This window comes from Sinohyriopsis cumingii, chromosome 18 (genome assembly GCF_028554795.1).
Source record: "Sinohyriopsis cumingii isolate HCF-2022 chromosome 18, ASM2855479v2, whole genome shotgun sequence".
Taxonomy (NCBI): Eukaryota; Metazoa; Mollusca; class Bivalvia; order Unionida; family Unionidae; genus Sinohyriopsis; species Sinohyriopsis cumingii.
The window spans coordinates 16,082,959-16,209,030 of record NC_142978.1 but is presented as its reverse complement, the minus strand read 5'-3'; the positions used below and the strand labels follow the sequence as shown (position 1 = coordinate 16,209,030).

Sequence of the window (126,072 nt, the reverse complement as noted above, 5' to 3'; positions counted from 1 at the left end):
ACTGAGAAGAAATAAGACAATACGAGTCCCCTTGAGACAAGAGAATAGCAATTTAATCAATGACATAAACTAATAGTGTCAGATTCAATTCAAGCAAATTTACGTTACAGAATTTCAGTAGTAGTGTTCTGTTATTGATTCATTTCATCATGATAACGAGAGTGGTGAAACGAGCACAATGTACACGCCTGATTTGCATCACCTAGCGTTGCTTCCCGTCTTCGTCTCGTGTATCCCACGTCTTCCCACCTTCACGTGTATACTTTTTGATCCTTCTATCCTAAACGCTCGATCTCTTATCCGGATTTCCGTCTTTCGGCCTGTCCCAGACTGTTCCAGAGAGCTGTTTCCCTGAGTGACAAGATTACCATCCAGTCTCTATTTGTATCACCTTCTATATGTATATAAAACTCTCTCACTTTCGTTACTCAGAACGCATAAGATAGCTATCTAAACACTGCATAAATTCTGACGTAAGGTGACCTTAACGGTTAATGACCCTTACAAATTTGGACTGTATTTTGAGTAAGGTACAATCTTTATCTCTAGTTACAAATGACCCCTGTAATGTCCATCTAAGTTTGACCTAATTCGCTAGGTCATCACCTTCGCTTCACAGCAACTGACCCTAAATTAACATGTGAGCGGTACATACAACAAACATTCCCGTACCTCTCTGCATACGCTACCACATGACTCCTTAGTCATCCAACCTAGTCATTTTCACTCAATAAGATACATGTTATCATGTTATCGATTACTATAGCATAAGACTCATTTACTTCTAGCTCACGACAATCCCTAACCTACAAGATTCTTTAAGCATTAAAAAAATCATATATAAATATGCAATTATCGTTAACTCACGATAATCAGTATCGTCTTAACAGACAAAGAAAATTAATTCATATAACCCTTTGAAATCCCACACATCTGAAAACTTAGATCGCATGCAATAATTTAATTATATCAATGAACTGGTAACTATAACATTAAAGATATAAATTGCATAAACAACTCTGCATATCAACATATTTCCATTAAATCGAATAAACGATGTATATTATGGATCCTAGGCATATCGAACACATTTGATTAAAACAAAACAAACAAAATATAAAGTTGCATGAAAAATCAAAATTGCGTACCTTAATGCTGTTCTTTCCAAGACAATGTATCTCCTAGCAGTAAAGGCCTGTATTTGCCTAAAAGACAGCCACCTGGTCTCCTTACTTGTCGTAACGAGAAAGAACTACTCTTTAGTTTTCCCCGGAGTCAAACGAGTCTTGCTCCTCTTGCAGGAAAATCTCGGACTGAGGAAATTCGCCCAAAGTCGTTACTCTAAATTTAACATTTCTTCCAGCGTGTACGCCTTAAGTTGAACTGACCAATCGACATCAGCCGTGCCTAATTTTTTCCCCAAGATAATTATCTCTTCCGTCAGATTTTGACAGCTTAGCGAATCTGAGAAATACGACATATATCAACATCCTTTTATTAAATGACTATTCGACATGACGTTCCCATTAAGCGGATATGGTCGTTGTCTTAATGTTTACTTTTCCAGGACGGCATTGCGATGCCCGGGTCATTTCCAAATTAACCATATATGCTGGTCTCTCCTTCTCCCACGAAATTTAACTACTGGCATGGGAAATTGTCGCAGTGACCCTTCACATAAAACCTTGCTGGCTTGACTGTACTAAAATTTTAATGCAAAATGTATTCAATTTTAAGATTCAATACTTATTCAAAATTCGACACATTACACCATGTCTGTTTTCGACTCCTCTCATTCATATATTCTGGTTTTGCTGAAATGTCCGAGAGGTTATTTTCTGAGATAACACACAGTCGTGTTAACCCGAATGGGCAACTACAATATTGCAATTTGGAGTTGTCCCGGCGCTCCTGCTGACAAGGTTGTGTTGTCGAAATTAATATTGTGGATGTCTGTGATAACTCCATCAATGAGAAGAGATACGCGTTTGATATCATATATTAGGTTTGGAGGCACGTCAACGCTGTCGTTTCTCGCGTCAACTCGTATAGACTCGATGAGAAACGCCTTTTAGGGACAGTTAAGATAGCAAATAAGCACCCAAGAGGGTATCGGGGCATCGAGACAAAAGTAGGTGGCATTTCAAATTACAAATTGTTTGACTCACGGAAAAGCCCTTTGTACGATGATATTTGAGAAGTGAAGAGTGTCTGAAGTTTCTCTGCTGTTAAAAGGCTATCATGAAGCCGCTGAAGAAATTCTCTTGAACTTCTAAAACAACAAAGTTCCACGTACATATCACAATCTGCGGTCGTGCATGGGCCGGCATCAAACTATCGTCACCAGTCTGCAGAATTGCCATAAAGACTTCATTACGTTGTACCCGATTTATTGCTTTTCGCTGCAACGCCTTCAACTGTTCAAGCAATGTGTGGCAGATATGCACATTATTATGCGTAAAACTGCGCCTTATGTCAGTTACAGATGCATTGCTGTAATCCTGTCCGAAAAGCTTATTTTGTTTGAGGGACAGGTGGCCAAACGATTCACAATGACGCGCTTGTGGGAAACGAGTATCTGTTTTCTCAAACTCATAATTAAACAGCGCAATTAAAAGTATTGTCATATCAGGAAGATTTGGTTGGTCGTAACAAACACCAGCTTGCAAAAATAAAAAGTGCGATAAAAGGATATATATTAAAAAAATCGATTGCGGGCTCACATTGAGGCTTTCTTCGCCACTACAACCTGTAGGCAATATTTAACTTTATCAAAGTCGGAGGTAGCACAAATGCAAAAGAGCGGAGAAACTATATCAATTACTCGCGGGCTTTCCAGCGCTGCTGGCGGCTGAGGTCACCTCGGAACTCATTGGGTCTCATATTAATACAAGATCATGGCATCTTGGTTGGCTGGCACCAATGTCACATATGTCGATACAGTGCCCGGATTGAATCAGCCAGGAATAGCATGACCTCGACTGATATTCACCAAAAAGTGTACTTGTCCGTGTAACAGTTTTTCGGGGAAAACGAAAACTGTTTGAGACACGCAGCAAGGGCGTAATCAGTGTAGTTTTATTAACGTAGTGGCAAACCCCGTCATGAACAATCACCAGAAACATAACTATTACCCAGGAAGATATTTTGTATTGCTTGGCAGTTATACAAGTGATCAAAAAAGCTTGGTTGGAAGTGTGTGTGCATGTTGCAAGACAAGCATATGGGGCAACTAATCTCCACAGTGACAATATTAATAGCAGAATAGTGCTGGTTATTGTTGTTGTTGTGGGGTTTAACGCCATTTTTCAGCACACGATAGGCTATACATGGCGGCCAGTATTAATGGTGGAGGAAGAACCCGGGAAAACCCCAGAAAGAACCACCTACCCACGAGAAGCTACTGGCAAGTTTTCTCACATACCCACGAATAGTGATGGATACTCAAAACTATCAACTCGGAAAAAATGTAATCGAAGAGGAACCGCTGCGGACTGAAATCAGCCAGAAAGTCGAAGAAATCGAAATCACGGCGTGCGTGCTTGTGCGTGTGTGTGTGTGTTGTCGTCGCTGATAAAAATCCTCGGTGGGGAAAGGGACATGTTGAACCGGAAACAGCCATCCGGTCTCAAACATCAATTACACTTGTAAATTTGTTAAACATAATGAGCACATTTTACTTTCTAGACCACATTATAATCTCTTGATAGACCATTTAGTAGGGCACAAAATAACTTGACAATTATGTTTCTGTAATATGGTAAAGGGGAGATAAATCTTTGAATGTTCTTGGTTTTCCACGAGCTACTTCCCGTTTTCACGCAACTTTACCATGTATTTCCTTTCTAGCTTCGTTTCAAAACTAAGGGAAAAAATTAGAAATGTACAATACATAATATACTAAAAAAAAGGTATTTAACTGTCTCCTTTGATTAAAATCCCAGATTAGTGTAATCCAAAGAGTCGGTGCGTTTAGTGAAAACAGTTTATCGACAATTAGTTACTCGACAAATTATCGTGTTTTGATGCACTTTGAAATAAATTTATATATGTTTAAAGGTCATTTATGGAGAGACGATCTTCAAAAGGTTAACCTTTCTTTCTTTTTTTTAGAACATCATGGGTCAATTAAATATAAGTTTCTATTATAAACTTTACTCCAAATGAATCTATAAAAATTTCCGTTAAAATTTTAATGACAAGATAGATTGTCGAAAGTAATTGACTGCATGAGTTTTCTAGATCAGGGCTCCGTTTACTGCTTTGTGACATCATTCTAGAACTAGTTCTCCAACCATTTTAATGATGCATTTTATTGACTGAACTGTTATTTCAATTACATGAATATTTATTTTAATTGCAGTTCTATAATGTATACTAGCTGACAATTAATTATGTTTCCATGGATAAATAAAGTATATTATTATTATAATTATTATTAGAAGTAGTCAAGAAGTACTATGAAACACATCTCAAAGCATATTGCCAGCAATGAAAATCATCACAAATCCTTCTAAAATTTGAAGACAAAGGATTTAGACATACCTTTTGGGAATTCGTCAAATGAAAATGAAAAGAAGAAGAAGAAGAAGAAGAAGAAGAGAGAGAGAGAGAGAGAGAGAGAGAGAGAGAGATTTTAAAGCAGCTATAACAATTTTGCAGCCATATCGCTACGATATCTGCAGTGTGGCAGTTTATTGTGATGTCTAGCACTGGGGCATCATGCTGCAGACATGTAGCACGATGTCCCACCCAGTCACATTATCCTGACACCAGGGTGACCAGTCCTAACACTAACCTTAATGCTGAGAGCCAAGCGAGGCAGCTGCTTGCACCATTTTTATAAGTCTTTGGAACAACTCAGCCAGGCTTCGAACCCGCGACCTCCCGCATCCGATGCGGACGCTCTAACCACTACGCCACCGGAGTGGTTAGAAGAAAGAGAAATATAGAACACCCCTGTTATACCCTCAAGGGGTACAGAAAATGTAAACTGCAAATATATCTTCACTAAAGGTAAATTTCAGTGTGTATACAACCTATATACAAATTCCTTCAACTGTAAATATTTTATTTCATTATCATCCAACGATAGAACCGAAAAACATTTTGACACACTGATTTACAGACGGTTGTGAGATCATCGATACCAAAAGGCACTGTTGACGTGTGTAGCAATGAATTTTTTCCAATCCACAAATAAGAGTCAGATCTGAAAAGTATATAAATAGTAAAAATGTAGATCTGTAATTATTGCTTTTCAAAATGATGTGATGCGTTCGCTGATACAGTATTAGTAAACGAAGGTAGTGAATTTTCCTTAGAGTGACTATACGTTTCAGCAGAATCTCAGTCTTCATTATTGAGCATAATGAACGTTATAATATCCACTCTGAAAGAATGAATGGATTTATTTAACCTTTTTGTTGATTTCCAGAAGTTATTGACTAACTACTCAAAAATGCATCGCTCTTTGCTATACATTTATATTGTGAAAATCGATTTTCATTTTAGAGAAAGATAACAAAGTTGAAACTTTTTATGTGGAAAAAAGACATGGTTGCTCAGGAAGGAGAGAGAGAGAGAGAGAGAGAGAGAGAGAAATACAACTAAACGTGTTACTCAACGCGCTCCGTGGGGCCCCGAGTGGCCGAGTGGTCTAAAGCGCTCACCGTTCCGGATCACTGCCATCTCACCTCTGTCTGCGTGGGTTCGAGTCCAAGGCTCGGCTAGCGTGGGTATGTGGGAAAGCCTGCAAGTAGCTTCTCGTGGGTCGGTGGTTCTTCCCGGGGTTTTCCAGGGTTCTTCCTCCACCAGTTATACTGGCCGCCATGTATAGCCTATCTTGTGCTGAAAAATGGCGTTAAACCCTATAACAACAACAACAACGCGCTCCGGTTTAAATACAGTATTACACGTTTTTCACGTGCTCTCTTGACAGTATCTTCCGAATTTCTTTTAAAACTCTTTTTGCCGTCATTGGTTTCGTTCGCTAATTAGAGAATGGTGATCGATGTTTTTAGATTCGCCTTTGGTGAACTGTGGTTTGTCGGTTTATTTGACTATCAACCTTATTTATTCTGCTTAATTGAACTAGCTCCATTTTCAGCACATAATAGGTTAAACATGGCGTCCAGTCTATCTGGTGGATGAAAATTCAAGTAGAACCCCAGCAAAAACCAACGACCTACGGTAAACCACTGGCAAGCTTAGACACATGCCCACATTTGCCGAGCCCGATATAAGAGTTCAGAACCCACACAGAGTAAGATGATCAATAAGGCAAGCGCCTTAGATCACAGGGGCTCGATGCAAAGAAAATTATAAGTAGCCGTCAATGAATCGAGGGCTGAGGGGTCTAACCTGTAACAATATGCATAGCCCCTGTGCCTTAGACCACTCTGCCAGTATGGGCCCCAATATGGAGTTTGTGTGCAATGAAACAACATATGTCATTGACACTTATCAAGACAAAACCAGCCAATATTTAACACAAATGCAAGAAATATAGAAGAACACGAGGACAAACACACGTACACGTGTCAAATGATGTTGGTCTAGGAATCACATGAATGACGGGCTTGGTGCAAAAGCTGGTTGATATACAGCAACGTTTTAAAACACGACGAGACAGTGACATCTGTCATTAGTTGGCTGAGTAATACTGGCATGATAAGCAAGCCAACAAGTGACAGTCAAATCGGTCATGAGGAATTTAACCCGATACCTGTTTAGTATAACAAGGAGTGTTAGAATGCATTCAGGAAGACAATAAACAATACGAAAGTGAATAGACGGATCCAATAAGATACAAAATGCCACCAGGAGGATAATACACAATACAAAGAGTGAATAGACGGATCCAATAAAATACAAAATGCCACCAGGAGGATAGCACACAATACAAAGAGTGAATATACAGATGAGTTTCAGAAGAAACTTTTCTAGAGGAGAGAAGCTCTTTAAACGGTAACTTTTGAGCAGTGACGTCACTATGGGGGTTGCGGACTGCACCGGGTGACACCATCAGAGGGGATGACACAAAGATGACTGTATTTTTTCTTTTTGAATTTTTGTGTTAGAAGAAAGTCCATGGGGGTGACACCAACCCTAGTGACGCCCCTGCTTTGAAGAAGCTTGCAGCACGCAGTCTTTGATAATAACGTCTGTAACAAAGTAAATACAAAGCGCATTATGGTGTATAACAATTTAAAATCTATAACTGTTATCTGTTTTAATTTAGGCTACAGATCACATGAGAAAGAAATATAGTTTTACCAGTCCAGCTGATAATAAATGATCAAGCAACCAAATAATTGCAAAGAAAAGATTTTGTTGTTGGCTTTTGCAATATTTTCAGGCAACTCAAAAACAATCTTTTTTTTACATCAACAGCATAACTAAAATAATGACTATTTTAATCCCAGATGGTTCTTATTTTAATCCCAGATGGTTCATATTGTCACAGAATTAGGCAAAGAAATAACTTTTTGTCTTAAAACAATTCGACTATTTCTCGTAGTACATGCGTACATGGCTATATAGGGTGACTGTGTTTTTCCAGGTAAGCGACTGTATTAACATATACCTAGCCACAGAGATTACTTGTGACAGGTATCATGACTAACATGATATGCACGGGTATTCTACCCTGACTTGTACTCACTCTCCTATGGATTTAAGTAAGACCAATTTCTGGATCACGTCAAGGACTATACACTCTCCATTGTTCTCCAGCCATAGGGCTGATTCTGACTATGTTCGTAGCTGACTGTGTTTGTAGCTGACTGTTATGGTAGCTGACTGTGTTTGTAGCTGACCGTGTTTGTAGCTGACTGTGTTTGAAGCTGATTCTAACTGTTCGTAGCTGACTGTGTTTGTAGTTGACTGTTATGGTAGCTGACCGTGTTTGTAGCTGTGATTGTGTCTATGAAATGTGATTGTCAATGTGACTGTGAATATGACTAGAGCGGTCTGAAGCTGTCCGAAGCCGTCTAAAGTTGCTTAGAGCTATCTGGAGTTTCCAGAACAATTAATGCTACGTACTGTCGATACGTATGTATGTACGTATGTCTGTGCCACGGACGTAGACGTAGCAAAAATGAGAAAAAGTGCTGTATGCTGTCTGTACGTGTAACGTATGACTGTACTCATGGAGGATTCATAAAAGGTGCGAGCGGTCGATAAGAGTGTGGACCAACCCAAGGAATCGTGCGACTGTACAAGGGGTCTAGCAGCATACGTTTGGATCAATTGTTGTTCCATTGCATTTTTTTTTTTGTTTATATTCATAAGATTATTTTGAATCTTAGTTGTGTTAAGATTATTTTGAATCTTAATAGAATTTATGTTCGAGATTATGTGAATCTCTTATTGTGTAAAATACTGTTTGAGGTGTATGTGCAGTCCATGAGGGTTCTTGGATCTGTACTTCATTTTGATTTAATATTTTTTTGCTTATTTTCGATGTGTGAATGTTGTGTAGAGTAATTTGAGTAAATCGTATGTTGAGAGCGTGAGAGAATCATTGTATTTTTACATCATATATTTATCTTTATTAATTCATTCATAAATTTCCATCTTTCTCACATTGTGTTTGTCTTGTTCATTTAGTCCAAAAACCCACTCGGTTGCAATTCTGCAACAGGAAATTGTACAAGAGTAAAGGTCAAACAAGTTATGACAGCAAATAATAGCTATCAAGTGCTTGAAACGGTTCAAAAGTTTTCGTCATTCTAAGCAATATATACAGTGTACATACAATATATATTAGCTTACAGGTCGAGACCAATCGCAAACAAAATATACCCTGATCTACAGTCGCATAATGTCTATGTTGTTTGTTCTACTAATTACTCACAACAAACTGCACTGAGCCAAATCTACAGGTGCATGTTGACCTGGGTCTGTGCAGTTTGCAGTTGGACTGGACTTATAAGCAAGTATACAGGGAACCAATTACAATTCAAAATTGTTCTAATTGCCAGAGATCTATATTGACATTTACTGACTGATATTAATTGTTTGCCTTTGTTTGAATGTATCCATACTTCCTGGTTCAAAATGGTAATACGAGAAATTATTCTAATGGCTATTCTGCATGTGTACATGAGTCATTACTTGTTAGAAATGTTTTCATGGTGAATTTCATACAATGTTAATGGTAATTTCATAAAATGTTAATGGTAATTTCAAGCGATTACAAAGAGATGTCATAAACAGATTGAATATTAGCAATAAAAATGAAAGCAGAACAATAGTTCATTTTCACGGTATGGCTGTAACACATTTATTCCGCGTAAAGTAAATGGGAGTTATACCCTCAAGAGAATTTAACTCTAATTTTAACTTTATATCTGTAGAGAATGCTAAGGAGATATTTGTAAAAGTAGGCCAATCAATAAACAAGGAAATAAAACTTCATTGTATTAGAAATTTTAGGTGATGCAGTATATCAGTCTGATGAATCAGTTCCTAGAAATACGTGGCAGTGCAGAAATTGGGTAGGCAGGTAGACATTGAAGAAAAATAATTTTTAAAAAATATTAAAATATAGAGTAGAGGTAGATAACAAAAATCAACCGTTGAATAAAGTGGTAGCGAATAAACAAACGAATATCATGAGTTGCAAAAACATATGGACAGTAATATAAAACAAATATTTTAGATGCTCGTGACTTGTTTAGAAAGATTTCATGCACTCTGTTATGCCGTATAACCTTGCAAAACTGTAAGAGAAAGGTCAGGTGAACGACCAAATATTCAATAATATTTGCATGGAGAAAATAAATAAAACTCTGGAAGAAAATAATACTTTGATATCCAGAAAGGAACAATTAAAACAACCAAGAGACTGAAACGCTAATTAATGATTAATGCAACAGTAATGCTTATTAGAACAAGAGAATTGTAACACTGAAGAATGACATGACTGAAATAGCCAAAAAGGACAGACAAAAACAAAAACTGAAACAAAAATAAACTGATAGGACAGTGTAATCAGAATTATGAAAGCGAAATATTTATCACTGACATAAACGACAAAAATAAAATGAGTTAAAATGTCATATTTTATCCGCTCTTTAAGATTAGTTGACTGCTGGAATAAAATAATGTAAGAACAAATATAACAGACTATGCTGACAGAAAACTAGTTCTTGACTATGAGAACGATGAATTATGATACTGCCATTATATCACCATAGAAACGAACAGTGTTTTCTTTACCGACACGGGACCTACAGCCAACATTCAATGATGCATTTGAAACACCCTCGCAACTTGATTATATGTAGTGTTGCAAAATATGGAAGGACGAAGTTTGTACTAGATTTCATTGAGACATGATATAGGAACTACTTTAACTATGCTGTTATCGCTGTCCAACCTTCATCTATAACAAGCTTTAAGCAGAAGTTTTAAACAAATATCAATTTAAGATAGCATTATCCATCATAATAAATATGCGTGAGAAATGTTGCGTTTTCTGTGATCTTTCACCCCCCAAAAGACGTACATAGAAAATGAGTGACCAGTGGTTTTGAGAGAAGAGATAGATGTACAGATGAAACAAACAATATAAATACAATTTTAATTGGATTGGAAAGTCCCTTTGAGTACAAGGTGGTAGAGTCACCATATGGAAGTGTATTATTGTATTGAGTACAAGGTGGTAGAGTTACCATATGGAAGTATATTATTGTATTGAGTACAAGGTGGTAGAGTTACCATATGGAAGTATATTATTGTATTGGGTACAAGGTGGTAGAGTTACCATATGGAAGTATATTACTGTATTGGGTACAAAGTTACCATACTGAAGTGTATTGATCTTTCTGAGTACAAGGATGTATAATTACCATATTGAAGAGTATTCATATTATTGGGTACATGGTGGTAGAATTGCCATATAGAAGAGTATTCATGTTATTGGGTACAAGGTGGTAGAATTGCCATATGGAAGAGTATTCATGTTATTGGGTACATGGTGGTAGAATTGCCATATGGAAGAGTATTTATGTTATTGGGTACATGGTGGTAGAATTGCCATATGGAAGAGTATTCATGTTATTGGGTACATGGTGGTAGAATTGCCATATGGAAGCGTATTTATGTTATTGGGTACAAGGTGTGGAAGAGTATTATGGTCTTTGAGTACAAGGTGGTAGAGTTACCATATGGAAGTGTGTTTATGTTATTGGGTACATGGTGGTAGAATTGCCATATGGAAGAGTATTCATGTTATTGGGTACATGGTGGTAGAATTGCCATATGGAAGAGTATTCATGTTATTGGGTACATGGTGGTAGAATTGCCATATGGAAGAGTATTCATGTTATTGGGTACATGGTGGTAGAATTGCCATATGGAAGAGTATTCATGTTATTGGGTACATGGTGGTAGAATTGCCATATGGAAGAGTATTTATGTTATTGGGTACATGGTGGTAGAATTGCCATATGGAAGAGTATTTATGTTATTGGGTACAAGGTGGTAGAATTGCCATATGGAAGAGTATTCATGTTATTGGGTACATGGTGGTAGAATTGCCATATGGAAGAGTATTTATGTTATTGGGTACAAGGTGTGGAAGAGTATTATGGTCTTTGAGTACAAGGTGGTAGAGTTACCATATGGAAGTGTGTTTATGTTATTGAGTACAAGGAGGTAGAAATACCATATGGAAGATTATTTTTGTTATTGGGTACAAGGTGGTAGAATTACAATATGGAAGAGCATTTATGTTAAATGAAGGTAGTAGAGAACCGCTCCGGTGGCCTAGCGGTTAGAGTGTCCGCCTCGGATGCGGAAGGTCGCGGGTTTGAACCCTTGCCGAGTCATACCAAAGACCTATAAAAATGGTGATAGCAGCTGTCTCGCTTGACGCTCAGCATTAAGAGGTTAGTGTTAGGACTGGTCGGCTTGGTGTTAGGATGCTGTGACTGGGTGTGACATGATGCTACATGTCTGCAGAATGATGTCCATGTGTTAGACATCACTATCAACTGCCACACTCCGGACATCGTAGCGATTTGACTGAACAATTGTTAAAGCTACGTTAAAAATCCAAATCACACACACACAGAGTCCTTAGTCAATAAATATTTAAAGGATAATATGATACATGATAGCAACTGGACCAGTACAGTTAGAACTATTCTTAATTAGCAACTGGACCAGTACAGTTAGAACTGTTCTTAATTAGCAACTGGACCAGTACAGTTAGAACTATTCTTAATTAGCAACTGGACCAGTACAGTTAGAACTGTCCTTAATTAGCAACTGGACCAGTACAGTTAGAACTATTCTTAATTAGCAACTAGACAAGTACAGTCAGAACTATTCTTAATTAGCAACTGGACCAGTACAGTTAGAACTGTTCTTAATTAGCAACTGGACCATTACAGTTAGAACTATTCTTAATTAGCAACTGGACCATTACAGTTAGAACTATTCTTAATTGGCAACTGGACCAGTACAGTTAGAACTATTCTTAATTGGTAACTGGACCAGTACAGTCAGAACTATTCTTAATTAGCAACTGGACCAGTACAGTTAGAACTATTCTTAATTGGCAACTGGACCAGTACAGTTAGAACTATTCTTAATTAGCAACTGGACAAGTACAGTCAGAACTATTCTTAATTAGCAACTGGACCAGTACAGTTAGAACTATTCTTAATTAGCAACTGGACATGTACAGTCAGAACTGTTCTTAATTAGCAACTGGACCAGTACAGATAGAACTGTTCTTAATTAGCAACTGAACCATTACAGTCAGAACTATTCTTAATCAGCGACTGGACCAGTGCAGTTAGAACTATTCTTAATTGCTTTTTATTCTTGTTTTATAATCAATCTCCGTTTCACCAGGACAAACTAAGCCGTGGACTCAGCAGGATCATGGAGAATAAATACACTATCTGGTTGAAGGAAAATTTATTCACTTGTGGTAAACTTAATGTCTATAGGACAACGAAGGGGAAAAAATCTTTTAGAGCTACCTTTTGTGTTCAAATGATACCATTACTAGAGGTCATTATTAAAATAAAATTTGTGTCTGTGTTCTCTGCCGTGGCCATATGAGGAGACTGGTGCAGTAAAACCGATATCAGTATTAATTAAAATTTTGTGTAATTTCGTGACAAAGCGGTAGAGTACAAATTTCATTTATTTACCCAATGCAACGTATAAGATGATCTACAGCCATTTACTTAAAGAGATTCGATCGGATTTAGAATTTATTAGTTGTTAAGAGCTCTTCCGAGATGAAAATTATACTATAATTAATTGAAATCCTAGCTAACTAGAATTAATTCTAGTCGAAAACTGCTTTTAGATATTTTGACGGTGATAATACCCAACATACCGTTGTTTTTGTTAGCTATGTCTATGGTGTTAGGAAAATGCATTTGATGTTGAAGCGAAGTTATGATTTATGTGCTTCATATATCACTGGAATTTTTAATTGTTTAATAACACTCTGTGCTGTGGCGTATACTTTTTCCAATCATATTTTACATACTGTCTCAGTTTTTGTTGACCTAATCATATGATTAAACATACTTGCATCTTGTCAATATATACCTTATTGTATAAGACACACAGATAAATAAATATCGACAGAGAATATATAAAATAGCAACTGTTACATACAACTGTTACATACAATCACAAACTACAAACAAAAACAACACACTATTTGACAAGACAGGGAAAGGAAGTTGTTGTTGTTGTTGTTGTGGGGTTTAACGCCATTTTTCAGCACACGATAGGCTATACATGGCGGCCAGTATTAATGGTGGAGGAAGAACCCGAGAAAACCCCGGAAAGAACCACCGACCCACGAGAAGCTACTGGCAAGCTTTCTCACATACCCACATTGGCTGAATCCTAGACTCGAACTGCCGCAGACAGAGGTGAGATGGCAGTGATCCGTAACGAAGAGCGCTTTAGACCACTCGGCCACTCGGGGCCCCGGGAAAGGAAGTGTTGATAGACGCACTTCTATTATTTTGGACATAAAGAAACGAAGTGCTTATAGACACACAAAATAATATGATTGGCAATTGAACATGTATCTCTTTTGTTAAGGTAGCCCTGAAAAAGGGGCTGATTTTGTGGACGGGGAGTTATCGCAATCTTTTATCTCCTAAGATAGTGTCCCCGTCTGGCGGCAGGCTTTCCCACAGGATAAGGCGTGCTTCTTCGGAGAGAGAATGAGAACTCTTTCGTGTCTACACGGCAGTCGACAAATCCTGTCTGGTTATTGCTGCTGTTCTCTTTGCTTCTGAAGTCTGTACTTCTCCGTCCATTCTTCTTTCTCCTTTTTGATTTCCTCCCTGAAGAGCCCTTCTATCAGGTCTTTGATCACTTTCAACATTCTGACATTCTCTACCTCTTCAGGCTTCAGTATCAGCTTTTCCTGACACGATGTAAATTCACATAAGCTTCGTTCAGCTTGGCTAGTCTTGAAAACATATTCATAGGAGGATAAGTCAACAATGGATGGTCATACTGGCTGACTGACTGTTTGAATTATAGTCGTTTTCGTCCTTCCGGACATGTACGAATGGTTAATGAATACACAGTGTGCTAATTGATTGTTCCTGGGGGACGGAAAGAGAGCCACATCCCCCAGGCATTTTTGTGTTCAGAGAACACTTGTTCATTTTAGCCATCAGATTGTAGGACTAGTAGAGTCTCTAACAACCTGAATGTAAGGCTATTACATGAGGGGGAATAGTACCACGCACACTCATGTTTTCAAAGTTGGATTCAGCTGCGATTGAACTCACCAGATCTCAACCTAAGCAGTATGTAACGTCCGCTACGATTGGTCGACAGCGATGACGTCACATTAGGACACCTGTTGTTGTTTTTGTGTGCGTGTGTGTATGTGTTTTTTTTTGTTTTTTTTTTTTCTTTTGACAGGTGGAAATAGTCCCACATCCTGTCAATGGTACGATGTCCGAGCTAGTTCAGGAGGAAACGGTGCTGGGCAAGTCAGCCATGAATGTTGTATAATCCCAAAAACGCCAGCCCATACTTATTTCAAATCGAGTCCAGTTATGTAATGGACAAAGAAAAACCAATAATGTGTAAGCCACCTGTGCAATTATTCAAATCAACTGAATCCACAAAAAAATGATCCATTCTAAAGTTGGAATTTAGTGTACAAAGTGTATATCAATCAATCAATCAATTCTCTCTGCGCCGTCTGGTGCTTGAGGCGACAGCAAGGGAGCACCATTTTGGTCTGTCGGCTGCTGTTATGGGGGCTGTCTGCAGGGTGAGGCCTCTGGTCTTGAGTTCTCGCTCCACGGTTCAGTGCCGGGTCTCTTTGGGTCTGCCACGGTTCCTTTTCCCGTGTGGAGTCCATCTCAGTGCCACCCTTGGTTGTGAGTCAGGGGGCATTCTGCAGACGTGGCCGAGCCATCTCCATCGACGAGTTGCAATGGTCTCAGCGATGGTGCTTGCGCCCGCTCTGTGCCGGAGTTCCTCGTTCGAGATCATGTTTGGCCAGAAGATCCTCATGATCCGTCGCAGGTACTTGGTCTGGAAGACTTCGAGCTTGCGTTGTATACAAAGTATACATACGATATACTAATTAAATGCCAATCAGTAAAGTCGAAATGACTTATGAATAGTTTGTATCACGCATAAAAAATATGACAGAATACATTTTTGATGGTGGTACCAAAACAGGTCAAATTAGAATTTGGAAATAGAGATATTATGAAAAACGGTTTTCAGCCAATGAAAACCGTTTACATTTAGGCAATGTAACAATCTTTATTTTCGGTGGTGTTCTTCTGAGACTGCTATTGTGGAACAGGCATCGTCGGAAAGTTGGTAGCTGCACCGGTCTATGTGGGCTTCGACAGGATGTTATCAAGGTGGCGCCACTGCACTTACGTCTCCCTTTTTAGCAGCCTGCCACGTGTGCGCCTTCCCCGTTACACTCCCATGGTGCCTTACATTCATCAGTTTAGCTAGAGTTGTCCTTCACCTTTCAGCAAGCATGGTTCTGGTGGTGCGACTTTAACACTGGCTGCCCTTCTTTCTGAGTGCTGCCTCGTGTTGTCTGCTTCCTTCCGTCACTCTTTGTGAATTCTTATCAGCGGCTAGTAGTAATGGGTCATACAGCCAGCAGAATTATTCTTCATTAATCAATTCTGAATTTCTGTGCTTGGACACATTCTTTTGTTCTGTGTTCCTAAAAGCACGTTTTTCCTGTCTTTGACCTTGAGAGCCCTCCTGGTAAGCCGGCCCTGCTCGCTCTGTCCACTGCCTCTACTCGAATAGAAATAGGGTTGGTAGACATCGTGGTCAACGACAAAGAAAACGTGACAGGGAGAATTAGAGTAGTCGAGTAGCGTAGTTTTCCGAAGTACGTACGCGTCCTAACGGCACAGCACAGTCTCTAGCACTCTGATGACACCAACTGTCTTCTGTTGTTTTTTTTTCTTCCAACCTTTCTCTTTTGTGGTAGGTTTTGAATCGAATTTATGCCAACTTCCAAGTCACAGAAGATAGAAAAATACAAAGATATTCCAAAGAAAGACTCATAGATAGATTAGTGACTCCAAAAAGAACATTATCTTGTATGGGTACAACACATTTATTCAATTACATACACGAGCTCTACTACCTGTACTTTGGTCTAAGCATTATTCGTATGATACATAACACTTGACATGTAACAAACATATTTACAAGTTATGAACATATTCATCTGTATATCCCAATGCAAAGTACTTTACATATTTCTCATTACTCAACACGTTTAATTTTATAAACTCCCAAATCCCATTTACACCATGGTCTCTCTATACTTCAGAGCCCTTATACAAATCATATATATCATCCCTATATTCCTCACGTTTATCATTGTGAAGTCTTTACATATTTCCTTTCCATGTACTACTTTTAGCCACATGTAAAGCCATAACCTTTCGCTGTCTTTTCTCTTCCACCTTTCAATTTAAAACCCTTTAGAATCACCCAACTTCACATTACAAACGGTACTGTTAAACTCTGATACAGTTACTGAATGAACCTCAAATTCTAACTTCTGTTTCTTCACAAAACAAATACTTAGCCTCATTATGCTTCTACTTCATTACGCGCACGTTGAAGTATTTCTTCAACGAACATATCTACAAACTTCTCCAGTAAATTCAATAGGATACCTGGAGAGAATATCATGCTGTTGTTGAGCTGTCATATCTGTTCTTGACAAGTACAGCAACGGGTTCCAAAAGAAAGTTCCAACAAATTTAAATCGAATATATTTGTTCACTTTATCTACCTTTCTCCTATGCAACTCTTGGCCAAGATCATCTTTATTCACTAGATTGGACTTCGCCTCTCCCATTGACTTGTAGATATGATCTTGTAATTCCATTGGTAAGCTTTTGATATCACTAGTTATATTCCTATCACGTAATGGAACTTTCACTCCAATCCAGTCCAGTCCATGATAATTCCAAGGAAGCTAACCGGGCAATTACCAAAAAAAGCCTAAAAACTCTCACTCAGATATATCCCAAGTCTTACATGGTACGTTGTAAAAACTGATTTTTAGTGTCACGTTGAGTAGCAGATGGGACATCCGTGAAATAAGTACCCGTTAAACGCGTACACTATCTGAGGGTTTTCTAAGTCCCAAGCATCCATCGAATACGGTCCGATGATCTTTTCGCCTCCTCCGTTGCGAGAGTGCTGGATCAATTTGTCTTCCTTGTCTCACAAGTAATGTAACCAGCTTAGGGCTTTGACCGAGTATCGACGTTTGACAAAGTTCGTCGTTTGAGGGCGTCTTCAGATGTAGTTGGTAATATTCAGGGCTGACAAAAGTGCGTTGACAAGCAGGGCAATGCACTCGTTCTTCAAGACAGGGTTTAGAAGCCAAATATCCTGGGCATTTCGATCCACAATGTTTGTGTTGCTCTCGATTGTTATAGCCATAGTCACATTTCTCAGTAACAACTACATCCTAGGAATCCGGTGATACTGGTAATGGCATCGAAATGTTCATCGTGATGATAGACGTGAATGTATTTTCCGTCTTTGAAATCTTTGCCTCGAAACAACAGAGGTATACGCAATTTTTGAGGATGCATTTTCAAGGTGTAGCGTGGAGCCAAGACGTCTTGCAATTTTTGCATTTCAGGAATACCACAGGGTGTGTCATTGGATAGCCCCGCTTGCTGTAACATGAGTTCTGCTTCTCTTCACTTTTTGGCTCGGTCAGAATGTCGAATAGTTTTCCAGTCTTTGTTCCATTCTGCCGTGTCACTCTTGTCGGCATACGCTTGTCCCACCACGATGGCACGGGCGAAATACATCTGGTCTTGAAGATTGTTAATTTCAACGAGGCTCTTTTTGGTGCTGCGAAGGCCGTCCACCAATAACACCTTTTTGCATCCGGTCTCTTGAGGAACAGAAACGTGGGTCATGAACAGTGTCGCTTTTCGATTGGTGATGTGAAACTTGTCGTTGAATTGTTACACGTGTTGAATTTTGACGATGGCTTTGGATGGTGTAAATTCTGATATTCTGCTAAACTCGATCCAAACGAGGGACTTCAAACTGTCGTGACGAATGGAATGTCTCAAGCGATCGTCTTCTTTGGCTGCATATTTTCGTTTCAGTGTGGTTAACAAAGCATCCCATACATCGGCGATGAACTCTTCTGCCTGCGGTACTTCGGACTTGAAATCTTTAAACCCTCCCCGTGTACGTGTAGGCCGTTGTTCTAAATTTTCTAGAGGACCGCTTTTCCGTCTCTCGAACGTGGAAGTACTTTTCGAGTGATACTGGTGGACTTTGGTTGGGTGTAGACTCTCTGGGCCTGGACTCCGTCTCACTCATGTCATCTTCAAAATCGCTGCAATGAATCTGAGCCTGGACTTCAGCTACTGTGCGAGGCGATAAATCACGTTTCTGCCTTTAATTTCTTCTCCTTTCTCCACGAAATGATGCGATCGTTTCATCTTGACTGCACAAAGTCAAATGACTACATTTCAAACGCCCAGTACAGTGACGTCACTGAAGCTAGAAATTTTAAGGCTATAAATGTAGACTTGGGGTTTTCCATAGGAATTTCCACAAGCATTCGCTATAAAGAGATACTAGGTGTAACTATAAATAGTGGGGTTTTCATTATCATAGGAATTTCCACAGGTTGTAGCTATATATAGATGGTGAGTTTTTCCAAAAGAATTTCCCACAAGTTGTAGCTTAAAAATAAATACAAGGTTTCTCCAAAGAAATTTCCTACCAGTGGTAACTATAGATACTAGCGTTTTTCCACATAGCATTTTTGGTAGTGTAAGAGATAGTCTATTTTATGAGGTTGTATCGCCTTCTCCAACATTTTAAGCTAACACAGCACGTTTGGGTAGTGAGTATGATATAATGGATTGTATAGTGGGTGTAATGGATAATATTTTTGTGGTGTAAGAGAGATATTTTTTTAGATTTCATCTCCTTCTCTTACATTCTAAGCGAATACATAAAGATTGAAGTGCATTTTGGTGTATTTGTTTGTATGCGTTCGCGTACGTTTGTGTGGATAGTATATTTGGGGTTTGTATGGGTGCAAGTATGTTTGTGTGGATAGCAGATATTGTGTTTGTTTTTCTCCTTCCCGTGTGTAGATAGTATATTTGGATTTGTTCTTTCTTTTCTTCTCATGTGTGCATAGTATATATTGTGTTTGTTTTTTCCTCTTCCCTCTGTGTGAATAGTATATTTGGGGTTTCCTTTATCTTCTTCCCTCTGTGGATTGTGTGGGTGTTAATAAGCATTCATGTATGTTTGTATGGATAGCAAATTTTGGGGTTTGTATGCATGCACACGTTTGTGTGGATAGTAGAGTGTGTGTTTGTATGCATGCACATACGTTTCTGTGGATAGTAGATATTAGAATTTTTATAGCAAATATTTGCAGTATTTTTTATAGTTGATAGTGGGTTTTTTACCCTTCCCTTCTGTGTGGATAGTAGTGTGTTTGTATGCATGTGCATATATTTGCATGGATAGTATACTGGGGGTTTGTATGAAAATAGAAGAAACCCAAATGCCCGTTTTAAGGACCACTCCTATGTCATGAAAAGATTTGCTTTCTTGCCTAAATATTTTTTAGTCAGTTGTATAGTTGTTTGTGTGATAGACTGATGTTCATCAACATATGTCTATGTGTTATATATGTCTATGTCTCTACTGTATTTGTCTCTACCTAGGGTAGTGCGTATTCATGTCAGCCACTTTCAACATTGTTCAATTCCAGTTTGAGGCTATAGTGCTGGGACCGTTTTTTAACATAGAAGTCTACGGTAGGCTCAAGTACCCCACTTGTATAAAAACTCTGTTGTTGTTTTACATGTACACTGAGCAGAGGAAATAATGTGAAATCGATGTTTTGTTCATAATTTGTCCATCCAAGATGCAGATTAAATATATAGTTTTTAATCCTTCAGTTCAAAGCTTATCCAACCTGTTGCTTCATCTATAAAAACATGTTCTCATTCAAATAGCTGTTACACGAATGAACTTTATTTTAAAAAATGCCACCAACTCCACTTGTTTTCTTCTTTAGCAGTCATTTCTTTCTTCGAAATCATATTTTATATGGTTACCAATTATCACCAATCATCATATGTATTTTACATTTAGATAAAATTTAGATAAAATTTCTTATTTGAAAATAAACATGAAACCTGTGGAGAGATTCAACTAATTCTGGTACACTTTATCTATTCAATGCATGTAGGAAAACCTGCAAACAGCCATTGCTATCTCACTGCAAATTTTAACTTATTTCTTCCACAGCATATTCTTTTGAAATCTAGAAGTTTTATCTCCCTTGATATCATTGCCCAAGTATTGTGCGTTGTTTGTTTCCAGGGAGACGAACTAGGCATTTATTTTCATGGTATAATATGCTCAACTGGTTCCTATCTGTTAAACAACTCTTTCCATTTTAGGAGCAAATACCTTGCACCTTTCATGTTTTTTCTACTTTGTATGTCATCATCATATAAATTGTATTCGTAAATCTTAGATTGTAAATGTCATCACTACATATTATTTACCTGATTACAAAGATTGGTAAAATTTGTAATGTATCCCTTTTCCAAAGTTGCACTTTATTTTAAAATTATGTATCAAAATGAACAAGTTGTCAGTCAAATAACCTAATAGGCTTATCTGTACTTTGGTCTGTTTACTCTTTGACCAGAATTATGTCTGTTAATCTATGACTAGTCACTGTATCTGTGTTAGTTTTGGCAAAATATCCTCCCATTATCTGGTGGGGTTGTATTAAAATCAAAACCTTAGGTTATGGGTTGTAAAACTCTTTCATGGCCAAGCCACAAGTTCAAATATATGATTTTTGGGTACCACAAGAAGAATATTTCCCTTTTATTCTATACCAAGCTGGCTAGTAGATTAAACCTCAATCTTCAGTAAACAATCCACCCTCAGAAAGTTTGGATAATTCACTTCCCTTTCAAGGTGATCATACAAATATCAGTGTCTTAAGAGAGTGGCATGATTGGTTTGACCATTGCTGCAGTAAATTACATCACTGAAAATTTGTATGGAATTTCATCATATCTAATTCTTGCTGAAGAAATCTGAGAATATACCACTCACATCTCCATGAGGTTATTTCCCCATACCTCCTAAATGATGAACCCATTGTGATGCATTACTGAATCAGACTTTGTGGTCATATCTGTGTGTGTGTATGTGTTTGTGATTTGGATTTTTTTAACTTACCTTTAACAATTTTTCAGTCATATCAATATGATGTATGCAGTGTGACAGTTTATTGTGATGTCTAGCACTGAGGAATCACGCCAAAGATATGTGATGTCTAGCACTGGGGCATCATGTTGCAGACATGAAGCATGATGTCCCACCCAGTTACATTATCCTAACACCAGGCCGACCAGTCCTAACACTAACCTCTTAATGATGAGTGCCTAGCGAGGCATATGTTTGCACCATTTTTATAAGTCTTTGGTATGACTCAGCCAGGTTTGAAACTGTGACCTCCCACATCTAAGGCAGACACTCGAACCACAGGAGCATTCCAATTTATTAAAAGACTATAATGCACGTTACTATTATCTGTAATGTAAACTATATTTGGTAAAAGTGAATGGACACTGCCACAGGCACAGAGGACAGAAATTCAACTGAGAATAACTTTAATTTACATACAATGGTTATAGTCAAAACCTTGGAACCTGTGTTCAATTACTATATGTATGTACAGTGATCCCCTCTTGAATAACCCCCCTGACCAGTGGCCACCCACTTTTTACAGCCAGAATTCCAAATCAACAAGTTTGTGTTCAAAAGTACCCCTCAAGAACGAACACCCCTCTAACACGACCAGCAGCTAACGTCTTATAAGGCTACATTGTCGGATGCAAAAGGGATGGCCGTATAAGATGGGTACCACTATATAGAGTTCAACAATACCTCAGCTTAAAAAAATTCCAATATTTCAAACTTTAAGATAAAAGGCAATTATCTCATTGATAAGGTTGTAAAAAAACACATAGGTTAAATCTCCATGTACATATACCCTGCCAAATAAAAGTAAATATTTTCCCATACATGGTAAAAGACAAAACATGCCAATTTGTGATCTGTGGAAATAAACCAGACAAAGAAATAAAATTTGACACAATTTTTATTTAAAAACATTGGAATTATAAGGATCTATATACTGCCTGACCTTATGAATATTCACACATGGTCACACAAATATTTACAGGATTGTCAGCTAGCAATCAACTAAAATGTATGCAGGTTAATGTGCATATTGCCAGCGTATTTTCACGCAACTTGCAGAAAGTAGACATATTATGTGGAACCATAAAAAAAAGAAACTGCAATTTTGCCAAATTCTTAGTTATGACTTGTTAGATTGTTCTAATGTCAGCTGCATGGATATTTATGGTCTCCAAATTGTATGAAAATTTCCAAACATCCAAAGTAGCAGTATTCCTGTGTTTTCGTTCATAGATCCTTAAAATCCAAGAAACAATTAAAAATTTTAAGTATCATAAATAGCTTTTCTGCCTAAAATTGTGATTTCCTATGAGTGGCTAACGTCATTCATTAGTTGCTTTCTCCAAATAGGCAATTAAGTCGGCACGCTCAGATTCTTTCTTCAAGCCAGCGAAGACCATCTTTGTTCCTGGGATGTATTTCTTGGGGTTCTCAAGGTAAACCCACAATGTGTCCTTGCCCCAAGTGATTCCTGAAATGCCAAATTGTATGCTAAGAAACAAAAAAAGGAATTAAAATTCTTATCTGACACCCCCATTTGATGTACAGAATTTGTTTCTTGGCCCTCTACCCACCCTGAATATTTATTTATGGTGTGTAGTAGACAAACAAGTTTTGTTTAAATCGGGAAAATTATGTCCAGACCTCTGGACCCCAAAATCAAATGCAATTTTCAATGGTCACACCATCAAATGAATGGGTGATTCACTCAAATCACCCCAAACCCCATGATACTACTAAAAGTGTAAAAAAAATTCAATTTCACATCAAGTGGTAATTGATTTATCATTCAAAGATTCAAGAGATGCCCTTCATCAAATTTAATGCAGCTATGAAGCTGATAAAAATAACAGGGTGCAGAAAAGTGGAGAAAGACAAATCAAAATCCAAAATGACTTTTTTCCCTCAGGCAGCCTAGACTCTCAAACAGCCAACACTTACAGACCATTGGAAAAGAGTGACAGAAAACCTAAAAAGTATACCAAATTTCATCCCTTAATCTCAAACAGCTTTACAGTCATAAAGCAGCACTTAACACTAGACAAAACAATTTTTTTTTTAGTCATGACTTTGACCTTGACAATATGACCCCAAGACACCTGTTAAAAATAATGTAGCAGTACAAAAAGTTTGATTATTTAATCTCATGGTTTTCAAGTTAGAGAGCAGAAATGAAAGTGTAACCATCAGACATTAACACAAATCTCTGAAGGGGACAATATATGGTTTACTCTAAACAGGTCTGCCAAACGACTAAGGAAAGACAACCCTGTCTTTGCTCTCAAAATCAAACTGTATCCTTTGCTCCAGCAAATGTCTGCACAAACTAACTAATATATTATCCATAAAATCACATAGCAACTAATGTATTATCCATAAAATCACAACTTATGTATTATCCATAAAATTACAACTAATGCATTATCCATAAAATTACAACTAATGTATTATCCATAAATCACAAAGCAACTAATGCATTATCCATAAAATCACAAAGCAACTAATGCATTATCCATAAAATCACAACTAATGCATTATCCATAAAATCACAACTAATGTATTATCCATAAAATCACAACTAATGTATTATCCATAAAATCAGAACTAATGCATTATCCATAAAATCACAACTAATGCATTATCCATAAAATCACAACTAATGCATTATCCATAAAATCGCAACTTATGTATTATCCATAAAATCGCAACTTATGTATTATCCATAAAATCACAACTTATGTATTATCCATAAAATCACAACTTATGTATTATCCATAAAATCACAACTAATGCATTATCCATAAAATTACAACTAATGTATTATCCATAAAATTACAACTAATGTATTATCCATAAAATCACAACTAATGCATTATCCATAAAATCACAAAGCAACTAATGCATTATCCATAAAATTACAACTAATGTATTATCCATAAAATTACAACTAATGCATTCAAGGATGGTCCTGGCGTTTAAAAAGCTGTCGCAAAAAAAATCGCCAACCTCAATATTTTGTCGCCAATTTTCAAAAAGTGTCGCCAAAACAAGTAGTGTACATTTTTCCAAGTGTTAATTTAGTCTATTAATGTAACAGGCAATGAAAATTACAAAAGATGGGTTAGTTAATACTTTAAGCATTAACAAAATGTTACAAAGTGTTACATGAAGATCCGTCGCGATTTTAGGGCTGCCCACTTGTTGAATGCAGTTTCAAAGTCTAATTTTTCACATCTGTACATGCTGATTCTCATTAAATTCTCGAGAGATGAGATGCAGAGCTTATTTCTGATGTCAGTTTTTATGAGGTTCATCATACGGGATCCACGTTCACAGTCTACAGTGCTGACAGGTGACACTAGTAGTCTCTCAGCAGCCCCACCCCACCCACATAGCTAGCTTCACAAAGCTTGTAGCGAATTGCTTCCTAACTCCCAAGAATGATCACTGAATGCTGTATAAATTTTCTCGACAAGAAAAATAGGATCTCCATTCCCACGAATGGAATGTACACAAGTCAAAACCTGGCAATACTGGACCGTATATATAAGCATAAATTCACACCCAATTTAGGGATTCTTTCACTCCTGTATTTTGAGAAATAAATAATTATTATTATTTAAGCAAAACTGGTTTTTTTTGTTTTGTTTTTTTTGCTATTTCTTGTTGCGGAGTTTAAGTTTCTGCAGCCGTAACACGGGACTGATGGCAAAAGGAAAAGATCAATGAGTAAAATGCTGCACTGGCGACAGATGTAATTGTGATTGAGATTTTTTCCATTTGCTTTGTATTTATACACAGTAGTCGGTACTTCAAAGGTTATCAGTTTTCTATGAAGGTTCAGCAAAACTATTGTATTGGTATATGTATAAAAAAAAACAGAAGGATTAGCCATACAATTAATTGTATCTGTTCTATTCGCGTCTTCAGAAGTCGGTCAGTTGTAGGTATAGTGCGGTAGCATGATTGACTGTATCGCAGCATACAGTCCTCAGCCCAGATGTCAGCATAAGCAGATTATGATGTAACAATGCACTGTAAAGATGGGGTTGTCAATAAGAACAAAGGATCGTTTGTTTAACAGATTGATTCCAATGCATTGCTTAGTCAAGTTTGTGGCTTCCTTTCGTTCTGCCTTTTAATTTATCCAGTCCAAATCCATGATTGTATGTACAAATTAAATAACCAAAAAGTATGTCGCCAAAAAAATCGCCAGATGGGATATTTTTGTCGCCAATAAGGAAAAAAAATCGCAATTTGCGACATTGGCGAAGCCCAGGGCGATCCCTGTGCATTATCCATAAAATCACAAAGCAACTAATGCATTATCCATAAAATCACAAAGCAACTAATGCATTATCCATAAAATCACAAAGCAACTAATGCATTATCCATAAAATCACAACTAATGTATTATCCATAAAATTACAACTAATGCATTATCCATAAAATCACAAAGCAACTAATGCATTATCCATAAAATCACAAAGCAACTAATGTATTATCCATAAAATCACAAAGCAACTAATGCATTATCCATAAAATCACAAAGCAACTAATGTATTATCCATAAAATCACAACTAATGTATTATCCATAAAATTACATATCTTGCCAGCTGCAGTCTCTAAACAACAATGAAACTTATGTACAACTTAACACTGTCTGGCATTGCTATGCCTTGCCTTTATTAACATTACTTAAGTTTGGTTAAAAATGTACAGTACATTCCCAACATTTGTATGGCACTTCCATGTCTTCCTATATTAGCAATTATTGGCACATAAAAAATGTAAGCTATATTCCTTTCATCTAGGTCTTTTGTTTATAAGCATATTTCAGGTAGGTTAAAAATATACAGTACATCCCTTACATTGTCTGGCATTTCCCTGCTTTGCTGTTATAAACATGCAAAACAAAAATTGATAACCTAAACATAAAGGTCCAAGTTAGACAGATAACTCGCCTGCTTACTGCCTAAAAGCCAAATGCAGTTAGCTAAGAAATCTGAGTCAGGAAGATGCTTTCTGTTGAAATTTCTTCCAATCTTGATCATTGCATGTTATTAAAACAAATATTTCATGGTTTCTCAATTTTTTTCTTTCTTCATCTACATCTCATACCGTTGTCTGCATAATTTGTCCAATATTGAAAGACCTCTATGCCAATACACTGTCAAAGTTGGTCAAATTATGTTCAGCTTTTTGGTTTGCTTTTTAGACAAAGCTGTGTAGACATTTTCCAACATTTTGGTCAAATTTTGATTCAATCTCTATTCCCTAAAATTTGTGGCCATTTGACTAAAGATTGGCATCATTTTTATAAAATTTTAAAACTGCCAGTATGCTGTCAAAATTTTTCTCATAATTTCTGTGAAGACTTTGATTAAAAGTTTTTCTATTTTTAGTAATGGTGGATCTACATTTGTTGTATATAATTGATCACACAAAGCTGAAATCCCTTTAAGCCTGGACTCTCTCAAATTTTATAGTTCTATTCGTCATCAGTCTTGAAGAAGTCAGATAAAAGTTTTTCTATTGTTTCAGTAATGATACTGAATGCATAGGTATGCTGCGACCTTTATTACATTTCTATCTCCTGTTATGTGTATTCCATCTTCCATCTCTTACACAATGCAACTATAACCCACCAATGCAAGAAGATGCATTTTAAGAAAACTTCAGCAATATGGATACTGTGACCAGTTTTTCCTGCCTTCTATAACATTAGTAACAAGCAGGTAAAGAAGAGAAATGGTTCAAAACCTATTAAGATGAAATATGAAATATTGACTGACAGAACATCTGTAATACCTAATAAACTCATGAAAACAACAAAAGCTGTATCTTTTTGCGATAGTTAGGTACTACAGTAGTACCTTTCACTTTTGTGACAGAGGCTACAGTAGTACATTTTTCTGTTTATAACAGTGACAGGCTATGGTATTACTGTTCACTTTATGTGACAGCATGGTTACCATATTACCTTTCTGTTTTTGTTACTGTATGGGACTACAATTTACCGTAATCTTTTGAGACAGCAAGAGGACTTTGTTTTACCTTTGTCTTTGTTTGCTGTAGTATAGCTGAAACCCTCAGCCTGACCAGTCTTTCTGCCAAACAGACCATGCAGAACGGGACCTGTCTTGTGTTTACCAACAGGAGGTTTTTCTACCATGTGACACTGGGCACATTTCTGGACAAAAATTTTCTTCCCCTTCTCAGGATCACCTTTTGGAATATCTCCCCTGTAAAAATTAATTATAAAAATTACATTTTCAGCAAATGGACCCATTCTGAAGCTTCCTGTGAAGTTCCAAAGATCATCAATAATGGGTTTATTTTGTATATTTTTTATTCACCAAGGCAAATTATACTTTACACCTATGGAGATATATTTAACCTGTTAACTTGTATACAAAGTGTGAAAGAATTATTTTTCAAAGGTTTTGTAGGACATACATACATTTTAGACAGTTTGGGACCTGCACAGATACCATCATGTCTAGATGCATGCAGTTCTTTTGCCACATATTGCTAGAGCACCTCATGATCACAACCTGGCATTAAAGCTGAATCAGGAAAACCAAAGTATTCAGTGGGAAAACAGACAAGCACCAGGCTCTAAATGGTGGAGTTGCACCTTGTAGTTGAAGCTTAGAATGCATACCAGATAGCAAAAGGGACAAGATCACATCTACAGCAAGACTGCCTTGGGCGGCTGGCTAATTATGTTGACAACACTTGACATGGAATAAACCCAAAAGCAAGTATCCGATTATGGCTATATAATCCATATTTAACAAGCTGTCTTTGAAACCACTGATTGGAAAAGAGATTAATAACTTTTTATATACAAAACTGCAACATTCACTGCTAGTTTTTTACCATATCAAAAGACTTGGTAGAAATAAGCAGGAATATACATACAAGGTATTTCTGAACTGTAACAAACTTGTTTCTTAAGAAACAGCAAATCTTGGACATTGTTTTAAAACCATGATGAAGCGCTGACGTAGTTTTTCTTCTGCCATGAGAAGCTAATACAGTTGGTCTTATCAGAATGAACATCTGAACTAATTAGGCACAACCATTTCAAACTTAGGGGATATCTGACACTGCAATCAACTGTCCTACAAAATAATATAAGCCAAGCAAGACAAGAGGAGACTTAAAAGTAGATTAAATGATGATTTTATTGAGGAAATATTTACATACTGGACTAAAATGGCTGGACATAAAACAAATCCTCATTCCCCTTGAAAACGGTATGTAAGTATCAAAGTTTACTATGTTTAATAAATGAATCAAAGAATAACATGATCAGATCATTTAGACTATAATCTGTGTAATAGCATCAATGTGGACAGACAACTCCATCATGTGTTCTTGGAAAGTTGTCCATATCCAACTGACTATGCACGGAAAAGTACACATTTTTCAGGCAGTAAGATATCAATCATCCACTCCATTATAAATAGCAAGGCTGATGTCCCACACATAGGGCCAAACTGTTCTTTTTACGTAAATCACTGTTGATTCTAGACAAGAACAATGCTGCCTTATTTGGAAAGCATTGTATTTTTCCATACAGACAGCATTGTGCATGTCAGGATGTTCCTGCAAGCTTGCATTATGGAATATAACTGTTAAGGTCAGAAGTAATATGCTTCAATGAATCCTGTCTTGTCCAGTTAGCTTTCCTCATTAAACAACCCAGCTGCAATGCAAAGGTACATTATGTAATGGAAAAACCATCATGCATTCAAACTTTGGGATGGTGCTTTAGGAGCCTGGAGTCTCTGATCAATAATAAACAAATACTAGAACTTAGAAGTAAGAGGATTTATCATTCAATCATTAAACTGAGGGTCGCCACTAAATTGGTCAGTGAAGAGAAAATCAAATGCATCAAAAAGGTGAATGATCAGCAGAAACATGTTATTCTAATCACTTTTGTCCATTAGTTTGAGCCAAGAAATACATCTAGATATAGGAAGAATCAGACTTTTTCACTGATGCAATGACTGTAAAATTTAATTTTGAAAGAACAAAAGAAATATTCTCCTTAACACAACATCAAATTTCACCTTTTTTAAAGTTCTTCCATAGGTAATAAAATACCAGGTAAAATCCCCCACTGTTCCTTTTCATCTAAAATTATGGCCATACGGACCCTCTTGCTTATCAAAAGCAAGTCAGACACAGAAATGTCTTACATACAAATCAATATGCAATGCTAATTCTTCAGTGAATTCAGTCTCAAAATATTTATGTTTTGAAGAAGTATTGTTTACATAACAAATTTTGACCATATTCACTTCATTTGTATTTGTATACACCCATATTCAGGTGGAAGGTCATTATTTAGACACCCCGAGAGGTGCATATGGCAAAATCGATGTTAAAGTATGTAGACATTATTGGATGAAATGAACCTGAAGTGTGTGATCCAGTACAATCCAGATTGAATTTCACATGCTGTGATGTCACAATGAAAGCTACACATATTGATAAACAAATATGTACTACCATCGACTGACGATTCCACTCAATGCGCTCTTATTCTGACCCAGTTTAGTACATGACCACTATTGTAAAATAGCTATAGATAATTTTCATCGGGAAGTTTCTTGGTGACAGTTAAGATGAAGAACATTCAATAATCAGGATTTAATAGATTTTGGTTAAAGAAAATTAGTGTTAAATTGTAAAAGAACAATTTATATTTAATTTAAAATGAGTAAAGGTGCATACATGACCCATGTGACTTGTACTATAGGTCCAACTTTCTAATAGTTGGCCACCTCTGACCAGAAACTGATCTCTTATGTTTGAGTTTACATCATTAAGAATACTTTGGTCTTGCCACCACATGGATAGTCTTATAAATGTGGTCACACAACATCTGTGCAAATAGACACGTCCTATTTTTAGCTGGAATAAAGTAAAGAAACTAACTGCATCTGTACACTGTGACAAACAAATGAAAGTGTGTGTGGTGGTGGTGGAAGAAACAGGTGAGAATCACCTAGCTCATCCATGGAAAAATATTGGTTCTAATAAGTACCCGCATCCCAGGAGGTAGGGGTACTAATATACACTGATGCTAGTCCTACAATGTAAGACAGCACATGTAATAGTTCTTTTAGTGCCTGACGCCCAAAACATAAATATCAGGCATTACATGTAGGACTAACACTCATAATGTTCAATAATTAAATCGTATTATGACGCAATCTCGTGATTTAAACACAAAAAGCTTTGTTCTCTAGCTTGCATCGAGTGAAGTTGCATAAAAACACCAATGCAAGATGCAATGCATAACCTGGCAGGCTTCAACATGCTATTCTTCTGATTTAAAATCCAACGTTTTCTCGCCTATCCGTGTGAAACGATGATAATATAATTTCTCACGTGAAATATGCAAGGTAAGAAAAAATAAGGCGTAAACTACTGTTTTCTACATTTACCATTTGGTAATGGCTATGATAGACGTAGGCAAAAGTCAAATCTGGTGTGTGACCTTGTCTCGACCGGGTGTCACGTACGCGTTACTTGCACACCTATGCTCAATATTGTCAATCAAAACTTTTAAACTAACATACGATGAGAGTATCTGCTCACGAAAATGATGTTTATCAGTATAAATTAGGTAGATCTTGGCCTACGCCCATCATCCGAACCAGAAACCGCGAGCCAGATAGTGATGTGTTTGCCTTGTCCTTGGACTGATCAAAATCACAAAGCAGGGTTTTATGAAATCAAAATTGAAAGGAATAAATTACATACACATTTAAAATAGAATAATGACATAAAAGCGCCTAATAAGATAGTATGTAAGATAAACTTTTGCTTTACAATACAACTTACATCTTCGTCGCCCTTGATGCGGTACCACGTTGAAAATGTAACGGTGTGTAGTGTAGGATCACACATATGATCGTCTGACGTCACAATAAAAAAATGGATCAGTTCATAAAAGAGGGGCGACTGATTTATAAAAGAAATTATTTGAAATAAGTTTACAATTCAGTCAATTTATAATATACCCCTTGTTTATTATAGTATGATATATTATTAATACATGTTCATCCATTTCAAATTAGGATTCATACAATAAACTGTTCCCGTACAAATAATAATTGTTGAACTTACACCCCTATCAAACAAATAGCCCATTCAGCGGCAAGGATGGAAAAGTGTTACATCATTCGGAATGCTCTTCCGTCTTCTTTGCCCTTAATATAAACAAGAGTTAAAAGAAACAAATATAATCGTTGTAATATTTAGGCCTTTTTTTATTTAAACTAAATGATTTTGTTTTATATATAAAAAAATCACTCAAAAATGGGCTATTCCTAGTATGGAACATAACAGTTATATAAGGTGACAAAACTCCTGTTGCAGCAATATAATTCTTACCTCCCTTTTGTCGCTGCTCCGAACGAATGAAATGCATCAAGGAAACATGAATATGCGATACGAAATAAAAAAAATAATTTTGAAGTAAACAAATTTGAAAACAACTAGAGATAATATAAAAGGGCAAGCAGTTGAAGATAAATTATATTATTAATTTGCAATTTTATAATCAAACGAACGATTCACTTAATTAACAGGTCACATAAAACAAAGTCTTGTAAGCTTTCACTTGCATAAGGAATTCACATCAATGAAAAAAAAATCATATGGAGAACGATATGACTTACCGCGTTGAAACGTTCAGTTTCAGTTTCCTCAAAGACAAATTATGAGACATTGCTGGCTAGAATATACTTTGCCTGAGAGAGAGAGAGAGAGACTTATTTCCTTGCTTCTCATTATTAAAAAAAAACATTATGCGTTAATTTGTCTACTATGGCTGTATCAATATAATAAATATCCCGTGTCTTAAGGCTTGTTATTGTTAAATGAATATTTTTGGGGGACTGTCATTAGACATACTGTTATTTACGTTTGCTATTTCGCAAGTGAGTATTTTATTTAAATGGAATGCATAATGAAACAGACGAACAAATATTGGTGTAGGTAAGTAGGTAAATGAATAAGTAACCTATGAATGTACGAAAAATAAATGTACAATAATTGAATGTACGAAAAATAAATGTACAATAATTGAATGTACGAAAAATAAATGTACAATAATTGAATGTACGAAAAATAAATGTACAATAATTGAATGTACGAAAAATAAATGTACAATAATTGAATGAACGAAAAATAAATGTACAATAATTGAATGTACGAAAAATAAATGTACAATAATTGAATGTACGAAAAATAAATGTACAATAATTGAATGAACGAAAAATAAATGTACAATAATTGAATGTACGAAAAATAAATGTACAATAATTGAATGTACGAAAAATAAATGTACAATAATTGAATGTACGAAAAATAAATGTACAATAAATGAATGAACGAAAAATAAATGTACAATAATTGAATGTACGAAAAATAAATGTACAATAATTGAATGTACGAAAAATAAATGTACAATAATTGAATGAACGAAAAATAAATGTACAATAATTGAATGTACGAAAAATAAATGTACAATACTTGAATGAACGAAAAATAAATGTACAATAAATGAATGAACGAAAAATAAATGTACAATAATTGAATGTACGAAAAGAGTGACAAATAGCATTAAATAAGATTAGTAAAAAGTTAAATGAACATTAGATGATTTAAAGAATACTATCCGATAGACTTTTTGTCGGGATGTCAAGAGATATTTTTAAAGTTTCTTTTACTTGAACAGTCTTGCAGATACACGTACCAACGATTTTGAAAGAAAAGTAAGTCACTCTACTCTGCTCAGTGAATATGCTTGCATCTGATGACATTTGCGAAGAAAATCCCTTTTATATATCTTTAGGACATTAATCAAGTGTATAATTAGGATATGACCGCAAAATAAGGCCATAAACGCCATGACATCTAGAACTTATAGAAGAAGGATAAATCCAAGTTTTCAACTCAGTGGAATGAGAGAACGGTTCAAAGTATCCGGATGTAAACCACCCCACCCCCGTCCGAAAACACACTTTAATTACACCATGACACTTCATTTAGAACAATAGTGAAAGCGGGAAAGGGAAAACAGTTGCTAAGTGTCATTTACGAGATAAACCTAATGTAACATTTCGAGGCGAAATAGACCCAAACGGGAGTCTTGTGTTAAACAGGATTAAAAAAATAAATATAGTCTCTAACGGGAAATCAACGTTAGGCCGCCATTGTTTTCCATTTTTTCTCTCTTTCTTTTTTTTTTTTTGTGGTGGTGGGGGTGGGGGTGGAAAATTTCAACATTATAACATGATGGTCCTGTTTCGGATTTTTTTATTTAAAAAAATGCACATATGAAGTAAGGCCAAGCTGCATACTCAATAACCCATACTACACCAATCAATAATATACCAAAATAAAAGGAAGTTAAAGTTTCTTTACAGTACCTAAGATATACAAGGCCTTTTGTTTACAGCATGACCTGGAAGAAAACCGGATTCCTCTTAAAAATCTATTCAAATTTTTAAAATTTATTTTATATAAAACAAAAACACGCAAAAGACGAACTTATAAAGCGCCACCTCTCCCAAAAATCTTACAACCTATTCAATATCCAATAGTTGCGTGATTTTAATAATACACTCATTTACAATGTTGTTGTCTGCAAAATTAAAAAACATTAAATGAAAGTCACGTAATGTTTATAGAAAAAACGAAAGAACATAAACTTCTCAACAAATTTATTCCGAAAAAAATGACCAGAAACTTGTCACTGTCGCAGCAGCCTGGAGAAAGCCAGATTCACGAAGCAGAGAGCGAGTTATTGCGATAGTCACTTGATAACAACAAAAAATTGCTGACGTGCTCAATATTTGAGTGATCTGGTTTTCTCAAGCTCTCAACAGCATAATAGAGAACTTCATAAAATCTCGACAGAATGATAATGGGATTTTAAAAAAAAAAACAAGTCATTGAGCACAAAAATAAAGTTTTATTGACGATATAACAATTTAATAACTTGGTTTATGACGTCACAAGGGAAAATCCAAGAATTTTGTATCGTCACTCATCAATATGGGTGAGCCGGGATGAGCTTATCAGAACGTGTCTCCCAAGATTGACCTGAAATAAGATAAAGAAAATGATAGCAATCAAGTTACAGATGGAAATTTGCAATATAATCTCCGTTGGTGTTGGAGGTTGTTTTTTTTGGGGGGTGGGTGGGGGTGTTTGATTGAGTTTTGGGGGGATTTCAAGATGAAATATATAGCTTTAGTATGGGTGATCCGTTGTCAATACTGACCTGAAGTAGAAAAAAAAAACAAGAAGAGGAAATCTATTTAGTACATTATCAAAATTACAGACTGAGAGAACGTGATAAAATAAAATTCGTTAAGAATTCATAAAAAAGTCTATCTTAAAGTTAAAAAACAACAACATGGTTGTCGGTATATAATAGGTATTTTATCTAAATGCCATGTAAACAAGGTGACTTCACCAAATAGACACGTGATACTTGACTGTAATAGTAACATGTTAAAGTTAAAATGAAAATAAAAGAAGTAGGAAATTTTCTTGAGAAAGCTTTGTTATATTTAGTAAACTGTGGCCATGTTACTACTATTGAAAATGGATACAGCTAGAGAATATGGCAAACTTCCGAGAATCCTGAAAACTTCAAATCATGGCGGACTGGAAATCACGCTATATAACTGTTCTTGAAGAGTACGGGATACAACTATATTAAAGCGTTTGTCAATAGTATCTAATGTAATTATATATTTATGACATTTTAAACAATTAATATACAAAGGATACCGCTGACACCTTTCAGTGAATAAGACCTTATTTCTTCCTAAGTTAAAAAAAAAAAAAAAAATATTGTTTCAGCATGTAGACGATCCGGGAAGAGCCTCTATAGAAGGGGGAGTCAGGAAACCATCCCTTATGGCCTTGCGGACTGATGTTCCCACTCTCCCTACGTCATGAACGGGGATGTCAATATTGACCTGAAACACAAGAATGGACAATTGAATTAGTATATGATAAATAACAGGTGGTTTCAGCTCTGTGGCCATATATATAATTTCTAAAGATGTGTTAACAGCAATGGAGGCTCGTCCACTGTATAACAAAACAGATGATACTGTAAGAATATATATACTAATGCTTTTACGTTTAACAGCACTGTAGGTACGGACAAATAACACGGGGACAGGGATCCACGTTTAACGAAAAGTAAAAGGCATTGCTCACACGGGACTATACTAGTGGGCGATAAACGAGAAGGCCTGCGAAGGAGCCAGTGAAAACCGCGAAGGTGGAAATGTCGACAAACAGTACACTAAAAGAAGGGGAACAAAAATATATTCTTTCTTTCTTCTGCCTATGATTATTAGCCTAGAAATACCAATATCTCGTACTCTTTCATTTTTTCCCCACATTTTTACTCATAAATGCAGGAAAGAGACACAACTGCACACAACCACAATACTGTTACGTGTTTAGGCTCGAATAAACAGCAAACTAAAAGAGTGAAAACAACCAGCTTTTAAAATTTAACAAATAATTTATTTTCCTGGAAAATGAAAAAAGGAGAAGAACTTACGGTTTCAAGAATCAAATCAAAAAATAATCTAAGAATAATCCACGAATTAAATTGCAAAAGTCCTAGAAATAGATGTTCTAATAATTTCAAGCTCGAATCCTGATGGAAAATCCAAGATGGATGACGATGACGTATGCTGTAGTCAGTACTGTGCTTATTTATAGTTCCTTGTAGGAATACAAATAATGGCACTCCGGTGTTGGAAATCCAAATAAATTTGTAAGCAATGTCTTTCCAAAATTTATGTGTGTGCACTCCTCAAAATATTTCCAGAGAATAAAGAATTAATCCTTTTGAAATCCAACTGATCTGAAGAATTATTATAGCTCAAATCTGGCTACAACAAATTAACTTGACATCAGTATGAAAAGCCCCAAACTGAGAAATCTCTCGCAAAACAAAGATTATATTGTATCATAAGACGCAGTTTCGAAATTCCCGCAAGTTGCGAAATCAGAGGGGTGGTGGTGGTCACATGGTCATGTTTATATCACATACACAGAATATGGCCTTGATTAGACCAACAATTTTATTCCCAGAATAAATTTGTTTAAAAGTGCTTACTTTTTAACCCACGTGGTCCCAAAATGACCTTGACAACAACTAATCATTTTAAAATAAAATAGAACTTTGTTTACTAATACTGGATCCAGGTCAGAATTTAGACCCAACACCTGTTGTTTATAAACTAACAGTCAAGGTTAAACAATTTTCTGAAAAAGTATTATCTCTAGTGAATAAATTTACATTACAATAGCATGTAAGAACAATACAAATGTAAATCTGACAAATATATATATATATATATATATATATATATATATATATATATATATATATATATATATATATATATATATATATATATATATATATATATATATATATATATATATATATTCAGATATAAGAAACAATACATAGCATTTATCTTACTATTTATTTGTTCCTTTTTGTAGACCGCTCAGGTGGCCTAGTGGTTAGAGAGTCCGCCTCGGAAGCGGGAGGTCGTGGGTTCGAACCCCGGCCAAATCATACCAAAAAGACTTACAATAATGGTACTAATAGCTGCCTCGCTAGGCGTTCAGCATTAAGAGGTTAGTGTTAGGACTGGTCGGCTTGGTGTTAGGATAATATAACTGGGATTAGGAATATGTACTGATGTGACGCAATTTATTGATGTATGTATGAGAAGTAATTGATACCGTGCCTTTATCATGACGTCCTTTTACCATACAAGGACGTATGAGTATTTCGATGTGAATGAATGCGTGACCGAAGAAATTTAATAGCCATTATTTGACGATAGGCGCGGTGTAGTGTGAGATGAGAGGGCTAAGGAAAATATTTTACCGTCCTTGTGTTTTCACGGGAAGCTTTTTGGGGGACAGATCTTCCGGTTGAGTGAGCCCTGAGTCTCTAAGATGGGAGACGAAAGTGAGACTAGCAGAGCAGTCGGAGTCGATAAGTCTAGTCGGTATAGAGTCGAGAAGGAGGAAAAGGAGTCGAGGAGGATAAAGTGGAGAAGGAGGAGGAGTATCGAGGAGTCGGAGGAGGAGAAGGAATTTGGAGAAAGTCGGGAGGAAGAGGAGAAGGAATTAGATGAATAGGAGAAAGGAATACACAGATGAGTAGGATACAAGAACATGTGAAAAGCTATCTCACACTACAAATCAAATGATGCAATAGACTATCACAGGGTAGAACGGAAGGAGAGTGCTTTGGAAATTTTAATAATTTGGTTATTGAATTATCATTAAATTGTTATTAGATGACTGTTAATTTTTCTATATTTAATCATTTAACCGTCGGCATTGCTGACTGGGGGCTAGGAGCTTTTAATATATCTTTCAATAATTTATCTTCCAACTAAAATCTAGCCTGGGTGGGACTTCTATAATAATTTAAATGAATATTGGAAGCACCCCACCCCACACCTACCACGGTGACGGCATAACAACCCGTTACGCTAGATTTATGTTGGAAGTTACCTGATATTTACCATATTTTATATTATAATTTTAGCAACAAGCCTTTATTATTATAACCAAGATTTTATCTTGCAAACATTTGGAACTTACAAGAATGAAATTTTCCATTAGAAAATGTTTTAAAAAATGCTAATTATGACATGAGATCAAGTAGATGACTATATAATCATGCATTTCAAGAAATTATTCGTTCGTGCTGTAAGATCTGATTAGAACCAATTGTATTGTTGTTGTGTCCAGTTTAACATTTGGGCTGAAATTAATTTATTCAAAATATGTATTCCTGGAAATACAAAGTGCTCATCGAAAATGATATTCTTGGAAATAGAGACTTCGATTTATAGTGAAATTCAAATAAGGATACATTCTTGGATATTATTATTTTTTATTCAAAACAAGACTGTTGGCACACCATTACCATTCAGGACATCACAGGCACATCATTGCTTTCAGCGTTGGATTTATTTTGGACTACCACTAAAGTTTATTCAGAACTTTAATTATTTTGGACTTGTGTTAGAAACTCTGGGATTATTTGGGATTTAAATCGCAATACCGTAAGTAATTTTTCTTTTATATTTTCACATTGTATTTTAGGGATATAAATTATTGTTATTGAAATTTACTAAACCTGTTGGTTTTGCTCTTTTCTGTTACTTTGTTTAAGACCAGAAAAGTCGTAGTAATACCTAACTGGTCAGTAGAAATATATTGTTATGTAGTGAGGTATTTCAGCATTTGACCAACCCACTATAATTAAAGCATATGTCATTGTTTAGACTGAAAAACTGTGGCTAGCATTTAGGTCAGCAGCTTTATTTTATTGATATTGCACATATACAAGTCTAATGAACATACTGTTAATTGATCATAATCATCTATGTGATGCAGAATATAATGGATAGAACAGGAAGACAATAAGAAAGCAAATTGAGAAAAATATCAGCTATGCTTGGCTGCTATTTGTTCAAACACCATAGCATATTTCATTCGCTTCATCTATTAGACAATGAGTAAAGAAAATGAATAAATAATATTTATCGTAATTTCCATCATATAAAACATGTCAACCCCACCCTACCTTAAGCAAATGAAAGTAAGCAAAACCATGTATGTGCTTGTTAATTGATCTGCAAAATGGCTGCTGTTGACAGAAGCTGCACATTACAGCACACTTTATCTTTGGCAGAAACATGTAACATTTTCCTTATTTCCTTACCACCATCTCCTCTCTCTTGGGTATTTTTCCTTCCTTACTCATTTTTGTTTCCTTTTTTATCTTTGCCTTTAATATATCTTGCTTCACCTTCTTCTCTCTGTGTCTATCTTTTTCCATCTTCTCCACCAAACTGATACAGTATATGCATTGTGGAATTCATGTAAAATGTAAAATTATTCAATGCTAAGTACACTTAATTGTATTTTACTTGTCAATTTATTTGAAACACTCCTCTCTTCAATGAAGAAGAGAACTATTGTACTATGTCCACATATATAAAAGCACGCACGCACACACACACACACACACACACACATATATATATAGCTTCACCTTTGGGGATGAGGCTATTTGTATTGGTTGTATATTCTCATTAAGTTCTTGGGTTCAACTCCTTTTGTGCTCGAAGTAGACTCAGACAATTTAGTGTTTTGCCTCTTAAATTTCTGACATAAGCTAAAGGTTTCTTGCCACAGTAGTGATATGTTTTGACCAAGTTTCATTTTTATATAAATATGTTGAACATTGAAATTATCCTGAATTTTGCTTGTTGAAATATTACAATTATCAAAATGTGACTGGTATTAATAAAGGTTCATTTTGAACCATGCTATTGTTATACCTGGATTCATGAAGTTTAATGCAGACATGCATCACGATGAGTACTGCATCATAAACACAAAAGTATTCACAGCGACTTACATTTCATGCTTCACCAACGTTTGCTAAATTTTGTTGTAAGTTTATTTCTCAGCCTCTGTTCATGCTGCAGTTATCATACTAGATGATTGTATGCGTCTTTGTTATTACCACACATATGCAACAAAAATGTAACTTATAAACATTTTAATGGTTTAAATTAAGTTTCTTCTTTACGCTCATAACCACGTAGACTTTCTGGCGTCCTGTATACATAAAATCATATTTAGAATCATGACACTTGGTGAGAGGATGGATCTTGATTAGTACAAAACCTTCAAAACTAAAAAGAATACACAGTGACCCATAGTTCATGCTTCTCTGAGTTTGATTACATTTTAATTGTTCATGTACGAATTCGGGTGGACAGTCAATCCAGATGTGGCCATGTTGGCCTCTTCGAATGATTATGCCTTCTCATCTTTGAAAATTTCCCCCTTAGGTTCTCCAGAGAGTCTTGCTCTCTATGTCTTGGCTTATCCTGGTTCAGTGAGCTAGTCGATATGCTGATAGACAAGCCCAGGAGATTACCACAGTGGTATTTCCTAAACAACAAAACATGGATTCACCACCTTCACGCTTAGCTCATCTCAGCCAACCAATTCAACCAGACATATTTGTATCTGCTTTGCCCAGTGTACAATGCATTCCACATCCGAAGTAGATTATCTTCTGTGATTGGTACAGCAGGACAAATTTCAATCCTAACTGTCCCCTTCGAATGCACTTGCAGACTTATTTTCCTTTTTTCTACTATTAAGGGCTATTGGTCATACCTTTCAAACAATACCAAATTCTCTATATGTTTTGTCATTGGCTTGGAGCATCTCTCTTTGATATAATTTGGTTGCTTGAGCTTCAGGGCCTGGTGTCTTCTTTACTAATGCCAAGATGGAATCTTTCTTGTGCTTTTTAGAACCTTAATCTTAAGGCATCTTCAGCCTCATCTTGGCATCGGTAAGAATAAATGAGCTTTAGAATTGTGAATGAAAAATCCAAACCTGGTGTAGTCATTTTTCTGTATATTTAGATGACCGTTGATTTTCAGTGCATCTTACAACAATTATGTTAACATTTTATAATTCATTTGTGAACCTTTTTGACTTGTTTATTTTTGGGAGGGAGGGCAATTGTCTTGTTCGCACGATTAATCAAAACTCATTTGATCTATACAGATGAAATTATTCTCCATCTTCATTTCAAGAGAGTATGCTATATAGTTTATTTCAATTTTCATTGGTTGAAAATGATGTATATTTAAATTTTCATTGGTTGGAAATGATATACTAAAAGTGGATAGTACGCCTAAATTCCTTTAGTTACACTTCCGTGGCATCCATTGAATACAGATTTCTGTTAGGGCATTTAAACCTGCAACAGGATAAACGGAATGGTGATAATACTTGCCAATTGATTTCATTACATTCATAACAGTAAATCTATTAAATGTATGCACTGAGATCACATGTCATTATCAAATGATGATTTAAGAGTCTTTGAATTTTTTAATAGAATTATTACAGAATAAGGTGAAGAAATATCTAAGGGTTACCAAGAGGGGGGTATAACCGGGGAATATACACCCAGGGCCCGGGCCGAACAACACTTTTTAATTTTATAAAAGAAAACATTTTGTTTGATCAAGAACTAGGAGAGGTCCGGGTGTTTCTTACTCCAGGGCCCGTGATCGCTCTCTACGGCCATGAGCACAGTAATGCGCGTGTATAAGCCTACAGTTGGTGTCAATAAGCGGTGTTGTATGAATAACAAACATCTAGTGTTTTCATTCCATTATTTAATATCAGTCATACACGACTGCCCAGCTTGGTAAACTTAATGAAAATTTCATCCGTGATAGATGCACCTTCCTGTTCTAGAAGTTCCTGGAATATTTGCATCAACCCAGTGTGATCTACACCATCAACCCAGCACAGTAGTGTGTCCTCATTCTTGTGTGGATGACATATCAAGTCAATTGTAAAATAAATACTTGCTTTAAGACCCGATGGTCTTGCTATATCATAAATTAATATTTATTTTCCTTTTCAACGAAACGTTATTAATGAATCCGTAATTATCAAAAGTATTGTATGATTTTCTCTTGATAGTTTAGTAGTGCGTTTCTCATGGCGAGTCACCAACCATCCCTATTCCTTAGGGCGAGTTACCTACCATCCCTTTTCCTCGTGGTGGAAATTACTTGTAGGAATAGGAATAATTACTAACAGGTTGTCACAATTATCCATTCTGTGTTTACACTTTAATATTTACATATTCTACGAGGGTTCATCTATTAGTCTAATTGTTGTTAATGCGATGGACGTTATAAATGCGATAAACGTTCTTAATGCGATAGATGTTATTAATGTCGAATTAAAGGGCTCTACTGCATAAAATTTTCCAAAAACTACTTTGCTTTAATTCTTTTTGTTTGATTCGAATTGTCGAAAAATGTTGAAATTAATATTTCTTATTTTATAAGACTGAACGTCGTATATAAAGAAGAACAAACTTCGACATACGTAGGGGTTTCCTCATCTAAAAATAGAGCTTGACAATGCTAATATTGTCATGTGACAAAACTCAAAGTAATGTAGAGTGCATGCGAGTGGATGTTGATGCTTCAAATTAATGTATGTGCTAAATAAAAGACTATGTACAGTTGTCGCCGATGTGATGGCAAATTTTAATACATAGTAAGGTACTCTACCATATTCTGACAATACAGTTATGCGTGAATCCATCATACAATCTTTCTCTCCCTATGAATTCTTGAGATTCTTAGAGTACACATACCATAACTGGGATCGACTGATTCTCCTCGAATAAAAGAGACTGCATCTTCCAGAAGAGAACTATTGTACCACCCTTGAGGAGGCAACGGTTATATCTTAGAGAAATTATTGTGCATACCCAAATAAAGGAGGGAGGAACTGCATCATCATCAATATAATAGTGTGTCTTCTAAGAAGATGGCAGCATATATCATTAGGGTGAATAAACTTGCTGGGATTGAGTGCACCCACACACCCACTGTAGGAGAGACAGTAAGCACCATACAAAACACAAGCAGTAATATCCCCAGGGTGGTAGAACCTAGACCTAGTATGGAGTATAGTTGCCCCCCCCCCCAAAATTCAAGTAGGAGGGTAAATATTCTACAGGTACCCAAGTTCAGATAATTGGCAGCTCACACAACCCCAAGAGAATAATGCATTATTCTAACTTCATTAGTTCCTGAGAAAGTTTTTATATAGATCTACAGTGATAGTGAAACGAGCTGGATGTTCATTGACTTGTCACTAATCACCAGGTACAGCCCACTAGTTACCAGTCAAGATACTGGTCAGCGTTCATGATACCGGTCACTGGGCACCATGTACCAGTCACTGTGCATCAAGAAGATGCTCTGAAACTAAATAAAGGATTAGAGATCAGATTAAGCTCACTCTTGCCTCCACATTACCTCATTACCCAACTACAGGGACAAAGTCTGCATTGATGCATGTTTCTGGGAAAGGAGATTTGAATGATGTCCCCTCCTTCTCCATGTTCCCTTTAAGCTAACTTGGGATGTGGAGTTTCCTCTTTCAGAAAAGAGATCATCCTTTACTATTATGGAATTCTTTTGTATGCACCCCCTTCTGTAAGAACAGTTGCTGAGATTTGTAAATCACCAGAGAGGAGAGGTCATCACAGAAGGGGAGTGTTAGTCTCTCTTACACTACAAGGCCTTGAGGAAGGAGAAAATAATCATACATCAGGCAAAGCATCAGCTATGGTCAGTTGTTGCTTCCTGTGAAGTCATCGTTGTCTCTACATTTCGGGGTATGAAGTTTGAACAGGAATATAATAATGCCTGTCTACCATAGTAGATTTCCCAGTAATTTGCTGATGATCACGAGGGAAGGTACACTCTCCTAGAATCTCCAAACCCCTCCCACCAAGCAGTTTACATGATTGAAGTGGAGGAGACATGGTCATTCTACAAAGTCATAGACGAAGTTTACTGCCTTCTTTACCCTGATATGTGCGCTAAGCCAAGATGCTCTAGTAACACAAAATTCTGTCAAGACTTAGGAAGACTTTTGGGAGTCAGTGCATAGAACAGAACTGCTCATGCATCCTAACTCATCTATGGTCAGGAAACTTGTGCAGAGTATGACAAAAAGGACAAAAATCGGTTAGGTAAATAAGGGGTGACCAGCTGTCCTTTCTGCTCAGAGACCTTTAGCAGCAGAGAGGGTGAACAGACCATAAAATTCCGACAAAACAAATAAAACAAACAAATAAATCATCTCGTAGAAAGGTCAAGATTTTACAAATGAACTTTCCTTGAGATGTTTATTTTTGCAATGACCGATTGTGCTAATAAAACCTCAGTTCGAAATAGTAGCTGAAAAAATAAAGTACTCTACGTGTTTATTTATTTCTTGTTTTTTTTTTTTGACGACCAACGTTGGTAGGTACCCTCTCTGCTGCTCCCCCTGTTACCCAAATATTTTATCAATACCCACACGATATCTTGTTCTTGGATCATGTAAATTTATTGTTATAAATCCATGCGGGGTAGCTTGCGCTCGTGAGAAGAAATTTTTGAATTTAATTATATCCATGTCACCACCACACCAGGTTTGATGAATATTTCGCAACGTGTGTGTGTCTACGCCATTAAACACAACTAAAATGTTGCAGTTGTCTCTGATCACCTTTGGAATTTGTGTATATCGTTGAGTAACATAGATCACGTCTGTATTTTTATGTCTCCCTCGGGAAAATATTCTGGCTGGATTTGATTGTTTATCTAGCATCACATCGTCGTATACAACTAAATTATTAATAAATCCATCTATGGAATCTACGGATGGTGCTTCATCAATATCGGTTATAAACTCTATAATATCATTATCTTCATCCAGTAATCGCGCGTTTTCATTGAAATCTTTAAGTACATCATAACATCGCTGATCATCAACGGATGGTGCTACTAAATACAACTTATCCCATTTCAACCATCTCATTATCAGATTAAGTAATAATTGCGTCTTACCCGATCCAGATGGTCCTATGATAATCATTCTGATGGAGTTCGGTAGCGCAGGATGATGCTTAACTGGCTCTCGCTGCCGAGTTGCTGAGAAATCAATTATATCCATATATATTATAACATGAATTTATATTGTTTACGCTGTAAAGTTAAAACTCTAACTATTGATTTAGCTACAGTTACAACAAAAAATAAAAAAATAGCGTACGGTGGAAAATGTTCTGTATGCTGTAGAAAGAAATTTTCATTTTTACCTAATAAGCGGGGTGGTGATATTGCTAATTTGATGTCAAAGTTTCCAGGTGCTCCATGGGCTAAATACAGCGGGGAAAAACATCTACCAGGATATAATTATTGCGGTCCTGGTACCAGACTTGATATCAGGCTCGATAATCAAGATCAACCAAAACCAGGCGAGGAACCAATAAATGCTATTGATCGAGCTTGTCATGCTCATGATGTAGCTTATAAAAGTAAAAATCTACAAGATAGGCATATTGCAGATGTAAAATTAATTCATTCATTAAATTCTATAAAAAATAAAAATATTAGAGAATCATTAGCTAATTGGTTAGTAAGATCCTCGATGAAAGGTAAATTAGCGATTGGGGCTGGTAATTAATAATGGAATCAATTTATTATTCGCCGAGAGGATACTGGAGAGGCAAAGCAGCAATTGGTAAACTCGCTGATGCAGCATCGGTTAAACATTCTACTGCTAAAACGTGGTTATCTAAACAAGCAATATGGCAAATTTATCTACCACGTCCTAAACACATTCAGTACTCGTATTTCGATGTCAGTGTTCCTAATGAAGTTCATCAAGCTGATATTCTGTTTTTACCGCATGATACTGTGCGTGGAAAAACGTACAAATACGCGCTAACCGTAGTTGATGTTGCAAGTAGATATAAAGAAGCAGAGCCGCTATCGGCGAAAACATCATCTGAAGTAGCTGATGCGTTTGAACGAATTTATCAACGAGGTGGTCTACGATGGCCGCAGCTACTACAGGTTGATCCTGGTAAGGAATTTCTTGGTCCAGTATCATCGCTGATGAAACAACATAATACCAAAATACGACGAGGTCATACTGCAATTCACCGTGATCAAGCAATTGTTGAGCGATTTAATCGAACACTTGCTGAACGGTTATTTGGATATCAATACGCGAGGGAATTTTTTCAGGATAAGAGATCTCGTGAATGGGTTGCAAGATTACCAATCGTGATAGCTGCATTAAATAATGAAATCACACGAACAACCAACATGAAACCCATTAGCGCGGTCACAAAAAAAAATATACCAACACAACGAAAAGATGCTGGAAAACAAAAAATATTAGGTGATGTCACAGTCAGATATTTATATGAGCCTGGTGAACTTGAAGGTGGTAGCGCGAGAGCAACTGATCCTATTTGGAGTGTTACCACACACAAAATATCTACCGTGACAAGATCCACTGGAAGAAATGTAGGCGTTTCCAGACCTGCAATCTACAGATTAGATTCTGCTGCTCCTCAACGTGGATTTACACGTGAACAACTACAAATAATTCCCGCGGATACACAACTACCGCCAAGATCACTCCGGTGATTTCGATCACTTAACTAGCGCCTCTACGTCGATTACACTCAAGACAGGTTAACATGGTATTTTCTCGTGTATGACCGCGACTATTATCTTTTCTATCTACGGTAAATTGTCTTGAATCATTACTCGAATATCGCCATAACATTATACAATTACAACTGGTGCAATGATTGTTCTGCTGCTGTTTTAACTCAATAATAAATTCAACATCAAGATCAAAGTCGCGTTTATTTTTTTTGTCAGATTGTTTGTATCCGATTAATTTTTTTCTTATTATATCATCATCGATGATGTTAAATTTATCAACGATTTCAGGAATTATAATTCTACGTAATTGAGATATATTTCTGACCCTCGATACCGCTAAATAAACTAAATTTGACCACTCGATGCGATCGTCTACAATCCAGACTCGTGTATCAGAAATAGTTAATCCCTGAGACGAGTGGATCGTCATAGCGTATCCCAACACCCATGGAGATTTGTCAGCGTGTAATGCATCTTCGACTACACTGATATCAACGGCGACAATATCATTTAATACGAGATCTTGCTTCTCAGTCTGTCCTGGAATATCAACATTAATATTCTGTTTTCGTGTATCTGATGGTCTATAACATAACGGAACGGGTAGTTCTGAATATTGTTCTTTATGTAGCTGAAATAACTGTTGTTGTAAAGCGTCTCTGATTATTTTTCTACTTGCTACGATCAAATCGGTGGGTCTCCATGAGTTCAAAAAATCACTCATTGATGTCTCTGAGATCACTCCACGTATTATTTCACACTGAATTTTGTTTGATTGTAATCTGATTAATTTTTTAAACTCTTTCAAATTTGCATCAAGAGCTCTATGATCATCATCTATTTCTTCGTAATAATCAACGAAATTTTTTAACCAATCATGTGGAGATGGTCCAACAAAAGGCGGAGGTTGACCATGATCGCCACACATTATTATGGCGGTATTTTTCGTCAACAACCAATCAAGAAACATTTTTAATGTATCCAATGAGACCGTGCATATCTCATCCCAAATAATTATTTTAGGTATATATTTTTCCCCCATCCGTTGAGGAGTCCATGTATCCCCGCGCCATCGGAAGAAACTATGATACGTGCACGATTGTACTTGCCGCTGTTTCATCTCACGTGCAAGTCTATGTGTGGGTGTCAGCACGATCATATCTGAATTTCTAAAAACATTAATCGTTCGAGTTGTTTTGCCGCATCCACCAGGTCCATTGAGATATGCTGTCTTATATCTGGTTATTGGATCACTCAACGATGGTGCCTTCGACATTTCTGATATTTTATTACCCTCACGATAAACATCTCTCACTGGAACATCTGCTGATTCTGTGTAATTGTGTAATAGTTCCTTTTTTATTCTCCACGAACCCCATCGTTCATCATTACTTGTAAATTTCATAACAGGTTCTAAATATTTACTTGAAATATAAAACGAATCTGTTGCGACTCTGACTGCGGTCTCAGGAAATCTATTAATCATCGATAATAAATTTATAGAAACATAAGCCAACATGGAAGATCTTAGATGAGTATATTGCGGGGATACGTCATTTATGTAACTAACGATCGTACCTAATTTTGTTCCGTCGGATAAATAAACACTCTCTCGATTTACAAATGTATTTTTCGCCGTTGTATCAGCGATTATAAAATCGTACTCGGCATCATCTAAAATTAATCGTGCGTGATGTCTTTTATAATCATATGCACCACCTTGAGTAAATTTACCTATAATTTTTCTACCGAGATCTTTTGCGGTTTTGAGTTTAATCTCGAGAATTTTAGGAATATCATCTTCGGAAACATCAGGATATTTTTCCTTAAACTCGCTGATAACTTCAGAATCTGACATGGGCAACCAAACTTTGGTCTGTGCATGATATGATATAATTGCCTCACTGACCACCAACGATGTCAGTATCATACAATCTAGCATATATCGCAACAAAACTATAGGTGCCCAACGTTTTTCACAAAAATGTCTGCCAAACCAAACATAACAAATCTTGTGAAGATTTTCGTTAAACTCGAACGACTCAATACAGGCGAATCCAGTCAGATCAAAATCAGGTAATGGTCCATTAATTGCCACTCGCGTCATCTCGTTTGTAGGGTGACCAAATCTTTCAAAGTACGTAGAACAGTCTCCGTATCCCAGAAAACTTCCTGGATAACATGGAACCATATCAACCGAAATAACATCATTGTAATTGTATTTGGTATTCCATAATCCGCCATGTCCATATTCGACGCAACTTGCACGTACGTCCTCGAGTAAATCAAATCGTGTTGGTTTCCATGAATTTCGTTCTCTGGCGAAATGAGCCGCAACAGATGGAACGGTAAAACAATTAGTTAGTAATTTGTCAGTATTTTCCGCGTGTTTGCACTGTAAAAACGTCGCAAGATTTTTCATCTCGTCATGGAGGGATTCTGTGCGATATATTTCACCGTTCGGTTTGACAAACTGATCAAATTCACCCTCCTCATTACTTTTGAATAACCATACCGATACAGGATCGGTTTTACTTATTTCGTTGATAAAATCAAACATACTATCTGCCACAGAATTATCTGCCACAGAATTATCTGCCCCAGAATTATGTGCCACAGAATTATCTGCCCCAGAATTATCTGCCACAGAATTATCTGCCACAGAATTATCTGTGGGGTAAAATCTAACAGTTCGATCACGTGGAAATATTGTTACTGCGTTAGTCCATGCGTGCGCGTTATGATCGATAATATTTATTGGAGCTCCTTTCGATTTATATTTCGACTGGTACAGTACTTCTCCTGTTATTGTTGCTACGGTTATTGGAAATTTTAATATTTTTCCTAACTCAGCAACATCTTTTATTGTAGCACCTTTATCCTTAACTGAATCAGCCCACGAGTTTATTTTTTCACGCCTTAAATCGGTTAATCCATTTCCACGCATCGCGTTTGTAAAGTGTTCTATTACTCGTTCAGCCACACAATTTAACCTTGACAAGGTCAAGGATGATAATTTCATCGGCGCTAGTTTATCAACGTTAGGTTTTTTATTTATCTCATAAATTCCATAAATAACCGCCGTTACAGGATACGCTCGCTCATAATACGGTTTATCAATACCAGTCAATAGACCCGGTCTGGAATTTTTACTTAATATGATAGTTTTATTATTACCAAGGACAGGATCATATTTGTCACGGATAATCCAACTACCTGTTTCTGTTAATACAATAAATTTTACTCTGAAGAAATATTTTTGATTGCCCTCGTATTCAGCGATGTAGTTAATGATAGTTGCTGCTCGCTTGTCGTTCATTGTGGCGTCCGTGACAGCGTCCTTGACGGAGTCCTTGACAGAGTCAAGGCGTATAATCTTGAACGTTGACCATGTATGAGATGCACCATCCGTGTAAAATTCTTTCTTAGCGTCATGAATTTTCGAGATCAAACTTTTATTTTTCGGATCAACCAGATCTCGTACTGGCAAGTCAGAAGATAATCTGTCAAGGTTGAATTTATACTTAACAGGCCTAGTTTGGGATAATCTCTCAAACTCGTTCATATAATTAAAACAAATATTTAAATAAAGAAAATTATATATATATATATATACAATGTCCCAATGCAGATGGTTGATGATCGGCTCAGTAAATCGATGCAACAAATCCTGTAGAAAGGAATTTTGTTGGATGCACTCACAAAACATACGACGAGGAAGTCTAGGACCAATACCATGTCTACGGTGTGGTATTGGAGTACGTGGAAAGACAAAATTATGTGGGAAGTGCGGCGGGAAACGGTTCAGAGAACTTAAAAGATATTATGACAAAAAAAATAATAGCGGTGAAAACGCTATAAAATCCGTGGAGGATTATATATCAAGATTTCAGACAAACAATGATTTAAACATATAATATTATTATAATGGAGCAAAATATATTTGTCCCACATCCTGTCATAACAAACTATGAATCAAATATTAATGGTGTCATCAGACACTGCAAGTTAAAAAAACAAGTTGGTTATATTACTAATGCTGGTTATCTAATGTTCACATGCGGGGGGGAAAAGAAACATCATCTGTGTCATAGATTTACGTATGAATGTTTCTTCGGAGTGATCAATGATGGTCTTGTTATTGATCATATTGACGGGGACACTCAAAACAATAATTTATCCAATTTACAAGCTATCTCTCACAGCGAGAATAATACACGTGGAAATACAGGAAGATGTAAGACAATCGGAAAGAGGGCGGTAATTTCCACAAACATAGAAACTGGTGAAGAAATTATGTTTCGTTCAATATCTTCTGCTGCGAAATATTTTGATATTCACCCGCAATCAGTACAAAGAGTGGCAGAAAATATATATAAAACAGCTTTCTCGAAAAAATATAAACAGAAAATTACATTTCAGTATCAATAACTATCATCACCACATTATTAACTATCATCACCACATTGAATTAATTTTTTTAATTCATGTCAGAGTAGGTCCTCCATACACGACTGAATTTTTGATTTAAGGGGAGATTACTTTGTAATATATAGTTTTCTTCGTAGATGGTTGGTTTTTTATGATCGTAATTAGTCAGTTTAACTAATTACATCGTAACTAATTACATCGTAACTAATTACTCGTAGAAGTATTATTTATGTTTTTTAAATATTTTCCCATCATACAACACATGATCCGTAGGAAGCTGTGTGTAAACAGAAACCGTTACTCATTGTAATTGACCTGCAGTTGTGTGTTCACTGAACTTACATTCTGGAAAGTTCTTTGACTGGTGCATTAATGCTACTGTTATTATTGATTTTCGGTCTGCTACAAATACAGAAACTATTATTCAGAAACTGTTATAAATACAGAAACTGTTATAAATACAGAAACTGTTAAATACAGAAACTGTTATTATTCAGAAACTGTTATAAATACAGAAACCGCTACAAATACAGAAACTGTTAAATACAGAAACCGTTATTATTCAGAAACCGCTGTTTACTGTAAATATTGGTTCCTTAGCTATATAGCTAGCTATATATTAACTTCCGAAACATATGTTCGTAACAATGTTTGATAGCTCGATCAGTATGGTATTGGACTGTGGCGCTCGCGGTCCAGGATCGAATCCCCATGGCTGACAATTTGTCGGTGGTGCGCATAATTGCGATTTTTATAATAGTGGGGGGAACCGCAAGAACCCCTCCGCTCAGCAAATTCACAACCACAATATTGACTTGTGGTTGATACATATTTTCGTATCACCCACTGGATTAATTATTGTGGGTGTGATTTTGCTGAGCGTACATGTTTGTACTGTCCTTAGTTAAGTTATATGTTTGTACTTCATTCATAATCTGAGCTCGCTAATACACTCGATAGGGGCTCTTCATTCATTGTATATAACCATTTCATTGTATATATGTATGTCCGATAAACTTGGTAGATTGCGGTGGCAAGCTACGAGTTTAATGAGGACTGTGCTGTCCTTAGTTAGTACCGTATTCATAATCTGAGCTCGCTAATACACTCGATAGGGGCTCTTCATTCATTGTATATATGTTATATGTATATCCTCTAAGCTTGGTAGATTGCGGTGGCAAGCTACGAGTTTAATGAGGACTGTGCTGTCCTTAGTTAGTTATATGTTATGTGTATATCCTCTAAACTTGGTAGATTGCGGTGGCAAGCTACGAGTTTAATGAGGGTTGTGCCGTCCTCCCTCTTGGGCCTCTAGACCGTTGTTTGGCGGGTTAGGGGCTCTCGTAGAGGGAATATTTGCCTAATGAACTTGGTAGATTGCGGTGGCAAGCTACAAGTTCTTGGCTGTGGTGTCCCTGAAACATCCCGACGAACTCGCTAATACACTCGATAGGTGTTCTAGGGATATTTTTTTATTTTAAAGATTTATATATTATATAATGAACCATGAAAATATCAATGATGTAATTGTCGCTATTAAAAAATTAAAAAAAGATGGAATTAATATATCTGATGAACTTAATCCTGAAAAAATAGTTTCTGACTTTGAGATTTTACAAGAACGTAAAACCATGGGGACACACACACTATCATCTGAATACAGTCTCATGAAACGGATTCAATCGGCAATGTTTCAGTCGCTAGCTACCGTAGAAGATGATCATGTGAAGGAGTTCGTTCCTCTTTCTACCGCCGTAGAAAGAATTAAGTCGTTATTATCCCACGAGTATGAGGCAAAGAAAACGATTAGTACTCGCATAAGACTATTAAGAAAAATAATGTTAGATCGTGAAACGATCCAGAGTAACTTCGTTACTGATGAAACGATCCAGAGTAACTTCGTTACTGATGAAACGATCCAGCGTAGTAATTTTGAAGATGACTGAGATCTTATTATTTCTGAATTTGATGGGTTAGTAATTTGGTTTTTTTTTACTGAAATTTAACAAATTTGTACAATTTCTTAATTTTACAAATTATTTATTTCTGAATTAATTTATTTATTTACTGAGGATTTATTTTTTTTTACTAAAATCAAGAAAAATGCACAAATTACTTGATTCTGACGGGGTAGTTGGTAGTCAAAATCAAAGAAAAATGCACGAATTACTTGATTTCTGACGGGGTAGTTGGTAGTCAAAATCAGGAAAATTGAGCAATTTCGTTGTATTTTAGTAAAAAAAAATAAAAATCTCAGTAAATAAATAAATAAAATTTGTTAGGAACAATTTGACAAGGTTAGAACTTTCTTGATTTTGACGGGGTAGTTGGTAGTCAAAATCAAGTAGTTCGTGCATTTTTATGTTTCTGACGGGGTAGTTGGTAGTCAAAATCAAGTAGTTCGTGCATTTTTATGTTTCTGAGGGGGTAGTTGGTAGTCAAAATCAAGTAATTTGTACAATTTCAGTAAAATTAATAAATATTATTTTTTTTAAGTTGATCGAATTTGAGTCTGATCTCTGTTACAAATGTTCTTCTAACTGTTAAGAAATCCTCGCGTGTAAAACCCTCCTCCACATGAAGATCTACGATAAAAGTCCTTACGACAGAAATCCTTAAGACAAAAGTCCTAGGACTTTACATACAGATTTATTACAAGCTCTTCTTCACGTATGTCAATCAAGCGATTAAGGTGGTCTGTGAGTTTAAAATTGATTCGCGTTAACATATTATTGTGACACCGCAAATACACGGGATTAGTTGGTTCTTGCACGATTAAATTTCCAGGGGGAACTTGTGGTGTGAACGTGTACAGGATGTATCCTTGTTGAGCTTGATTTGATCTTCCGAGATCTATTTGATAGCTGCCATCGATTACGTCACAAACCAGATTGACCGCGACCGTCGATGTTATATTAACGATCCGCGGGGATACGTGTCTTCCGCCGCCATGTGGATCATTATCATGTCTGAGAACAGTTGGAGGTGTTAGTTTTTTCCACGCATCGAGTATTTTAGGGAAGTTTTCGTTGATAAGATCGTTTAATAATTTTACTAGTTCTCCAGCATCAATCCCGGGTATTAAAAATGTTGGTAATTGTTGTTCAGTTATTTTGTAATGATTGAGAAACCATGGTTTAGCTTTATAATTATCAATAATTTCATCACCGTATTTAACCATGTTCACAATGATAGTTTTATTAACGTGTCTAATATCTGATATGACCTGATTTAGATGTTTTATCGTCTCAATGATTTTTTGTTTTACGTCATCGCTGTAGCTATCAGTAAAGAAATTTCGTAGTTTGTTGATTGATTGTTTAAATTCAAAATTAACAGGATCAGAATATGATTTAATAAATTCTTCATCTACGAGTGGATATACTCTAGCACCTCGAGCATTACGTAAATTATATATTATTATACGAATTTTTTCACCATCAGGAGTACTTGTAAAAACGTAAACGTCGTCCTCACTCCATGGAAATTTACCTCTATATTCAGGAACTGTCATAAATTTTGCTTCATCTGTGATAAAATCACCCCTCGTTGGTTCTGGTGGTCCTTCATACACCGGGGGAACATCCGGCCATCCTAGCACTGATCTGATTGAAGATTGATAAATATCAACGGCATAATCAGGCGAGTTTATTTCAACCGTCGAGGACAACGTCGGCTCATGAACGTTTATTGATATTTTTGATTCCTTTCCCGTTATTGATTTTATTCTACGTGCAAATTCCTCACCGATCTCTTCAATCTGGTAACTGCCAGTTGGTATTTCAACAACAACCCAGTCAGGTGTTCCATCGGATTTGTTCTTGTTAGCAAATACAAGCGAATTATTTGCTGGTGTACCATGAAACGATTTTGATCTGATATTTGGCCAGCTGTAATATACCCGTAATTGCGCTAGTGCTATTTCCTTTACTGGAATTGCAGTAGGAAAATTAACACTAAATTCAGGATTAGTTGAACTTACCGAGATCATCGTTATCTTTGGCGGAGTTGTGTTGGTCACGATCTGCTGGAGTAATTCTGTCATTATTGATACTTGTATCTTTAATACCTTCATCGTATATTTTGGTCATCATTGAAAATTCGAAATCAGATATAATTCCATCACTGAGACTCGCTGATAACAACGAGGATAATTTCGAGTATGCTACCGTCGCTGTATGTAATTTTATTTTGTAATCGGATAACTTTTCGTTCGTACAAGTACATATTTTTTTTGTGATGATACCAAGCACACCTGCAATAGTTGTTGCTGCTGAAATACAAACAGTTACAGCTACTGGTGCCATCGTTGTCAACGCTGATAATATTACACCGGTTCCAGCAACAACAGCGGATACTGAATAAACAATCACATCAACGATAACCAATCGTCGTCGATATTTTTTTACTTTTACTGTATATTGATCGACTTGATCTTTTAGCGCAGCCTGCCATTCACGCGCTTGATTGTATCTGTATTGTGCACCGTCCATATATATTTATGCAGTAAACAATTGAGGTGTTTCAGCTACAAATTCCAAACACCACCAGTAAGATGTTGCGGTTAATTCCTTATCAGCTGCTTCCAGCATAAATACTTCTTCGGTTCCGCTATTTAATACAACAGATACAACCCCGGGAAACCTGTCGGTGGAATGACGCCATGGAAACGTTGTAAATATGTAAAATTTTGCAGCACTAAACACAGACAGCCTGTACACGCCAGTGACTGTTGCGGTATATTTGATGGTATTATTTTGTTTTGACCATGTTGCAAATCCCGATGATACCGTGCATACGATGTTTGTGATATGCCCGGGAGTTATTTCAGCTGGAATTTTAATCAGATTGGTTTTATTGATAATCTCAGGAATTCCCGCTACGATGTCTAGTTGTGTTCGTTTGATCGTGTCTAGGTTACTTTTGATATCAGAAAGTTTCATGTCAATGACGGAAGGATTTCCAAAGAACTTATTTATGGCATCATCGGTTTTTTGAAAATTTCTTCGAAGCCTTGTAAACGCGCCCGTGTGAACGTCATACTCGGCCCGTAGCGTGGATAATTTACCGTCTACGGTGCCATAGTTGACATCGACGTATTTTTTTGTTGCTGCGTCTTCGTCAGATGTTGGATCTTTTAAAACTACTATTTTGTTTCCGTTCATGCTGAGTTCACCCATCATTGTGTCACCGGTGTTTCTCACGCGATTAGCAACACTTTTTACAATTTCATCTCTGATGGTTTTAAGTGACATACTTGAATCTCTGATTTTGCCGCTATCAGTAAACACGGGAATATTATCCGTAACTGCACCGAGTACTCGCCGGACTATATCATTCCATTTGATATTGCTGGTTTTTAGTTTACCATATCGATCTTGAAAAATAACAACTTCATCTGGGTCAACTCCAGCAAGGTTCATAATATCAGCGAGGTCATCTTTAGTCGCATACTTTGACAGATCAACGTCGGATTTTATTTTCTTACCAGTAGAAGATCTTCCGTAAATGTCAACCATTATAATAAGATCCGTTGTTTAAAATGCTTTACGCGCAACATATCGGTTGCTTGTATAATCGTGCACGACTTTATGTGGCGGCTTGGATGATTTTGATATTGCGTCGAGTACATTAATTACTTCACGGCCGCATATTGGCGGATCTGTCATTGTTTGTGTGGGTAGCGTTGAATACCAAACTTTATAACCGCTAGTTGTTGCGTGGAGTGGTGCGACATACTTGATAAATTCAACAGGTGGAGCTAACCCGTACGAGTCAAAATAAACAATTCCACGCGGATCAACCGCGTATGATACCCAATGAGTACCAGGTCCGGAACGTTTGTCGAGATTAATAATACCTGTTTCTAGTTTGTTTGGTTGTTTCGGTAATTGATCTCGCATAAAAACACCTCTAAAGGCGGATATTTTTAATTTTTTAGCAGCATCAAGTAAATCAAAATTTGATGATGGAACATTTAACGAAATGACCCTGGAAGCCTTAGGCCTCTCCCCCAACGAGATCCCGGTAATCTTAGACCGCGCCCCTTTTTTTGTATCCCGCCCTGTTGCTTTCTTTAGTGCCATTCCAGCGGCTGTTCCAACAGCACCTAACGCGGCCGCTTTTGCTACGGCTGGAGCAGCTGCAGCTATTAATGCCGGAATGGCCGCAAGAAGTGGAAATATACCACCCGTTTTAACCATGTCTTTGATGGCGCTCGGGGAGAGATGGAATTGAACTCCAGTTTTTGATTCTAGGGCTTTATTGAAATGTTTAATCTGATTATTTGTCAGCGATAATTTGTTTGGACCACCACCAATTTGATCTCGTTTTAGTGATATTTTAGTTCCGCATTTGTTGGCGGTTTTTGATTGAAGCTTTTTTACCTGACCAGGAGTCAGAGTAACATTAACATGACCATACGACATTTTTATATAAAATATATTTTTCTAAATAACACGATTAAAGATTTTCCACCGGTGCATCAACGACCCTCATTCGACCACTGCCACCTTCAAGTAGCATGGCCTTGTCGCTAAGTATGACCGCGATCGCTCTGTAGAAGCCGGGAACAACTGGTGGACCGGGTATATCAGGAGGAGGGTTAGTAACATGGGCTCGAAAGTGTATATCAACAACAGATTGTTTGGATAAATCAAGATGTTCTAGTGAAAAATAATAAATCGGATATAGACCTGTAAAATCTAGTTGTGATATTTGCAACCCGGTATCTATATTTTGATCACGTCCCATGAATGACATTAAACGATGATATGCGCGCGCTACATGATTTTGAACAAAATTTAGTTGTATATCCTCGGCCGGTTCTTGATGTCCATTTATCCGTAAAGAAACTTCATTAACTCCAAGGTTGTCAAATATCATATGTGAACGTTGTTGATTATTTATCCGGTTAATATTTTGTAATGCAATAAAAATATGTCGTGGTGCAGAAACACCCTGTTGTGATGCTATATGCCATGTAAATAAACCATTAATATTGCTTTGAGCAGCATCTGTGGTTACTGTTAACCATGATAGCAATGATTTACCGCCTTGATCCATAAAAGATAGTAATTTTTGTTCCTCAGTAATAGATGGAGTCATTACTGGCATCCACAATGAAAGTTTTGATATATTTACTTTACCATCGGCAATACCACCACCTCGCCAGATTGCATCATTATCATTACCTTTTCTTACGAGCACAATTGTGTGTTTAGCTCCAAAGATGACTTTTCTAACATTTCTGCAAAATCCAAAGATATGAGATAATGGAATTGCACACGAAAAATTTATATTATCTCCTGACAGCGCCGCTTGGCGTGTTGCAAATCCTAAGTTGAAAGTCGCGCTATCACCTTTTACAATATCAAAAGCAGCAGCTGGTCTGGTTGCGTGTTCAAAGTCAACTGGTTGTGGATCAACTGCAGTATCTTGCGGTGTCCGTATTTTAGCATACCTGATATGATCAGCGTTGTCGGTGATATCTTTAGCGAACATCATTGTTGGACCAGCTGATCTTGTAAAGTCGTCAGAATATCTGGCTAGACCAATTATTGTTGTAGCAACATCGACATCCTTCTGAATTGATTCAATATTTTTTCCATCAATCATGTATGTGGCGCTATCAAACAGTGCCATAATCCCGTTGTTGACAAAACCAACACGCAAATTAGCATCATATGGCGTATTAGCTACAACATTCGTTACAAGTCTACCTTCTACTTCAATAAACGCCTCAGCGGGCAAGAAATATCTACTTGTATCATGAACCTGTAATTCGATTCTCCCCTGATGATTTGGTTGTATTGCGTCATAAGAATAAAACTGATAATCACGTACTGACTCGTACTTAAGGACAGGTGCCTCCATATCAAATGCTGGGTCTGATTCGCGCCTGAACATTTTTATTATAATTATCATTTTTCCAAATGATGATCATCGTCGACGAAGACCACTTCCTGCTATTAAATTTGCTGTTATATTTTTTTCTGCTTCTTCAGATATCGCCGCTAGTTTTTGATTTGCAGCCTGATTTATTATTTTACTAACATCTGCAGGCATCACCTCAGTACTTGGTAATTTTACTAGTGGTTGTTGTTTTCGTCGCAATAATCGTGATAATCTTTCTTTGATCGCCGAGAACGCCTTACCAGCAACATTGACAATTGCACCAGGAGCTTTATCACGAACAATATCAATAGCCTTCATCGATAATTGTTTTGCTACAGGTGCTACTTTTGGAGCTATCCTCGTGAATAATCCTCGAATGACATCACCAAGTCCATTTCCGTAAATTGCTTCATAGATTGGTAATCGTGAGTTTACCGCTCTAACCTGTGTGGGTTTACGATGATTATCATGCACGATCATCTTATTTTATTTACCATTTATCTAACAACTAGTCATCAACGAGTTCATCAATAAGTTCTCGGTAAACGCCAATATCCATGATGCCACCTTGAAATAGTCGCCGACAAATATCAGCTGCTTCATTGGTTATTTCTGGTGAATTATTTCCAGCTCGTTTTCCTCCTATGAGAACTTCTAACCGTGATACGTCATTGATGATATTATCAGGACATAAACCAGATCCTGTTTTAGGTTCATCTTGGGGTGGTGGTTGCATTACCGGAGTAGGTACTTCAGTGGTGTCCGGGGGTGAACCTTCTCGAAATCCATGTGGTGAACCTGCCGGTGTAAATGTCATTTTCGATGCAGAAATTTTCTTCAAGAAGGGTGATTTAAGTGACTCTTTAGCCTTTTTAATTTTCGACATCAACCTTTGTTGTGGCGAAGAAGATTGTTGTTGTTGTTCTATTTGTTGCAGAGGTGGAGGAAGCTGATACTGGAAGGACTCTCCTTGTTTTGGTTGTTCCCGTCCCCCTCTAAGTCTTTCTACTTCTTCTTTAAGTCTTTTAAATTCTTGACCTCTAGCTTGTTTTTTATTGTAATATACGCGATATATCCATTTAATGAAATCATCATCATTTGTTTTTCCATAAAAGGGTTTTAAAAAATTAGATTTATTAGATATATTTTTTGATATCATCTCAGGTAATCTCTCTCTTTCAGTGTTTCTAATTTCCTCAACAACTCCTTCGTTAAATCTTGCAATTAATCTTAAGCTCTCTTCTGCTGTTTTGGGTTCAGATGCAAGTTTTTTTCTCACATCGGCGACTTCAGCACGAAGTTCTCCAATACCTTCAAGTATTTCCTCATCAACAGGTGGAGGCTGAGCCGCAGCTATGTCAGTTGGAAGGTCTCGTAAAATCTTTTTTGTTTGTTTGGTTCTTCTTGCTGTTTTTTCAGCCTGCACTGCAGTTTGTTCTAATACCGGAAAAATACCCTTTTTCCTCTTCTCATCTTCCTCCGCAATATCTCCCCATATAGTTTTTTCAACAGCCGATGCAGCTTTCTTAGTAGCTACAGTGACGGGTTTAAATAGTTTTTTAGTGTCTTCTTCGTACTCAACTTTTGATTCTTGCTGAGCTTGCAGATTTTTTCTAAATGAGTCTCTGACAGGAAGAAATTTTTTAATTGTTTCTAATCGTTCTCGAGCTGTTCTTGCAGTATGAGATTCTGGATGTACCATTTTTTATTATAACATAATTTAATTAATATCAGCAGAAGAGGAGCAGCAGAGAGGGTACCTACCAACGTTGGTCGTCAAAAAAATAAACAAGAAATAAATAAACACGTAGAGTACTTTATTTTTTCAGCTACTATTTCGAACTGAGGTTTTATTAGCACAATCGGTCATTGCAAAAATAAACATCTCAAGGAAAGTTCATTTGTAAAATCTTGACCTTTCTACGAGATGATTTATTTGTTTGTTTTATTTGTTTTGTCGGAATTCTATGGTCTGTTCACCCTCTCTGCTGCTCCTTTTCATATCAGTCTCGAGGTATAAAGTTCATCCCCCCTTCTGTCCTCTAACCCCCACCACTTGGATGCAGTAGCTTCATAAGGATGGTTTGATGGGGCTGTTTGCTTGCCTCTGTTAAATCATTAGAGATTCTGGAGTCAAAGGCCAGGTCCTTTGTGACTATAGCATCACATGCTGATATGTTCCATCAGAAGGTACAACTATTTCAAGTTATAGCAAGATGTCAAGGCATGCATTGTCTACAACGACTCCTCTTCATAGAGGTGTCACAATGGAAACTTCTTAGGGCTGCACCCCAGAAGTCTGAGGCTTTATTTAGCAGTCACATTCCTGACATTGCTTCTCATGATGTTATGGTACACCATCATAGGTCCCTTGCATCAGTTACTGGTCAATACGTGAATAAAGCCTAACTGAACCATGGGGCAGCCGAATTTCAAGATAAGGGTATAAAACCAAAACAGAAACTGGAGAGGCAAGGGAAAGAATTGAGGACTGCTGTTTCCTTTGTACAAAAAATGGTGATGGTGGTGAGAGTCATTCCTAGGGACAGCTCACCTTTGCTACAGTGTACCCCTTTATAATACAAGTAGGTGTTTGATTGACCGTGTTCAGAGGCCTGGTCAACCATCATGGAAGATTAGTAAGTCTTTTTTATAATGAATAGCATTTACATTTGAAATTCTTAGAACTATCTCCTCTATTAATTATGACACAAATCCTCTTTCATTAGTAAGTTTATCAATTTAAAGAAAGAGGCGTATGCCATTCTTCAGAAGGGTGCAATAGAAATGGTTCAAATGTTGTCACCTACATTCTACTCAGTTATTTCTAACAGAAAATTGAATTGTATTATAGATCTTTCCTCCCCCCCCCCAACAAATGTATATGAGTGGAAGCCTTCAAGATGGAATCCGTTTAGAATGTTATTAGATCTATACTCTGGCAATTTCCATTGATCTTCAGGAGGTGTATTCCACATCTTGATCATTTCTCAGCACACTTTTGGTTTTCAATAATAGACAGAGGTTATTCAAATCTGAGAGAATCTATTTGGTCGGGCTTCAGGAATCAGTGTCTTTGCCGGAGTTATGGGAGTAATAGCTGAGCTTTTGAGATATATTGGAATTGAACTCATTCAGCACTTTGACGACTGGCATCTGGTCCATCATGACTCAGAACTTATTCCCAAGCAAGAGAAGTCAGATCTCATTCATTCACAGGATTTAATTTGCATAGGCATGAATTTCCTTACCTTTCTTGGTCAGGTTCATGTTCCCCAGAAAAGATAAACAAAAAACCACGGAACTGTCGAGGACCTTACAAACCTAGACTGACTTGTTAGTTCATTTTTGTTGCATGCTTCTGGGAACCTTGAATTCCATGGCATACCTGTTATCCATAGGCAGACTCCACTTTCATCTTCAGTTCCTCCTGTTGGCAGTCGGAAAACCACACAAAGATTTGCTCTGATCAAATGTCTCTATCAGATTCACAGAGGGTAAAGTCAGAAGGAGTAATTCTCTAGAATCAATGGTCCCAGGAGGAGAGGCTCCTATACAATTTGTACTGTATTCATCACCCTGAAAGGGTGCATAAATCTTGTAAAGACCCATTGCATTCTGCTCTTGAGACAACACATTGGTAGCTGCATACCTTAAATGTAAGGAGGTACTCATTCTCCTATTCTCTTTATGCAAGTTTGGACAATTCTATGCTGGACAGACTCATAATTGATTACACTCTGAGTCTGTCACATTCTAGGAAAGAACATATCCTTGCAGCAAGTTTGTTCAGAACAGACACGGTAGTCCTAACACGATGGTTTCTACATCATGCCAGATGAAGAATTTTTGTTCATTCAGTGGGAGGAACCTACAGTGGGCATGTTTTCAGTGAAGCTTAAAAACAAGATTCCAGTCATGTTTCCTAAGTCCCAGACCCAAGAGCTTGGTCAGTTGACTCCTTCAGCCTGAGATTTGATTGACTGTTCGCTTATACATTCCCTCCCTTTAGGTTCATTCTAGATTTACTTCACAAGGTCAGACATCCAAAGCTCAGGTTATCTTGATATCATCCCTGTGACCTCAAAGGTCATGGTTCGAAGATCTCACTACTTTGATTGACCTATCGAGGCTATTGCTAAAATTGTATTTGCAACACAAATATACTCAGTTTCATTCCAATCCTTAGATTCTTCACATTCACACTTAGTTCATATTAAGCGATCTATATGGTAGGCAAAGTTTTCGAGGAAGGTTGCCGATTCCATTATCCAGGCCCTAAAGTGTTTTACATCTAAAGTCTATGATGCTGAATGGATAATATTTTGTGCTTTTGTGATTAGTATACCAAGAAACACATTAATACTGGCTAATCATCTTTGCTGTTGAAGCAGATTGTGTTCTTTTCCTTTTTGAAAGGAGATATTGTTCATTCTCCACAATCAAGGTTATTCATCTGCCCTTCAAATATTTGTGAATTCTCCAAAGGTCAGTATATTGGCTCAGAACTTCCTCTGGTGGATCATATTAAGTACTTCGAGCTTCTCAGACCTTCATTGACTGGATAAACACTATTTTGGGATTATTGTAAATTCACTCAAAGACATTCTGGATTATATCATTGTGATACATCAAGACTGTTAGAACGTCATCACATTCATGATTGGAATTCATTCAAAACACTAAACTTTTTAACTTATGGTAGATCTTGTAAGATTATTTGGTGATCTGTAAAAACAATCTTGTTGGTTTTGTTTTTTTCGGTTAATTAGTTTCAAACCAAAGAGCTGTAACTTAAATTAGGATCTCATCCAGAATCTAAATTTCTTTAAAATATTTCAGAGATATTAAAAATTGTATGTAAAATTTAAATCAACTTTGATTTGGAATTTATGTTGCTCCTGGTAAAGATTTTAATTTCACATATTTGAGAAGTCTTTATTGAATCTAACAAGCTTTCACAATATCATCTAAGGTAGATAACTTCATTTCTAATCCTATTCAGGAAGGGTTAGTCTTTGAAAAGGACGAGTTGCTTGAGCTTGCCAGAAATTAAGCATGCTTAACAAAACAATACAATGTTTTGATCCTGTGTTTGGTGCAAAGGCATATTTTGGGATAAAAATGCATTGGCTTTGATTAGTAAGTATTCTCTGGACTTGATAAGAACTTAAAGGAATTACACTTAAAAAACCAGGTGGAACTTGAATTATTAAAGCGTCAGCTTCAGAATAAAATGATGCAATTGCAAATTCAGAAATAGAAAAGGGAAAGGCAAATGCAGAGAGAGCAGAGAAAAATTAAATGGCAGAGAGATAAAGAAGACCACTGCAGATGTAGAGAGAGAGAGAGAGAGAGAGAGAGAGAGAGAGAGAGAGAGAGAGAAGCAATTTGAAAGAATTAGAACTGGCTGGTGTAGCACACACACACCCCCTTACACACTAGTTCAGATTTTGATGTTACCAGAAAGATTGTTACTGCTCACTTTTAGACAAAAAGGAGATCTATATTTCCTCATTTTAAGAAAATTGCTGAAAACTTGAAATGGCCAAGAGAGTATTGGATTTTATTATTAAAAAGTGTATTTATTGGCAAAGCTCATGAAATCTATATTTCAATGTCAGTACAACAACATTATGATCTGGTTAAGGAATGCATTTTGAAGGGTAATAAGTTGATACCTGAGGTATATAGACAAAAGTTTACGAATTGTAGAAAAAAACAGGACATACCATTACCCATGTTGAATTTGCAAGGGAAAGAGAACTAATATTTGATATGAGGTGCTCAAAGAAAAAGGTTGATGAAGATTAAGATAACCTCAGACAACTCATAACGATTGAAGAGTTCAAGAATTGCATCCATAGTGATGTCAAAACCTACCTTGAGGAGCAGAAAGTGGAAACATTGGAAAATACTGCTCCTTCAGCTGATGATTATTCATTGACTCACAAAGTTTCTTTTGTCAGTAAGTCTTGCACTCAGCAGTCTTCTGGTAAATAGATACCATTTGTCAATGAGTCATTGTTTCAGCAGTTGTTTGTTAAATTACCATCTCAGTGTCGTACAAGCACTTTCAAATCTCGGTCTGGCACAACGTTTAGAAATCAAATTTCTGGTAAGAGTCATCTTAAGTCCATATCTCTACCTATTGCAAGAAGAATGGGCACACTATTTATGATTGCTACAGACTGAAATATAAGGAACAGAACAAAGACAGAGCTATTCCAAATGCTCAAGGTCATGGTCATGTATTGAAAGCAATACATTTGTTGGGTCAAACAAACCCGTCTGATTTTGTTATGGAGAATTATAGACCATTCATGTCAAAAGGATCTGTATCACTTGTTGGTGATTCTGAAATGCTTATCTGCATTAAAATATCAACATGAGCTTCTCATAGACTTTTATTATCAGGTACTTTACCTTTATCTGAGAATTCTTCCTCTAGTGAATTTTTTTGTTGTTGTTGTGGGGTTTAACGCCATTTTTCAGCACACGATAGGCTATACATGGCGGCCAGTATTAATGGTGGAGGAAGAACCCGGGAAAACCCCAGAACGAACCACCGACCCACGAGAAGTTATTGGTAACCTTTCTTACATACTAACATTGGCCAAATCCAAGACTCCAACCCATGCAGACAGAGGTGAAACAGCAGTTATCCATAACGGAGAGCGCTTTAGACCACTCGGGGCCCCTCCTCTAGTGCAAGTGTCCTTATTCAGGGAGTAAAATGCAGTTTTGTTAATGTTCTTCTACACTGTGTACATTTGTTCCAGGACCTATGACAGTGGGAACAGTGACTTCTTTACACACTGAGGGTATTCTTTTATTACTAGGCAATGACATAGCTGGAGATAAGGTTGTGGTTAATCCACTCATAACAGACAAACCTTGTTTTAATCAAAAAGTTGATCCCATTGAAAATGAAATCCCTGATTAATACCTATCTTGTCCAGTTACTTTGGCAACAAGAGCTCTTGAGAATGAAATTATTCTTTTAGCTCACATATTTATTGGTCAGTTTTTTATGAGGTCACTTTTGCTTCTGGTTTTGGTCAATCAAAAGGTATTGATCACAGTGATCCTCCTTTTGCTACTCATTCAGGCAACCACTTATTGTTTAACAAGAACAAGATCCTGATGTATCCTCTTTGTCTCAGAAGGCTATCGATGAATCTGAAGCCACATCTCAGTCCCATACATCTCAATCTCATACATGTCAGTCCCATACATCTCAGTCTCATACAATACTTCCAAATTTCAAGCAAGAACAGTTTTTAGGAATCAAACATCTGATAAGATTGATCAGAAATCTTTATATTTTCCTATGTGAACTTATTGTAAGAAATGGTGCATTATTGCTACAGTTGAAAAATAAGCAACATATTAAAAACAAAGCTATTCCAACTGCTCTTATTTTAAGGAAGCAAAGGTCAAGGTCTTGTATTGAAAGTAATACATTTGTTGGGACTAACTTAAATGAAGCGTCATCCATTAAACATTACTTATATCTTCATCTAGTATCAATGTGTTCTATAATTATGTTATAATTAATTAATCTCTTCTTTACATCCGTTAATAATTAAATATTAAAGTAATGGCCTAGTTTTATTCTATTCTGAATTTTCTTTAAAAAAACGGAATCCAACTTGAAATGTGTTCTTGGCAGTAGTTTTGTAAAAATGTTACTGATTAACAAATGAACTTGAGCAAATCTTTGAAAAGTTGGGATCACAGAAATCCAGAAGGCCATAACATCAGTATTGATTTGCAATGTATATGTAACAGTTTTAACAGTTTTAAAAATGTAAAGTGCTTGATTCACTCCTTACTTATCATGCATCAACGGTCTTGTGAAATTCAAACGGTTATAAATAATAATGAATGAAAAACGATTTTGGACATTAAATAAAGTGATGTTATAGATGTAAATTCTTTATTTTAACCATCCATTGTATCATAATTGGTTTCACATGAAAGGCATCACTATACAGTAAGGGACCAACCATTTAATTTTCAGAATGGAGGATGTGAAGACCTGTGATTTTTTGTGGACAAAAATTATAGCCCCCAAAGCAGCTTGAAAAAATATTTATAAGATTTGTTTTGAAGTATAAGAAAAAATATCCTGGTTCAAAAGTACTCCCCCAACTCTACTGCCCAACCTGAGAATTAATTGGTCAACTGATAAAGGTGGTGGTATTTAAAAGTGTCACTTTGCAGTAAAGGGTTAGCTCTTTCCATAAACTCACACTACATTTTGTGCAAGTAATGGAGGTTTTGTACACAAGTGATGCCAGACTAATGAAGTAAATTGATGCTAGAGAGTCTTGATTTGTGTACTTTGGAATTTGAGAGAAAGGAATAAGACATTGTATTACTTTATTATAAAACATTAAAAGAATTATTTGGATTTGTATAGTTATTATTAAACTGATGCAGTCAGTCAGTACCTAATGAAACATGAAAGAATATTATTTTGAGGGATATGTACAGATATCGTTGTCATGGCTTAATATGAACAAGGTCATTGACCTTTAGCAATCTGTTAAACAAAAGTGTACAGATATGTGGTCATTTATAAGCATCAGAATTTGAACCTGAATCAAGGCTGTTATTTTGCACATTAAAAAAGTTTAGGATGATGCTCAAAACATCAATGATCAAGAGCAATGGTTGAATTCTTTGTTTGGTTTGATTTAGTCTTTTTTTTATGGCACATCAACACAAGAAGACTATTTAGTGCTGAGACAGTTGAGTAAACTCTTTAGTGCTGAGACAGTTGAGTCAACTCTTTAGTGCTGAGACAGTTGAGTCAACTCTTTAGTGCTGAGACAGTTGAGTAAACATCCTTGCCCAAGAAACACTTTGGTGGAGACCCTTTGTGAGAATACATAATCAATAGGTCAGTATGTCATTTTCCTTTGGCCAGTGAGAGGACATTATTTCATTCAGTGCATTGCACATTAAGTTGGTGTGATTATGACCATGTCAAGCAGCAGCATGGGAAAATGGTCTGGCATTCCTGAAAGATATGATAGTAAACAAAACTTTGGGTAGCCATATAAAGTCAAATGCCGGAGGTAAACATAGGTACCAAATTTATTGCACTACAGGAAATGTAGCTTGAAATATCAGGATGGTTCCTTATTTAATGTTTATTTTGCAATCCATGATCTTGATTTCAAGTTGATCTTCAAAGTTCCAAGTGCAACTTTGTCAAAAATAAATCATTTGTAATTTAAAAATATTTTTATAAATATGTGTAATGCAGCTCTTATTAGTAAAGAGATTTTCTCACCGAAAGTAATAAATTACTTACTGTAATTCTCCCATGATCAGTCCATTTCCCACTTTTACAAAACAAATGGAAAATTCATTTGGAAGAAAACTGATAATGATAGGCCAATCCCAGATTTTTAGAAAATAGAAGAGAAATACTTATTTGTATTTTAAGGTATTACCATGACAACTGTAAAAGAAGAAAACTGTGAACTGTATGCTGAAAGCTTCACGACTGGTAAATCAAGACACACACATCAGCAACACAGCTAGAATATATTATACAGGGTATAATAAACAGGCAAAAGAAGGACTGTGTTTCACATGTAAATTTTCTCAACAATGTACTCAAATAAGAATACCTACTGCCTGACACGTTCTTACTGCAATGGACATATGCTTGCCTGGTCTTTAACTATGAGCATTAATCATGAATGATACACTTAAGCCAGTCTTAATTTCAGATTGGTTTGATTTGGTGTGCGATTGTCCTTCAAATGCTTGCCAAATGCACAACACAAAAAAAAACCATCTAGTGCATGTTTTTCCTGTTAACCCCCAAACGCTATGAATATTAACAAACATGGCCATGACAGCATGTTTGTCAAGCTAAAAAGCCATGCCCCAATAGACAATCAAGGCTGGATGAAGTTAAGTTTCATAACAATGTACAATATGGGGCAATAACCCCACCCAAGAATGTTGTTGAGGACACTTAACTCTTGTTAATTAAAATGAAGACATATCCAAAGTGGTTAAAACAAGTCACCCTGAAAAACGTTATTTTTCAGAACCAAACTTGATGGAAAAAAAGAGTGAGGGACAGATGAATGTGGTTTCTATAGGGCTATGCCAATGTCATCAAACATGGGCCATATGATGTCACTTGTAAAATCATTGCATTTTATATCAGGATATGTATAGTGCAGTAAACAATAATTTTTCTATTTAAATTACAACAAAGGCATACCATCTTTTGTAAGTCAATTTATTTCATGTAATAATCTTGTACTCTTGATGTAAATGCACACAAATCATTGACATAAGACTTCATTATCTGAACATTGTGCAAATATTCAAATATTTGGGGTCCTTTGTACCAAAATTCTAATGACAAGAACTCTGATGCATAATTAATGTTCTTCCTATGAGCCTTTCCAAACACCGATTAAATCCATCGGAAAAGGCAAAGCAAGAACTGAATGTGTATAAGCCACAAGTTCACACATGTTCATTCTAAAAGCCATCACAATAGGGAAATTAAGTAATCAAAAATTGATTTCGATTAAGGGAATATCCAGAAAAGATATGGTACCCGCCCTCAAATTAGGATTACTGAATTACATGGTAATTTTCTCCACAAAAGCTTATTGATCACATTCACAGCAGACTGTCATAAGAAGCAGTTTATATTTTGTAACTTGGTTTAATCTTCCCTTCATACTGTTCAACCATAAATTTTTAGAACAAAATTATAGTTATTTTGAAAAAAAAATGCTTTACATGAAGAAACAGCATTTACAGATTATCCAAAATTAAAGTGCATGCTACTTTACAGCAAATTTATGCTAATTCACTCCTCCAAAATAATTCCATGTTGAAACTAATAAAACACAATTTATTTTTAATGGTGTGACTAACTTCCCTGCATAAAATAATACACCATATTTCTGCATGTTTTTACATAGGAAAACAAATGTTTACTTTTTCTATTCAGAAACTTACAAAACTATTCAGTGTCAAACAAATGAACGAAAAAGCAACCAAACCGAAGCTTATAATATTTAGCTATCTCCAAAGCCCTATATCAATGTAATCACACTTTATGTGTACATTAATGAATTGAAACCAATACAATGTGCCTCATTTCATTTAGTTTATTTCAGTCCAAGAAAAATGCAAAAACACAGCTTCACTCATGAAGCAAAAGAATCTGCCATGTTTTAATCTCTTAACAATATCTACCACCTCTGAAAATCTGTATAAATATAACTCTGATTGGTCAAAGAGTTTGTAATAAAATAAAAACAAACAAAGTAGACACGACAGGATAAATTGCAACTAATTTTCCAGACAGTCAAAGCAGTACTCTATTTTGGTAGTGGTAGAAGATGAGAAGGTAAATCCAGATGTTACAAACAGAAAAAAAAAATGAATACCCATTTTTGTTGCCTGGTACTGAATCCTGTATTAGACTTAACTAGCAAATTAAATTACATTCAAATGCCTATATATATCACAACACTACAAAAAACACACAAAATAATGATCTTTTTTGAAATGTTTTTATTTTAAATACGTTATTATCCACTGAAATTAATTCCTATTTATGCAACAGGTATGTGATTGGGTGCACATTTCAGAATTATCCACAACGGATTTGTTATTTTTGCAATTTTCAGGGTTTAATGCCAAATTTGGCACATGATAGCAATACATGGCAGATAGTATATTTGGTGCCATTTGGTCGAGGAAGAGCCCAGGAAGACCACAGGAAGAACCACCAACCCACAAGAATCTAATGGCAAGCTTTCTCACAAACCCACAGTGGTCAAGCCAAGACTTGAACTGAGATACGAGTAGTAATGACAAATGCCTTAGCCATCCAGGATCCTAAAATGAAGTGTTGTAACAAAATGCAGAGATAAAGACCTCAAATTTAATGGTTTTCTATTTAAAAAATGGTGACACATTTTATAAACAAATATCATTCATTATATTATCGAATGGTTACAATATTACACAGGGTACTTCCAATTTTAAAATTTTAAATCATACATGTAACTTGTTGTGGAAATTTCTGAAAGCAGTATTACTGATGCAGTTATTAAATATTACTGAACTTTTAAAAATATTGGGGAATTTTTTAGGCTGTGTATTAGTAGTTAACTTGTCCCAATATGTGGCACAATCCATATCAAGGAACATTTGCTGTTTGATGTGATAAGGATATGTGCAGTAAAAGTTCTTGTTTTTGAAACTGGTCTCTATCATGTGCTGTCTTCTTTGGGGATTGTCTGTTGTTTTTTCTCTAAGCTGGATCCTTACTTTTTGGAAACCTGTTGCCATAGAATTCTGCTTGCAAAAAAATCACAGCTACCTTTCAATTTCAATTTTATTTGGATGAAATTCAGCATGTAAATATTAGCATAGGTGTCAATGTTACACTGCTGCAATAACTTTTTAAAAGATGGCAAAAAGCCTGATATACAAAATGAAACCCTCACAAAAAGCTTGATACATGAACAAAATATGACATCATCAATTAACGGTTTGAATAACAAAAGAGAGAAGAATATTGTGATTACATCAGCCATATATTTTATTGTGTATGTGATACATATATGTGACTTTTACAGAAAATCTCTCTATCTCCCCCCCCCATTACTGAGTTTACTTATTTCCACAAATCTGTGTAAATGCAGCAAACATAAGTTTTGGTATAAATCATTCAGGCTTATGTTATAAACAAATATACAACAATATGCATATACAAGATATTATTCAGAAACTGCTACTCTAATATAAAGAAAAGTAAATAAAGCGTTAATTAGACAAGGGTAAGACGAATTCTTGCATACACCTTCACAATGAGACTAAAATCTATATGCCTAATCTTTGTAAATCCACCCACTGTTTTCATTAAAAAAATGTTTACTTCTAAGCACCATAGTCAAGAAAATTAAAAATCTCATAGCAAAGTTACTGAATATGAACTAAAGCATGAGTTTAATTTTGTACTCATGGAGTTTCAAAACTAAGCAGCCTGGCTTGGTGTTTGTTATAAAATATTCTATAAGCCAGATGTTTAGTCATAAACTCCTTGCAGGTAACTTTTGCTGTTTTTAAGAATGCTCAACAAAAAAATGGATCAATTAACAACATTAAAAATTTCACGTGCTTGTGAAATTATTTGTATTGCCTCTTCGTTTTGCATGTTGATACTTTAGTTGGCAAATGATTGTTGAAACCAATTGGGTGTATCACCTGTTCAAAACAATTATGCGATACAATCATAGCTGGGTACCGCATAAACTTCATAAGTAGACAAGGCCCTTGATAACGTGTTGTGGGTAAATGTTTGTTCAAACCAGTCAAGCATATTGTCCATAAAGAAACATTATGCAATACAATCATAATCACTCAAAGGATACACTATATCACCAGACAAGGACCTTGATAATGTTGGAAATTGCTTTCTTATCTACCAGATTATGATATTGAGATCATAGATAATCTCTGGCTTTCTCCAGTTACAATGCAAGAAATATGAATAAATACACTCATATTGTATTATTGCTATTTATGAGCAAAATGCTTAATTGGTTTAAACAGCAATTTGATCAATGACAAAATCAGCATACACACCAAATGGTAAATGAAAAATAATTTTGAAAAATACAAAATTTTGAATATTATGAAGTGAAACCTTTCGTTATGTTTTGTTTAATAGTTATGCTATGATACGCATGGCAGAATGAATGGAATTTATTTTCCTATGCACATTCTGCTTTATTGTAATAATTACAGTATTACATGATCTAGTCTTCTTTTCTAAATCTATTGAAATAAATCTGCAATGCATTTATTTTCCATGACAATGTATTCATTTGCTTAACATATTTTTCTACCTTATACATACTTGATGTCTAATTATTTGTTTTACTTTCCAAAATTCTAAAGAGACACTCTTCTAAAACAAGATAAATATGTATTATTTGATACTGGCCATATATTAGTATTAATTTCAGTTCAAAAGGCATTCAACAATGTTCTTGATAAGCAAACCTTGGAAAATTAAACATTGAAATTATTCATCAAAATTCTTTCATATTTAAACAGCATGAATGTAAGAATTTAATTATAATATGACAAAATACAGTTTTATTAATTTTTTTAAAAAAATCATTTATAAGAGTAATATTGTTTATACACTTTCAACTGTATGTCCTTACCCTGTTTGGGATAATGCTGTCATATATCTTTAAAAACTTGATTGGCTCAGTAGGTAAGGGCAAGGTTACCTATATCCCCATTTTAGACTGTAAGGGCAAAGTTACCTAGATCCCCATTTTAGACTGACTCATTTCAATTTCAATCCATGATGTCTTTCAAAAAAATTACTTGGATATTGTATATGTAATAAAACAGTTTAAGAAGTCAGTAAGACTTAACATGATGACACAAATTCCTTGATACAACACAAACAGATATACAACCTAATGCAAATTTTAGTCAGTTTATTCAGGCAAATTTGTTAATGTCATATAACACAGTAACCACCACAATATCCTTGTGAAGTACCTCTACTGCCTATTAAAGTCATTCCTCCCTGTTTCTCTGTCTCCCACAAGCCTGGAGTCTGTATAATCTACAACCAGAGAAATAAACTAAACTTTTAAGAAATCATCACAGGTTGCATGCAGTACACATCATATACTGTAGCATACATGACGCTGGCTATTTTCAGTATTAATGACAACTTAAGGCCTGGCAAATTGTATCGCATATATACTGTAGTATACACAATGCTGGCCTATTTTCAGCATTAATGACAACTTAAGGCCTGGCAAATTGTATAGCATATATACTGTAGTATACACAATGCAGGCCTATTTTCAGTATTAATGACAACTTAAGGCCTAGCAAATTGTATCGCATATATACTGTAGTATACATGATGCTGGCTATTTTCAGTATTAATGACAACTTAAGGCCTGGCAAATTGTATCGCATATATACCGTAGTATACACGATGCTGGCCTATTTTCAGCATTAATGACAACTTAAGGCCTGTCAAATTGTACAGCATATATACTGTAGTATACATGATGCAGGCCTATTTTCAATGACAACTTAAGGCCTGGCAAATTGTATAGCATATATACCATAGTATACACAATGCTGGCCTATTTTCAATATTAATGACAACTTAAGGCCTGGCAAATTGTATAGCATATATACTGTAGTATACACGATGCTGGCCTATTTTCAATATTAATGACAACTTAAGGCCTGGCAAATTGTATAGCATATATACTATAGTATACACAATGCAGGTCTATTTTCAGTATTAATGACAACTTAAGGCCTAGCAAATTGTACAGCATATATACTGTAGTATACATGATGCTGGCCTATTTTCAGCATTAATGACAACTTAAGGCCTGTCAAATTGTACAGCATATATACTGTAGTATACACAATGCAGGCCTATTTTCAATATTAATGACAACTTAAGGCCTGGCAAATTGTATAGCATATATACCATAGTATACACAATGCTGGCCTATTTTCAATATTAATGACAACTTAAGGCCTGGCAAATTGTATAGCATATATACTGTAGTATACACAATGCAGGCCTATTTTCAATATTAATGACAACTTAAGGCCCGGCAAATGGTATAGCATATATACTGTAGTATACATGATGCAGGCCTACTTTCAGTATTAATGACAACTTAAGGCCTGGCAAATTGTATAGCATATATACTGTAGTATACATGATGCAGGCCTACTTTCAGTATTAATGACAACTTAAGGCCTGGCAAATTGTATAGCATATATACTGCAGTATACACGATGCAGGCCTATTTTCAATGACAACTTAAGGCCTGGCAAACTGTATAGCATATATACTGTAGTATACACAATGCAGGCCTATTTTTAATATTAATGACAACTTAAGGCCTGGCAAATTGTATAGCATATATACTGTAGTATACACAATGCTGGCCTATTTTCAATATTAATGACAACTTAAGGCCTGCAAATTGTATAGCAGATGATGCTGTGAGAGTCAGTTCCTTGTTAGTGAGACCCAAACAACGCATACACATAACCTATACTTCTATGAACAGGAGAATCTTCAAACATATGATATAGTTTGAAATGTGTCCACAACACTGATGTCCTTGCCAAATTAACGGGGTCAATTCAACATGTACAGGTAAGTTACAAGACAATCGGACACCAAAAATTTACGACATAAAAATACTGCAAAATAGCTAAATGTTATGATAGTTCCATACATTTATTATTCCATAATGATATGTGACAAATTCATGCATGACTATAAAATAAGACTTATTTATCCCTTCATAATCATTACTTAAAATCATGCCAGAAACTTAATGTCTGAAAGAAGAAAAACAATAGTTCCACAGACCTTAAAGTAATGCATGCAAACTGTACTTTGATGTATCTCCCTCGTGGTTTCCTGTCTATGATTTTTAAAAACTTTCACACAAAATATAACAGCTATCACTACCTCTGCCATCATGATCAGAAATGTATGCCTTGTTTGCTATCTCACACAGCAAAGTAAAAAACTATAGTCACATGTTATGTTATCCTTTTGACAGCACTATTAAAATCAACTACATCAGAGAGCTCAACTCTGCAATCAGTTGGCATAAGCAGCTACACTTCCTAGATCCCCTTTACACATCAATGAAAAAAGAAGAATATCACAAAACTGGAGTCCTTACTTTTTTGTCTCTGGTCACTTGTTTGTCTTCTTGTGTGAGTGATCTGGATTTTTAACACAGCTTTAACAATTTCCCAGTTATGTCACTATGATGCCCGCTGTGACAGTTTATAGTGATGTCTAGAAGTTAGGCATCATGCCACAGACATGTAGCATAATGTCCGACCCAGTCAAATTATCCTGATACCAGGCTGACCAGTCCTAAAACTAGCCTCTTAATGATGAACGCCTAGCAAGGCAGCTGCTGGTACCATTTTTGAAGTCTTTGGTATGACTCAGCTGGGGATCAAACCTAGGACCTCTGTCATCCATGGCTGATGCTCTAATGACTTGGGCCATTGGAGTGGTCCTGTCTTCTTGCAATAAGCACATGCTAATTGATTTTAAACACTCTGCTACATTTGTAAATGACCACCCTCAGTCTGAAAGCTGGATCACATCAATTTCATGACAAATAATGTTCACTGCATATTAACAATTAAGCATAATAGAATAAATCTAAATTATATGAATAATTCACAAAATGGACAAGCAAATGGTTGAAAAAATAATAAATTCAAGGTTGGCACCATGACAAGGAAATCACAGTCTTAAATTAGATTTGAAATTGTATGTGTTATGCAGACAAATAGTATAACCACTCAACCAGGATTTCCTTATCTTGGTACCAACACTTACATAAAATCTTTTATCCCCAATTTTCAGCAGTTAACCTATTATTACAACCTTTTATCTCAGGACATCATTTGATCTATTTTCCAGATCTTGAGCATTAACACAGGTATGGCTATTTATAAAGGATGTATTACTGACAATTAACACAGGTATGGCTATTTATAAAGGATGTATTACTGAAAATTAACACAGGTTTAGCTATTTATAAAGGATGTATTACTGACAATTAACACAGATATGGCTATTTATAAAGGATGTATTACTGACAATTAACACAGATATGGCTATTTATAAAGGATGTATTACTGATAATTAACACAGATATAGCAATTTATAAAGGATGTATTACTGACAATTAACACAGATATGGCTATTTATAAAGGATGTATTACTGACAATTAACACAGATATGGCTATTTATAAAGGATGCATTACTGACAATTAATATGTGACCATATCAAAACCTTCCTTGTGCCTCATAAAGTTTACTTCATCTTCATCAAATTTTATTAAAGTTAAAATGAAACCAGAAAAAAGTAAAATATCTCCAAGATTTCTTACTTTTTCTACTAGCTCTTCAAAGGCACACTGAACACCTTCCTTGGTCTTCGCACTGGCCTCAATAAACAACATCTGGTGTTTCCTGGCAAATTTGAGTCCATCCTCCTTGCTCACTTCTCGTTTGTCCTAATTAAAACAAGTTTCAACTTAGTTATGATCATTTAAAGTAACAGTCATTGATAAAATGTTTTCAAGCAATTTTTTTCTACAAAACAGTGTTTAATTGTGAAAATGATACTCATGAATGGGAGCAAATTTTGATGCAGTTGAAATCAGACAGTCTGGTTAAACTCTAGATATGACAGAGTAAGCAAATGGATGAAGGAGATACTGCATCCATAAAGTTTCAATAGATATAACAGTGTCTGCTATGTGTATCTATATTTTTGTAACTCCTGGTGCATGATTTTATTTCTGTAATTTTTATTTGTGATTGTAAACTGTATAAGTATTTTTGTATGTTGATCAAGATAGCTCTGCAAATCATTCGATAATATTAATGATGATTTAAACAATGACATACAACCTGAATGTAATGACTTTGCTTCAACCAGTCTTCAAAATTCAGAAATATTAAAAAATCGGGACAATAAACCTTCACATCTACAGCCACAGGAAAAGAATGAGTTAAAGCAGCTAATATGTGAAAATGAGCACTTGTTCCCAGATGTTCCAACTCGAACAAACAAAATCTACCACAATGTTGAAATTGTACATTCTAAACCTGTAAAACAGCACCCTTACAAGAAGTTGAGTATTTGCTGGAGAGTGACTTTATTGAACCAAGCAAAAGTAACTGGAGTTCACCATGTATTCTTGTGCCAAAACGAGATAATTATTTCTGAATGTGCACAAACTACTGAAAAGTGAACAGTGTCACCAAAACTCTTTTACAATACCAAGAATTGATGACTGTATTGACAGGATTGGAAATGCAAAATATGTCACAAAGTTTGATCTGTTACAATGATTCTGGCAGATTCCACTTAGGGATGGAGCAAAAGAAATTTTGGCTTTTGCAACTCCAAATGGACTTAATACGAAGTGATGCCATTTGGTATGAAGAATTTTCCAGTGCGTAATAAACATAGTAACATATGGTATAGATGGCTGTGATGCATATATTGATGACATCATTATTTACAATGATTCCTGGAAGGATCACCAGGAAACTACTTGGAAATTCTTTGTTCACTTGAGTGAGGCAAATATGACAGTTAATCTATGTAAAAGTGAATTTTGCAGAGCTTGTGTCATATTTGTAGGACATACTATGGGACATGGTCAAGTCAAGCCTGTAGAAGCTAGATTAAAGCTTTGGACTATAATATTATTCTGGAACTGTTATAAATTATTGTAAGGAATTCTGGTACCTATGGCAGACAGTCAGAGTGTGGCAAGTACAGAGAGTCACTGGCAGTGATAAGGAGTATAGGGGGAGCATAAACTGGACTTCCTCTTCCTTTTAAAAGCTTATCTGTGAAAATGTGGGGCATGTTGCCACCTATAGTTTCAATGACAGTGAAGTAACTGTTGGCTGATCAGGCTCTGGTCTCTTTTCCTTCTATCTATAATCTCCACTGGGGCTGGGGCTCACATGACAAAAGATGAAAGAAGGCAATACCTGAAGGCACACCTGAAGAGGAAGTTCTTGTGCAACCAGCTTTTTAACATCCTTGAAGTGGCCTCCAAAGGGGAGTCAAATGCTAATAGAATAGCATGGATTAAGTAACACAGAGTGAGTGGAAAACATGTCATCTCACTAGGTCAAAGCTGCATGCCCATACATGCCAACCCCATGCTAGGAAAAAGTGTAATCCATGTGGACAAAAAAAGTAATCAACTAGAATAAATATGACTTGACTTTTAGCGCCAAATACCTACAGACTGGTTCTGTACCAGATATGAATTAGAACAAAGAATCTGCGAGAAAGATTAAAAGTTAGGAAACCAGTCTGTTCTCTCCTAACTAAGCCATACAGCTGCTATAAATAGAAAGTGAGGTCAAAAATTGAAAGTAGAAACCAGCATGTTTCTTGGAAATAGGGCAAATGCTATAAAAAGAACATAATACTGTTAGGAAAGTGCATGCAAGTCTTTGTCCATCAGTATCAACACAGATATCTGCGGTTGATTTATCGGACTAGCGTACTCTTATTTTCGTAGTTACAGAGAAGCCATCTGTTCTAGAATACGGTCTGTGGGATTAATGGGATTTTTAAAAAAATGAGAAAACAAATTAATTTTTTTGAAGGGGATATCTTGAAAACGCATAATCCAAATACAGTTACGCATAAGGCGTAATTTAGTGAAAAAAAGTGTAATGATTACACCAAAAGTATAATGGTTAGCATGTATGCATACCATTAGAGCACCGGCAATGGTACAGTGCACTGCTCTATTTATCACCTTGGCAATGGATCAGGCAGATTCCGTTTATGAATGTCCAGGGTTTTTCCTAATTAAATAGTAGTTTCTTGCTGCTTAAAGCAGTCACACAGGCATATCAATCATATAAATGAAGTATTTGTCTTCCCAAGAAATGCACTGCCCATGTAAAGATATGTCGTGTAAATTTACACATAAAAATGCCATATCTTCTTAATATTCATCATGCTCTTCAATCGGTCTAACTTCAAACAGGGCAACTTCAAACAGGGCAATATTTCCATTGTTATATCAAAACTCTTAATAAAGCCACAATACTGCTTAGAAATTCATTGTTGGGATAGATACATAGTGGTCTGAAAACAAAAAAAAAAAAAACCCAAGTAATCCCAATGTACATACCAGACTGTCAATAAATATACATCCAAGTCTGAGATGCAAATGTTAAGAGGCATTTATTCATTACATTACTCTTTTAAATTCAAGAACAGGTCAATATTACAGTCACTGTTTCATGTAAGATATTCCAGTTCTTCCAAATTTTCAAGGAATGTTATGCCTAATTCTGCAAGAACACAGAACTCAACAAAAACTCACGCACATTTGATAGTATATATAAATTGGCAATAGTTTCAAACTTATATATGTTAGTTATACATGTTTAAACAAATCTTGTCGAATGGCTTTTTCTTAGTTCAGTTTCAATGTAAGCATCATGTATGTGATATGACTTTTTCTATTTTAATGTGAAATGAGTCAGTCGATCATCAGAACAATGAGCACTTCCATAAGAACCTTTTTAAGTGCCGACTCAGGAGCAAGTTGCCTTTATTGTGACAACTGTGGAAAATATATTGGTTCTCTAACAAAATTACAATAATGAAAGTTGCTGGCATCACAGTAAAATCCAGGTGTTAGATCACAAACCATAGACAACACCAAAGGTTTGCCTTTGTCTCATCTGTGGATTGTTCTGCAACATTTGTTATGATTACATTTGAAAATAACTTTCATGTTCGAATAAAACCTATAATAATATACTTATGTTTTCTCCATCTTGATATAGTGTTCCAAGACAGTTCAAATGCCACACACCAACTGTGATTAGCACAAACATTCAATGAAGAAACATATGGTGACATTCAAAATCACTACCTTGAGGAATTGAAGGATCGAGCTTACTGTTTCACTGGTGTAATTCAATATACACGGTTCAATTACAGAAAGGGAGACAACTCAAACTTTACTGATGCATGAATGCTTAAGAAATTATACCTATTTTAAATATCACCAATTTATTACTTTTGATGATTATATAAATATTTGTGCTGGAAAAATGAATTTATAAATTTCAAATATCAATGAATGTAGCTAGGACACCACCACCACCCTGTTAATTTTTAAAACAACTGACTTCCTCACTTGCAAAAGGTCAATATGGTAGGTTTAATTATATTAGGTTTTCTGTGATGCATTCTTAATACATATGTAAATGAAGTGTACATGATCTTAAATCACATTTATTTGATGATCTGTGTAACTTACTTTGCTGAATAAGTGAGAGTATACTTCAGACTCAATAGTAAACTACAACTCAACTATCTCTGTCCAATATATTCATACATTCTAATCACTATTTCATCATATTTATTCTAAGGGCTGTTCCATTTAGACATACATGGTACACAGGGAAGGCAGTTTTAAAAAAATATATGCCAGTTAGGGGTGAAACAATTCATCTATATAACAATGCATTGATACTTTTGCTGAAATGATACACATGTCAATAAAAGAGACGGAGAATCAATACAAAACAATACTTACTGTATGCATGTTATTAAAGTCCTGAGCAGTGATGAATAATTATTAGTTGCTTTGTTATTCTGTAAAATTATAATCCACCTGAAACATCATTTGCAGTCACAGGCCCTCATATTTATTAGATAAAATGAAAAAGACTATTTGAGAATACCCATTTGCCATCTACAAGTTAACACAAAATGACATGTTTCGTAATCTGGCCCACCCATTTCATGCTAATTATCTAAACCCAGCAGTATGTTCAGCATACATTTCAAACATGTTCCACGTGTATAATGAAATACTTAACTCATCATTTAATAACCACTTTCACGCAACATTTCTACTCTGAATTGCATCTTGACTCCTTTGGCCGATCTTAAAGTTATGCAACCAGTTTGTTGCATGGTGAAATATGTTACACTGAATTATTGTTCCAGTCAAGGTTAAATATCAGAAATCAACGTAGCATATTCTCTGCGTGACACACAGGAAGTAGTAACTGGCACAGCAACAGAGTCTTCGCAGGAAAGTCATTAGATATGTCAAGTACTTAAGCGGAGATGCTGTCAGGAAGTATCATTGCGCGAATCTTGCAAAATTTGTACAAATTCGTGCACTTGGAAAACAGTAAAACATGATAACTACTGCAAATTCGTTGAAGTCTTACAAATGAAAATGTACTCGGCGAAGTATACAATTTTGATTTAACCATTATTGTTGTGACATCTAATTTTTGGATAGCAACTTTTCCACAGCTGGGTTCTTCGAGCACAACATGAATGTAGCCAGGAATAAGCATTATGGTGAAAGTTTTACAAATGCATGTTTCAAATACAGGCTACCTAGTAAACCCAAAATGTCTGCTTTCCAGGATGGTTCATCATTATGATTTCATTCGGCAGATACTTCCTGATGATAATGGTGATGACAATAATTTTTAAAGTTATGAAGTATATCAGATTACTGGAGCTGGAAAAGTGTTAATGGAAATACCAGTAAGTGATTTTGAGCCCGAAATGGTGTTAAATACAAGTCAGATGTACATGCTGGATGGACAAAACAGACGGCATGACCCTTTCAGTGGTATTTCAAAATTAAATGTACAAAGGGCAGAATACTGAGCCTAATTAAAATACAGACAGTTTAAAAGTATAATGCAATTTTCGTTTCTTTAATTAATCAATTTTGCCCTGCCGATCATATGCTACAAAGCCATATACGTGTTCCCATTTCAGGGTTAAGATAAACTGAATAAAATATGGGTGAAAAAATGAAATTAACAAGTAAAGATATTTATTTTAATACCTCTGTCTGCATAAGCATTGATGGACTAAATACCCATATACAGCATTATGGAACAGATCAGAAATTTAGCATAATAGTCAGTAAACTTCTGATTTAACAAAGTAAGTTTATGTTAGTGGAGCAGATGTATCCAAAAGATAATATCTGTGAGCTCTGGAAAATTGTACATAACAGTCACAAAGATCAGTTTCCCAACATATTCAAGCTGACAAAGCTAGCTATGTATATGCCCCTTCAGAAAGAAGCATAGAACAATATTGATACAAGAACAGGAGCAGAGTATGCTCAGAAATAATTAACAGATTAATGCTTATACAACTAGCTGTGACATCTGTCAAAGATGTTGATTTCAACAGAGCTATAAGAAAGTGGAGCAGGAAGGGAGACATATATTGAAATTTAGATAAATACTGACCTATGACTGTTTCTTCCACCCCTCCTTTTTTCTTTGATAAAGAAGGAGGTCTCCCTTAAGATAAAATCCTGTCATCATCTCTCCTTAAATTGTACATGGGAACAAATATGGAATTTCTCTTTTTTATGCAGAGATATTTAACCAGTGAATGAAGTTGCTGATGGAATAAATGAAATTAGCATAGAATGAGCTATGGGGCAGATTTCAAACTGCCCAAGTTCATCACCCTGTGTAAGTTTTAAAAAACTGTAGAATAGGACTGGGTGTAGTCAACAGCTTTCCTTCTTCACTAACAAATACAAGTATCTGTGGCTGCAGCAGTCTTTTGCATCTGCTGGAAGTACATGTGATAGATTTTGTTGGTATTCAACTTATTCCCATGCCCGAATTTGTTCAAGATGAGATTTTCATTGCTTGAGAAAATTGCATTATTTCTTCTGTTTTGAAGATAACATCATAATGTCTTCCACGTGGAGCTGAGAAATAAAACTGGTAATAATATGTTTTCAAATCATTCATGTTCTACAAAACAAAGGGAGTTAAATGAAGCCACCATTAAATGGCTTAAAACGTTGGATAAAACTCACTGCAACCAACAGGCAGTCTGTGTGAAAGTACTGTTATCTTCTCATCAATGAGAATTGCATGTAAATATATGATAACTATATATTTGTCTGTAGTCTGCATACTGGAAATAGGACCAGAATGTTACTATACACAAAAGGGCACCATCAACCTTCCAAAAATAGAGAGATCATGAAGTTCTTATGTGTATCAATATGTATTGTATCGCAGGCTGCATATCATTAATTGTATCAATATGTGGCATAGGTGTATCGTTTCCCCCTAATGCCAGTGTACTTTGATTTGACAGAGTTCATATTAAAATGATAAGATAATTTTTAGTTGCAACTTTGGGGGGGGGGTACCCTACTTTAAAAGTGCCTTCCCTGGGTCCCATGTACATTTTAATGGAACAACCATGAACAATGGTCTTACCATGTCAATTTTGTTTCCAACCAGCATTTTGATGACTTCATGTTTTGTTGAAAATGTTTCTAGCTCATTCAACCAGGCATCCAACTTGCTGAAAGACTGTCGACTGGTGACATCATACACTGCAATAACAAGATATAACAGCTACGATAATGAAACATGTAAAGTGACAGCTAAAAATCAAACCTAGCTGTGCATAAATACCACTAAGATCACAGCGATCTACATTGGACAGTGTATGGTTCTATCAGCCATAATCATCAACATATTCCCTCTGACTAAGATTAAACCCTGAATTTTACCAAGATTTACCTAATGGCTGAAATATGCCTCTGTGGTGCAACAATAATGGGCAAGACACACTCCATTCCATTATAACCAGAACTTCTTCCATGTATGACCACTGCAAATCGGCATGTTCTTATTATACATATTACCCCATGTTGCCACAACCTTGGGCCTACCCCAAAATCTGTGACATTATTTACCTCACTGTCATGACAGTGGGTATCAATATATCCTGATGCTTCAGTATGGGAAACACAAAAAGGAGCCAGCACAGCAGCAGTCTAGAAATGCTCCTGGGACAAAAAGTATTAAAGGCAGGAAGTCACATTACAGCTGATTAATAGGTCATCATGTGGTAACCTGGTTCTATATATATTTGACTGAAGTGTACCAGATACCAAGACTAATCCTTGACAGCAGTTATCCATTATTAATTCTACTTTTCTGTTAATATGTACAAAGCACTCTGCCTCATCAAAAGATTTTGGATGGATGATATACTTCACGATATATATGTTGTCTGAACTGAGGCCTGGTCGAACAAACTGACCATTTAGATGTTACATTTGCTCAAATAAAAACTACACTTAAACACAACACTGTTTCTATTTACCTCATGTGTTTCCCAATGTTCCTTTCAGAAGCAGTTTAATTTTAAAGCTGATGCATCTTTAAAAAAGGGCAAGTGCATGACCAGACAGCTATCCTGACAAATGGTGATTGACAATAGTATGCATAAAAATTTAGGCCCACAAGTCCAAAGTTGTTTAGTTCATATGATTAAAATGTTTCAATATTTACAATCAAGATGACTGACATTAAACTCTAAATTTCCATCTGACAGTGTATATTACACATGTCATTTTCATAAAGAAAAACATTAAGACACTATTAGCAGAATATGCTTTACAATGGAACACCCAATATATGCTTTACAATGGAACACCCAATATATGCTTTACAATGGAACACCCAATATATGCTTTACAATGGAACACCCAATACATGCTTTACAATGGAACACCCAATATATGCTTTACAATGGAACACCCAATATATGCTTTACAATGGAACACCCAATACATGCTTTACAATGGAACACCCAATATATGCTTTACAATGGTACACCCAATATATGCTTTACAGTGGAACACCCTATATATTCTTTACAATGGAACACCCAATATATGCTTTACAATGGAACACCCAATATATGCTTTACAGTGGAACACCCAATATATGCTTTACAATGGAACACCCAATATATGCTTTACAGTGGAACACCCAATATATGCTTTACAATGGAACACCCAATATATGCTTTACAATGGAACAGCCAATATATGCTTTACATTACAATGAAACACCCAATATATGCTTTACAATGGAACACCCAATATATGCTTTACAGTGGAACACCCAATATATGCTTTACAGTGGAACACCCAATATAAGCTTTACAATGGAACACACAATATGCTTCACACTCAAAGACCCAACAGCTTTCTGAAAGGACAAATATTTTGTCACATGCTATGTCTCATCTGCTCCATCAAGGCATAATCCAAGAACCTTGCAAAATCCATAGAACAAGAAAGTAGGTCACTATGACTACATTTGCTGGCAGTAAGCAGTGCCCTCCATAATGAATACACCCATTAAGCATTGTGACTAGACATACAAGTGTCAGCAAAACTGAGATCAATGCAAAAATTTGACGACAGTCATGATAATACCACTTGACAAATTGTTTTCTAAGTCTTACCTATACTTTACAGTGAAACAAACTTCTGTCTCCAAAAATACTGTGATCTACTATTACACTACAAAATGGGGAAATGACAAGAACTCTATGGAGGAATTACTTTAATATGCATGGTAAAATATTTATTAAGCCCAGATCATTGTTATGACATTATAAGTTTATCTGCATGTTATGCTTAAAAGAAAGTTTTATAATAAATAAAAATCTTTAAAAAAGAAAGTAATGAACGCTTAAGTCTTTTTGTATGACTAGAGTATGCATAGCATTCGGCATCTTAAGTGTGAAAATATTCAAAGTCGTCTCACTCTTTACAAAGAAAAATACCCAAGTACAACAATTACCTAATATAACTCCCTGGGCACCTCTGTAGTAGCTGGGAGTTAGGGTACGGAACCTCTCTTGTCCAGCTGTGTCCTACAAGAAAATAAAAGTAAGGCTATATGCAGATAAAGTTGATAAATTTACAAAGTTACCAAAGAACAGCTGAAAGGCAATATTATGATGCTGCTTTCTGATGAATATCTCCTGAAAGAGATGAATTAGAAACTCCTAGCATAGCAGGGAACAAATGACTAAATTAATCTCAAAGGGTTAGTTGACTACAACAAGTAATATGGAACATATATGATGTTCAAAAACTTACATACTGTACCTTCACATTGGTGAAAATGCTACCATCAGTATCTGCTTCTGCAGCTGATAAACTAATTGCCATCATACATATATATGCTAATGCTATATACAGTAATTGCTATCATACATATATATGCTAATACTATATACAGTAATTGCTAACATATATATATATATATATATATATATATATATATATGCATGCTAATGCTATATACAGTAAATGCTATCATACATATATATGCTAATGCTATATACAGTAACTGCTATCATACATATATATATGCTAATGCTATATACAGTAATTGCTATCACACATATATATGCTAATGTTATATACAGTAATTGCTATCATACATATATATGCTAATGCTATATACAGTAATTGCTATCATACATATATATGCTAATGCAATATAGACTAAGTGGGCATGTATAGAATGTTGCAATCAACACCATTATTCATTAATGCTTTAAGTCTGAGGAGTTATTTACTGTTGTGTTCAGATATAATTTAAGAAGAATCATTTAAATTATTCTTTGGAGTTACAAAGTGCTCATTGACTTTCAGACTAAAACACTGTTTACGGATTATTACAAACTCATTCAAAGACATTCCAGATAATATCATTGTGATAAATCAAGATCAATGATACATAAAACTAATCATGACTATTTGTACTTCAGCACATTCAAGATTAGAACTCATTTGGAACACTATACTTTTTGACTTGTAATAGAAAATTTAGGATTTTTTGGAAATTCATTCTCATTACTGAAAATTCCTATAAAAGTTTCACTTTGTATTCTCTGGAAACAAGTTTTACAATATGTATGTCAAGCCCTTACTGAAGTTCCACAAGCCCTGACAGTTCATATCTGTCGACTCTCAAGCTGGGAGAAAAACCTCCCAATTTTTGGCAGAACTCCTAAATATTAAATTATGTCTGTACATTTTTATTTCTCAAAAAAACCAACACATAAATAGATATATTGTATGCAATCCACAGATGCCATATAGTTTTATCACGTGAATACTGCAGTAACGAAATAATTAATATCACACTACAAAGTTTTTTTTCTTCAGTAAATATTATGTTAAGATTAAACATTATTCACATAAATTTAAGATTTTTGAAACCCCTACAACAATACTATAGTTAAAAAAAAAAATTAAATACAAATTGTCACAAATTAGTTTCAATCCCATGAATACTCAATGAATGCTGTGTAATTTTCTCTGCAAGCAAAATTGCATCTCCATTTCCACAAAGAAACTGTGCCAGCAAACACCTGGCATTCCTCTACTGTACATGTAAACTTTAATTACCATGATTAAATTAAAAGTAATAAAAACAAAATATACCACGCAGTATATGTTCCCCCAAAGAACTAATTCAGAGTGAATATTTTATTCAGTAAACAGTGTTACATTCCTAAAGAGTTAAACCTAAGGAAATAAGGTGGGATATAAAACACGGGATAAACAGTTGCCCCATGTATGGTAACTTGTGACTGCAGATTTGAATGTGATCACTGTGTCTTTGTGTCTAAGTTCAGTGGGCAATTCACTCCACGTTGCTGGGCCCTGGTATGCAAAAGAACCCTGTCAATATGACTTTGTTTTCATACTTGGAATAATGAGTATACGACTGTCAGAAGAGGAGCATAAGTATCTTGCTGGTGTGTACACATTGGTGAGGTCGGATAGGTATGTTGGACTAGAGTCTGACAGTGAAACGTAGCACAGAGAACAAATTTTGTGTTTGATTCTGGATCAAATGGATAGCCAGTGTAGGGTACAGAGCAGCGGGGAGGTGTGCTCTAATCGTGGTACTCTAAGTATGATCCAACCAGCTGTGTTTCGAACTTTTTGAAGTTTCTGGAGCAGATATTGAGATGAACCAGACAGAATTGAGTTACAATATTCCAGTCTTGAAAGTACTAAATGAACACACAAGTGTTGTAGTGGCATCAACTGAAAGAATGGGACTAGGAATATGTTCTGATGTGATGCAATTTATTGATGTTATGTATGAGAAGTAACTGATACCGTGCTTTTATTATGACATTGTTTTACCATACAAGGACGTATGAGTATTTTGATGTGAATGAATGTGTGACCGAAGAAATTTAGTAGCTGTTATCTGATGAAAAACTGGGTGTAGTAAGAGATGAGAGGGCTTAGGAAAAGATTGTACCGTCCATGTGTTTTCACAGGAAGCATTTTGGTGGACAGAACTTCCAGTTCAGTGAGTCTCGAGTCTCTAAGAGGGGAAATGGAAGTAAGACTAGCAGGTATAGAGTTGAGAAGGAGGAGGGGAAAAAATCAAGAAGAAATTGGAGGAGGAGGAGGACTATCGAGTAGTTGGTGGATAGAAGGAATTTGGAAGAAGTCGGAGGAAGAGAAGGAATTGTAGAAATAGGAGAGAAGAATACACAGACATGTAGAATGCAAGGGCAAGATGTTAAACTATCTCACATTACAAATCAAAAAATGCTAAAGGCTATCACAGGGTCAAGCGGAAGGAGTACTTGATTACTGAACTGTCATTAAATTGTTATTAGCTGAATTTCACTTTTTTGCATACTTAATCATTTAACCATCAGCATTGCTGACTGGTGGCTTGGATCTTTACATCTATCTTTCACTATTTAACTTCCAACCAAATCAAGCCTGGGTGTGACTTCTATAATAATTTAAATAAATATAGGAATTACACCACACCCCACACCTACCATAGTGATGGCTAAACAACCTGTCATGCCACACAAATAATATTCCAAACTGGGACCGACTGGAAATTCAATCAGTATATTTGTCAATGGAATTAATAAAAATTCAGGATGAGACCAATCAAGTCTCATGACAGTTCTAAACTGCACAAAGTCTGTGCAGCACAGTATATACATGACATTAGCTAGCATGTGCAGCACAGTATATGCATGATACTAGCCAGCATGTGCAGCACAGTATATGCATGATACTAGCCAGCATGTGCAGCACAGTATATGCATGACATTAGCCAGCATGTGCAGCACAGTATATGCATGATACTAGCCAGCATGTGCAACACAGTATATGCATGACATTAGCCAGCATGTGCAGCACAGTATATGCATGACATTAGCCAGCATGTGCAGCACAGTATATGCATGATACTAGCCAGCATGTGCAGCACAGTATATGCATGGCATTAGCCAGCATGTGCAACACATTATATGCATGACATTAGCCAGCATGTGCAGCACAGTATATGTATGATACTAGCCAGCATGTGTAGCACAATATATATGCATGATACTAGCCAGCATGTGCAGCACAGTATATGCATGACATTAGCCAGCATGTGCAGCACAGTATATGCATGATATTAGCCAGCATGTGCAGCACAGTATATGCATGACATTAGCCAGCATGTGTAGCACAGTATATGCATGACATTAGCCAGCAAGTGCAGCACAGTATATGCATGACATTAGCCAGCATGTGCAGCACAGTGTATGCATGACATTAGCCAGCATGTGCAGCACAGTATATGCATGACATTAGCCAGCATGTGCAGCACAGTATATGCATGACATTTCTTTTAGCCAGCATGTGTAGCACAGTATATGCATGACATTAGCCAGCAAGTGCAGCACAGTATATGCATGACATTAGCCAGCATGTGCAGCACAGTATATGCATGACACTAGCCAGCATGTGCAGCACAGTATATGCATGATATTAGCCAGCATGTGCAGCACAGTATATGCATGACACTAGCCAGCATGTGCAGCACAGTATATGCATGACATATTTTTTAGCCAGCATGTGTAGCACATTATATGCATGATATTAGCCAGCATGTGCAGAATTGGATCTGTGAAGTTACAGCTGCAGGCATTTCCAGTAGGATTGGCCCTTTCAAACTAAACAAAACTAAAATGAACAAAATTGTGTGCCTTCTTTAACTCATCCTACAGACTAGTTGATTAAAGAAAACCATTTTTTGATACAGAAATGCTAAGTACACTCCAGGATAAGAATGGTGATGAGCTTGGTGTTAATTATAAGAAGAGATTCAGGGCAAGATTTATCAATCTATCAATTCTTGAGAGAACAAGTTAAGTCTTAATTCCAATAAATTCCTTTCCATTCTCGCTTATGGAAGTACTGATAATGCATATAAGATACCTGAACAATTGTAAACTAAAAACCTCCGATGTAATAACCTGTATAATATCAACCAATGTTTCAGAAAAATTAAATTCTTTTAACAAATAAATATGTTGTTAATTATTCTGTTTCTTATATTGATTAAAATGCATGCATTGCATCAAATCCTGACAAGTTATTTAAATCTAGGAAGAAGTGTAAAGGTAGTGGGATAAATGAATTTTCTGAAACATTTCTCCTGGACAAGTGGATGAAGGAAAAAACATTTGCTCAGCCTTAGTCACTGCAAAACTACAAAGAAAACTTCCTTTTTAAAATGAACTGTGATGACCAGATTTTCAAGAAGGCTGCCTTGGTGACCATAATGGTTGTCAGATCAGCACCATTTTTATTTACAGCCATCTAGACATCGTAAGAGTCTTCTGTTTAAAATCCAATGTCGCTATATCTTTATAACTAGGTAGAGAAACGATAAGATTTTCATGAATGCCAGATGAGATCAACCAGATACCCTAAAAAGTCATCAAGTGAAAACTTAATGTTGATATGACTTTCTGTTAGGAGGTGTAACAATAAGAAGAATTTCAAGATGGCTGCTTTGGTGGCAATAACTGATATCAGAACAGCACCATTTTCATTTATGACTAACTTGGGATGAAAAGTTTCATGGCATTCTCCTAAGCAGCTTATGAGGAGTAGCAATAACAAACTTATACCAATGGATGGATGGACCACAGGCCATCCCATAAGCTCTTCTGGTCTATAACCCAAATAATTGTATACATACCCATATTGCCAATTTTGCTCCATTGCCATCAACTGTCAAAGTCTTTACCTTAAAGTCTACACCTGCAACAGATTAAACAGTGATAAAGAAATATTTCCTGTAACTAATTGTAAAATAAAAACACAACCCATGTCATTGCATTCTGAACCAACAATATAAACCAATCCAGTTAATTCAAAAAGGGTTCAATACAGTGATTTTAGACATAACAGTGATTGTTCATTGATGTGAATATAGAGAAATGAATATTGTTTGGTTGTACTCCAATGTTTGAATATGTTATCAAAATGAAAACTGGATCCAACAAAATCAAAAATGAGGTGGGACGATCAAATGATTGCTTCAGACACATAACATTCATGCATGGCATGGTGTAAGGTGCAAAATAACCATGTCTGCACTACATCCAGGTTAACTAAATGACAGTATCTCGCAAATAAAAATCATTATTTGAAAATACCTTTACTGTAAGTGCACATGACATTCTTTTCACTAGCATGGGTTAAAACAAAATATTATTAAAGCAAGTTAGTGCTGCATATACAGTTAACCTGCAAACATCAATGCCCGTTTGTATCAATTAGGATTACAGATGACAAGCAAATAAAAGCAAAGGTGGTGAATAAACACAACTGGCAGAGATGCAATAAACTCATTTTTTGAACTCAGTATATCAAATACAAAGGTTATTTTGTCATAAAGCAATCTGACCTTCGAAGACAACTTTGGATTCTTTTAAGCGTGCCAACATATGAAATCCAACTTTGGTTCATTTTTACCAGTATTCACAGGAATTTTGAAAATAAATTGAGACACTGGAACAGTTTTTAAAGCAAAACAATATTATGCTTCGTGCATGGACATTGATGACCCAGCATTTCCCAAAAGATTTGGACAAGAAAATTTTAAAAAATCATTCTATGAAGTTATGAAAGCAAGAAGAAAATTTTATTTTTGCCGACAATATGATCATTAACATGGATAAAACTCTTGTGTACTTTGACCTCTTTTCTGGATGGACTGTCAATAAGATGTGGGTTGAGAGCGTGAGAATTTGTGCAACTGGTGCAGACACAAAATTCTTACTTTAGTCCTTGTAGTTTCCGTTCCAGGAGATATGTTGTCAGCAGCGATAATTTTTCATGGCAAGAGGAAGATAAAATATATTCATGCACCGAAAGTATGGATTATGTGTGCAGGAGAAGGGTTGGGTTGATGAGATGATGCTGCAGTGGATTAAAATGTTTTATCTCAAGTACTCAATTTAATATATTTTTTAAATAAAATTTAAGTTTGAGTGCATTTTCTGACATACAATTTTTGAATGATTTAAAAGGTGTTCCACAACTTATGACTTGAAAAAACGATGTGTCCCAGATCATAAAATGCATAAAAAATTACTTAAATAACTTTATGGTGTCCCAACAAATACAGCATCATAAAATGGTAAACATGGTATGCAGGCTGGGCTATTAATCTTCAATCTATATGATATCGCTGATTTTTATTTGTTTGGCCAATATGATTATGTTTATCTGACATCAGGATATATTGCGCTGTATTGAAAGACCACCACCTCTGCCAAAAACTCATGGTCTCCCAAGATCAGTCATAACACTAAATAATCATTGCATCAATGCACTGAGAATCTGGTCTTCCAAGACAAGTGTTCTCTCATAGCAGTGGCCTTTCAAGACAGATTCTACTGTAAATGATAAGATCACTAGTTCTACACCATGCCATATCTAACCTGTATATGGCAAAATGTTAAAGCTGCTAAATGTTATTACTATCAAGACAAGAATCCAGCAAATAAACTTCAGACACAAAGACAGACAGTAATACCATTCCTAAGCTTAGTCGCTTGACTTTCAAAACTTTAACTAGAATTTTACCACTAATGTTGTTACTGCAAATGACACTGTTAGAAACATAATATATTTCTCTGGGCTTAAGATAGAATTGCTGACAAATGCAAATACATGATATGATACGTGTGAACAGTGTACGTGTGTATGATTAGGATTTTTAATGTAGCTTTAGCAATTTTTCACAGGGTTAGCAGGCATATTTCTTTCAAAATTTTCAAGGTTCAAAATCATGTTTGTCAAGGTGAATTATTACATTATATTAAAGGTTACATAAATGAAACTGTGTGTAAACACAAGTTAATATTTACTATTACTCCTTATGAGGAACATTTCTTGCAAACTTATTTATTTTTTAAATAAAAAATAAAACAAAAAGTCAGTAGTATGGTCATTGATATATTTCCCATTAATATTAAACATCCTACATCTTGGGATTTGAATAATGTAGTCACTGAACAAAGTTCATTTTACTCTGTCTACATTACACTATTTACAAAGTCCAAAATATTTTAGAGTGAATATTTCAGTTCTTGTAGCTTGTCATTAAGCTGTTTTTCAAGAGCTCCAAGTTTAGCGATTTTGTCCTTTTCCTTTTTCCTCAAATCATTTTGATGTCATGATAAAGGAAATTTTCCTATGGATCTTTGCTTTCAACACATAGTCATCAGCAGCAGCTGTTGTTGTCTTAATGTCTTTTTCAGTACCTTCATTTCTTCTTCACTCATCCCCATAAACAAAAAAGTAAATATATTTGTTGTTTATGTTACTGCTTATTTAAAAAAGCATATGGATATTGTAAACTATTTCATATTAGATATATTGATATTTCTCTCAGCTTAGCTGTATTCTATATTTTTAGATTTATCTTGTTCATTGCAATTATCGTCTGTCCTATTCCCATTCAATCCCAAATTAAGACTATATACAGTTTCTATTTTAAAACTTGAATCTCTTTGTTCAAAGACATGCCTCATTCATCAAAACTGATTTCATGCTGAAGGCTTCTTGTTTTGCCTGTATTAAGCGCCATCACAAAAGCTTGTTTTTTTCCCCCAGCTGCATGTGACAGTGGAGCACTCTCTCCCATTGCATGCAAATCAATAGCCTTATGGTATAATTTGCATTTTGCAATGCTCTTCTGAGAAAGATCTCATAATCCAAACTTTATATTTTTCTTCATCATGCCACCGAAGTGGGAATCAGCAGCCAGCCATTTCAAAGCGAACGATTCAAATTTAAACCACTGCTACATCCGTGCTTTGTACAATCGAAAGTTCAAACTGTACAATTAGACAGTGGCCAGTTGTGGAAAAACTTAGCGAGATTGTTTTTTGTTGTTTTTTCACCCTTTTCATTTTATCTAATTCTGTAAAATGAAAACTATTTATTAATTCCTTTTGGTTTCATGAAAATCAAGGCTTTTCAAAGTACATGTACCAAGAAAATATTTTGAATTTTCAAGGTGTTTCAAGGCCTTGAGGAAACAATTCATTTTTCAAGGCTTTTCAAGGTCCCCTATGGACCCTGTTTTCAGCCATATTGCTATGATGTCTGCAGTGTGGTAGATAGAGCTGTCTCTAACACTGGGGCATCATGCCACAGACATGTTGCATGATGTCCTACCCAGTCACATTATCCTGACACCATGCTGACCAGTCCTAATACTAACTTCTTAATGCTGAGCGCCTATCAAGGCAGCTGTAAGTACCATTTTTAGAAGTCTTTGGTATGACTCGACTGGGGTCAATACATGTGAACTGAGAAGCATAATTTGAACTGGCAAAATGAAAACTAGCTACCCCACCCCAACTTCATTAGCACTGCAAAGTACCAGTGTTAATTATTGTGCCTTATGAAAAACATACATTCAATGTGAACTTATTGCAAGTATTTGCTATTTTTGTAGAAAAGTTAATGGAAAAAATATTTAAATTTCTAGAATCTATTTGGTCTTGTGAAGAGCAATGTTAGGCAAAAATACAGGCAGGCTTAATTACTGTTAACAATTATTAAATTTGGTGTTTTTAGGATACGATTATAGCTGCAAAATTAGTTACAAACAGTGGCTTTCACAACACATATGCATTTTCAGTGGATATCTTACATTTTACCAAAGAACAATCTTATCGGGTTCTTACCTATTGTGGCTGTTTGTTCGGGATCGAAAGTGTCATCTGTGAACCGTAGTAGAAGACTGTAAATTGAAAATATAAGTGCAAATCAAAAATGAAGACTAAAATGAGAAAGGAAATCTAATCATATGGTAAAATGGAACGGAGATCTAAATATGCGCCATATCTGCATATTCTGTGCAAGAAAAAATACATATAAAAAAATTGTTTAAGACTGCAATTTTAAGCTTTTAAGCCAAAATTGTCCATATATTTCTCTCCTGTTTGAGTTTGGAGAATTTGATCGCACTGCATCAAGTGACAAGGACAAGCCTTTCATATTCTGTGTACATTGGAAATCACAGTACCTGACCTAATTTTGGTTATTAAACTTTTTGATGCATTTTCAAACATAAACATCTTGTTGGTGAAAATCCATCTGTTATCATAGGTCTGTGTTTTACACTGATCAGAAAATACTGTATGAAAATCGAATGATCCCCCACCCATAAGTGCTAACTATGGAGTCAAATACACATGGCATTACAACTTTGTTGGAATATCTGATGCAAAATCTGTTCTTCATACCCATCAAAATTTGATATTAGCTAACTGTTCTATATAACATTTATGTCTATGCATATATTGAATTTGCTTGTATGAGTGTGAGAAGGTACTTCATGAGTGTTATTCAAATTAAGAATAAGACAACTTTTAAAAAAATTACAAATTGATCAGGTATGATATATGAGCAGTTGCAGATTTTATTATTTCATTCAGTTCTGTTGGATGGAATGATCATCACTAATCATGACTACTAAACTAAGTATTGTGCAACATGCCTAGTTATGGTAAATATTATATATATATATATATATATATATATATATATATATATATATATATATATATATATATATATATACATTTACTTCTCTACAGTGGATTCTATGGTGCATCAAATAGGGAAACATTTATTTGTACAATTAATTACATATTTGTTTTGATTTAATGACATTTTTTGATATTTTTAATAAAGTTATTAATATTATTTTTGTACACTGTAGTCAATTGCCAAGACATGGGTGTAATACTAACAGAAAACAGGATACATAAAAGGTAAAAATATTACATCAAAGTTTTACCCTTTTGTACATTTTGGCTTACAATCATAACAAAAGGATACCAAGAAATGGTTGAGAGGTTTAAAGTCAAGCCTCAGTAACTAAAAGACTATAGAAAAGTAAACTACCAACTGTAGTGGAATAGATAGATGTACAGCATGTACAGAAAGATATGTGAGCACAAAATATCAACAAATTCAAGACTGTTAAAGTTTTTCACTAAAAATTGTCATCATCATTATTATTATTACCAAACTACATATATAATTGTCTTCATCATAAAAAAGCTGCTTATTGCCTTGTTTTAGGAACTAATGTCAATGTAGTTCTTGTGTGAGAAAAATCAATTTTATTTGCAAACATATCTACAGAAAAATTGCTCATGTTGAATTTCTTCAAGTTCTATACAAAATCTACTTCTCCTTGCCGCTAAATGGATTATTCGTAAGTGTCAGTAACACTTCCTTATCACTACATATTGCCAGCAGCTTCTCGTGGGTCGGTGGTTCTTCCCTGGGTTTTCCAAGATTCTTCCTCCACCAGTTATACTGGCCGCCATGTATAGCCTATCCTGTGCTGAAAAATGGCGTTAAACCCTAGAACAACCACAACATTATCAGTACATACTGGCTCCTGTACTGCATCAAAGTCAATGGACAAAAGGTGTGGTATTTTCTTTTCTTATGAGTTATTCCTTCCTACTAAATGTTGTAGGATACTTAACCAAGAGAAATGAGGCATCAATCTTTCCATAACTGTCAGCTATTTCTTCGCTGTCCGTGTACCATCCCCCCACCCACCATTACTGTAATGTGCACTGCACTGCCAATCGCCCTGAAATAATAATCACTCTTTACATTTCCCTAAACTTCAATTTAGAACTGCCCTTTTATGCACACCTTGTGAACCTGAATGCAAAATATCACAATTTGTGTTGGTCAAGTTTATTTCTCGGACTCCTTTCCATCGAAAGTCAGTTTCAAGTTCCGAATCAAGGTGGAATATGGCCCAAGATAACAACTATACCAGTAACGTCTACAGTATTTATATTTATGTTAAGAAAGTTGAGTAATTTCTCCTAGAAACAAAGTGTATCTCATTACCTTGATTTACCAACACCACTTTCTCCGATTATTAAGATTTTCAGAGTGGTCAGTACTGAGTGGTCGCTCATTGTTATGTCAAAAACTAATTAAACACTGCGTAAAAGGGTTTGTTGTCATTTCAGTCTCATTTAGCAAGAAAATGGCGTAATCCACCACAAAACTGTTGACGTCATCAAATTTTGCGGGGATTCTCCCAATCTAGTGCTTCGATTGGTTCATTGATAAACAGCTATACTTCCGGCAATTTTTATGCAAACAGAGCTGAGAGCGGTACTTTCAATGTTTTCATCGTGACGTATACTGGAATTTGAAAGTTCAAAGTGTAATCATTGCAGGACGGCCTGACAACAACCGAGAAAGAGCTAAACAAAAAATAGCATCGATTTAATTTCAGTTATATTATAATTATCATTCCAAAGAGATTCATTCAACTCCCCCCCCCCCGCTTATGTTGGAATTATGGAGAACTCGCCCTGAAACTCATCCCAGACGTCAGGAAAAGTCGCCCCTCTGCTCCTGGAGAAGTCGCCCCAAGGATCATATATACTAATTCTGAGATGTCGCCACATGGTTGTTAAGGCTTTATTTATTGTTGTTTTTCTTCAACTTAATAACTTATGAAATCTATCAAATGTGCAACTTTGCAACTTTTCCATGTGATCAACTCCTCTTCTGTACTTAACAAAAAAGAAGTGTTATTTGTCCCATTTGATCTGCTCTTCAAATCATTATATGCATTTTATTTGGAAAAATAGAGTGGGTGTAAGCATGATGTGACGTCTGCAGTTTTACATATGAAAGGGTTCCAACCTAATAACCAAGTCATCCTGAGAGCATGGACCTCTATAACTCAAAATCGACTGAATTAGTGCTGACCGTCAATAAGCGAAAGGGTTATAGTAGCATCTCTATAACTGAACAATTTAATCTGATTCATCATTGAGATTCGCTTACCATTGACGACTGGTACTTGAACTTGATAAACAGCATCATAGATGCCTACCCAGGAAATGCGGTAGCTACTGAGTTCAACATCATGGCTAATGCACATAATTCAGGCAGTTTCTCAAAGCTCACATGTACTATGCCCATCATTTAGTTTATTTCTTTTTTGTCAGTGTTCGTAATTTTATCATTTCTCCATAAAACAAACTATTTAAAGTTGAACGAGAAGTTTAAAAAAATATTTCACTACTAAATTGTCGATGGAAAATAAACAGGATTACGTTATTTTATTATATATAACAACACCATGATCACGCGTATTAATGGGATTTTGTTACCTTAAATGCATATTTGAACTGCTCGACGAACTTTGGACATGAGAAGATTATCTTTAAAAACAAATTTAAATGTCACATTTAAATCCTGGACTAAACTGAATATTTCACATGGTCTGAATCAGCTTGGAAGTTTGGAGAATCAGCCAGAAATCTGGGCCTAATCAGTAATTTGTACCAAATCAGCCTGGTCCGAGTTTGAGAGTAATTACCACATTAATGAATATTGTTAGTATAATAGATGTATCAGTCAAGAAAGTTAACAGTAAAATTTGTTTACAATTTTTCCTTGTGGTGTTCCTGTGTGTGTTGTTATAAGAAATCTAACGAGCCGAGTTCAGCAGTGCTTTAAAGTAAGGATTTCAAAATGAATACTTTTTGCTACCGATATTGAAACAGTTTTGCCGTATAACTGTCAGAGATGAGCACTGATGGAAAACAATGGCAATATTTCCCATATTATTCAGTACCAAGCATATGATCATCTAAGAGGATGAAAAAAAAACTTTGGATCCATGCTGAACATGTTCAATCAAGGAAAAGGTATTCAACAATCTATTTCACAATCTGAAAACTCTAAAAAAATGACTGTGACTACTTAATAGAACGTTTGATAAAATAATTACATTTATTTGAACATCAATTTAAATAAGCTGCACACAGCACTTACATATATTCTATCAAAATGGATTAAGAACAAAAATGTTTATATCCGAGTTAAAAACAATGACGACTCATCCTTTTTGCATTTTTAAACAAGTGTTCCTGTTGTTTTAGTAAAAGTAGGATCTCAGCAAATTTGACAATGATTTTGATATCACTTCATATATCTATGAACTTACCGAAATTTACCAAATGGCCAAAAAGGAATATACACTTTGCCATGATGACATTTGCACCATTACTTTGGAATGACAAACATAACAAAATAGAATTAGGATACTGGTGCAGCAAAGAGTCTAGAACATTTAATCAACAATGCACTGACATTTAGTTCTTCATTTTTGAACATATCCCACAAGTGAAATATTCTAACTTGTTTTTCTTTTGCTTTCCGGGTCTGACTTTGTTTCGGTTTTCCTTCCAAAACCATCTTGAGTTGCATAGGTATGGAGTTTGCTTCCTTGTACAGGAGAGTCAATACCAGATAATAAGATACATCATTAGTTTATTAAAATAATGCAGTAACCACCATGTGGCGACATCTTTGTTGCTAACAGTATTGTTCTAGGGTACACTTTCTATCTTTTAAATAATTTATTTATTTCAAAGATAAATATTAAACAGGTTTTCTGGATGACATGTTTTGGGGTGACTTCTCCAACCATTTGGGGCGACTTCTCCAGATACATTGGGGCGAGTTCTCCATATACCCTTATGTTGAATCTTCTTTAATACCAAAAGGGAGTGCATGATATCAATTATTTTATGATTACATATCCGCTAGTTACTGACCATAGGGTTTTTTGGACTGTGTGTGTATGATTCAGATGATAGACACCCACAATGCTACATAAAACTTTCAGCAAAAGTACTCGTCTACAGCAAAGATCTGGGTTTTATTTATTTAGAGAGGATGGTAGTTTGGCATTCGGTATGTTAGTTATAACTATACAACTGTAAATCAGCATGCATATGTAGTATTTGTTCATCACAAATTTGGGTTTTAAAGTACATGATTTTGATCTGCCACATGCATTCTGAAGGATTATGTACATCTGTGCATATTAGCAAGAGAAGGAAGTGGGAAAGGCAGACTGGTAAAGGCAAAAGTATTACATTGTTAAATGTTACAAATAGGTAAGAGATCAGAAATTAAGAGGAAACATTTCAAGGGGAGGGGACAATAGACTGTAAACTTATGTATGGAGAAAAAAGGTGCATGTGTCTGATCATTCTGGTCAATTGTCTTCTATAAGGTAGTTAGAGAAAATCCACACATTTTTTTGTGTGTACGATTTTGTTGAACATGACCAATTGTGCATCAGTCTTGAAATGCCTACCAACTTAATTTGTTTTGCATATTGGTTACTCTAGCAGTTTGTGAGTACCGTATTTTCCGGCGTATAAGTCGATACTTTTTGACTTGAAAGTTCGGTCTTCATCTTATATTCCAAATTGACTTATATATGGATTGTGTCATTGAATTTGCATCGACTTATATATGGATTACAGTATCCGGTATGCTATTGACATTGCTCTATAATCGGCATAAACGAAAACAGGTCACATAGAAGTACAAATTCATGTTAAATTACTTTGTCAATAAATTGTCATAAACTAATATGACTGCGTTTATATTTGTAAGTTTTGTCATTATTTATTTTGCATTCTGCATGTTTTTTCTTATTTCTCCAACATAAAATAAAAGAAAACAATTTACCGGGCCGCATAGCACACTTACGGTCTATACTCTATAGTGTACTGTACTAATTCAAAGCATATTGTTTGTTCCTAAAAAAGAAGATATGAAATAACTGGTCCATTAATATTTGATTTTCCAGTATAATGCTGGACACACGTGAGCAACTACCGGCATAGCTTTTTGATTGATCCAATTGATCCTACAAAGGGATGTAATCCATATTAACTCGAGCGTTCTATGATTATTTATAAAATAATGTAGATCATGCATTCTACTGAATCCCCCAAATCATATGTTTCTAATTGTATTTGACAAAGTTTCTCAAATAAATTAGGTTTAAACTACACTAAAATCAGATATATAGATGGACTACCAGTACTCATAGATCATCAGTGATCCTTGATTTTTAGTTTTGCAATTCAGTTTAATGCAAATTGTAATGTCAACACTTCACCTATATTCATTCTTAACCAGCTGACGATTCGGTGTCTCTCTTTGATTATACCGGTTGTTGATAAATTGGTCTTTGGTTTCCAACAACAATCAAAGCCAGTTGCCGCAATTTTTTAGACCTTGATATTGGCTTTAGCTACCGATACTAGTTACCATATTGCCGGTACCCCATTGCTCTTTATCATTAATCCGCATCAATTACGCTACCCGTTTTTAATATCAATGGGATTAAGTACAACAGGAAATGATGTCCACTCCCTTCTCTAGATGTAAATAATGAATTTAGCCATTGGCATTGTTTTCATTGCTATAGTACAGGCACATTTTAATGAGTTCGGTATATTTTGATCAATCTTTTCAGTCATAATCATTCATATAAATATCCCCGTACAAATCATACAACTTATCTCACAATGCCTCCCATCAAATCACGCAAGTCTTACAATGCGTCTTTTAAGATGGAAGTTGTAAAGTTCGCTGAAGAGAAAGGTGGGATTTCACAGATATGTTAAAGTATAATAAAAAGTATTTTTATTTATTTTTTGTTTGCAACTTTTGTTTTCTGTCTCCTCATTTTCTTCACATTTCTGATTTCCCTATGAATTGCCTTATTTCCCTATTGTTAGCCTCACTGAGTTTATCTCATCTGTTCAATCTTGCACTCAAGACTGGTTTTAACTGGAAGTAATAATTATAGCATGCACAGCCATGTGGCTCTTGTTGCAATGGATATCATAATTAAAACAAATATGGTTTAAACTAAACTAAAATCAGATATATTGTGAGCGCATGCGTGCTTGTGTGTGTGCGCACGAGAGAGAGAGAATGAGAGATGAAAAAAATTGTCCGTGTACAAGATCGTTCTTTTATTCAGGGCAGTTTTTATTTGTAGCTTTTGCAAAGAGAAAAAAGACGGTATTTTGAGTTACCTGACAATTGGGATAATCCTCATGTATTACGAGCCTACTATATTCCTTTATCAATAAACACCTCTAAATCAACAATTCATTCTTGTTTTAATTACGATGTACATTGTCACAACAACCACATGGCTATGCAGTGTTATTTACACGGTAATTAAACATGCTTAGCGCTTTGGCTATAATTGAAACCAGATTGAGGGCAAGAATCGACAGAATAGGTCAAATCAGCAAGGCTGCCAGTAGGGAAATGAGGCTTTTTTAGGGAAATGAAAATCTGTCAACATTTTATTGAAGTCATTGTCCATACAAAATTTGTTATAAGGACAAGAGATCATACCCATTACTTTGTATTCAAACTCGCCGATAAAGATAATAGTGGGGTATATCATTGAATAGATTAGTAATAAAATGTTAATTATATCCAAGTCCAAACATAATAAACACTTAAAAAATAGTATATATATATATATATATATATATATATATATATATATATATATATATATACGAATCGATTTAACGGAGTCCGTGACTTTCAAACTTACGATAGAAAATGACAAGTTTGTATAAGTTACGTTCGTAACTACAGGTAATAAAATGAACTACAACATGGATGTGCTTTCAATTATAATAAAACAAGCATGGACTGTTTATTCAGCTGTGTCAATTGATAACAAAATATAGCAGTTCAGAAGTAAAATCACAAGCATGTTAGCATCGGTAATGCAATTTCACGATTGCCAGTAATATGGAATATCATACAACGATACCATCAATATTCATGCAACCGGAAGTTACTAGGATAGAATACAAAGCCAAATTATTGACCTGGCCTCATCTTATACTCCGAATCGACTTATATATGGACGAAGGATGGAAAATTTACAAAATTGGTCAATTCGACTTATACTCCGCATCGACTTGTAGGCCGGAAAATATGGTATATTTTTTACCTGTCAACCTGCTCTTATTTGTATTTGTATTTGGATTCCATTTTGTGTATGGACAGATGAGGCATATTCATGTTGCAGTATCAAGAAAGGATTATAAGCAGTTTTGAATATATATTCCTTCATGTTGGATTTTTTATGTTTTTTTTTCAAATAAGTTTTATTTTTGGCACAAGTTATTGTTTTTACATGTGATTGTTTCAGTTTAAGTCAGGAGTAATGTCTATATGAAGGTATTTAACACGATCCAGTGTTGATCATTTCTCACCAGGTAAAGTGTATTTATTAGAATCCGTCTTTAAAGACCGCATCTTCTGCCAAAAAATAATGATCTTGACATTTACTGTAGTTAAAATCTATTTCCCATGGTTCCTTTAATTTTTAAAGTGTAGGAATGTCTTGTTGAAGTTTATTATGTTATGATTTATTACTAGCATTGAGGTATAGGGCTGGATCATCTGCAAATAGTTTTACTGTTTTAGTTGGATCATTGTTGTATAGCAGGAAAAGGATGGAACCTTGAACAGAACGTTGTGGTACTACTGATGAGACTAGTACCTTGAGTATTACTAACACCATCCTATCAGGAAACCTTTAGTCTAGTTTAGCAGTTATTTCTGATGCTATGTTGGTGTCATTTATAAAGTAGTTTATGTGACTTATCTATTAAAAGCTTTGGTCAAGTTCAGCTGTCTGTTTGATGACCTGGAGAAAGGTTTCCAGCTATTTAGTTTTGTTATATCACCTGAGTGACCTCATTTTATAGAATATGTCTTGTAAATCACACAGTATATTGTATTTATTGACCTCTTCACAAAATGTCTTGTAAGTCATACAGTATATTGTATGTGTTGACCTCTTTTTGGTGCAATATGTCTTGTAAGTCATAAAGTATTTTGTATGCGTTGACCTCTTTTCTCTGAACAGGCCTTCTAAGTCATACAGTATATTGTTACCTCTTTTCACGGAATATGTCTCATAAGTCATAACAGTATTTTGTAAATGCTGAAGTACTCTGTTCCTTCAGATGTTACTTATAAAAAATCTCTACATACAATATATCAGGGGTAGACAAATCACTAATGTTTGTGGTAGTTTGATGGGCTACCAAAAATGGGAACTATGGTAGCCCACAAAAAGATTTTGTTATCCATGTCTTGAAGTGGATATACATTTCTGCTTAACACAGCATTGAAACCATGTTGATTGGAAAAATTGTTAGGTGGTAAAAGGTTCAGAAAAATAAATAAACACTCTAAGCACATCAAAAAATTTGTGTAATTATGAGAAAAAGGTGATGCCAAATCCACCAAAACCCTGATGAGTCTTGTAGTTCTATCCAGCTCCTACACATCCACAGTGATTAGAAGAGATGTGAACAATAACAAAAAAAAGAAAAAAACTGGACAATCCAGTTTCAGAACGCCTACAGACAAAGCATTTGCTATTACCTAATCCCTTTATATAAATAAGCAAGGAAACCGTTACCAAAATTAATAAAGCTACAAATGGTGGTGGACTATTTTCAAAAGTGCTGCCATAAAGGCAATTAACCAAACAGAATACGACACAAATTGTACTTCATTAAGGAATTATTAAACCAAAAGACGACAAATTCTAATGAATATTTCAGCAAATGGGCCCGAGTATGAGGACTTCAACCCGGCAACAGCTATCAGCTGTTCCCTTACTGCTAGACATGTACATGGACATTTTCTCAAGTCTTGCAACTAAAACGTTTACATCTGAACTTGCCAAACGTGTAATACCAACCATTATATTTGAAAAATGTAAATTGTTTTAATTGTACATTATTTTGTTTGTTTTTGCTATAGATTAAAGTACATACATCTCATCAAATTTTTGCAAGTGATTACAGTTTTGGGACAAGTGAAAGGTAAGGGGGATATGTGACTTTTCCAAAAACCACTTGTCCTGGACAAGTGGATGAAAACAAAATTTGATCAGCCCTGTATAGTGTACAGTTTAGTCTGTTTCAGATATATATATATATTGTTACTGTATACTATTTTGTCTTCTTAAAAATATAGATTCTTCAACTTTCAACAAAAGAATTAGAGCGTTACTAAATCTTGTTTGTAATGAAGTACAAAATAAAATCGGAGAATATCTGGTCAAATGTGATCAGACACATTCATGTCATTAAAGAAAAGTAACCACATGTTAACCAACTTCAGCTTTCCTTGGCTACCAGTGCTCTTCAATCAACTAAAATGGGAAAAAATGAGTTTGAAAAAGTCATTGCATTAGTTTCAGTAAGGATAAAGGCATTGCAGTAAGTATAGTTACCTCCCTTGGATATTTGGTATTTGTGACAATGTCAGTATGTTTTTGCTAACTATGGGACATATTCTTGAAACTTTGGCCTCTAGTTTCAGGGTTGACAGACCAGTAAACACTGTACCACTCATTCAAGCATTAAGTCTTTCACCAGTACCTAACACAAATATCACAGTCAATATCTTATATTGTAGGACTAAATTTTGTACTTACAGATAAAAAGAAATACAAATTTCACATGATTGTCATATGTACAGTTATTTTTTCAATGATTTCATTGTGTTTGACAGAAAACAATAACAAATGGAGACGGATCAAGATGCAGAGTTGCGGAACTTTAAAAACATGCTTAGCCAAACTCAAGAGAAAATGGAAAGCTGGATGGGAGAGGAATTTCTCAAGTTAGAGAAAGGATTAAAATTAAAAGAGGACCAATTACTGCAGAAAAGCAAAGGTTCTGAGCTGTCAGAAATTATCTAAAAACAATTTGTCTTGGTTTACTTTCACTACCTTTTGTATTTTTTTCAAGTCTGTGTTGAACTCATCAAATAGTATACATAATATATTTATGATATCATTTGCTGTTGACAGGTTTTTAAAAAAATATTTTACTCTGTAGATGCCTTCTAAGTTTAAAACAAGAATTAGCATCTAAAGTGTACTTGCTGAGGATGTCATTTAAGTTTGAAACAAGAATTAGCTTTTATCAGGTCTGCCTGGTGTCAGGATAATGTGACTTGGTGGGACATGAGCCACATGTCTGCAACATGATGCCCCAGTGCTAGACATCACTATAAACTGTGACACTGCAGACATCATAGCGATGTGACTCAAATTGTTAAAGCTATGTTAAATATTCAAAAACAACACACACCAGGTTTTAACAATTTGTAAGAAGTAATCATTGCATCCCTGATGGCAGTGTTATGAGAATGCCATCAGTTTAACGCTGGTCACTAACTTTTGCAGAGGCCAGCCCTAGGGACTGAGCACAGGACCAGGAAAGAACAATGCGAGTTATGCCCCCACTGCACTGGCTCCTAATTATTGCTAATAGATGCACTGATTTAAAATTATTAGTCAGCATCCATGATGATGCAGCAGCTGTGTACTTGCTGTATGTCTTTTAAGTGTGAAAGTTTAAAACAAGACGTAGCTTTTAGTGTGTGCTTGCTATGGGTGTCCATTAAGTTTAAAACAAGAATCAGCTTTTAGTATGTGCTTTTCTGTCTGGTGAAGTTTTCTCTCTTCAATTATCACATACATATTTAAACACCATAAAACAAAAGTCAATCTGCTACTGTATGATGAGAATGAAAGGCAAAGATTTAACTCAAACCGCTATAGTGGCCTAGTGGTTAGAGCGTCCGTCTCAGAAGCGGGAGGTCATGGGTTCAATCCCTGGCCAAGTCATACCAAAGACTTACAAAGATGGCATTAACAGCTGCCTCTCTTGGTGCTCAGCATTAAGAGGTTAGTGTTAGGACTGGTCAGCCTGGTGTCAGGATAATGTGACTGGGTGGGACATCATGCTACATGTCTACAGCATGATGCCCCAATAAACTATAAACTTCCACACTGCAGACATTGTAGCGATATGACTGAAAAATTGTTAAAGCTACATTAAAAATCCTAATTGCACATACATTTAACTCAGAGGCCATAAACTGTTACATTTTGTTGTCAAATGGTAAATTTATAACTTGACCTTGATTTTCTTAAACCTTGTACCCAATTTGGTTTCAGTCAATGAAATCCTTCAAACTTATTGAGCAGAAATGAAATTTGCAAAAAATGGGACAATTTGGGACAAAATGGGACAATTTGACAGTGATAGCACTATATGACCCTTCCATAGATATGTTGGGGGCATAAAAAGAATGTCACCAAAGTTTTAATTGGTGATGTTTAATGTAAATTTATTGATTATTTCTTTTTGTGACTATTTTCTTTTAGCATTCCCAAGTATCAGAGTAAAGTTTGCATATTACTTCATTGATTTTTTACTCTTGCTCAAGATTTAAAGTATAATATGGTGGTTTCTATATAAAATTATTTTTGAATCATCAGTGTTGTTATTTCTATTGCATTCTTTGCACATTATTAAGTGTATGCCTGGCACAAAAGTTGACTTGGGCATTGTCTGTATGACTAGAACAAAGAACTCGGTAATAATGGGATGAAACTAGCAATAATATTATGTTCATTGATTTCTGTGAAGAATGATACAATTCAGTTCTTTATATTACAACCCTCAAAAAATGTAGCCATCAGTAACTTGCATTTTGTTATGACAACACGGTAGCCAAAGAAAGCCAAGAGGTGGGGGGGGCAGGGACAGGGTAGGAAAATGACAACTGTCAACATCAAATATATAATAGGTTCAGGTAAACAAAAAAACCTGACATTGCATATTTGTCTTTGTTTTAATAATAATAAACACTTTGGTTTTATTACTTCTTTTTTTAACATAATTGCAGTTTTTATAAAAACATTTTACCTAATCTATAAATCAGCCACTGCAAGCTTGCATTTATGTCCACCCATGTGACATTTGCATGGAGCCGTGAAGTACCATTTGTTGATGGCTTGAATGGGATCATAAATCTCAGCCAGTAGTCCATTAACAACCAGCTGTAGCAGATCATGCAGGGGTTGAAATGTCTAGAGCCAGTCTTTGTTTACATAGTTAGTGCACTGATGTCTAGCCGACCTGCAGTTCAGAGTTGATGTCTTATCTGTCCTTATTGACTCAACGAGTTTGAGACAGAAGCATGTCCATTGACACCTCCTATTATGCCCACGCCCTCCTCTCAGTTGGTTGAAGAGGATTAATTCTTATCCTATGGTAAAGCAGTAAATGATATATAGTGCCTATTATTCCTGGAATCAAGAACACAGTCCAAGAAAATATTCTCCATTTTGCAGAAAATAATCTTCTATAATTCTTCCTGATTCCTCCAAGACCGCTCTGGTGGCCTAGTGGTTAGAGCATCTGCCTCGGATGTGGAAGGTCATGGGTTTAATCCCTAGCTGAGTCATACCAGAGATTTATAAAAATGGTACTAACAGCTGCCTCACTTGGCGCTCATCATTAAAAGGTTAGTGTTAGGACTGGTTGGCTTGGTGTCATAATAATGTGACTTGGTGGGACATCATGCTACATGTCTGCGGCATGATGCCTCAGTGCTAGACATCACTATATACATGTCAGTCTCTTCTTCAGTGTTGAGGCCCCTAATATCGAGTGTATTCCCTAAAGTGGCCTACTAAACCATGACAGGTGTATGATGGTTCATCCAAAATGATGATTTCAACAGGAGCCTGGGCACACCTTCCAATTAAAACAATTGAAGCCGTGAAACAGAATGCCAGGTTACTTGTCACCAAAGCATCACATGCTGACATCTCAGCTACATCATTTAGTATGCCAAGATGTCTTGACATGCACTTTATCTTGCAATGCATTTTCAGTGGAATTTCTGCATATATGCCATGACTTTGCTCTGGATTCTTCAAAGGTCTTGCTTAGCCATGGTAAAGACCTTTTAAGGCCTGCTCTTTTGAAGCCAAGATCCTCTTTTGACCACTAATCCTTACAGTGGCTTCCCAAGACTTAGTAGACTCTCAAAATTAGTCCTTCTCAACTGCTCCTGGCCCATCAGATCAAAATAAAATGTGGAAATGTGAATCATCCTCAAGGTCTGTCCACCAAGTTTTTCAAACAAATGCAGCCCCACTCTAATGCATAACCTTAAATTAGACCTTCTCATCAGTCAGGTTCACAGCACTTGTGAAGATACCACAGACCCCCAAAGGAATTTCTCTAACCCACCTTCCTGCTCTATTGAAGGAAGGAGGAGAACATCCCTAGGGACCCAAACTCCCTCTTCCAAGCATCCCTGTAGGTGCTTGTCTAGGCCTTTATTCCATTGTCAGGTATGGCGGATGATGGTTGGGTCTTTTCTATCATGAGCAAGGGTTATTGACTCTAGTTTTGGGAATAACCCACTCTGTTAAGGTCCCCCTCCATGTTCTTATATCAGTCCAATCTGGTGAAACTGACAGAGGAAATGCGCACCCTTTTGCAAAAGGGGTCAGTAGAGAAAGTCATAAATGATCAGTCTCTCACTGTGCATTCCCAAATCCTCTTGGTTATAAAAATGGTGGAAAGTTTCGTATTATAATTGATCTCTCCCCTTTAAATTAATTTCTTCTAGAGGAACCTTTCAAGATGGAAATCACTTCCTCAATCCAGAAAGCTCTTCATCAATCTTCAGGATGCCTTTTTGTGCATCCGATATTTCCTCCACACCACAAATACCTCCAGTTTTGCTTAGACCAGGAAGTTTTTCAATTATGGGTTCTCTTCCGCACCCAGAGTTTTAACTTGTATTATGGGAGTTGTGGCAGTATACCTCCAATTACTGGGAACACCAATTCTCCAATATTTTGATGATTGGTTGATCAAGAATATTTGGGTTCAGTCCTTTCATCAGGATTTTTTCCATTGTTGGTCTGTGGTAACTCAATGGGGTTGTCTGCCCAACTTCGAAAAGATGGAACTTTTTTCATCTGAGGACTTTATTTACATGGGGATGAATTTTCTAATGTACCAGAACTTATTAATGGTTCCACTTTATGTACATGGGGATGAATTTCCTAATGTACCAGAATTTATTATAGGTTCCACTTTATTTACATGGTGATGAATTTCCTAATGTACCAGAACTTATTATAGGTTCCACTGTATCAGATAGATTGAATTATGGCAGTCTTAGAGGCACTGCAAGCAGAAACATCTTTATCTGCTTATCTTTACTTATCCCAGTTTGGTAACCTTGAATGCCACTGCTGACTTTGTTTCCCTAGGATGGCTACATATGAAACCTCTACAGTTCCTCCTTCTTGCAGGGTGGAAGCCACAGAGATTCTCTATCAACCCAACTCTAGGACCAATGTTTCATCATTATTTGCACTGGTCAATGAATTGGGACAGATTCTTGACTGGGGTCCCCATTCATGTACCCGAACCCAACTCCTTCCTGTTTGCCAGTGCATCAGATTCCAGTTGGGGTGCTCTTTCAGAGCCAGAGGGCATAATTCTCCAGGGTCTTTGAACTCTGGCCGAATTGTCCCTTTACATCAGCAACCTGGAAGTGAAAGCAGCATCTCTAGCTTTGCATGGCTGTATCGAAAGAGTAAGTGATCGATGTGTCATGGTCTCCTCAGACAATACATTCCTCACAGTGTATATCTGACATCAGGGAGGCACACATGCTCCTGTTTGCAAGGAATTCTGGAACCTCCTCTGCTGTACCAACTTTTAGAACATTACCATTGAAGTCTGCCACATTTTATGGAGGAACATTTTAGTGGACATCCTTTCCAGGAATGGCAGAGCCTTCTTAAGGGAATGTTGTCTTCACCACTTCATTACACAGTCCCTATTCACACTATGGAGAAGACCTCTAGTTGACCTGTTTGAAATGAGGCTCAATAACAGGCTTCCTTTTAATTTATCTCCTGTCTCATATTGGGAGTGTGGTTAGCCTTCACAACATTAAATCTACAATATTGCCCCATGGTGGCCCCAGCGATTGTTGTTCAGCAACCTTCTGGACCTTTTAATCATTATTTTTCCATACTTAATTTTTTTTAAATTAGCCCTGTTGTGCCTACTTTTTAAACTTCTGGAAATTTTGTTAATCCATTTAATATGTACTAACACTTTGCCTGTCAGTGCTTTTCAGTAATGTATGCATTTTTAAAGAAATATCTGGTGCTCTGGTGAATTTGTCTTGACATGGTCCAACTATTTGTTGTGCTTCATGAGTAATAGAGACAGATTTTCAACCTTGTCAAAACTGCAGTTTCAGATAAAGGTTGACTGCTGCAGAGTGAAACTTGTTTATTCCTGGAAAAAGAAGTTTGCTAGATTGGAATAGCATATATGTGAATACAGGTGTGACTAGAGATATTCTTGGTTCAACTAAAAATGGCACGTCAGTCATATGACTCAGCCCTACTCGGCTGGGTTTTTTCCTCTACTTCTTTTAGTAGCCCTACTTTATGCGAACATTTTTACGTATGGGTGAAAGACTGGTCATTAAATCCTGTGTAAACAAGCCTGAGATATCTGTCTTAGTAACAGTTGTATCTAAGTCTGAGGGTTGTTATGAATTTTCATCATATTGTTAAAATTAGTAACAGGAATGATTTATATGGTTTGTTGTTTTTCCTGTGCACACAATCCATGGAGTATATTTGAATAAAACTATTTTTTTTAATTTTCAGAAGAGAAAATTCTGGTCACTGAAAAAATAAAAAAAATAAAAGAGGATGCAAAGAGTCAGAGTCAGGGTAAGTGGAACCACAAACTGTTTTAGAATTTTTATTCTTTGAGCTTTGGCAGCAATTTTGAATGAAAGCTTGTTAACCCAATTCCACATATCTTAAAAATATTGAAGTGTCAACAATTTGTAAGCCTCATAAAACTTGCTGAAATGTAATGCCTGTTGTATATTTGATTGTATATTCTTTACATACAGTAACAGAAAATAAATTGATCTTAAACATGTAAATACAGGAGCACTGAAATGCAGGCAAGATGTAAACACAGCTGAAATGTAAATACATGGAAGTGTAAATATACATTGAAATGCAAGGGAAATGGAAATGAAGCTGAAATGTATTTAAGGGTGGAAATGTAAATACAGTTTTCTGTCTTTATTGAGATCTCCCTTTTGAAATTGTAAAGGTGGCCTTATGAGTGGAGCAGGATACCATGAGGGTGGAAGAATGGTAAAGAAGAATTTCTTTAATGTAGCAAGTGGTGACTAAGGGAATGTTCTAAAGAGAGAGCTGCTTCATAAGAGGGGATGGTCTCAAGAAAGGCTTTATAAGAGGGGATGGTCACAAAAGAGAGGGGATGGTCACAAAAGAGAGGGGATGGTATCAAGAGAGTGGCTTCATTAAAGGGGGTGGCATTAGAAGATAGGGGCTTCATAAGAGGGGAACCACTGTATATTCACATTGATATTCTTCCAAAATTTCATACTGTAACATTTCATTGGTCAAATGTCTTCCATTATTTTTTTTAATATACTTTATTGATAGATAATAATTATATCCACAGCTTTAAAGACAAAGTCTGAGAAGCTAGAAAAGCTAAAGCAAAAGTTGGAAGAGATTGACACACAGACAGATGCAATGCTTGATTCTCGGGAAAAGTTGGAATCAGATCTGGAGGTTGCCATCAAGCAAATTGCAAAGCAAAAGGAAGGTATGTTACATCTCCGCTTAATTTTTTGGGCAGGGGATGCTTGCTTTTTAATGGGTCTATCACTATTTTAGTGTTGCCATCCTTCACGGCTCCATGTCATCCATTACTGAATGCCAAAGATCATTTTGACAAAAGAATGAGTTCTTCTCATATCATTTTAAATTCTAGAGTTGCCACCCATTTTAGATTAGGAAATTTACTGAGTTTCAATAATTATAGTCATGTACCTGTTCTACTGTTACCACATATTTTCAGTTCATCTTGTTATCAAAATATGTCATTCAGGCTTCCGTTCAAATCAGTTCTGCAAGATAGCACCTGGTGGTTTGATTGATAATAGGTTAAAGAATATTATTGATATATAACTGGATTTTATTTTTAGGTCTACTTACAGCTTATGATACCATTAGCTTGTTGTTGTAGGGTTTAATGACATTTTTCAGCACAAGATAGGCTATACATGGCAGTCAGTACAACTGGTGGGGAAAGAACCACTGACCCACGAGACGCTACTGGCAGGCTTTCTCACATAACCACCTTAGCCGAGCCTGAGGCTCGAACCCACGCAGACAGAGGTGAGATGGCAGTGATCCAGAACGGTAAGCACTTTAGACCACTCTGCCACTTGGGGCCCCGATACCATTGGGTTACAAAACCCACAAAACCGAGTAGTAAATCACAAGCTACGAGTCAGAGAGGTACTGTATCGGATTTTAAGGAAACTTCCATTGGATTATCACAGGGATCAGTTCTAGACCCCATTGTTTTCATTTTATATATAAATAATTTTCCAGAGTTTGGAAATAGTCTTCACTGCATTGTTGAAAGCAAACTAAATGAAGATTTACAGTGTGCTATGAAATGAATCGATCAAAGTAAATTAACCTAAATTACAAAAAAAGAAAACACTTAATGGATATCTACTCAACACAACAAGCAGCCAAACATAGAGAATTGTACTGAGAAGTAGACGGTACAGAAAACTTAAACTGTTAAATATGCCAAACTTTCAGCTATCATTATTGATACAGCATTATCCTGGACCAAGAACTTCAAAGCACTCCTCATAAAATTATCTTATAAAGTTAGAATTATAAACAGGGTTAGAGGTTTCATGTCAGATCTGTTGATCTAAAAAGTGCACAAAGATGGTAAGAGCAGCTAAAGTAGTTTTGAATGTCAGATATATTTTATCATCTATATCATTTCTTTTTAATGTTAGCAAATGGATGCCAATTAAAGAGTACACTATTTTTTACAAAAGATGTTCTTACTTTTCAAGGTCTTAAATATTTTAGCACCAGAATATTTAAATGATCTATGTATACCAAAAGTTTGGAAAAAATATTTTGTATTCACTGGTAGAGTTTTATGGAACAATTTGCTGCATGCACCTAAAGTTTCAGTTTTTAAGAAGTTATACTTTCACAAATATTTAGATGTATATGGTAGCTGTTATGTAATAACAGTATGTTAATCTTGCATAATTTGTATTAACTTGTGTTATTTAGTAAACTAGATGTTGACCTTGTACATTTTTTATTAATTAAATGCATGTTTGTTTTATATGCAGGGCCTTAATGTAAAATAGCTGTTAGCTAATTATGTCCCCCTTGATAAATAAAGGATTCTAGTAGAAGTACTAGTAGCAGTGTATCTGCATTGATGCCTTCACATATCCAGAGATGCTGGCAGTGTGCATGAGTTTGCAAATCATGCAAAAATTATAACTTTTTTTGCACACTTGAAAAGCAGTGATGTGTGAGAACTCCAACAGATTTCACAGAGATGAAAACACAGGTTTTGTGAAACTGTTCTTTTTTCCACCGTCCTCAATTGATGTTTTGTTCTATCAAACTTTGTATCCTTTTATTTGGCTCATTTCAGCTATTGCATCCCAGGACAAGGAGTGCCAAAAGAAACTAGACTACCTTCGAAAAGCTGCTGCTGTGTTTGAAAACAGGCTTGGACTGAAGTTAAGGAAAACAAGAGGTAACCCAGTAATTGTGTAGAAAAATAAAATTTTCCTTTTCATAAGTTTAATTTTTTAATGATTTTATCTATTGCTGTTAGATTAGTTGTATTGATTTCATCAATATGCATGTTTCTGCTTGTGCTAATACAGTCACACCCATGCATCAGATAAATCTACCTGTTTTGCTAACCTCAATTTTCCTTTCTCAGTCTGGTTTTCTCAGTCATGGTGTCCTTGCACTGGGAACTATTTTTAAAAAGAAGAATCCCTTGTTGTCTGCTGTGGTGCTTGATGGAGTTGTTATAAAATCCAAAAAACAATGATAACAACAACAGATATTTAATAAACAAAATTCACTCCTAAAGCAACTTTAGGTCTCTCCAAGTGTGATAACACACCATATAAAACATTTTGACACACACAAACACACACACACACACGTCAAGCTGTTTGGTAGAGCTCCAGACACACAGGCTTATTCACATCAGTGGCTACACAAATCCAAACTCACAAGAATTACTGCAAAGCTGGTAAAAACCAGAAATGTGTTAGCTCAAACCAGATTCCTCTATCTTTGTCAAACACACACAATTTGTCCCAGTTGAATCAACCATAATAATGCAATTGCAAATGAAAACTACTGCACTTACCAATCAGAGTGGTTCATACAAGATTTCCATGTAACGTATCATTGCACTAGTGACAGCAACACTTGCCATATTTCCAGGAGAGAAATATAAATTTCCAAGAAAGTCATGGAGTAGAAATTTCTTCAGTCGCTAAATTTCCTTATAACTGTTCCCAGTAAGCCTGTTGTCCTGCACAGTATTGTACTTGTGCCTACCAGAGAACATTTTCCAAATTAGAACTGATGAAAGTTAAAATTTAACCATATAAGAGATATTAATTACTCATTGTTAATTTCATATGATATCCATTGATTAAATGTCATAATACTGTAATAATATCAAATATTTTTATGTTTCCATTTTCTCATACGTAGAACTTGTATACTTAAGGTCGACAATTCACCTCATTGCCCTCATTAACATATTCGGATTAGTGAGCAGTATTTATGTAAACAATTTGCACATTGCTCCAAGCCACTCATTATGCAATACTTCCAACATATAACAGTATAATTCTTTTCTTTATTTTTTTCTTTCTTCTGTTTCTAAGAGCGGAGTAGCTAGATTACCCATATTTTCATAAAAGAGTATTAGACCTGATGTAACGTAAGAGCAATAATAGTAGCTCATTAATAGTATAGCTTTTGAATCTGATGACTACATTGCAAAAATGCAGGGTTAATTTAATTGACTTGGAAAAAAATTGGGTGAGAAATATAAACTATGTCGATGTTTTTACCAAGACAAGGAAATCCATTATTTGTCTCCTCTCTTGACATAGCCTTGTTGGAAGACAATTATTATAACCCCTAGACTGGGATTTCCTTGTCTTGTTCAGTCTCCATCATAGATTCTATTAGTCTCACATAATCATTTTCTTTTCCTGTTTAAATGTTTTGAATTTGTAATTAATTTTTGTTGTATCAACTTTGGTGGTTTTGTACAAACAATGCATTTTCTTAGATATTTAAATTGATGGGTGATCTTCTGAATGGGAAGTGTGTTCTCTACTTTGTACTGAAGTATCATTTTTTGGGGAGGGTCTTTAATTTATGGAACTCAAATCCATGAGAATTTATATTCCAGGAATAAAAGTGAACTCATAATTAGTTAAAAGAAATGAAATTGTTCGATTAGCATATTGTACCATTAGGCTTTGGTGTGAATTTATGTCAAGATTTTCAAAGGCATCAATTTTGTAACCTATAAAAGCATTTCTTTTTTGTTGTGCCATTGTTATCGTTGACATACTGATTGAAGTTATTGATAATACTACAATTCAATTTAAAATACATGTATCATTGATATTAAGATACAACATGTATCATTGATATTAAGATACAACATGTATCATTGATATTAAGATACAACATGTATCATTGATATTAAAATACAACATGTATCATTGATATTAAGATACAACATGTATCATTGATATTAAGATACAACATGTATCATTGATATTAAAATACAACATGTATCATTGATATTAAAATACAACATGCATCATTGATATTAAAATACAACATGCATCATTGATATTAAGATACAACATGTATCATTGATATTAAGATACAACATGTATCATTGATATTAAGATACAACATGTATCATTGATATTAAAATACAACATGTATCATTGATATTAAAATACAACATGTATCATTGATATTAAAATACAACATGCATCATTGATATTAAAATACAACATGCATCATTGATATTAAAATACAACATGCATCATTGATATTAAGATACAACATGTATCATTGATATTAAGATACAACATGCATCATTTATATTAAGATACAACATGCATCATTGATATTAAAATACAACATGTATCATTGATATTAAAATACAACATGCATCATTGATATTAAAATACAACATGCATCATTGATATTAAAATACAACATGTATCATTGATATTAAAATACAACATGCATCATTGATATTAAAATACAACATGTATCATTGATATTAAGATACAACATGTATCATTGATATTAAGATACAACATGTATCATTTATATTTGTATACAACATGTATCATTGATATTAAGATACAACATGTATCATTGATATTAAAATACAACATGTATCATTGATATTAAAATACAATATATATCGTTGATATTAAAACACATTTAATCAGACTGATGGTAAATGAAAATATCAGCTGTCTCACAGGAATGAAAGCAGACCATAGAATAATTTCCAAGTACATATGTCAATTTATTAGGTTATCTACATGTAAGTGCAGGAGAGTTTATATACTACCCTGGCCAGGTGCTTGTTGTTGTTGTTGTTGCCATTTTGGCTTGTTATATTGTTACTTATTGTTTGCAATGAAACATGGTGTTTCTGTGCATCATGCTTGGAACTCAACCAGTGTATAGTTTACTTTTTACACACTGCTGTGACTATCTTTCATCATGCTTGGAACTCAACCAGTGTATAGTTTACTTTTTTTGCTGTGACTATCTTGCATTGCTTAGCCTTAAGAAACATATCTACCAGGCTCTTGCATTTGCTGTTGAGAAACTTTGTTTGCTTCATGATAATTATTATGCCAGTGGATCAAAAGTAATTTACATATACCTACTCTCTGCCCCACCTATCCTGTTCATGTTTTTTAGAGGTTGTTTACAGGAAGGCTTTTGACATTTTTTCAGACAGCTGTATTTCTTGATTACCAATTTCAGGAGGCCGTTTGCAATTCGTGTTCGACAAAATTGACCCAGAAGAAGAGGACAGAATATTCTGCTTCTTCCTAAAACTGGAAGGGGCAGATAGAAAATATCTAGGTAAATCTATTGCCATGAATATTTATACAGATTTGGACACCCAGCACAAATTTTTCATGTTGCAGAAAAGTGCTTGTTGTCATAGTTACCCCAAGCCAGGCAAGTAATTTTTTCATTAGTATAACAAGTGGTTATTTCTTTGATATGTTTCAGTATCATATGATTCATTTGAACTGCAAACCAGGTGATAATTCATAAGTAAAATATCTTGATGCAGATCTGTAATCCTTATTTCTCACCTATTTAACACCTGCCTATGACTCTTATCCATCCTTTGATCAATAAAAAATTGCAATTCTGGCTTACTGCTAATCCCAGCTTATGAGAAGGTTGACAACAAATGTTATGACTATGGCGATATTTCCCTTTATCCTCTGTCATAACACTGTTGTTTCAAGTGTAAGTAGGTAGTAGTTTCTTACTTGTTTTTCATTGGCTCATTGGAAAGCCAATAGGATCTCACATTCTACCCAGTGTCGAAAATTAGCTAAAATTTAAGTTTGTCAGAATTACCTAAAGCAAATGTAACTGGTAGGCTCTTCATGGGAGATGTAGACCCCAACAAATAAGAGAAAATAAAGACTTCAGTATGTTATTTGCTTCATGGCATCGATTAATAGTAGACATGGAAAAACACAAGTATCATTTATTGTGACTCGACCATGTTTATCCTATTTCAAATTTCTTTTCTGAAACAAGCAACAAATTTATGACATCTGCATGTTCCAAGACCAGACAAAAGAAACCAAAACACAGAAGAAGTGAAGGAAAAAGGCTGAAAGCACATTATTTAATTTAAATGGTTACATTAATATTGCATACATGCTATTTTACATTATATATAAAGTTTAAACACAGAAACCAAATACATGGATCCTGTGATTGTTTTTGTAAGGTTTAACGCCATTTTCAACACGATAGGCTATACATGGCAGCCAGTATAAATGGTGAAGGAAGAACTGCGGATGTGGGAGGTCATGGGTTTGATCCCCAGCTGAATCAGACCAAAGACTTACAAAAATGGTACTAACAGCTGCCTCACTTGGCGCTCAGCATCAAGAGGTTAGTGTTAGGACTGGTTGGCCTGGTGTCAGGATAATGTGACTGGGTGGGACATCATGCTACATGTCTGTGGCATGATGCTCCAGTGCTAGACATCACTATATACATGTCAGTCTCTTATTCAGTGTTGAGGCCCCTGATATATTCCCTAAAGTGGCCTACTAAACCTTGACAGGTATATGCTGGTTCATCCAAAATGATGATTTCAACATGAGCCTGGGTACACTTTCCAAACAAAACAATTGAAGCCATGGAGCAGAATGCCAGGTTACTTGTCACCAAAGCATCACACTGCAGACGTCGTAGCGATTTGACTGAATTTTTTTTAAAGCTACATTAAAAATCCAAATCACACACACACACACAATTTTGTAAGGCATATGAAAAAATGATTGAATGAATTATTAATGGAGCCATACACTCTATTCAGTAATTCTTTTCATTTGACTGAGGGGCAAATTATCAGTTAATATGTCACCACTGTGAAAGGATAATAGTCTTTTGCTGCTGTACCATATCTGTAACCCAAATCTGTTTTAGAGTGATGGCACAATAAATTTAGAGACCTACTTTAAAATGAAATTTTGGAGGCATGTTTATGTAGAAGACCTGATTCAATTTCAGCCACAGAAGCAGTTTATCAGTTTGTTCTTCAAAGTAGGTTATCCATTCATAATACCTTAGGAGAACTACTACTACCTTACAAATCTAGCCCTCCCAGGCTAAAAACATTTAGCTAAAAAGCTAAAAGTTATCTGCCCACTAGGTGGCAGTTAGATATAGTGATCTGCCTTGATACTGGGATTGGCTCCAAATCCCATGAAATTGCCAGTTACTACTTATGCTCCTGCCAAATAGCACAGTCTCCACAGACAGGCCTTGCCAAATCTATATAAGCTGTTTGGGAGTTTTCTATCTCAAAAACAAGCTGGAAGAAGTTTCATCTTCAAAGGAAAGTATACTCTATCAATAAATAAACTTTTCTGTTCTTCCTTTTGCCTATGACAAAGTTTCCTAACTTCCTATGTTATCACTTTGCTCTCTAAGCACAATTAGGTGCCTTTGTTAATACCTGCAATGGTCACAATGGCATCCCCTCACATTGCTATAACCAGATTAATAAGTGTAGGTTCATAAACAAGGTCATAAAGCAGAACACTCACTACACTACATGTATATAGGGTCTGCTCTGTTTTGTCTTACATATTTAGACAATGAGTGAGACCAGTCTGGCAAACACTCAATATGTATAGTTTACTCTGGTTGTCATTTCTTGAATACATGTCAGACTTACATATATAGGGCAGATATCAACCATAGCTTGAGAGACAAAAACATCAGCTTGCAACCTAGGGTTTGAAACCATATCATTTACTGGGCAGCGAGATAAAATGCAGCAACAGCATTGGTTACAGTCTTGCATATCAGAATTATGAACAAGATACATGGATCAATATCCCATACCCCGTCTCAACCTCAAGAATTGGACCACATCATGCCAACCAAGATGGCCATGTTCCTTCATGACCAGACTCAGCAATGCAACTCTGATTGCAATGGGCCACAACCAGAAACAATCATACAGTATCAGCCACCAGAAAACAAACTTGTCCATGTCCATGACTCACATAGTGATGCTAAGCACTTCTTGTGTACAATGCCCAGTTTAGTGCTGTAATACCCAAGAACCCAATTCATGAAACCAGTTATACAGCAGACTATCCCTCATTGTTCTGCTAGGCACTTCCTGTGGGTGACACCCAGTCTATTCAGGCACTCTCATGGATCAGTTCAACTCACATTTTTCTGCTAGGCACTTCCTGTGGAAGACATACAGGTTATATAAACACCTGCTTGGGTCAATCTTACCTGCATAGTACCTCAAGACACTTCTAGTATATGATGTCCATCTTGGGGCCTCAATTTTCATGAGATGTCTCCTCACCTGAAATACTGTACTTAACAACACCTTAAAAGTAGCAGGATCTGACTTATAAGTGGTGGGCTGCTAACCTGGACATTCTTTACCAACTACCTCATAGTTAGCACAGGAGACATCAACTTAACTGCCTTTATCTATAACCAACGAAACTGGTATTCAAGTTTCCTCATTGTTATTAGATCTTTATCATTGTCATTCCACTACATCACTTGCCAGGTCTGCAATTTTGATATCAGGTCAGTGTTGTCTACATAAGAGTCTGCTTTCAATCGCTTCCACAATCTGACAAGTTAATGATACTTTGGGACTGCTTACATCATCAGTTACAAGTTCCAGGCATCTATGGACTTTTTTCACAAACGCCTTCTCTGTTTTCCATTTGGATAACCATGATTTGATTCATAACATTGTGACTATGGGATCAGTGTTGCATCTAATATCTATGATGATTATCAATTGGTGGAACACAGCTTACATTGTCCCACACCGAATCGCACCTGAAATATGTGGTAGCATGTTTATAGAATGGTTCACATTATAATATAGAGGCACTACTATGAACATGGCTGTAATAGCTGCTATGAACTTACAATAAAATGCAATGCTCTCTGCCTGCACCTTAAAGACCACCATGGGCCAGGCTACGCTTGCAACCTTCATGATCTTTTCGGTTCTTTAATGATCATGTTAATGGAATTTGCAACAAGCCACCGTCCTGAACTAAGTGGAAGAGTCAATGGAAGGTGATCATTTTCACCAGCATTTTACAAGACACTCCCTATCTCAAATGATATACATGCCCTCCCCTCTTATCACATGTCCCAGTTGGGAGATGGCTGCAATCTTTCATTGCTGAAGGGGAAAGATTTACCATTATGAGATGGAGATCTGACAGTAGTTTCCTGGGGACTAAGTATCACATTCAGTGCACCTACTAAGCCTTTGGCCAGAATTCTTTCAGCTACAACACAGCACTTATCACTTGGTCATCAACCTAAGCACATATTTAATCAACTCTATTACACTCTTGGGTTTGTGATGGAATGCAACAACTGGTTCTGATGCTGTCTGTTGTGAAGACGGCAAAATCAGTGTGGACTTAAAAGAGGTGTGATTTCACATCCCCACTCAAACAGCTTCCAGAAGTTCTGTAATTTGCCTACAAGAGGGTACAAAGCAGCAGACAGGTTAAATTTTGGAGCAAGACATGATTTCATGTGTTACCTCCCTTCATTCTCAATCTCCTTGTCAGCAAGGCCATAACAGTCTTCATACACTTTCAAGATTCAGTCAACTAGGTCTCGGATTAGTGTTCAAGCAAAATGAATGTTCCCTTCAGGAATGAGAATTGAATTCATGCAATAGTAGATTCCATGCCTATATGGAGCAATTTATCAGCTAGAGAAATTCCTTAGCTGGCCAAGTTTTGTTCAATGCAACAGCGTACATCTTATTCCTTGGTCACATTATTGGGCAATGATTATGGAGACCAAACCTTTGGCCATTGAACCAACTTTCACAATCTGCAGCAATATGATGTTGCATTCAAAGGCAGGGAAACCATTCTGGACTCTTTTTGGGGATGAATCTGCAAGCACTCACGATGAGTACTGATGTGAACACAGATAACTGAGGTAGCAAGTCTCCTACCATTTCAGAATGCAGTTGAAGCATGGCCCTCAGGACCATTATTTACACATCAACTTCCTCAAGATAGAAACCATTTTGAAAGCTATTCATTGGTGGCTCGTGAACCCACATGGGAATGGAGTTCTGTTCTGTCTGATGACTTCAGTGTGGTGACTTATCCCAAACAACAAAGCAGAAACAAGTAATCAGGCCTTTAAATATTTGCTGGGGATTTTCTAAAGTGGTGTTATCAACAACAATCCAGGTTTATGTTCAACATATCCAAGTATGGCTAATGTATTTGGCAGATTCATTGTTCTGCAAGAAGGAACTAATACACATGGAATGGTTCTCTTCATCACTTGTTTCACTTAATAGATACTTGATGGGATTGACCTATAATGAACCTGGTGACAAGGTGGAATTCCAAAACTCCAACCTTTATCTCACCAGTCCCGGACCCAAATGCCTGGATAATCAATGCTCTTTCTGTAGATTGGAGTGGATAAATATATGCACTTCTCCAACACCTCGGATTCTAAATTTGATATAGGAATCAAAAGAATCTGAATGTCTCATCCTGATTACTCCATTCAAATCTAGAACCAACCTTATCAATCTTGCAACAGGATCACCAGCAATCGTGATATTCCCTCATCTGTGTTATTCATCCACAATGGCAGGTGCTTCGTCCCATCCCTACACATCAGGATCTTATTAAATATGCCTGTATGAACAAATAGTTCTCACAACAAGTGGTAGAGAATCCCTCATGTGAGATGGCCACTGACCTTAAGAGGTGAATAAAGGCAATGGAATATAATCTCAGTGGAGCACACCAAGCACTTTATACCAATGGGTCGCAATGGTGTCATAATATTTGTGAAGTAATAGTAGTTCTCCTAAGGGATAATGATTGGGCAAGTATTATCAAAGAAACATTTTACCAGAAGAAATTGGTTTTATTGTATATGTATGCATTTCTGAACTTTTGTAATTTTTTTCAGAATCAAGCACTTTAAAAAAAACGCTTAAGGCAGACAAATTAAAGTTGGTATACATGTTTGTATGCTTATGTAAATAACATGATTAGATGTCTTGTAATTGTTGCAGGTTTTTAAATGTTTCTACATTTTTGCATTTGTGGACTTAGCATTATGTTTTACTAACATGTTTTACTAACATCCAGATATTACCTGATTTGAAAGGGGATGCATTCAATGCATATAAGATTTATTTAATCCATCTGTCTGTCTGTCCATCCTCACTCTCCAAGTTATAATTTCTGTATTCACCTGCAAACATCAAACTCGTACCCTCGGTGCAATTTGGAACAAATATAGATCACACACCAAAACTGATCATATGCTAGGGCAAATAAATACAAAGCAAACACTTGCCATATATAATCACATATAAGTTGGATCTAGCTGTCAACTGCAGAAAACCAATCTACAGGCATATTAAGTGATGGCAGATCATTGGCTACACTGTGTGTTTGCAGTTGGAACCGACTTTTATATATATATATATATATATATATATATATGGTAACAAGAACTCCTGAAAATAACAGTTATGCACTCACTGATTGCCAGTGGCAAACAGGAATCATGGTAGTTTTGGCAACTGTATCTGGACAGAAAATTTCCAAGGGATAAATTACTTGAGTAGGACTCTTTCAAGTGCTCATTTGTAAAAAAAAAACAAAAACACATGCTATGATATTGTTTCTTGATTTTTACAGTTCAGGACTGTGACCCAGAGATTGATGACTTGGCACAGTTGACAGAGAAACTGAATCAAACCAACAACCTTAAGTCATTTGTCATTGCCATGAGGAAGCGCTTCAAGGCTAAAGTCTCCAGGAAAAAATTGCAGACTGAATCTAGCAAATGAATTATTATGTTGTGAACTTTTAAATTGCCTTAAAAATAAATATTTGGTATTTATCTGAATGTAAAAATGTTTTGTTTTTATAATCCCATCTAATGACTGGGCATATATTTTTTATATATTGTCTGCACCATCTTGGAATGAAGAAGAAGCTTACTGATTTGTGGTCTAAAGGTCAAGTCATCATGACTGAAAGTAGAAACATGTTTTCTGCACAGTTACTTTAGTTTTATGTCATAGACCTGGAGAAAACCTTTGTTGATGACTTATGGTTAGTAAGACATTTATTATCATGGGGGTCAAAATTTCAAAGGTTTTCTCAGTGACCAAAAGTAAAAACATAATTTCTGCACAAAAAAAATTAGTTTTACATTGCAAATCTTGACTAACCTTTCTTGATGGCTTACATTGGAGTGATTAGCCTATTGATGGCTTACATTGGAGTGATTA

At 35.7% G+C, this 126,072-nt stretch overlaps 3 protein-coding genes across 5 annotated transcripts; 1 reads left to right on the top strand and 2 right to left on the bottom strand.

The window, feature by feature from the left end:
- Positions 1 to 22,702: 22,702 nt before the first annotated feature.
- LOC149776145 (cytochrome c, somatic-like) lies at positions 22,703 to 31,826 on the bottom strand. Its single transcript, XM_089942433.1, has 3 exons — positions 31,694 to 31,826; positions 27,881 to 28,068; positions 22,703 to 23,293 (listed from the first exon to the last, which is right to left on the bottom strand). Coding segments are annotated over exons 1-3 (339 nt in total). The 5' UTR covers positions 31,696 to 31,826; the 3' UTR covers positions 22,703 to 23,144.
- A 37,786-nt stretch (positions 31,827 to 69,612) lies between these two features.
- On the bottom strand, positions 69,613 to 98,277 carry LOC149776144 (ras-related protein Rab-18-like). Its single transcript, XM_089942432.1, has 7 exons — positions 98,120 to 98,277; positions 95,920 to 95,975; positions 91,911 to 91,972; positions 86,670 to 86,742; positions 84,279 to 84,397; positions 77,369 to 77,494; positions 69,613 to 74,011 (listed from the first exon to the last, which is right to left on the bottom strand). The coding sequence occupies exons 1-7, from the start codon at positions 98,188 to 98,190 to the stop codon at positions 73,904 to 73,906; spliced, it is 615 nt and encodes a 204-aa protein (XP_089798558.1). The 5' UTR covers positions 98,191 to 98,277; the 3' UTR covers positions 69,613 to 73,903.
- A 68-nt stretch (positions 98,278 to 98,345) lies between these two features.
- Positions 98,346 to 125,684, top strand: LOC149776143 (kinetochore protein Spc25-like). 3 transcript variants are annotated; one of them, XM_089942439.1, is made up of 7 exons: positions 98,346 to 98,392; positions 106,685 to 106,848; positions 112,692 to 112,757; positions 113,533 to 113,679; positions 115,567 to 115,671; positions 118,992 to 119,093; positions 125,474 to 125,684. In XM_089942439.1, exons 2-7 carry the CDS (start codon positions 106,698 to 106,700, stop codon positions 125,623 to 125,625), a joined length of 723 nt encoding a protein of 240 aa, XP_089798565.1. In that variant the 5' UTR covers positions 98,346 to 98,392; positions 106,685 to 106,697; the 3' UTR covers positions 125,626 to 125,684. The 3 variants fall into 3 exon arrangements, with proteins under 3 accessions (XP_089798565.1, XP_089798564.1, XP_089798566.1); XM_089942438.1 differs by having other exon boundaries at positions 98,359 to 98,444; XM_089942440.1 differs by lacking the exon at positions 98,346 to 98,392 and adding an exon at positions 105,151 to 105,990.
- Positions 125,685 to 126,072: the final 388 nt, after the last annotated feature.

Bases quoted from the DNA above. Each gene is read 5' to 3' on its own strand.
- LOC149776145 (XM_089942433.1), bottom strand. The intron at 23,294-27,880 runs GTAAAACAAAGT...TTGGCATTTCAG, and splicing joins TACAGCAAACAAAGACAAAG to GAATCACTTGGGGCAAGGAC.
- LOC149776144 (XM_089942432.1), bottom strand. From the start codon at position 98,190: ATGAGCGACCACTCAGTACTGACCACTCTGAAAATCTTAATAATCGGA. The intron at 91,973-95,919 runs GTAAGAACCCGA...AATCTGTTGCAG, and splicing joins CGAACAAACAGCCACAATAG to GTGTAGACTTTAAGGTAAAG. The intron at 77,495-84,278 runs GTAAGACCATTG...TGTTTTAATTAG, and splicing joins TTGGAAACAAAATTGACATG to GACAAACGAGAAGTGAGCAA.
- LOC149776143 (XM_089942439.1), top strand. From the start codon at position 106,698: ATGGAGACGGATCAAGATGCAGAGTTGCGGAACTTTAAAAACATGCTT. The intron at 113,680-115,566 runs GTATGTTACATC...GGCTCATTTCAG, and splicing joins AATTGCAAAGCAAAAGGAAG to CTATTGCATCCCAGGACAAG. The intron at 119,094-125,473 runs GTAAATCTATTG...TGATTTTTACAG, and splicing joins GGCAGATAGAAAATATCTAG to TTCAGGACTGTGACCCAGAG.